Raw genomic sequence first — 144,179 nt, 5'->3', positions numbered from 1 at the left:
GGGCTCTATAGGTACCTATGTTTCATTGTGGTGAATATATGTAACATGAATTTACCATTCTAAGTGTGCAGGTCTGTGGCATTAAGCACATTCACGCTGTTTTGCGACCATCAGCACCATGTATCTCCAGAACTCTTTTGTCACCTCAAACTGAAACTATTCATTAAACCATGAGTCCCCCCCCCCACCCTGCCCTCAGGCCCTAGCAACTTTCTCAGTCCCTATTCTGCTTTGTGTCTCAATGAGTTTTTGACTATTTTAGGAACCTCGTCAAAGTGGACATGGAATCCTGTTCCTTTATGTCTGGCTTATTTCAGTTAGCATAATATTTTTAAGGTTCATTCAGGTTGTAGCCGTGTCAGAATTTCATTCCTTTTTAAGACTGAATAACTTTCTACTGTGAGAATATACCACATTTTATTTACCCATTTATCCATCAGTGGACTCTGGGTTGTTTCCACCTTTTGGCTACTGTGAATAAGGTTGCTGTGAGCACTGGTGCACAAATAACTGTTCGAGATCCTGCTTTTAATTCTTTAGGGTGTACGCCCAGAAGTGGAATTGCTAGGTCATATGGTAATTCTATGCTGAATTTATACTCCTCACTGGCAATAAAAGAGTTTCTGTCATTTCACATGGTTACCATGGATTTCAGATTTTTGCTAATCTGCTAGATGTAAACTGATAACTCAGTATTGTTGGAATTTGCATTTCCCTTATTACTAGTGAGGCTAAGCAACGGTTCATGTTTAAAGGCTTTTTTATTTTTCTGCAAACTTCCTATTGATATCCTCTGGCCATTTTTCTACTGATTACTGGCTGTTTCCTTACAGCCATCTAGGGACTCCTTATATACGTGGGAGATTAGCTGTTTGTGAAATGATTTAGAAATATTTGTCCCAGTTTGTCATTTGTCTTGTGACTTTGCTTACCACTTTTTACACTGAAAAAATACTATTTTTAGAGTTGAAATTATTTATCTTTTTTTTGGTGCCTGTATTTTGAGTCACAGTTAGAAAGGGCTTCTGAGTTCTAAGGTTATAAAGGATACTGTCTATATTTTCTTTTAGTACTTTAATGGATGATTCTTCTTTTTAACCTTTCACTTCTAGACCACCTTTTTGGAGTTATCTGGAATACAGTGAAAGATACAGATTCTCTGTATCATTTCAGATGGCTACTGAGTTGTCCCCAAAACATTTGTTAAAAAGTCCTCCCTTACTCCATCCATTTGAAATATCATCTTTACCATGTACTAATTTTAGGATGCATTTTGGACTATGTATGAGTCTCTGTTCTTTTCATTTTGTCATTCCGTATTCACACCAGACCACCACACTGTTTTAATTATTGAAGTTTTATATGGTACTTAGCATGAACAATAACTGCTCTTCTTTATCAGAATTTTTCTGGCCGGATGTCATTTTTATTTGTATCATTTTATATCTGTAAATTAACTTTGGTGGAATTGACATCATGATGTTGAGTCTTCTAACTTAACACATTAAGTCTTTGTTTTCACTTTTGTATCCATCAGGAATTATTTAAAAATTTCCTCATAAAGATTATACATGTTTATAGTTAAGTTTCTTGGTAACTTGACTTCTGTTATTTTAATAAATATTTATACTTTACACTTTGTCATTTTTATACTTTATTAAGGCAATTTATTTCTGATATTTTCTACTAACTTACTGAGCTAATTTATTGTTTGCAATAGTTTTTTTTTTCTTAGAAGATTCTCTGGGGTTTTACAATTAGATAAACATGAGATCTACAAATACTGATAGTTCTTAGACCTCCTTTCCTATTTATACCTCTAATATATTTGTCATATCAAATTGCACTGTTTAATGCCTCCAGGAAAATATTAACAGGAATAGTTAAAGGGGATCTGTATCAAGTTCTGTAATTCTATATTTCTTGAATTACCTATTTCAGACAGTATCTATTGATTTCTATCATAAAAAATTAAGACTTTTGCTTAAACACACTATCTTGCTTCAATGTACTGTTTCATGACTATCTTTTGATTAGTCATGTTATCTTTTACTGCCAAATAGTAACCTTTAATTAAGTCTTACATACTTTGTTAGACATTTAGTCTAAAAGAGCAAGTATTATGATTATATAAATGCTATGCTATAAATGCTACTATATATAAAATAGCATTTATAGCTACTATAACTGCTATTATATAAATGTTAATAAATGTGCCACTAATTTTTGCTGCTCCAAAGAGAATGTCCAATTAACAACGACTTGATTCTTTTCAAATTTGCCTCCAGCCTCGTTCAACCTCTTCTAGGTCACACTTCATTGTTACTCTGTCTTATGGCTCATGTTATTCTCTTTTGAAAACTCCTTGATGTCTGAAGTAACCCCTCAGATAATATTTTCATATGGGATGTATGAGTGGTGTATTTTTTTGTGTCATTGCATAATAGGAAATGGTTCTATTTTATCCTTGTGCTTTACTGATTATTTGGCTGGGTATATAATTCAAGGACCACAGTCAATTGCCATCAGAACTTTGAATGCTTTGCCACCTTGCCTTTTAGAGTTTCCTGTTGCTACAGGAAAATCTGATACCAATTTGATTTTCATCCCTTGGCATGTGGCCAGTTTTTCTTCCTCTCTTGGGAAGTTTTTAGACTTTTCTATTAGTTCTTTGGAATTCTGACATCGTTCATCAATTTGGATCCAGGGGTGGTTTTTGTTGCTGTTGTTCATCCACCTATTTAACCCTCAGCAGATGGTTTTGATGTGAAGACTTCTAACTTTTTTCAACTCACAACAACTGTGTAAAGTATTATTCCCAATTTACAAATAAAGTTTAGAGAGATAAACCGATCTGTCCCAGGTCACTGCCTGGTTTCTCCACTGTGTTATACTCATAGTGACTTAAAATATACCTGAATGCCATACTTGAGACTCTTGGCACAAAGTATAAAACACTTTGGTTTTAGATTTAGAAAGCTAAAACCAAAGTTAGCTGTTGCCTTGAAATTTTGGTGTTCATGACAATAAATGATTAATAAATTGATAAGTTCATATTTGTAAGTTCTATTTACTATCTTTAAAAATGAGAAATACTTGAATAGTTACATCCCCATGGGACCCTTCCCTGACTATACTTCAAGAAAATCACTTCTTCTGTAGGGCCTTAAATGTGAGAAGGAAGTAGAAGTAGTAGAAATAGGATTTGCTGGAGAAAGCAACAGGATTAATAGAATTTGGGGTTTCTCTTCTAATCAAACCTTCCCTGTTGGTAGAGGGAAAAGGTAGGCTAAAATATATATTATATATGTCAAGAATTCATAGCTGATTTTTAAAAAATGAATTAGAACAAGAAACTGATAGAGGCAAGACCACGTGCTCTCAACATGTGACAGATCATCAAGAATTTATGAGTCATAATGTTTTCAAGCCAGGCTCCCCAAGGTCATGGTGCAAACCAGTGGTAGGTATTTTTTCTTAAATATCAAATTCCTTTCCCATCATTTCAACTGAAGACATTTCCTTGCCTCATTTCTCCACAGGCAGTCAGGAAAGTTGCCATGGCTAATAAGGAAAGCACCAAATTCCCTTTCATCATGCTGAGCTTTTTGAGCCATAAGTAATATGAGCTAGAGTCTCCCACTCCAACTGGTGGTCAGCCCCCTGACTAGACACACGCAGAAAGAGGAGATGTTGTATACTCAGAGCAAAAGGATCATAAATCCAAAGACCACTGGTAGTCATTCTGGTATTATTATGGGCGGAATTCTCTATTGGATGGAATAAAACGTAGTGTCATGATACACAACCAAGATATTCTATACCAGGGTCCCTGAGTCTCGGCACTATTGAAATTTGGGGCCAGGTAATTCTGTTCTGTGGGAGGCTGTCCTGGGCATCGCAGAATGTTTTGCAACACCCCTGGCCTTTACTCACTAGGTGACAGTTGTGAGAACGACAAACGTCTTTCAGATGTGCCAAATGTCCCCCCTGGTGGGGAAAACTGCCCCTGGTTGAGGACCACTCATATGCACAGATTCAACAGAAAACGTTTTTTAGTAAATAACTCTGGAAAATACATAATAAGTTTTCTAAAATACATTCTGCTTTTCACACTGAAGTCTTTGAAGAGTATGTGTTAAAACATAAACATTTCAGGCTCTGGAAAGAGGCAAAGAATCTTTATATAAATACAGTGAACTGTTGGGACCATAAGATTGCAATACTGAAATACACAAAATAAAATTCTGTGTGTGGCAGGAGAAATAATTTTCTGAGCAGATTATTAATCTCAGCCTGTGTTACTAATAACACAAACACGTGATTAATCTTTCTATTCATGCCTTTATGCTACATAATGTCTAAACATGATTTGAAAAAATATACTCTTACTTTGAAAATAGAACAACTATTTGTAAAGATGATTCAGTCAGCAGGATGCTCTGGTTGGCGCTCCCTAAATTCTATTTTTGTTGAGAGGAGCGGCTGCCTTAAAAAAGAGACACTGAACTTTAGAAAGTGTTAAACCAGTTTTGCTGCACATTTTTGCTTGAATAAATTTGCTTAATGGTCATAACTTATGCCCTGAAAAACAATCTTGTGCCAATTGTTTGGAAGGTGAATGAAGGAATTACTCAGTGGAACCCGGAGGCTGAAATAGACAACTTCCAGAGAAGCATTTGAAGTTTTTGACTGTTGCCTAATGCTGATATTGACAATGGAATGTTGCCTAGGATGCCTATAAAAGGAATTTTCTGTTATTTTAACACTGACCCAATCTATCTTTCCTAGATGGGAGCGCAGGGGGGCGGGGTGGTGAGGAAGCAATAAAATGTAAAAGGTTCCTAGTGAAAGAAGGGGAATCTTTAAGTGAAAATGGCTATTTGTTAAGTTCAAAGCTACATCAAGCTTTCGAAGAGCATTAGTTCCTTACATATAAAAAAGTGGATGCATATGCATATAAAAGTATACACATATATAACATACATACATATATATATACACATATATACATACATACACACGCACATGGGTGTGTATATATTTGATCACTTTAACAATACCTAGTGCTGAAAAACCACCATTACAGAGCACCATGGAAGATGGACATTGTTTAATTTGTGGGGTAATGGGATTGTGAGTAAAACTGTTCTACCTGTTAATTAATACTTCGATAGCACTTCCATAGTGCTATCTGCTAAGTCAGTGGGTCAGTCAATTCATCAGTCACCTAGTCGGCCTCAGAGGGCCTGCAGGTCTGTAGGAGAACAAGGCTTCTGAGCTTCCTGAAGGAATATGTGTCCAAAGCTTATTTGGGAAAAAACCCACCAACCCAGGAATCAGGATTAAAAGTCTCTTCTTTGGCTGGCATTTTGGAACATTTATTAGAGACTCCTTTTTAGAGGAGGGATAAACAAGGAATATGTATATTCCCCAAGAGAATGGAGAAACACAAAAGGCACCTTTCTAATAGCAGGACAAAGAAGATGAGAAGCAAAGTAAGGAAGAAAGCCAGCACGAAATGAAAGGAAGGGGTGCCTGACAGAAGAAGTTCAAGGCTGTGATAAACTCCAAAGATTCCATTTTCAGTCCTCTGCCCTGCCTAACCTGTTAGAAAGGGAAAGGGCATCCTTTCTTTTCTCTCAGCTCAGAAAACAGAAAATTCAAAAGGAAACTTGAAATGTAGCAGCAGCAAAGATTATACTCCTTCTTTCATAATATAGTAGCTTCAAGTGAAGCCTTGTGAAGGAAATCCAGAAATGTTCCTAAAAATAAATAAATAACATTTCCTTGAGATGCTATTGCACCAAGGAAAGTAGACAAAGGAAACAGTGTGTTTGATATTGGTCTTTCAAACTAGAGCTGTCTGAGAACCCTTCAAGCTGTCTTCTGCAAGCCAGGAAGGGAGAGCACCTCACTTCCCCGCCCCCGGGAGGTGGAGGACAAGGGAGGAAGGTGATTCACCTTCATCTCTTAACCCTGCTCCCTCTTCTCGTTCACACCCACTCATCACTGCTGCAGCAGAATGCAAGGAATTTGATTCTCTCTGGAAACCCCAACTAAAATGCATCTGTTGGGGCTTCCCTGGTGGCGCAGTGGTTGAGAGTCCGCCTGCCGATGCAGGGGACACGGGTTCGTGCCCCGGTCCGGGAAGATCCCACATGCCGTGGAGCGGCTGGGCCCGTGAGCCATGGCCGTTGAGCCTGCGCGTCTGGAGCCTGTGCTCCGCAACGGGAGAGGCCACAACAGTGAGAGGCCCGCGTACCGCAAAAAAAAAAAAAAAAAAAAGCATCTGTTTTACACACCTCTAATATCCTAGGTGTGAAATGCTAACTATAAATATATGAAGGAACGGATGTAAAATGTTTTTTAAACTAAAATGTGCTATGCAAAGTAGAGTTATTAATATCAGGAATAACCCACCTAAAAACCTGATAAATGAAAGTTTAAATCTGCCTCTTATCGTTAGTGGGAAATGCTTCTGAAAGAAACCCAAAGATGCAGCACATTTTCTGTGTGTTCATGTCTTTGGTGATTGTTTTCAGTCATGCAGTCATCTGGATATTCAACCATGTAATCGATTATCCACATCTATAAATAACTTTAAAAAAATCTTTAGGTCAACAGAATTCTCGCTGGTCCTCCCATACCTCCTACCACTCCCACCCCATCTCAACCCACCACTTTCTCTACGCGATTAGGTTAAGAGTAGATTCCATCTTTGACTAAAAAGAGAACAATGCTCAGATTCCCTCTTGAAAATACTTTGTGAATCAAACAAATATTTCAGGAAAAGCAGAGTATAGCCTATGACCTACCAGTTTTTTACTGTTATAAACCCTCCCCAAACTTAGCGGCTTAAAACAACAATCATTTATTAGCTGACGATTCTGACACAGCAATATGGACTGGGTTCAGCAGAGCAGTTCCGCTAGGCTCATCAGGGCTCACTCCTTCACCTTTGGTCAGTGGGCAGGTGGTGTCGGGGCTGCTTGGTCTAGGATGGCCTTACTCACATGTTGCTTATTGGTGCTCACTGTAGGCTGGAGTGAGAAGCTCACTGGGTCAAATGTCTCCAGCAAGATAACCTAGGCTCACGGCAATTTCTGGATTCCCAGGGCAGCAATAGAGAAAGCCCTGACAGGCAAGTACTCTTCAAGCCTCTACTTTGGTCAAAGGAAGTTCGGTAGCCAAGTCCACATTCAAGAGGTTGAGAAATAAACACTTAATAGGAGATGATGACAAGTCATATTGCAAAAGCATGTGCACAAGGAATGAGAAAAGATTTTGTCCATTTTCTGCAATTTACCACATATGGTTACTGGCGTATTTTTTTTTAATGGAGGCTAGAAGGCCATTAGAAGTTCTTTCCGGCCAATCTCCCATCAAAAGATTGAATCAACAATGTATCCTAAGTGGTTTTCCAATCATTGCTGTGATTATTGTAAATCCCTTACTTATAATAAAATGTGATTGTATCTACATAACGTCCAGCTATTTGTCTCAGCTCTACCTGTGAGACAAGACACATGGACAAAGCAAGGTCTCACTTTCACATGACATCCCTTCTGACGGGAAAGATGGCTGCCTTGGCCCTTGGGCCATCCCTTTTACAGGCTGTTCTTCCACTGTTTTAAACTGGATATGGTTGTAATACCTTAAATACTCTACTTGCTCTCCTCCACCTTTGCCTCAGCTTGAAAATCGGATGCCCACCTAAGCCAAAGCAGTAGGCCAGATGTGATCCACCAGCATGCAGAAAAGGGGACTGTCCTTTTCTTCAACTCACATTCTTTACTTCCATTAAGGAAGCCTTCGATCACTCGTTAACTCAGATTGTAAGGGCAGCCACAAGTTTCCCCAACCTATATACAGATACTGTTGTGGAAGAAGATACAGATCCGTATATTCTTGTTAAATTTCATTTTACTATATTGACCCCATTTTTCCCTATTGCTGAGTCCTTTCGGGATCCTTATAATGGCTTGCAAAGTATTTTGATGACACAGATGAAATCCATGAATTCAGTCAATGTGCTTTCTGGATTTTAATTCAAGTGTTGGATAAACTACTGAAGAGAACAGGGTTGAGGACAATATTCTAGGGGAGGCCACTAGGAACTTACTTTGCAACTAACCGGCACCAAGACAATTGGTCTAATGGTGCCGCCATCTTTTGTCTACCTTTTATGTGTCTACCTCACTCCAGTGTGGAGCAGTGAAAACTTTGTCAACTTCATCACTAAAATCTAGTTACATGGTGTCTATCTCATTCTTTCATTCACCAGACTAGTCAACTTGCCCCACAAGAAGTGAGATCAGTGTGATTCCTGGTGAAAACAACTTCTTTTTACCAAATCTCCGTAAGACAGTCTTAATTATTTCTGAGATTGACATTAATCTCACAAGTCTATATTAAAAACCATGGTACTTATCTGATTTCCTTGTACTTTTCCTGTGCTCCACAGTTTATTCCCCAAAGAACACTGACAATGGGTTCAGATGACTCTTCATTAAGCTGGCTCTCTATCTCCTGGGAAATATATTATTCTTCTACGCTAACAGACCCAGTTATTGCTCATTAGGCAGCTATATGTGCTCTTTGCTTAGCTCAGATATCAAAATGCACATACAAATTCATTACTCCATCCAAGTTGCATTTATTAAACACCTACTATGTCTTAGGCACTGGAGCCTTTAGCTAGAGGGCCATTTGTGAATGAGCATGCCTAGAAATAAAGCCAAAGAATTGCTTTTTATGCCATGCTTTGGCATTTGGAATTCTATACAGAGTGGAGACCTGATGACTAATTTCAAAGTAGGAAAGTGATATAATCAAATCCTTAGAGATCTTGAAATAGATCTCTCTAGAAAGAGTTCAGAGGATGATGTAAGGGTGCAAGTGAGAGGACTCTTGTAGTAAACTAAGAGACATACAGTGAAGAGCTGAATTAAAGCAGTGGCAGTGGAGACAAAAATGAGACCCATTCAGCAATGGAATACATTTAAGGATGGAAAGATCTTGACAGCTGACTGAATGAGAGTGAGAAACAAGGTTCTAGGATAACTGTCCTTAGCTTCTGGCTCAATTAATTGGATGGATGGTTGGACATTTACTAAGAAAGGGAATAGGTTATTGATTTTATGTTACCATTTTCCGGGTTACACATATTTTATTAAATTTGAATTATTTTGAGAATTTCCTAGGTAGTCACAATAATTTCCTATGTCTCTTTTTTTCTTACTACTTGGCATCTCTTGTGATTGTATAACCAGGTGAAAATATTCTAGAGTATCCTAAAACTCTTGAATTATTTGCCCCTTTAGTATCTCACTTGGTTGATATAGCTTAATATTTTTCTTAGAAATTTTAAAGTCTTTCACTTGACCATCTTCTACCTTCCTCATCCTGGTTACCAAGAATTCACTTTCTCTTAAAGTTTCCATCACATTCACTTTACCAGTAGATTTCTCTAAATCTAAAGAAGATATAGATTACCTCCTTCCTAACTTTCTAGGACATGAAAACCAGCCAGTCTGGAATTTCTCGGATGCTGTGCTTTTGCTGAATGAGGTTTAGAGCTGCGCTGATGCTTAAAAGTCCGTCATCACTTGCTTATGCTCCTTGCTTTTATGTCAATTTTATGATTTATTTCAAAAGCACATTATCCATTCCCTACACCTGGCCAAGAAGTCTGTGGGATACAATTCTATCACTTATGTATCTGGGGGGAGACACTGGATCAGACTTTTAGAATTTCAGGCCGAGAAAGAACTGGAGATCCCACCTACTGCTCCCTTTGCAGTTAAGTAAACTAAAGTCCAGAAAGATTATGTGATTTGTGTAAGCCTGCACAACTGGTTAGTTAGGGGCATAGCCAGGGCTAGAACATATGTCTCCTGACGTTTAGCCAAAATATGTATTATGTTTTTCCCTTGGCAGAAAGTCAGACACTAGGACTTAAGTAAAGAATTTAGGGTATTCCACGTCCAGCACTGCAGGAGCCCAATGACACACTAAGAATATAACATAGGAGTGTGTATGATTGTGTGATGCTGTGAAGATGTCCTTATATAGTAATAGGTAGATTCTTGGGTACTGATGTAGCCAGCTACATTTTTCAGTCTAAGGAGCCCCCAGCTCTTTGACCCAACAGCTTTCTTAGGGGTCCTCAGAGGTTGCACTGACCACCGGAGAGAGCTATGTGAAAACCCATGGTAGCATCGAGAGCTGTGTCCACTCACTGGGTCAGTGATCGTGTACGTTTCCTTTGGCACTGTCTTATCTGGTTCAGGAGTAAACTAAAAGAAAGTGAACCAAGCCCAAGTTTTTATCCTTGTTCATATCTAAACTTGAACCAGTGCTTTGTGGTCAGGTCTGTTTCGGGGGAGTTCCGGAAAGTTCCCTTTTACAAGTGCTCCCTGGAAGCAAGGTACCAACTGTATCTAGCAAAAAAAAAAAAAGTAAAGTAAATAAATAAAAATAGCTCCAATAGAGAGAGGGGTCCCATAGAGCCTGTGCCTGGCAAGGTTTTGTGTAGAAGCCATTGAGCCTTCAGCAGGTGGGGGTGACCCACAAGGTGATCCACGTGCCAAGTTCCGGTCTGTCACTGGTTGCACTATGAGTATTGCCAAACGAGCTGTCACACCCAACCAGGCTGCAAGGGTGGCTTCCAACCACTGTTCCTGAGGAGAAAGAGCTCCATCTAGAAGATACCAGCCCCCCTGCCTGAAGGAGATGTTATAAGTGACTCTGACAGGAGAGCTAATGAGTTGGCCATGCCACTGGAGATCTCGGTCCCCAGAGGGCCAGGAAATAATGTCAGCATCCAGTATCAGGATGTGATGCCAGGAATCATACAGATTGCCCTCTGTTGAAGCTCCTTCGCTCTGGGACATTGGAGTATGCTTGTGGGACCAAGAAACACTATGGCATTTCCATGTGCCCTCTGCAAAACAGACAGCAGCCGTTGAGTTTCCATCCTTTAAATGTTACTTCCCCATTAGGACAACTGAAATGAAACAAGCTTGGCTCTCTAATATGAAGAATTATCCAGATTTGGGAAGGGGGGAATGTGACACCTCCACCACTTCCCCCACCCTCACCCCGTCACCTAGGATGTTCTTGCTGTAAGTGATTTGGTATTAGAGCCAGTAATTTGAAAGTGAGAGTGGAAGTGGGAAGCTAGGGTCCTCAACTCTTATTTCCTGCTCTGCTGTTGGCTTATAGCCCCATCAAAGGTTCTCCGACAAAGACATCTGAATCCAGATGCCACAAGCCACCTGCACCATTGGTAAAGGGTTGCAATACAGTATTTTTCCTTTTTAAAGTGAATACATCATTTTTTTAATGTTGAAGACGAGAGATAAATGTTTGTTACTCATCCTTCTACCTCACAATAGCGTTTTAGTTCTTGCAAAAGACACAATATGACAATACCATACACATTGCAAATTTATTTCTTCAAGCTTGTTTTAATCTCTAAGGAACTATTGACCACCTCAGGTTTACCAGTAGGCTGCTCCAGGTCTATGTCCACATAACCTGAACTTGTGAAAGTATTGTATTCTTTCATTCTTTCGCAACAGAACTGGTCCTGCCGTTCAAGTTCTTTGAGGCTGTAAGGACAACGCACCCATACATCACATAACTGTAAAATGAAAACTGATTTAGAATATCCACGGAAACATGAGACAGAAGGATAATTTTCCATCCATTGTCACTTTGGGCTTTAGTCCTTTTCATCCTGCGGTCTGCAGTATATTTTAGATTCTACCAAGATAGTATCTCAGGGTTGCTAGTGAAATCAATTTGAGCTCAAGTGGCCAGACCTTTCTTTGCTCACCTTGTACTTGAACTTTCCCCAAAATTAATCAGATTAGATGATCTCAGTGTCAAATACATTTATTGGCTGGTTGATGCTGACCACCTACCTATAAAGTAGCAGGTATCTCTCAAGGCTAGTGACTTTGGCAGCACACTAGTTCTCATCCAATTCTAATCAACTGTGTCCAGAGAACACATGTAACTGATTTTACTTCTCAAGCCAAGGATTTGTGCAAGTCAGAACCACTGAGACAGGACAAAGTATTTAGGGCCATTTGTTCTTAGAAGAGGGTGTGTCATGCAGGCACATCTGACTTCATGAGCTCTTCCATGGTGCATCCACTCTCCCTGCATCCCACGTGACCACCTGCATCATTCAAGACCAGCTGCTATTTAAAAATCCCCTAAGCCTAGACTCCAGAAGTGATGTCTATGATTGCAAAGTCTGCTCTTGCTATACATTTTGAAAAGAAGGTCATCAAAGGATTTACCTTTTAGAGCACCTCTCTGAAGTCCTGCAGAGAAAGTTTCAAATGGGCTTGTGATTTCCCAGATGAAAGAGATAACAGAAGTGCAAATTATGGCATTAAATGGGAAAGAAGAACACCAGAAGATCAACTGTAGTTTGGGGGGAAATTAAAACTAAGAACAAAGGAAAGGAAATTAAATTCAGGTCTATTCCTTAAAAGGATGGGTTCTGATTTTGATCTTGAAAAAAAAAGTTTTTGAGGAAAAGCTGTTTCCAGTACTATCCATCTTCTAACCTTTTATAACATCTTTCATCTACTGAATGATTTCGAGGGAAAGAGGGAGTTGATGGTGATGCAGCAATCGTTAGACCTAATATTTAAGAATAACAAGCTTGTTTATATAAAATAATGGCAGTTCTACAAATCTAGGTCAGTGCGAACAAAGAGCAAGAAATATAACTTGCAGAAGTATAACAAAATAGCAGCAACAAATTTATCATTATTATTCTAATGTTACTCTTTTGCCTTTTATCTCCTTTCTAATGATATAATGTTTCAATTCAGGTAGAAGATATAAACTGTGTAGGCATCAGGAGCAGTGCTGTCATAACTGAATTATTTCAAGAATTATTGTGTGGCTCTCCCTCCTTTCCTCTTCTTTTCAGCCTCTCTGGGGAATTCCAGGAGGGACCCTGTCAGCCAGGTTGACAGTTATATGTAGTGGAGTGACAGTTTAGGCTGCAGGCTGGCTTTGCAAGAGCGTTAGGAGTCAATGCCCTCATTAATGAAAATTGAGACCATTTCCCTGAAAGCATTTGCCTAGGAAAAATAAAAAAATTTTTTAAAATTCAGCATTGGTCTTAACAAATGGAAGAAAAACACAGTTTGCCCTAGCGGTCAGAGCGCAGGGTTGCGAGGCCGAAGACCCATTCCCCTGCCTCTGTTTTCCCAACAGTAATGCAGATAATATCACCTGCCCTGGGTCTCTCCAAAGTGCAAAGAAATTAAACAAGGTAAAAAAAGTAATGATTCTCTGGAAAATTTTAATTAACATACAGTTAAGAAGGGTGAACAGCCATAAGACTTCTGTGTCTGTAAGACTGCAAGCGATCTGTGATGAAGAAACCCATTCTGAACGCTGGAATGACTACAAGTAGCGCCAGCCTTAGGCCAAGTGGGAAGCAATGAGGCATTATTTTGGGTGTCACTTCTGGAAGGCCTCCTAGTGAGCGCCGCTCATTCCACTCTGCCCCGCCACACACAGATGCAGCAGAGTATCTCCCACTCATCGGCCACCACTTGTCCCTGTTGCCCTTTAAAACTGTGTTTTTCTCATGACTCTTCAAAGCAATTTGAAGATGTCGTGATAATGGTTTCACATGTCATTCTCACCCGGCCCTTTTTTTGCATCTTAACATGGAACAGTGTCTTAATCCATAACAATGACTCTAATGACAGAGATCTTGGGTTCCTATTCATTCATTCATTACTGTGTTCTTCAAGTTTTTGATCATTGATTGAACAAATATTTACTGAGTGTTGACTATGTGGCCAGGTAATGTGCTAAAATCGGAAATGGGACTGAGAACGAGAGGAGCATGGTCCGGGCCCCCATTAAGCTGACTTGGAAATAGACGTCCAGATAGAGACGGTCCATCCGTGTGATGCAGGCTTTGCCAGGGCAGCCTGCGATGCTGTGGGAAGCTTCTAGGTCTCGGGATAGGCTGTTGTGGGAGACTCTGGGGGCAGTGTGCAGGCTGGATGCCTACTACCTAGGAGAGTGATGTATTCATCTATAAATAGGGCTGGTTTTGTTCAGAAGAAACTAACTGGGAAACGAGAAAAAGTAGTGGATTGGGAGTCCAATGCCCTAAGTGGAGTCTCAGTTCTGCTTGACCAATTATGTGTCTCTGGAGAATTCACTCAACTTTTCTGAGCCTCAGTTTCCTCCTCTGCAAAAAAACAAGGGCAGAATAGGTGACTTCTGTGGTCTTTATCAGTTTTATACTTTTACATCAAAGTATTTGTCTAATACCTCAGTTAACCCTTTCAAGTCTAAAGTCCAAAATGCAGTTTTCCCTGAATATTTCCAAAGGGTGAAGTTCATTGCCTACCTATTTTTTCCAGTAAATTTATTTCTTGGCCACTGGTCACTGCTGTACTTGTAATTTTCTTGGGAAATCTGATGTAAGGGCCTTGCTCGAGTGAATATAACCCTGGGTTCTCTGTTGCTGTCCCACAGGCACTGAAGAATAGGCTGATAACCAACCTGGGAAGCTTAACACAGCCAAGCTCTTCCTGTCAGATGTCTTATCATATCAGGATCCGAATGCCGAGGTCCATTGCACATGGCAAATTTAATGAACCTAGCCAAGGGGTGGGAACTGCGAAACATTAAAGGAAATAATAATTCTAAAACAGAAAACCACACTTTGTCATGCAAACTTTCCTTGTTATCCAGCTTTAAAAAACATGATCCTAATAGAACCAAATCAAAATGACAACTCCTCTCAGGCCTATCATTATAAAAAAGGAAGGCACTTTAGATGTCATTTGATCCAATGCCTACACTCCAGAGATGAGGAAATTGAGGCTCAGGTAGGATAAAATGTTTTGGCCAAGAACCCTCAGCTGGTTGGAAGCAGGCCAAGACCAGATTTCAGATTCTCTGATTCCCAGGCTCTGGGGCTCTCTGTCTCCATCACCTTGTTACCCACCCCAGATTGCACCATTTGTCTTTAAACTGTACATATTCCAAAGCGACCCCAGTCTCTCTTGCAGTCTGCTCTGGTTCCTCACTTCTGGAGAGGAAGGAGGATTTCCTTACTCATCCTTACATTTACCACCACGTCTTCAGGTCACTTAGCACTCACTCTGTGGGTGCCTCCCTTGCTGGACGGCCTCTGTTCCCGGTCTCTGGAAATCCCATTTCTTTTACTGTCTGGCTTTTTCTTTCTTTTTTTTTTTTTTGGCCTAACAGTGTCCCTGCTTTCAACCAAATGCATCGAAGTTCAACACAAAGCAAGAGTGCTGAAGAACCAGTCAGTTAGGAAAGTTGTTTCCTCACCATATGTTATTTTTTGTGTTTTCAGGCATCTCTTAAGATTTGGATGCCATCTCTGTGGAACAAATGTCAGAGCCATCAGTGGAGTCATGAAGGCCAGAGACAGTCCCCTGTGCTCAGCTGGTAATGCCTTTGGTTGAGTTGGGGCCTGGCCCAGCCCTTTTAATGTTTCCCTGCTCTTAAGAGGGCATGCTGAAAGACAGGCACGGAAGGTGACCAGCCTGCAGCCTGAGCTACAGCACCAGCTGCCTCCTCTAACAGTGAACGGTCCACCCACAAGAGGGCAAATGAATGCTGCTCCACCTATCTTTTCCACGTACAAGGGGCACAGATTTTAATTAAAATGATTTCTGGAAAGTCACCCTCATTTTCTGAGAAAGAGAAAATGTGGCCATGGTTTGCCTTCTCTTAAGAAGATGAAGCAGCAAATACTTGGTACCTACATTACGGAAAACAAGTCAATAAACTACAACAAGAAGAAGAGAAATGGATGACCATACTGACCCAAGCAGAATAAAGACAGTTTCCACCCCCGCCCCCAAAACACACTTACTTGCAGGAGTTTTTAACTAATCGGGATGCGGACGTTTCCTAAATACCTATTGAACGACGCTACACTAGCAGTTTTTGTGATATCTGAATTCCAAAGTTAAGGTGGATTTACAAGTAGAAAAATGTGGTGCTATCTAAGCAAGAAGAGAAAGCAAGCGGTAATATATCCCATGCATGCTCTGACACAGTGTTTCCAAAGGCCAGGTCACCCACCTGTTGGTTATTTTAGGAAGGGGGATTCTGGCAGCAGCTGGGACTCTGCCATAAATAACTTGCACACCAATGTTCTAACATTGAGCCCTTCTCGTCACATCATTCTAAGAGACCTTGATTTTGGAAATGCCTCAGGTGACCATCCTCTCCAGAGCCAAAGAAAATGACAGAGGCTGCTTGGTGGCCACCAGCACTTTCTTCCCATTAGCCCTTGCCACTCACAAACTGGCTATTGGCTTCAAAGGACTTTCTGCTGTTGGAGGGTCAGAAGAACAGCAACTGCACAAGAATAATCACTGTGACCATCGAGGTCATTTACATAACTCTATTAAATGATTAAACCCACCCACATTTCAAAAATCTTCCAATAGCTCCTCATTACCATTAATTTTAACCTCAAAAATCCTAATCTTGGTATCTGAAGCTCCACCAAAGTTCCCAGCCTCCAGCCTCCTGAAGCTGCGTCGCCTCCTTCTTGATTGCACCTGACTCTTGGTCCACCGACCAATGCCTTTCTTATTACCAAGATGAGCTCAGCATTGCCTTCCTCCCCAAAGGCCTCCCTGTCATGCATACTGGAAGAATCTGAACCTGGATGTGCATTATACACCCATATGTTAGGTGTGTATATGTATGCATCTGTTTTCTACGCCATGGCCATTTGTAGGTAGGCTCACCTGCCCAGTGCTAGAGAAAACTCGAGTCATTCAAAACCATGACATGAATGAATCCACCCTTAAGACTAGCATTAAAACAGCAACACAAACACCCATATCCAAGTGAGAGCTTCAACTGCTGCCCCAATGACTTGCCCTGACAAGTCAGCAAAATAAGGTTCTTTTAGAAGGAGGCTCAAGTATCTTTTATTTATCTCTCTCTTTTTTTTTTTTTTTTTTTTTTGCTGTACGCGGGCCTCTCAATGTTGTGGCCTCTCCCGTTGAGGAGCACAGGCTCCGGACGCGCAGGCTCAGCGGCCATGGCCCACAGGCCCAGCCGCTCCGCGGCATATGGGATCTTCCCGGACCGGGACACGAACCCGCATCCCCTGCATCAGCAGGCGGACTCTCAACCACTGCACCATCCGGGAAGCCCTATTTATCTCTTTTTTTTGAGATATAATTGAAATATAACATTATATTAGTTTCAGGTATATAACATAATGATTTGATATTTGTATGTATTCCAAAATGATCACCACAGTAAGTCCAATTAGCATCCATCACCACACACACAGATTTTTTCCTTGTGATGAGAACTTTTAAGATCTACTATTTTAGTAACTTTCAACTACACAATATAGTATTAATAACTGAGTCACCATGACGCACACTGCAACCCCATGACTTATTTATTTTATAACTGGAAACTGGCAACTCTGACCACCTCCAACCATTTCACCCGCCCTGTCTCACACCGCCTGCCTCTGGCAGCCACCACTTTGTTCCCTGTATCTGAGTTCTTTTTCTTTTTTTTTATTCCACATATAAGTGAGATCATACGGTATTTGTCTTTCTCAGTCTGATTTATTTCACTTAGCATAATGCCCTCTATATTGTTTAACTCTCGGAGTTGGAAAACTTTGTTGCTAAAACCCTTTTCAGAAAAAGAAAGAATGTGTCAGTGTACAACAATTTGGGGGCTTTGACTGGCATGTTTCTCCCAATATGGACATTTGCAGATAAGAAAACCAAAACACAGAAATGCCTTTACATATAAGCTCAGGTACCATTTATACCCCACTTCTGTGAATAAGATTTAATCACTATATATCAAATCTTCAATAAGATTCATATCATCTTTAAATTATCCTAGTACAGAGTCTTGTCCTTAAGAAGGTACTCAACAAATGTTTGTTGAAGCAGTCATGGAGAATTTAGCTCACAGGAAATCTAAGTGATTATCAACAAGCATAGCAGACCTTAGTGGGAACCGTTGCTTGCTATTTGATTTCCCAATAGGAAATACAAATTCAACCTTACCTTGGCTTTCTTCTTCCATAGATTCCAGGAAGATCTTAATGGCTTTGGAGTTTCAGGTTCAGCCTTTTTTTAAATTGCTTTTCTTTTATGCTGGACATACATTTACAGCTTTAAAAGATACTAAGCATATTCACACTACCATTCTACTTGACTTTATACAAGAAGAGAATTATGGTCATGGACGTGTTTTTCCTATTAACGAAGTGCAAGGGAGGATTTTCTGATAATTGTCTGGTTAACCAAGGGTCAGTGAAACAGATTAACTGTGCCATTGACTCTTGATATCATAGAAACATGTATACTTCTGAACTGGGGTCCTACATCCTTTCTAGGAGCAAACAACTAATTTCCAAAACTGGTTTTAAGTAGTATTTAACAGTGATAGTCATTATTTCTGGCAGAATTTTTGATGTTGTTTTGCTTTCAATTAGTTCAAATTAAGTGCATCTATTCCTTGAGTAGAAGATGAAAATCCATGAATAAGAGCAATTAGCGTCAGTTAAGTTTGAGCGTTTATGAGGCAATCAACTGAGAATCCCATGAAAATTTGTCATTAGACCGTGAGTACCATATCCCTTGTTTTCGTTCTTCCAATGTCTCTTCTAGACACAGACACGTATGTTAATGGACTTCTACACACCACTTATAGAACGGGATGGTTCCCATGGAGTGTTGGGCTTTCAGCAGTTAAGGGAGGTAGAATGTAAATTGCCAGTTTGGCTGCACCAAGTTAACAGTTCTGAGTAGCTGCTATGAAGGTAGTGCAGACCCTCCAAGTACAGAGGAGGCGCTGGGGACCCTGACCACAGCCCTCTGTGACCTCCTGCCACCTGCAGGACTCTTAAGAGGCAGAGACTTCCAAGATACTTTCCCCTTTGTGGCAGCCACACCTGACCTTCACGGAGTAGAGGACCTTGTCCTTGTGTCTACCTGGATGACAGATCGCCAGCAGGACCAGAGCAAGGGGTACTCAACTCAATGCAATTAAAAAGTCAGTTTACTGAAATGTCCAGATCACCAACTCACATTCTCACACCACCGATTCTACTGAACTACACAAGGACAGTGTCTTCTTGTCCAGGACTGTGCTTTAGCACCCAGTACAATGTCTGCTGCAGACAGGCTCTCAGTAAACAGACTTCAACCGGATGACTTGCACGAGCTGTCGGGGTTAGGAGTAAAGAAACTCCAATATCTTATTTCCACAGCTGCTAAAGTTCCCAGCTGTCAGGTCCTTAAGCTCCAAGGTCAGCCCTGGAAGGGCAGCTGATGGAGGCTGCAGTGTTCACCCAGGCTTATGCTTAATCTCTGGCCATTCCCTCTAAGCCTGTCGCTGAATGGAGCACCTTCTAAAACCTTCCACAGATATCCGTGCACTTAGAATTGCCCAGTGCTTTCTGCTAAAGCTAGCGTTCCTTGGCTAACGCTGCAGTGTACTTTGGCTTGGATTGATGTCTATGCCTAATGTGGTAACATGGTTAAATGTCGGCTCACATCTTCCTTTATCTTAACCTTTTTCAGGACCCTCTTGGGAGTTTACTATTTTATGACTTTGTAAAAGCCAGTTGATTTTCCTCTTTTACTAGTGGTGAATAGGGTGAATGGTGGTGAACAGGGGATATTTCCTCATTCACATCACTCAAGCCAGAGTAAATACTCATTTTTAGTTGTGTATTTAAGTTATACTATTGGTGCGAATCCAGAAAAAAAATTTTAAGTTCAAATATGTCTTTAATAGTATATAAAAGTATATATGAGGAATTTATATGAGAAATACTATGAAGCATCTATCTAGTGATTAAGTCAGACAACAGAAATCAGACAAACTATTCAGTATGTCTATACACACTAGAGTAGCTTGTGATCTTTGGCGAATCAGTGTCTCAGTAACTTTTTGTTGCAAAGGTGACTAACCATTTAATCATTCTTATGGTTAGTAGATTAAGACTACCCTTTGCCCACCTGAGAGCTCTGCTCTGAAGAGAAGCCACTGTTCTGGGTCCCAACCCATCGGGCTCTATGAAGACAAGAACACTTCTGTCCTGTTGTTTAGCGGGAACACGGTGCCTTGCACAATGCCTGGCCCGATGTTCAAGGAATATCTGTTGAATCAGTTAATGAATGCTGGAGGTGCTCTGTATGCCTGAGAGATCTTCCCTTATTCTACACAGAGTTACACAGTCTGTTCTACTCAAACAAGTTTGTTGTGGATTCTGTGGGAAGGAAAATAATGTCAGCACAACAGATTTTTTTTTCCCCAGTGAATAAGGGAACAAAATTTTTTTGTAGTGTAAACAGGCACATACAGACATCAAACACTATTAAACAAAATTCAATTGTCTGATTTAGTTCAAATTGTTTCTCACTTTAAAAATCAGAGAACACTTCTTATTCACTTGGCAGCCACTTTCAACACTTCAGAAGAAATGACTGCATTGACAGAAAGAACCTCAGAGAAACGCACAGGGAAATAAAATAAGTGAACACCGTCACATCAAATTGACTTAAAGAAACTATTGCCTATTCTTTCCCACACTGTGCTAATTTACTGTTCTAATCGCCTAGAGTATGTATTCAGCAAATATCATAGCTGCGTGTGTCACGAGCTTCATTTTCCCCGACACTGACCTTGGATTAACCCTTCACCTTTCACTCTACAGCTAATTAAATCCAGTGACATTTCGGCGAGACACTCTCCGCTGAAATATTTAGTGAGGGTCTTAAATTCCTTCATACTTGTCCCAACCGCTATGTGCCTACCTCCCCGTCGTACATCTGCTTCAGTGTCACAATATTGTGTCAAAAAGCTGTAGCACTGCCATGGTAACGTCATAAACCTGTCCCTCGCCCAACTCTTCAAGGAGTTTATAAAAACGCAGCTGTAAAAGTTGGCCATCGACTGTGTGAGCTGGGTCTTTTATGTGTGCTAGTTAACTTTTTTTCCCTTTCTTTCTTCACCACTCCCACTCCAAAACCACTCATTTAAAAATATTTACAAAGTAATTTAACATTTATTGAGCCATCAAAGAGGAAATTGACGTTGAGCTCAAGTTGACTTTTCTTACTACTGTACTGCTTTCTAAGGTTAAAATTGTCACTTTTTTTTTTTTCCTTTTTACCATCTGGGTGAGCTCAGCTGAAATCAGGAGTTCTTTTTTCATCCCCCTCTCATTTCCTCTTTCTTGGAAGTCTTCACTTCCCTGAGTTCCTTCTGAATTCGGCGAGAGCCCCATATATAGGAAAAACACAGAGGCATTCAAGGGAAAGGGAGCAGGCATGGGAGGAACAAATCATTCCAGCACATTAATCTACATTTTACTGAAACCCACTGAAGTCCACTTGAAATAGGGTGAAAGTTGTTCCTTTTATTTTTTCTTCACAGCTAGTTTACCTAATGTATCTGTTTCTCCATTATTCCTAATGGTCTCCTGCGCCCCAGCAGTTTGGGCACTTCTGTGGAAATCCCATTCATCCTCAAGTTTTAGACAAGGTTGAGTGAGGTTATGTCACTCATAGTGGACAGAGTTGACACAGGGAACTCTGCATCTCCTAAAGAAAGGAAGATTTTTAAGTGTTTTTTTTTTTTCTTAAATAAAATCAAACTTGTGAGGGAAAGAGAGAAACCAAAAATCCAAGAAACAGTCAACCAATAACTACTGGAACTATTTTGGGTTAGATTCTTTGAAAGAATATAAGTATATAAGTACAGAAATGTTAATTATATGACATTTGATAAGTTTGATGCCTTTGAGCAAAATTCAGCTGGAGGTTTTGATACAATTATCACCTAGGCTAAATTACCTCAGGACAAACATGAACTGTGTGTAATTAAACAGTTCCTGGTGAAAGGAGCTTGAATGGTCAGAACTGCATATCTAAGTCAAAGTGGAGTTAGGCTGCCTTCGGGCAAACATAAGCAGGGTCTATACTGAGGCTGGCAAGCTAAGGGGTGTGTGTGTTTGTGTGTGTGCGCGTGCGTGTGTGTGTCCAAGATGCACATGGAGTGATTCTGAGTAGAATGAACAGGCGGCCCAGACACAATCACCTCACTGTTGAGGTCCATGAGCTTGTGTTGGGAACTTCCCATCTCCTGTTATTCCTGCCTCTCTCCCTCACTTATAAGCACAACGCTCGATACCTAGTACAGATGCTCAAAGGATGTGTTCTTTGCGAATGATTTGATTTTATCCCTTTCATTTATAACTAGTAATAATTAGTAATGTATTATCTCAGGAACTGTCTAACTACATCTAAAATCTGGAGAGCTGTAATATCTTGAAACTGTTCACCATAGCCCAGCAAATTAACAACTCAGCTCAGACTAAAAAAGTCCCCTTCACACTGGCAGTGTGTGGTAATAACATCACAGTCTTTAATCATAAAACGACAGAGCCACAGAATGCTTGCAACAGAGATGGTTATCAGTTAACTTTAAAAAATTATTTTCATGAACTCTGCAGCTTGGAATTCCCCCCTTCCCCCCACCACCTTGATGTCAAGAGGAGCTACACATGGGGGTCAGCTCTACAAAGGGCCACACAAGTTAATCTGAGATTACCCTGGAAATTCCCTCCTATGGGTGTGGTGGTACAGTGGAATGACAGGTGATTTTACGGGGTAAATGTGTTTCAACACAACAAACATTCTAAACAAGAAAAAGAGTAGCACCAAAAAAAGAGCAAAAATAGCACTAACAGTTTTTCTCAAGGTCTGTTATATTTCAGACAGTGGCAAATGCATGGAAAAGGCAAGTCAACACTTCTGACCTACCGATAAAAAACGGAAGAGTTTCCTGTATATTAGTGGGATGAAGTCCTTTGGGTGGATGAACTCACGAAGAAAGAGAGTACGGAGTGAGAAAGGAAGGAATCAAGGTCAAAGTCTTAAGGAACTCCAACATTTAATTGTTGGAGAGTGAAAGATAAGCTTGAAAATGGGTCTCCAAGAAGTGGTCAGAGGAGTAGGAGAAAAATCAGGAGCATGTGGGGTTCCAGAAACCCAGAGAAGAAAGGGTTTCAAGAAGGTAAGTGTGGACAATACTCTTGAATTCTCATGTAAGGTCAAGTAAAATAAGCAAAAGGAAAAAATTACTTAGCATATTATGGACTGAGCTATTCCCCTCCAAATTGAAATGTTGAAGCCTTACTGCCCTATGTAACTGTTTTTGGAGATAGGGTCTTTAAAGAGGTATTTAAGATTAAATGAGGTCATAAGGGTGGGACCTCATCCAAAATGCCTGGTGTCCTTATAAGAAGAGGGAGAGAGTCCAGGGATGCAGGCACATAGAATAAAGACCATGTGAGGACACGGGGAGAAGGTGGCCATCTACAAGCCAAAGAGAGAGGCCTCAGAAGAAAACAAACTTGTTAGAACCTTGATCTCAGACTTCCAGCCTCCAGAAAATAAATTTGGGTTGTTTAAGCCGCTTAGCTATTTTGTTATGGCAGCCCTAGGAGACTAAGACAAGCAACAAGGGTCTTAGATTACCGATGACAAAGTTGCTTTGGGGGGAGATGGAAGTTAAAAACTGGATTGGAGCATGTTGAGAAATAAGCAGGAGATGAATAAAGAGAGACAGGGAGAAGAGTCAACTCTTTTAAGCAATTTGAATGCAAAAAAAAAAGTAATTTGAATGTGAAGATGAAAAAGAGAGATAGGGTGATAAACTGCGGAAATGTGGGGTTTCAGGATTATGAGGATTAAACTTTAAAATTAGCAAATAATGTATGAGATTATCTATGCAAAAGCCACATTAAAAAGACAAAATATCTCTTAGATTAAAGAGCACAGTTAGAATATGGTGATAACAGCAACAATAATAAAATAGTGATAAAGCAAAAATAATATCATTTATCAAGCAACTTATATAAGTCAAGTTATGAGTGTCATGCTTTATAGATTTTATATAGTTTTATCTTCATAGCATAGTGCCTGCCACCAACCAGGTATTCAATACACTTTTTCTGACTGAATAAGAAAGACTCTATAAAATAGATATTATTATTATTCCCAATTTAGTCCCCATTTATATTTGAGGAAATTAAGACTCACATAGTTTAAATAACTTATCCAAGGTTTACGTGGCCCTAAAGTCTAATCAATAATGTAGACATATCCAAAGGAAAATACCCTAAGTGAAAACACAAAATGAGACTTTAGAAGGGTAAAAACTGAGTGTGCTTTTATACTGCCGTCTAGGGGAAAGGATACAGGTCAGTGGTGCTATTGGCATTGGAGAGAACAACCAGCTCTTGGGAGAAGGTGCGGGAGGTTTCAGGCTTCTGGTGACTGAGTTCATTCCACCATTCACCCCCTACCTGGGATCTGGGGATCAGGTTGTGGACCTTGTAGACGCCTGTATGAACTCTCAGGAGGATGGAAAGCAATTGGAGGGTTTTAAGCAGACGAATTTTATCATCTCACAAAAGTCTGCTAGGGCTGCCAAAACAAAATATCACACACTGGATGGCTTTAACAACAGAAACTTATTTTCTTATACTTCTGGTGGTTGGAAGTCCAAAATCAAGGTGCCAGCTGTGTGGTCTTCTCCCGAGACCTCTCCCCTTGGCTCGACGATGGCCGCCTTCTTGCTGTGTCCTCAAGCCGTCATCCCTCGGTCTGGGTATTGTCTGTGTCCTAATCTTGTCTTCTTAGAAGGACACCAGTCATACTGGATTAGGGCCCATGCTCACGACTACATTTTAACTGAATTACCTCTACAGACCCTATCCCCAAATACAGACATTTTCTGAGGTACTGAGGATTAGGGCATCAACACATAAATTTTGAGGGGACATAATTTAGTTCATACACTTCAATTGGATTTTTAACATGATCACTGGGCTGATAAGAATAGATTACAAAGCAGTATGGATGCAAGGGTGCAAGAAGGGAGAGCAATGGAGGTGGCTCAGTCCAAGGTGGCAGTATTGTTGAGGTGGTAGTAAGAGTTTGCACTTGGGAAATATTTTAAAAGTTGAGCTGAAAGAAAATGCTCTTGAATTGAGTGTAGGCTACAAAAGAAAGAAGTTAAAGAATAACTCCAGGGCTTTTGGCCTGAGTAGCTGGAAGGATGGAGTTGCCATTACCAAAGATGGGCAGATTATGGAATAGACAAACTAGGGTGGGAGGATAGGAATTCTGTTTAGGACATATTAAGTTTGAGATGCTAGTTAGACATCTAAATAGAGATGTCAAGTAGGCATTTGGACACAATTCTGGAATGTGCACAGAGGTGTGGGCTGGACACATAAATTTTGGAGTCATTGTTATATAGACAATATTAAAAGAAACAAGAGGCTGTATGAAACTGCTGAGGGGTGCGGACAGAAAAAAAAGTCCAAGGGTTGAGCTCTGGAGCACAACAACGATAAGAGGTCAAATGCATGAGGAAGAACAAGCAAAAGGGACAAAGAATCAGTGGCCAGAGAGGTTAAGAGGAAACGTAGAAAATTATGGTGCCTGGAAGCCAGGCGATGTCATAGTTTCCAGAGCAGAGAACGTTTGCCAAATGCTATGTATAGTTCAGTAAGACCAGGACTGAGATCTGAGCACTAGATTCAGCAGTGTGGAGGTCACCGGTGACCCAATATTTGTTTGCTTAATGTGAGTCAGTGCTTAAGACCTTAATCAACTCTGGGGCACTGAAAAGTTGAATTTGTGGATCAAACTGCAGGGAGGACAACGCCAAGGAAAATATAACCCTCATGGCCTGCCTACCTGTCCAACTGCCCTCTCTAGGTAATCTGCTGCCTCTTTCCCAAACCACAACAATGTCTCTGGTGTCTCAATGATAAGATTGGACGTGCAGTCAACACTTGGCCTTTGAAGGTCTCTGAAATCTCTGTAGACCTCAAATTGTTGTTTCTGTTGTCATTAAGTGCTACCACAGTGCCTGGCACATGCTAGACAACCAATAAATATCAAATGAATGGATTAAAAAAATGAATGCTGTTGGGTAAGTAGATATCAGCCAAAAAATGACTAGTTTTCTTCCTCTACTCTGTGTTAATCTGAACCCTCCAATGAGAGACCTCAAGATGAGATTTCCCAAAGGGAAATGCCTTTGGGAGAAAGATAGGGAAAGACGCAGCAGAGGTTGGAACAACCATCAGATCTTGGAGAAGAGAAGGAAGGAAGGATGATTGAGAAGAAGCATCTTAGACTGTAGTGCAGTTTTAAGGAAGTATTGGCAAATTTATTGGGCCACGAATGCCCATCAGAAGAGTCCTTGTCTTCCAGGAAAGGGCCTGACTTATAACCCTGCCTCACTCAGTCACTGGATGGGAGCAGCCCATGGGAAGCATGTCCGTGGTGCCAAAGCAATGATGTATTTCTGAGCGCAGTAGCTGGGGCTATTTGTCCATTATGCCACCTACAGCCAAGATCTGAGAGGTCCTTTTCACAGCCACCTCACATCCTATGTCTATTTTTGGCTTCCTACTCAATATTTTATATAAAAGAGTGAATAGAAATAAAACTCCAAAGAAAATTTGAAAAATTGTCTTTTCCAGAGTTTCTAGTCAACTACCTGAACATCCATAACATTACTTGGTTAAATAAGTCAAGCAACGACAACAAACCATAATTCAGGCAACTTACAATTGGTATACGATTAATCTTTGGTCATCAACATCTAAAACATTATCACTATCTCATTAAGTGCTGATTTATTATCTTTTTTTTTTTTTTTTTTTGCAGTACGCGGGCCTCTCACTGTTGTGGCCTCTCCCGTTGCGGAGCACAGGCTCCGGACACGCAGGCTCAGCGGCCATGGCTCACGGGCCCAGCCGCTCCGCGGCATGTGGGATCTTCCCGGACCGGGGCACGAACCTGTGTCCCCTGCATCGGCAGGTGGACTCTCAACCACTGCACCACCAGGGAAGCCCTGATTTCATATCTTTTAATAGAAGACAAGGTAAATGAAAAAGACAGAACATGCTCTCCATTCTGCTTTCCATTTATTCTGTTAGTTACTAACCTTGAATTAGCTCAGACCCCAGCCTGCCTCCTCCTCTTCCATTCCAGTCTTCTCCCCACACACAAGTTCCTGGCAAGGTTACTGCTTGGACTGCTGGTCAGCACCTGCCCCAGAAAGTCAAACAAAGCCAATTGTTCAGAATCTAGTTTTTGAAGGAAACCTTCCACCCGTAAACGCACACTTGTGTTTTTATAAAAATGTGATTCAACAACCATGTACTGAGAACATATTTCTTGTTAAGATTGGAATTGACTAGTCAAAAGTTAAATCATTTTTTTTAATAAAGGAAAGCCTAAAAGAGAACATCTGGCCTGCTTTTCTCAACACTGTGCGCTAAGATTTTTGTAATATAATGTGTTCATTTTCCAAAGAAGTAAACTGAGTCATGGGATAAAGAATTATTTTATTTTTACATTTTCTTCTGAGTTGATACCGAAATCAGAACCCTTACATTAGATTTTCGACTCCTGCACTACACTCCATCAGGGCACCGAGATCACACTACTTCTGCAGGCTGAGCGTGTCAATACCTGAGAATCATGCCTTGTGTACGACAGGATAAATAACTGTACTTTTGAAACTGAATATTGATTTTTCAGTGGTCTGTCATACTAGACATGCCATTTCACTTGAATGAAGCAATTTTTTTTTCAGTGTTGCAGAGGAAAAGCACAGGTACAAGACAGATTTTCCCACCTCTATTACGTAAATGAGAACTTCTGTTTTTAATTTACCAGTAACCATATTAGTCCCTGCTTTTGTCATTCTCCCCAGGAATATTTATGCATTTAGGACTTAAGGTGGGGAGGAAAGAGGATCACAGATCCGGGAAAACTGGGTTTTTCTTTTCTTCGAGTGTGAAGGACGTCAGGAATTAATAACTATATAATGGATTTTGTAATTTTCCTTTTTCTTCTAAGAATTGAAAGCTCAATGGTCCCTATCCATGTAGCACTGACACCAACATCTACTGTTTCTACAGATGAAACAAAAACTCTAGAAAACCTCACTCACCTTACTGAAAGTGTTCATTTACTGGGAGCTTACCCCATGCTAAGAAGTTGAGCAATTCAGAGGAGTTAAAACAATTTTCTCAGGTCTTCAAAAAGACCATCCCTATTCTGGAGCCTCAAGGTCAGGAATTCACGGTCCTAGCAAGGTCCCTAAGATGTGTCACCCATTATTTTGTTCAGTAGAGAAATGGTCAAAACACAGCTCGCAGATAGCAATCAGATCGTTAGGTTCAACCCTCTGCAGCAAGTTTGAAAATGGCTTCTCTAAATTGTGGTGATTAGATGTCACACTATGTTCTCTAAAAGACTTGACATGAAACTGCTACACAGAGATATATGAATACTGAAAATAAATCTGTCAATTTTATTTCATATAATAAATTACTATATTTAAAATGTGGTCTTTGGTCAGTAACACTAGTGAATTCTGGTTCACATCCTTATTTAGTTTGGCCGCACTTACTGGAATCCTATGGGCAGAATTAAATCTAGACTTCCTGTACAGATGAAAATCTGTACAATCTCTTGTCTAGTTTACAAAGACCTCAGAAAGAGAGATTTTTGTTCCAGAAGGTCGTTTCCCTATTTTTTTCTTCTTTTCAGTGATTTTTATTTCCTTAAAGTTTTTGTTTGTTTGTTCTTTTGCTTTTTAACAAATGTACATGAGAACCTTGATTAAGCAGCTTCTCTACCAACTTTCCAGGCTGTCTCATGGTTTATTCAATGATCTTTTATCCCAAACATAAATAACCTGAAAGGCTCTCTTTCTATTTATTCGTGTAATAAATTATTCGAGTGGCTGCCTTGGGCGAGGCGTACACTGGGTGCCGTGGAGAAGGCCTGCACTGACGCAGATTGACAGTCTCTGGGGCAGTGGCACATGGCCTCAGGCTATGCAGGACACTCCTTCTCTGTGCTTGTTTCAGCTTGGTGCTCCTCTCTTTTGTTTGCTTAACCCTCACACTGTTAGCAAAGAAGAGAAAGAGAGGATGCGATGCAGGAAGGATGGCCTTTGCCTCTTTCTTCAGTCCCTCTTTTAAAAAAAAAAATTGGGGGAGCAAGGAAACTTTTCCTAGAAATCCACCAGAGCTTTCCACTATTTTTTTTCCCATTAGCCAGCATTTGGTTCTAAGACCGTTGCTAAAACTATCACTAATGAAAGAATGGGACTACAGTGTTTGGCTTAGACTAACCCTTTCAGAAGGACCAGTTATTGAGAAATCAGCCAGAAGAGCTACAGCAGGCATGTAAACAAATCATAAACTGCAAGACAGAGAGCGCTGAACCATAAAAGTGACGTAACTAAAGTGCTTTGGGTGTTAAACCTGGAGAGCTTATTTCTATCTGGGGATTAATAAAGAAAACACTCCTGAATTGAAGCCTGGAATTAGGGACAAGAGAATGAAAAAAACCATTTAAATTTGCCAGTCATGAAACGGCAATGGGGAAGAATGGGACATACGCAAAGTTACAAGATACATGGGGCTGAGACAAAAGGTTTATCAGTTAGGTTTTGCTATGATAACAAATAAACCCCACATTTCAGAAGTTTATAACCACAATTTTTGTCTTGCCACAGATCTGCCGGGTGTCTGTAGTTGTGTCTGGCCCTTCTTCAGGTGTCTTCTTCTTCTGGGAACCAGGCTGAAGGAGCATCTCCTACCTGGGATATGCTCCTCTTGTGGAAGAGAGCAGAAACCCAAACCTGTGGTGAAGTTTCTAAGGGCCCGGTGGGCTAGGGGATGTTGAGGTATTCCCTCGAGATGCAGCTGAAGTTGCATCATCTCGTGCCTCCTACCACTGAGAGGCACAAGGGCTGATGGGAATCTCTGGATTCTGGAGGTAGCACATGTCACAGTAAGTGTGCTGTTCTAATCGATTTAGTGAGTTATCTTTAAGCCAGACAGTTTTGCCAAGGGTTGAAAACAAGAGAAGGGTCTGTAACATGTCCATGTTTGATCATGGAAACCAAATTACCACCAGTCAGGCTGTAACTGCCTCCTCAAAATAATGGCCTCTCCTGCTCTCTTCCAAACCTTGTGCAAATAACTCACATTGGCAAATTCTAACCTGGAGCAATACAGAATAAGGGTTTGAGGAAATGCAATCCCTGGCTGCTCTGCAACGCAGAGGCCCTAGGAGGGTGGAAGTGATGCCAGATTGGCAAAGGCAAATAAGATTGGAAAGAGAGACTGTGACTCAATCACAGAGGGCCTTAAATGCTATACCAAGAAAAAAAGTAATAGGGAGTCTTCTAAGGATTTAAGCAGAAGAGTGGCATGATCAGGAGTGTGCTCTGAAGTACTTTCCAATTCTCTGTACATAGAAAGGTCACAGGGGGACCCAAGAATCATAACACTTACCCCTTAACTGTGTTCCTTTGTGCCTGGCACTGAAATATATAATTTTAGTTAATCTTCTAGACTTAAATCCTTTTTTTAATAAATTTATTATTTTATTTATTTATCTTTGGCTGCGTTGGGTCTTCGTTGCTGCGTGCGGGCTTTCTATAGTTGTGGCGAGTGGTGGCTACTCTTCCTTGCGGTGCGCAGGCTTCTCATTGCGGTGGCTTCTCTTGTTGCAGAGCGCAGGCTCTAGGAGCATGGGCTTCAGCAGTTGTGGCACTCGGGCTCAGGAGTTGTGGCTCACAGGCTCTAGAGCGCAGGCTCAGTAGTCATGGTGCAAGGGTTTAGTTGCTCCGCGGCACGTGGGATCTTCCTGGACCAGGGCTCGAACCCGTGTCCCCTGCACTGGCAGGCGGATTTTTAACCACTGTGCCACCAGGGAAGCCCTAGACTTAAATCTTTTTAATACTTTATATATTATCCTTACAAGGTTGACCTTATCATCCCTATTTTCAAGATGAGGAAACTGAGACAAAGACAGGTTAAGGAACTTGCTCTTCTTCCCCCAGATAAGCAGATGTAGAACCAGGTACCTAAGTAGGTTTTCCTGATTTCGGTGTCCAAACACTTCCCACTATGTAAAACTCTCTTTCCCTGTGGACTAACACGTGGGGATGGGAGCCCCACAGCCAGAAAAGGTCCAGGGGGGCAGGCAACTCGGAGGGGCTGACATCTCCTCTTTGCATTCATTCATTTATTTATTCCTCCATTCAACAAATCATTAGGGGTTACAAGTTGGTCAGTTTAGAGGAGATTTGAAGGGCATTATTCTAGCACGCCATCAACTGTGGATCTTCAGATGCTGTATTTAATTGGGGTCCAGGTGAATTAAACCCAATTATAACTACTGATTTAATTGTCCTTTCCGCTACAGTTTAAACTCGAAGAGGGTAGAACTATGTCTACTATATCTCCAGTGTATATCACATAGCAACTTCTCAGTAAAGGTCTGATGAGAAAATGTGGGAGTGCCTGAGTGACTGGCTGAATAAATGGGAAGAACCGCAGAGAATTTACTCCTGTGGTGGTAGTGAGAACTGGCTGGTAGTCTTTCTCTTGCTGATGAGACTGGCTCTTTAAACCCGGAGCATGAGCTCTCCCTCACACACTCTCCAGAATGAGAGACTTAGTAAAAGTCTAATAACTCTCTTGCAGCCTCAGTGTCACTTCCTGCTAATCTCTAGCCACGAGCGAGGTAACACGTCTAAAACAGACACCTAGTCACCGTGTTATTCTCCCAATGACAAACCTCCAGAGATCCTCCACTTGACTCCAAAGTTTGGCATAACATCCAAGGCCCCTTTGGGAGTCTGTCTTCAGCCCATCTTTCCAGCTTCCTTTCCATCACTTACAACCAGCTCCACAATGCAACCCTTCAGACTCTACACTCCATCCATACGGGACTGTTTGCAATTCCTTAAATACTCCACGCCCACCTCCATTTTTCCACCACAACCCCAACTTACCCTTCAAGTCACAGCAGCTCAAAAATTGTCTTGACCATCACACCTCATTTAGAGTGATTCGTGCCTTCTACTGAGATCAACGACACCTTGTTTATAACTCTCTTCCCATACTACATTTTGATTAGGTGTTTCCATGTCTATGGCTCCCCAGACGTACAGAGAGCTCAGAAGTGAGGCTTTGTCTTTGCACAGGTGGTTCCTAGAGAGGCAGCCAGCACATCGTAGGTGTTTCAGCAACTGGTATTTGGACGAATGAGCTTACAGAGTGAGTGGCTGGAGGTGTGTGCTCAGCCACCAGGCTTTGATCCAAGCTTCTTTGCCTGGGTGTTCATGCTGGTTACAGACAGTTCCATGGCCCTGTGTCCGCCACTGCAAGCAAAGGAGAAACTGTCCGTGAATGCTCATTGTATAGGTTATATCTTTTCAGCCACAAAACCATCCTCTGCTGGTACCAGTAACTTGGAGCAGCAGGTCGGTGACCAGGAGGTCCCCAGGGGGTCATCCTCTGCAAAAGACTAAGAGGTTTAAATCTGAGGTGCTATAGCCTTTGCATCAGCCTGACCCACTGCCACCCTGGCTTTGTTGTTCTAATCTGCCTTGCTGTGCAGGCTAATTTAAGAGAAAACACACAATTGATGATTATATGGAACTGGTGACTGCACACCATTCCATCAAGGCACAGTCCTAAAAGGGGGCAGAAATGATGTTGTTGTTTTGAAAGTCCAGCAATGTTGAGGATACGACCAGACATGCTCCCTCTCAGCTGAGAAATATTCCCCTCTCCTTTGTGGAAAGTAGGAGGATGACAGCAAACTTTCATCTTCCCTGACAAGGTAACTCAGACATTTTCCTCAGGGAATGGCAACTGCTCATTTGGTTCTGCTCAAGGATAATGTAAAGTGTATAAAAGCGCTCACAGGCCCCACTCTATAGCTGCCTCCTTTGAACACATGTGAGAACACACAGGATGTTCTTCATTAGACAGGGAGCCCACTTATGAGTTTTGTTCCTAAAGGCTCTTGAGTCCTGGGAGCCACAACAAGAGGTCATTTCTTCTCTATAATGCAGACCAAAAGAGCTCTTCTCAGGCCCCCAGACATGCCCCCAAACTAACGACTCTGGTCAACATTCCTCTCTACTCTCTGGACTCTTAAAAGCTCTTTCCGCCTGAAGCGTACTGCAGAACATTTATTACGGGTCATGTGCTCTCCTCTTATGTTTCATAGTGTTTCAGGTGGATTTAAAACTTCTGAAGGACAGAGGACCCACCATGTACGTCTTTGGTAACCCCTAGAGTGCCTAGCACAATGCTGAGTACATACATCATGCTCAATAAATAATTCGATTGACACATTTCTAAACACAAGATATAAAAAGGATGTGTGAGAGAAGATTAATCACATTATGTCAACTTCTTTTTAGGCAACTTTATAAGAAGCTATCACCAATTTATAACTTAACAGTATTTCTTTTTGTAACCTAGATACCAAACAATGTTCCGTGATCAATGACACATGCAGTTTCCCGTCAACCTGAAGCAGGTCCCCTAGCCTGTGCTAACATGGGATTTTTTTAACAACAGGACTAAAACAGCATCACATTCTTGAACCTAACCAGGATACATCTACCTGAGGAATTCTGTGTGTCATTCTATTGTCAAACCTTAAGAAAAATAACTGAGAGCTACAGAGACCTGTGGGAAAGCATTTTCGAAGAGTAAAGAGATTGGATGCACTGTTTTAAGAAAACCAGTTGACATACTACAATTCTTTATTCAGACTACAAAAAGGATAATAACATATACAAAGTTTATAAAATCACAAAGACAAAAATTGAGTGACCACAGAATTACCTACCAAAAGCTATAATTCTACCATCTAAAGACACTTGACAAACAGCAGGCTTGGAAAATCCCTCATTTAGTGATCATGTGATTAAAGACATATACAGACCTTAGAAGGGCTGGAATCAATTAATAGTGCACAGAACCACAATATATTATTTAAGGAAATCAGGAACACTTGAGGTTCTCGTGCTGAAAGCCAAATTACCATGTCTTCTCACAAAAATCTTATTTGCTGGCCTCCTCAGACATATAATATTGAGGTGATGAGGGTATTGTGTTTTGCTATTATTATATGTTTTAAAATCTTTACCTCCAGGGGCTTCCCTGGTGGCGCAGTGGTTGAGAGTCCGCCTGCCGATGCAGGGGACACGGGTTCGTGCCCCAGTCCGGGAAGATCCCACACGCAGTGGAGCGGCTGGGCCCATGAACCGTGGCCGCTGAGCCTGCGCGTCTGGAGCCTGTGCTCCGCAACAGGAGAGGCCACAACAGTGAGAGGCCCGCATACCGCAAAAAAAAAAAAAAAAAAAAAAAAATCTTTACCTCCAGTTTGAATTTTTTTTTCTTTCCCTGGATTCCTACAGAATTTTATCTGTACCAACAATATAGTAAATAATCTGTGTACTCTGTGCCTTTTATTATAAATATGTGCATGTCATTTGCCCTACAAGGTTTAGAGGTCCTTAATGACAGAAATAATGATGATAAGGATAATGATGATATAATAAATGCTAACATTTATTATACTTTTACTATGTGCCATGCTTTACTGGGTTTCATTGAATCAGATTCACTTAATCACGATGCACTCATCTTTGTATGTCCATTAGGCCTAATAGTACTAGAATAAAATTATCTGTGAAATCAACAAATAGTAAGCAAGTTCAGTTGTTTATTTTCCCTTTGAGTAACCTGGGCACATGGGCACATTTGATTGAGATCCAAATACGTGACTGGTTTTTCTCCTCCTTTGAAATTTTCAGAAGTCTCTTCTATCAGGCAGGAAGGGTCACATCTTCTGATGACACAGTTTCCTCCAAGTCCCTACTGCAGTGGTAGCTACCTAATAGGTTCTCAGAAAATGCCTTTGACTTACATATTCCACAGCACCAATTATGAAAAGTGACTTAGCATAAGCAATGATGATAGACTGAGCTGCTGTGGGTTATACACAGTGAACATGCTACCGCTTCAAATTTATAAGTGTCAGGAAGATCATGAGGGATATATATATATATATATATATATATATGAAAATTTACATGTTTCAAATAAGCCCTGTAATGAGTTTGAGAGGTCCCTGTGTGTTTCTAACTAATTTGACTACATCATTGTAGTCAATCTAAAATGCTCTAAAATGCCTGGGTGGGCTCTAAAATGCCTGGGTTTGAAACCTTTTAATACCATGAAAATAGTAAAAGAGAAACTGTGTGTGTTATTCTAACACTCTAAAAGGCTTAAAAATAAATCACAAATATCCTAAAGAAACTCCCACTCTTGGGGAAATTACTAACTTGTGAGTAATGTGAAGACATTCTCAATAGATTTCCAGTTACATATCCCATGGTATTCATTGTTTACTCTTTAATTAAAGTGGGTCCATCCCTTATGTCTCATGGACTCCCAAATACTCAGAATGGCCCAACAAAAATAATCACTCTTCCTACCCCCCTTTCTGCCCTGCCCCTCATCCCTTCTAGCACCTTTTCCTGGGGTTACAGTCTCCTGAGGGAACTTGCCCTTGGCCAATGGAGGTTGGGAGGAGAGGGGTGAGGGAATAGAAAGCAAGGGAACCATGGCAACTTTGAGCTCCCTCACTACCCTGAAAAGTTCTGAAATGGCCTATCTTTGTAACAATCTATGGAATTTGCCTTAAAGAGAAAGGTGGAGAGTTTTCTCCTTTTCTGATGAGGGGAATCTTAGATCCTGGTCTCAGAGTTTGCCCGTTTCTTTTTAGTGGTGGGCGGGAAGTCAAGTGGCTGAATTCCCAAGCCTTCTGGATCTATGTGAAAGTTCTCAGCCTCTACCCAAGCCTTTTTCTCTGCCAAGTGATGCGATAAAACTTGTGAGAACAGGTTTGCCTTGCGAGGTAGCTGATGCATCTGCACCCATTTCTGGCAGAAAACCAAAGTAAAAAAGAATTTGGAGAAACCTTACAAATAATCGTAAGGGGCTTGATATGAATTTCCTTTAGAAATTTAATGATTGTTCAAGGGAATGTGATTTTTGTTTGACCTTTATCTAAGCAGTTCCTCCCCAATCCCAGCACTCACACTTAGCTATAATTCAGCTTAATCAGCCAAGACCCAGGCAAACAACTTTTATCTGGATGAATTATAAGACTTTTACCAATTCAACATGATCGGCATGTGGCGTAGGAGGCCTTTTGCAACAATGACCTTCTACAATAATAAAACCTTAGAACTGTATGAGCGTCAGAGATTTCAAAAGACTTCGACATGAGTTATCACTTTTAATCCTAGGAGAGAATTGCTCCAACTGTCCAATAAGTTCATGGATTCTAATATCTCAGTAAAAGAAACATTTTCTATTTTCCATCCTTTCCCTTTAATAAGAAAAAGAACCAAAAGGGAAATATGTACTCTTGTCATCCCTTCAGAAATGCAGAGGGGACACAGCTAGCTGTTGCATCCTTCAAAGGGCTGAGGTCTCAGCCGGCCCTTGGTGATGTCACCCTGATCAGTTTTCACTTTTGTTTACCCTTCCACTCAGACCCAAGGGAGCAGCCACGAGGACTGTCAGTCACTGAGAAGCAGGGCTCCCTCCACCTGCCTCTTCTTCGTTCTGCTGTGAAAAGCCCACAGTTATCCAACACACACTTGGTGGAGAAACCAAGCAAGCCCCAAGATCACTAGCCAATTCAGACTTATAAAGTGCTTTACTGGTTACCTCACTGAACTCTTAAAACAATGCTTTGGGGCAGACATTATTACTTGTCATTTTACAGACAAAAAGTCAGAATTTTAGCGAGATTGAAAGTAACCTGCGGTCTTCCCTGGTGGCGCAGTGGTTGAGAGTCCGCCTGCCAATGCAGGGGACATGGGTTCAAGCCCTGGTCCGGGAAGATCCCACATGCCATGGAGCAGCTAGGCCTGTGCACCACAGCTGCTGAACCTGCACTCTGGAGCCCGCAAGCCACAACTACTGAGCCCGTGTGCCGCAACTACTGAAGCCCGCGTGCCTAGAGCCCGTGCTCCGCAACGAGAGAAGCATTGTAATGAGAAGCCTGCGCACTGCAACGAAGAGTACCCCGCTTGCTGCAACTAGAGGAAGCGCGCATGCAGCAAGGAAGACCCAATACAGCCAAAAATAAATAAATAAAATAAATTTATTAAAGAAAAAAAAGTAACTTGCACAAAGTCAGGTTGAACTTGGACTGAACCCATGTCTCATGGCTCGGTGACAATGGAATAAATTCACCACATCCTTCAAAGTGTGTTCTGTGGACCAGCAGCATCAGCATCCCCTGGGAGTTTGCTAGAAATGCAGAGTCTTAGGCACTCCCAGAACTACTGAATCTGCATTTTATCTAGATCCCAGGAAGTCTGTATGCACAGTAAAGTGTAAGAAGTACTGCTCTACAAAATAACTATCTCCAGCCAAGGGGAAGCTCAGCTGAAGCTCCAAATGCAGAGTAACCAAATGAGAGGGATGTGCCGCTAGGAGGAACATTACGGCAAGCTCATGCTAATTTTGTATCATTCATCTGTAGTTAATCCCAAAATTTAAATCCCTCCAGCTCTTCCAAGTCTAGTAAAACAGAATCTCACCCTCTATGGGGCAGATGGACCTCTGCTCAATGCCTCTGCTTGTGATGGGGGGGGGATGGGAAGCATTGTTTCCATGTGAATCTTTTTGAAGATCCCTAATGAACAGAGGCTCATCACTCCTGCTAATATGGAGTCCTAGTTGATGTCACTTTTAAGAAAACCCATTTAGCTTGAATACTGTTGGAGATATTCACAGATAAGCAATAGTGATTTTCTTTTTTTTTTTTTTTTTTTTTGTGGTACGCGGGCCTCTCACTGCTGTGGCCTCTCCCGTTGCAGAGCACAAGCTCCGGACGCGCAGGCTCAGCAGCCATGGCTCACGGGCCCAGCCGCTCCGCGGCATGTGGGATCTTCCCGGACTCGTGTCCCCTGCATCGGCAGGCGGACTCTCAACCACTGCGCCACCAGGGAAGCCCAACAGTGATTTTTGCTTGAACAAAAGTTAACTGGTAGCTGTACGGAATGGGAAAAGGTTTGGGGGAGAGGGCTGTAAAGACTCCCACAGGAACAAGGATGAAAGCTGCCTCTGACTTCATTCTCCTGCTCACTGAGCATCCCCTACAAGAGAAGGCTAAACAGGCCACTTAGGGCCTGCCATTAAGGTGTCATAATCCAAATAAAAATGTTTCCGGAGTCTTTTCACCTTCTATCCTTCCCACTTTCCCAAAGAAGTAGTCAGGAAACCAAACGGCATGATTTCAGAGATTGGGAAAGTCCAATTATGCAAAATGCACCCCACGCCCCTGCCATCACCTGTCCTCCTATTCCAGGAATTCTATTAATTAGTGTTTCTGTTCAAGGTAATTTTTTTATTTCTCACAATTGGAATAGTTCTCCTTTTCATGATGTTGGGTAGGGTGTTGGGACAGCTAGAGGATTCATCACACGGATGCTAGTTGGTGCTGGTGGCTGCCTGGGAGCTCAGCTGGGCTGTTAGCTGGGAGCTTCAGTTCTCTTCCATACGGGTTTGTCCATGTGTCTGCTTGGGCTTCCTAACAGTATGGTTCTTGGATTCTAACAAGGACCCTTCCAAAAAGTAAAGGCAAGTAAAAGTTAAGACCTTGCCTTGGAGGTACACAGTGTAATTATGAAACATCATATCAGTCAAAAGAGGTCACTGACACAGCCTAGATCCAAACAGAGAGGGAAATAAGCTCCACCTCTTTAAGAGAGAGTAGCAAGATCACAGTGCAAGAGAGCTGTAGAATGAGAGATATTGCTGGAGACACCTTGAAAACATGATCTACCACAGTTCATTTTAAAAGTCCTCTTGCGGGCTTCCCTGGTGCTGCAGTGGTTGAGAGTCCGCCTGCCGATGCAGGGGACACGGGTTCGTGCCCCGGTCCGGGAGGATCCCACATGCCGCAGAGCGGCTGGGCCCGTGAGCCATGGCCGCTGAGCCTGCGCATCCAGAGCCTGTGCTCCACAACGGGAGAGGCCACAACAGTGAGGGGCCCGCGTACCGCAAAAAAAAAAAAAAGTCCTCTTGCATGACACGAACTGTTTAAAACATCAGGAAAGACGATTATAAGGACAATAGCATTTGAAAACAAAACAAAACAACAACAGCAGGATAAAGATTATGATATCACTTTAAAAAAATAGAGGGTGGGATGCCTGAGATTTTGATAGCCCTCAAATGTGTTATAGAGGTACATTCCTATCAATGGATCCAACACATTCCTAATCGGCGTACGGGGTGAAGAAAGGTCAGGGTTCATTCTCACTACTTGATTGAAATTATCAGCTGGTATTGCCAACTAATGGAGCACTGCAAGTGTATTACCCTATAGCAATACGTGGTGTGCACGCCCCACTGCTAGCACTAGACTAAGTATCGTGGGTTGCATAGGAAGAAAAGGGCCAGTCCTTGCCCTCTAGCACTTGCATGCTTAGATGTACGTTTGTATGTATGTATGTTTGAGAATCCCATTAGGATGGAGCTCCCAAAAGTCTACCTAGTCACATACTTCTGAGTTTAACAAACTCTTGAATCACTTAAGGAATCACTGCTTGTCTTGCTACAATGCTTTAAAAAGGAATGGTTGGTGGAACCTGATCTAGGGTGAGGTGCAGACCACTCTTCTGGAGGAACAAATCATAGTCGCGTGATCAAATTAAAATTGGAGGCGATATGCAGGTTCAGAGGGAGAAGGCAGAATCTTGAAGATGTTACCCAGGCATGTGACTCCCAATTGCCTGGCTCCTTGTCATTAACAACCTGGTGTAGGATCAGAAGCTGTGTTGGATGATCTGAACCTGGACAAAAAGAACATTTTCAAGCACCTTGCTACAATATACTCTGGCAAGAGTACAGCTGGCACTCTGTAAAGTAATCTGGACATTTTTAGCAGAGTAAGAGACCATAATATGATTTGCTGTTGGCATAATATAAAATCTATTCATTTTTTAAAATTAAAAAGTACATAATTATGTAAGTATCTTATGGTAAGCATTCTTCCAAGATAGGGAAAGACTCCATGTCTCCAGATTTCTGGGTAGAGTTTATATCTTACATAGATTTATGACAATGATGAGATTTGGTCCCTTGAACTTCCTGACATGGAGTGTCTAGTACAAGCTTCCTACTTGGATTGAATGGTCACCCTTGGGCATCCTAACTTGTGTGGGAACAGCAAACACATAATAGGCATTCAGCAATTGCTACTGAATGGATAATTTCACGATTGGAACAGACACGGCTGATTAATTGGATTTCCCAGGTCTCCCCATCTGCCCCCAGCTCCCATCTTACACACACATACCTACCATTTGAGTTGCCTTCAAAGGCCCAAGAGACTATAAGATGCTTCAGATTCTGAGGCATTTCAAACCAAAAACATAGTAGATATTGCTAAATCAAAACCACACAGACTGCATTCATTCAGTCTACTCCTTTGGAACAGTTGCTTTCCAGAGCAAGACACTCAGTGGTTATAAGTAAGAAATAGGGCTCAAGTGGAAAATATTTATAAAGGGAACAAAAAGAAAATGGTGTTGTGCTTGCCAATGACATCTTGGAGAACCAGTGGGTATTAAAAGAGGGAAGACAAAGAGGCCTGATATTATAACATGCCTTTCTTTCAAGCACACACATACACACAACCAAAATAAGGCAAGCCCCTTTCAGGCACTGAAAGGGAGAACACTTCTGGCAGAAATAATTGCCCTATACTTATTGCTGCTGGAGTTGTGGCTGAACAGGGGAACAGAAGGTACAAAGGGCAATGAGGTAGAGCTGCAAGGGAGACCAATGGGCACTGAACAATTCACAAAAGGCTCAGTGTGTTCTACCTGGAGAGAGGAGTGTATATTTTAAAATATCACATTTAATTAACGCTTGAAGAGAGGAACCTAATGGCTCACACCAGTGATTCTAGACAGCTTTTGTATGAAACAGAGGAAGGGGAAAAACCCTGATTAGGTACTGGCCTTAAGCACAGTTTCCTTGGATTTCCTTTTTCCTCTTTACCATATAATAACATGGCTGAAAATTAGTTCTGACAGCTAATCAGAGTGAGTGGCTCTTTCTTTTCTTGGAGTGGTTAACACGTACTGTGCATTGTGCCAATACACCCACTGCTGAATGGCTGTAGGAAGGATGGAACTAATGAGTTATTTCATTGCAGGCAGCTCTGTACCTCCTTTCAGCTGAATCAGAGGACTTCTGTGGTACTTGGGTCCGTTATGTGTCTGAGGGCAACCTAAGAATGTCAGAAGCAGCTCTGCTAATATGGTAGCTTCCGCTCGGACTTACTGGACCTTATGTACCTGCACTCCCCACGCCCCCATGCCCCACACCCATCCCTGTCCAATGCCTCTCACTCATAGTTACTGCTGCTTCTGAGAGCACACTGGAAATGTGTACTATAAAGATGGAGTGTTGAACTAAATTTAGGCTGTTAAATGATAAAGCAGGAATTAGCTAAAGACAAAAAGAACAAGTCAGTAGAAGGAAAGAAATCATAAAGATCAGAGCAGAAATAAATGAAATAGAGATGAAGAAAACAATAGCAAAGGTCAATGAAATGAAAAGTTGGTTCTTTGAGAAGATGAACAAACTTGATAAACCTTTAGCCAGACTCATCAAGGGAAAAAGGGAGAGGATGCAAATCAATAAAATTAGAAATGAAAAAGGAGAAATTACAACTGACACCACCAAAATACAAAGGATTATAAGAGACTATATGCCAATAAAATAGACAACCTGGAAGAAACTGACAAATTCTTGGAAAGGTACAATTTTCCAAGACTGAACCAGGAAGAATTAGAAAATATAAACAGAACTATCACAAGTAATGAAATTGAAACTGTAGTTAAAAATCTTCCAACAAACAAAAGTCCAGGACCAGATGGCTTCACAGGTGAATTCTATCAAACATTTAGAGAAGAGCTAACATCTATCCTTCTCAAACTCTTCCAAAAAATTGCAGGAGAAGGAACACTCCCAAATTCGTTCTACAAGGCCAACACCCTGATACCAAAACCAGACAAAGATATCACTAAAAAAATAAAATTACAGACCAATATCACTGATGAACATAATCCGAAAATCCTCAACAAAATACTAGCAAACAGAATCCAACAACACATTAAAAGGATCATACACCATAATCAAGTGGGATTTGTCCCAGGAATGCAAGGATTCTTCAATATATGCAAATCAATCAATGTGATACACCATATTAACAAATTGAAGAATAAAAACCATATGATCATCTCAATAGATGCAGAAAAAGCTTTTGACAAAATTCAACACCAATTTATGATCAAAACTCTCCAGAAAGTGAGCATAGAGGGAACCTACCTCAACATAATAAAGGCCATATACGACAAACCCACAGCAAACATCATTCTTTTTTTTTTTTCCAGTACGCGGGCCTCTCATTGTTGTGGCCTCTCCCATTGCGGAGCACAGGCTCCGGACACGCAGGCTCAGTAGCCATGGCTCACAGGCCCAGACACTCCGCGGCATGTGGGATCTTCCCGGACCAGGGCACGAACCCATGTCCCCTGCATCGGCAGGCGGACTCTCAACCACTGCGCCACCAGGGAAGCCCCAAACATCATCCTTAATGGTGAAAAACTGAAAGCATTTCCACTAAGATCAGGAACAAGACAAGGATGTCCACTCTCGCCACTCTTATTCAACATAGTTTTGGAAGTCCTAGCCATGGCAATCAGAGAAGAGAAAGGAATCCAAATTGGAAAAGAAGAAGTAAAACTGTCACTGTCTGCAGATGACATGATACTATACATAGAAAATCCTAAGGATGGCACCAGAAAACTACTAGAGCTAATCAATGAATTTGTTAAAGTTACAGGATACAAAAGTAATGCAGAGAAATCTCTTGCATTCCTATACACTAACAAGGCAAGATCAAAAAGAGAAATTAAGGAAACAATCCCAGCTACCATCGCAACAAAAAGAACAAAATGCCTAGGATAAACCTACCTAAGGAGGCAAAAGACCTGTACTCAGAAAACTTAATACACTGATGAAAGAAATCAAAGATGACATAAACAGATGGAGAAATATACCATGTTCTTAGATTGGAAGAATCAATATTATGAAAACGACTATACTACCCAAAGCACTCTACAGATTCAATGCAATCCCTATCAAACTACCAATGGCATTCCTCACAGAATTAGAACAAAAAATTTTACAATTTGTATGGAAACACAAAAGACCCTGAATAGCCAAAGCAATCCTGAGAAAGAAAAACGGACCTGGAGGAATCAGGCTCCCCAACTTCAAACTATACTACAAAGCTACAGTAATCAAGACAGTATGGTACTGGCACAAAAAGAGAAATATAGATCAATGGTACAGGATAGAAAGCCCAGAGATTACACACACATATATGGCCACCTAATTAATCACAAAGCAGGCAAGAACATACAATAGAGAAAAGACAGCCACTTTAATAAGTGGTGCTGGAAGAACTGGACAGCTATATGTAAAAGAATGAAATTAGAACACTCCATAACACCATACACAAAAATAAACTCAAAATGGATTAAAGACTTAAATGTAAGACTGGACAATATAAAACTCTTAGAGGAAAACATAGGAAAAACACTTGTTGACATAAACCACAGCAAGATCTTTTTCAACCCACCTCCTAGAGAAATGAAAATAAAAACAAAAATAAACAAATGGGACCTAATTAAACTTAAAGGCTTTTGCACAGCAAAGGAAACCATACACAAGACGAAAAGACAACCCACAAAATGGGAGAAAATATTTGCAAACAAAGCAACAAAGGATTAATTTCTAAAATATACAAACAGCTCATGGAGCTCAATATCAAAAAAAACCAAACAACCCAACCAAAAAATGGGCAGAAGACCTAAATAGACATCTCTCCAAGGAGGACATACAGATGGCCAAGGGGCACATGAAAGGATGCTCAGCATCACTAATTATTAGAGAAATGCAAATCAAAACTACAGTGAGGTATCACCTCACCCCGGTCAGAATGGCCATCATCAAAAAATCTACAAACAATAAATGCTGGAGAGGGTGTGGAGAAAATGGAACCCTCCTGCACTGTTGGTGGGAATGTAAATTGATACAGCCTCTGTGAAGAACAGTATGGAGGTTCCTTAGAAACGAAAAATAGAACTACCGTATGACCCAGCAATCCCACTACTGGGCATATTCCCTGAGAAAACCATAATTCAAAAGGACACATGTACCCCAATGTTCATTGCAGCACTATTTACAATAGCCAGGACATGGAAACAACCTAAATGTCCAATGACAGATGAATGGATAAAGAATGTGTGGTACATATATACAATGGAATATCAGTCAGCCATAAAAAGGAATGAAATTGGGTCATCTGTAGACATGTGGATGGACCTAGAGTCTGTCATACAGAGCGAAGTTAAGCCAGAAAGAGAAAAGAAATATATATTAATGCATATATGTGGAATGTAGAAAAATGGTACAGGTGAACCTATTTGCAGGGCAGCAATAAAGATGCAGACGTATGGAACAGACATGTGGACACGGGGGGAAGGAGAGGGTGGGATGAATTGAGAGATTAGGATTGACATATATACACTACCATGTATAAAACAGACAGCTAGTGGGAACATGCTATAAAGAACAGGAAGCTCAGCTCGGTGCTCTGTGATGACCTAGGTGGGTGGGATCGGGGGTGGCGTGGGAGGGAGGTCCAAGAGAGGGGATACAGGTATACATATAGCTGATTTGCTTCACTGTACAGCAGAAACTAACACAACATTGTAAAGCAATTATACTCCAAAAAAAAAAAAAAAAAGACAAAAGAACAAAATCAAATCCAACTCTCTCTTAAAGAGAAGAGCTTGGGACCCAAGAGATTGGCTCAGAACAGGACCAGCATTTGTGTGTAATGGGCAGATGTGAGTTAAGGTCATCCCAGGTGAGTGGGCAGAAGCTTCCCTCCCCAAAGAATGTCCTTTACTTGGCTGAAGGGAGTTTGTTTGCCTCACCAAGAATTTTGTTTTTATAGTCTGGAATGCAAAAGAATGATCATTGCTAAAAGGGCTGTGATAGAATGGAGTGGAGGTAAAGAGCTTTAATATTCTCCAGATGAAAGCCATGCAAAGGGGTACAGTGATTGCCCCACCAATTAAAAATAATAGCAACAGGGCTTCTCTGGTGGTGCATTGGTTGAGAGTCCGCCTGCTGATGCAGGGGACACGGGTTCGTGCCCCGGTCTGGGAAGATCCCACATGCCACGGAGCAGCTGGGCCCATGAGCCATGGCCGCTGAGCCTGCGCATCCGGAGCCTGTGCTCCGCTATGGGAGAGGCCACAGCAGTGAGAGGCCTGCGTACCGCAAAAAAAAAAAAAAAAAAAAAAAAAAAAAGCAACAGCAAAAGTGGCCAAAGGGGAGGTATCTGGGCCAAACACAGCCCACAGGATTCCAAAACCTGCCCTAGGGCTGGATCTCATTGGAAATCCCAAAGAATGTCCCTGAGACTACAGTTCCTGATATGTCCCCTTCCTAGGGAAGGAGCCCGGGGAAAGGATTCTGAGTTTAATAGGGCAACGTGACAAGGCAAGACCTGAACTGTGGCAGCTCCCACTAAGCCGAGGCTAGCTATGTCCAAGCAAACAAGCTGGGGTGCTTGGTCATGCCCCAATCAGGCTCTTGGCTGAGATCCTGGAAAGTTTCCCTTTTAAGTTGTCTTTCGAGGGAGGAATGGGCACTCATATTCTCCAGTACAGTTCTCCTTGGCCCTCTGGAGGGAGATAAGCCCCTGAAAAGAATGAGCCTTCTTTAGCACAAATGTCCTGGCATTTTAGGGTTGTGTTTTGCTGTGTCTGTGCTAGGTCAAAGAAAAAAGGAAAACCAAGCCTTCAAAATCACTTTAAAAATGCACAGGCTGTATTTTGGCTGGATGAACACTTGTCCTATTTTTTTTTATTGTGGTAAAATACACATAACAGAAAACTTAAATTTTAATCATTTTGAAGTGTACAATTCAATGGCATCAAGTACATTCATAATGCTGCTCAACCATCACCACCATCTGGTTTCAGAACTTTTTCATCACCACGAAAGGAAACTTGTACCCACTGGCAATAACTCCCTCATTCCTACCTCCCCCACCCCTGGCATTCACTAATCTGAATTCTATTTCTATAGTTTGCCTCTTCCTATGTTTCATATAAATAGAATTACACATATCTGGCCTTTTGTGTCTGGCTTCTTTCACTATGCATAATGTTTTCAAGGCTCATCCACGTTTTGGCATGTACTTTATTCCTTTTATGGATCACTAATATTCCGTTGTGTGGATAAAGCCTATTTGGTTTATCCACCCATCAGTTGATGGACACTTGGGTTGCTTCCACCTTTTGCATACTGTGAATAATGCTGCTATGAACATTTGTGTACAAGTTTTTGTTTGAACATTTGTTTTCAATTCCTTTGAGTATATGCCTACAAGTGGAATTGCTAGGTCCATACGACAATTCTATATTTAACTTTTTAAGGGACTACTAAACTATTTTCTATAGATACTGTACCATTTTACATTCCCACCAGCAATACAGGAAGTTTCCAATTTCTCCACATTCTCACAACACTTGTTATTTTCTGTTTTATTATTGCCATCCTTGTGAATTTGAAATGGTATCTCATTACGGTTTTGATTTGCATTTCCCTAATGACTAAGGATGTTGAGCATGTTTTCAAGCACTTGATGGCCATTTGTATATCTTCTTTGGAGATACACAAATAACTGTTCAAGTCCTTTGCCTATTTAAAAAACATTTTTTGTTGTTGAGTTGTAGGAGTTTTTAAAAAATATATTCTAAATATTAGACTCATCAGATATGTGATTTACAAGTAATTTTCTCCCATTTAATGGGTTGCTGATGTACCCTCTTCACTGTCCTGTTTTTAAAGAGAAGATACCAAACAAAGCACTCAGATGCTTTTAAGAAAGGAGTACCAAATAAGACAGTAACGGTCACAACAGTTCTGAGCTAAGGCAAGTCTCCATGCTGTCACTTTTTTACTCTCCTGGCCTCCAGTAGGAGGCCTCCGATGTCCCCCTGAAATAACTAGAGCAACAGTAAGTTGTGTAAAGACTGCATGTGCCAGACAGGGTGCCAAGTGCCTTAACTGCACTTTCTCCCATCCTTGTAGCTACCCTGCAACATAAGTGTTATTACTCCCATTTTACAGATGAGGAAACTGAGGTGCAGAGGTATTAATGAATGACCAAAGGTCTCAATGCTCACAAATGACAGTCAGACTCCAAAGCCAGGTCTGCCAGACCCCTTCCTGCTCACCCACAGGTTTGTTAAATTTTGTTCTGGGGAGCTTTAGGGCCTCCATGTGGGTGCCTCTGGGGCCTTCCTGGACATAGAGAGGAGGATCAGTAGAGGGTTTGGGTCTCTGGGGCTAGCACCCACTCCAACCAGAGCAGCTCTGCTTTGATCTCTTTTATAATTTGGGACTCAGGGGTAGAACTTTGAAAAAAAAGAGGCTTCCGGTGCTTTAAAAAAAATGTTTGAAAACCACTGCTAAATCATGTTGCTTCATGGGAGGAAAACCCAAAACTCTTGCAGCTTCTTGTAAAACAGAGGTTTAGTTAAAGGAAAATCAGTTCTAAGTGGGGAGTTGTTGTTCAATAGGTATAAAGTTTCAGTTATGTTAAATTAATAAGCTCTAGAGATCTGCTGTACTTGCCTATAGTTAACAATAGTTAACATTTTGTTAAGAGTACAGATCTCGTGTTAAATGTTCTTACCACAAAAAGAAAACAAAAACAATTAAAAACAAAAGCCTAAGGGATACAAGGAAAAGTTGGGAGGTGTTGGAAATGTCTATTACCTTGATTACAGTGATGGTATCATAAGACTTTGCATATGTCTGAACTCATCAATTTGTACACATTAGATATGTGCAGCTCTCTGTATATCGCTTATAATGAAGCAATTTCAAAAAAAAGGAAAACCACTCCTTGGCTTCATTGATAGAAACCTTTTGTGTTGCACTTGCACATACCCACCCCCAAAGATGCACACACTCTCCCTCATCGCCCCATTCCTGTACTTTCCTACTTCAGGTGGGTGATGCCAGCTCTGGAGGGAGTTGCCTCTGAACTCCCGCTCACCAAAAAAAAAAAAAAAAAAAAAGTGGCTCTTGCTGGCGAGTGCACCCACACTGCCTGGCAGCCACAACTGTCACCACTCATCAGTCAGGTATGCTGCCTGCTTACCTTTGAGGGCATTCTCACAGCCAAGCAACCAAACTAGAGCCACCTTTCTTGTTTTTTATTTTGCAACTTAGCATGAGGACTGTGTTTAGGAACAGAGCCATCCTGTGGAAACCACACAAGGTGAGGCCAAATCTTAAGAAAAACAGCTTGCAGGTGCCTATCTTCCCAGGCTGACAGCTGGCTTGGATGGACAGGTGGCTGTGTGGCCAGGTAAGGAAGGAGGCGAGGGGACTGCCTTTCCCACACAGCATTTCTGATCTTAGGGGAAGAGGCGGCCAGCAGCAGGCAGAGCTCTGGGCCGGAAATGCCATGTGCAGGAAGCTGGGCTTGGTCTCGAGCTCCCTGCCTTCCGTTCTTAGGAAACTCGGGCAGCCTGAGGTGAGCTACATGCACATTAGAGCTGGCATTTGAGCTTCACCACTGTGTGAGGATGAAGCGTTGCAGAGAGGGTAAGGGGCCTTGCAGTGGGTGGACAGGGGACATGGGTTTGGGCAGCTTCTCAGAACTGCAGCTTGCGTTTCTGACCATTTATTCTCCGTGCCAATGAAGCGTTGCCGGATGCCTGCTCAATTACAGTTCTGGTGTGAAATCACACGGACAGGTTTAATGCCATTTACTGCTTTGGTCAAAGATAATGGAGGGGTGAGAAGGGGTGATGAGGAACCTTCCTGCCCACGGGTTGAACTGAGATCTAAGAGCAGAATGCCCTTTCATCCTCCACTTTTAGTTTTCTCCACTTAAACACTACGCAGGGCATCTTGTTTCCTTCTGTTCTTAAAAGTTACCCAACTGATAGTGGGTATTAATTATCGTACTCCGATAGGGTAAAGGGTGTCAGCAGGATGTCAGCAAGATGTGTTTTCCAAAACACTGAAAGGCCTCCCTCACCCCCACATCCTCCCAATGCCTTCCTCAAGTACTACCCCCTCTCCTCAAATCTAGCCAAAACTTTCCTAAACTTTAAACCACTAAAGTCACTAGTAGGTTAGCCCACCAATATGGCACGTTTGCTGCCGGAAGGCGCCTGGCAAAGTACAACTGGCATTGCAGACTCAGCTGCTCAGTGGCCCGTCTCTGGAAGATCTAGACCACATGAATCCAATGAGACACAGATAAGAGCAAGCCCAGGTTTGTCCTGCCACTTGCTGTTTTGGTGTGCACACCCTTGCTGGGCAACACCCAATTGACCTACCCAGATAAGCAGCAGCGGGGCGGGGGCCCAGGCACCAGCCATTTGAATACTCAGTGAATCAGCTCTGGAACACTGGATGCCTGGAAGTTGAGAAAATGCCCCTTTCCTTCATCCTTCTTTCTTTCAGAGCCTAGGGTTCCAGCTGTAATTTATTCTCTTCTTTACAATCAGAAAAAGTTTTCCCTATACCCTGAGAAAGAATAAAACTAAGAGGAGCTTAGTACTGTCTAGCCGGTGTTATCTCCCAATGCCTCAGATATTTATATGCGCTGTGGTGTGGTCCTTTTATTTTTCAATCAGCAAAATAAATTACCACCTACCAGCGAGGGAGACCTTTTGGTGGCCAAGTTTCCAGATGGGAGTGGCAGAGGGGAAGAAAAGGCCATCCCCACACACATTACTGGCCACTGAGTTGTGTCATTCAGTCAAGCCTGATGTGGTCTGCTCTACCCCATCACAGTTCTTTAGCCTCTCCATTTACAAGGGATGAAATTGACAAGTGCTTGGGAAACACTGAAAAACGTTCTGAAGGTATACAAGAGAGCAGGGATGGGATCTCATCGGGTAGCAAGGTGGCTCTGGAGGGAAGGCAGTAAGACGAGGCGCTAAATTCATGTAAACCCTCTATATCCCAGTGTGCCCTTGATGGCTAGGGGTGCCTTCGCTGTTAGAGCTTCCTTTTGAACTAAACTAGCAAATCTCAGGGATCCTGGATCAGAAATCCCATGAATTTGATTTAGAATGATTTCCAGAATACTCTTCTCTCAGGACTGACATGATTTCAATGAGCAGCAAATAACAGAATTATGCTTGAGGATATGCCTTACGTGAAATAAGAAACAAGAAACCCTCCTTTCTCACACCAGAAGGGTCTCCCTAAAGCCCTCCTGCAACTCTCAACCTTCAAAACATAAACTGTAGGCAGCATTTCAAAGTGATCACAGGGCACAATCGTATACAGAGGGTTAGATACACAGAATATAGTTAGTGCAAACATTCTTGCTAAATTAACCATGGCTTGCTAAATTAATTCCTATAAGCAAAGAAAAAGTTCAATTTTCTGACTAATTATGCTCAATGATTTTCCAAGGTCATGCATGCCTCAAAACAAAGAAAAGAAAATGGTGAAGGTGAAGGTGAATACTGAACATTGCAATAAGGCTTTACAAAGAGCCTGAATCTGAAATGATGTTTTATTTCTATTTCAGCAATAACTACCATTCTCTTAATCAGGGAGCATATCTAGAATCCTATCTTCAGAACCACGCCCTGTGTTCATGCTGGCTACAGACAGGTCTGTATACGCTTAGGATCCCGGGAGCAGGCTCACCTATTTAGGGTCTACTTTCTGGGGCTTAAGAGGTTTCTAAGAAGTAAATTATTCAGCTGCCTCTGCCCTCCCGATTACATAACTTATCTGTGGCAATCAAGAAAGTGTATAGTTGGATGTCATATGATGCTTGTGTTCTTTTGGTGCCCCAGTAATAAGTTTACTTTGGGACCAAGATCCACACCTGACCTAAGTCTCATTGTGAACCATGAATCAAGATGACCAATTTAAACAATTGTTTTCTGAGGGGGTGGGGAATGGCAGTTGTTAATGACACATGAATTTACAAATAATTATTTCGAGGTGTAAGACTAAGTGATTTCTGAAGGATTTAGTGTATTGAAAATGGATCCATTCAAAACAAGCTTGCTTCCTGAGAGAGGGAAAGAAAACCAATTCTAAGTGTTTAGCTTCATAGACAGAACCTGGTGTTACATCTGCACACATCTACACCCACATCCACTCCCCCGCCCATTTCCCCATTCCTAGCAATTCTGTGAAAAAGATCATGCTTCTGAGCAGTTGCCACCCAGTAATAAAGTCGAGACTGTTTTACTCACTCCTGAGGGTGCCCTGGTGATCGCCCATTCCCACTGTCTCCTCCAGTACTTCTACAGATCTGCGTACAGTCCAGCTGTGGGCTGCCTGCATGGAGGGGGCCCTATTCCAAACACTGATTCTTCCCCAGACCTACTGAAACAGAATCTCTTGGGTTGGAATCAGGAATTCTGTTTTATTTTTTAAAAAAACAAGATCCCCAGCTAATGCTTATGCACAATAAAGTTTAGTAACCACTGACGGCAAGATGGCAAGGAAATCCGTTGCGGAGCACAGGCTCCGGACGCACAGGCTCAGCGGCCATGGCTCACAGGCCCAGCCGCTCCGCGACATGTGGGATCTTCCCGGACCGGGGCACGAACCCACGTCCCCTGCATCGGCAGGCGGACTCTCAACCACTGCGCCACCAGGGAAGCCCTGAAATAGGTAATTTTAAACTCTCTTTAATGACACAAAGACACCCAAGACATCACTACTTCTAAAGTCATCGTGATTCAGGTAACCAATATGACTGAAATTACGTATACATTTTAATATGGATGCTGATTTAGATCAACTGAACTAGAGACATGAGAACAGTAAAGCAAAGCAAAATAAAAAGCGGGCTTCTTCTTCAAAATATAAAAAAAAATCCTTTATTAAAATGTATGGATAGACAGTAGTTACCAATAAATATACATATATTGGGGACAGAGCTCAAAATTTTTGCTGATAAGGAGACATAATCAAAAGTGTTTGGGAACCACTGCTTTATTTCATTCCTTCAGGATCGCGATAGTTGAGATGAATCTGATAAACTTTAAAAATACAACAGGATACTAATATATGGTCCCATGTGCCCCCTCTTAGAAGATATCTGTATTTTCATAGAGGACAATGCTTACTCCAGAGGAATCCACTCAAGGAGAGCTTCTGGCTCTCTGGTTGGCAGGTAGATGAGATGTTGGGGTAGAGAAGCCTTTCCCAGAAGAAGCATATCCAAGAAGAAACTTCTAAGGGTTCTTAACCACATCCTTGTCTGGGATGAGGAAATCAAGGCAGTTATGATTTTTCGGTGAACTCACTAATTACCTTCTACTTTCCCACCTGAGTGGGATTCAAAATATGGTCAAGTAGGTTACTGGTGGTTTCTTCAGGTAGTCTGAGGATAAGTGTCTTGTTGGTGTTTTCCATATTCATATTTTTATCGCAGTTTTACATAGACTACCTCAGTTTTAATAATCAACTCTGTGATCACATCAATTCATTCATTTGAAAGAATATTTTATAGGTGTTCTGCTTGGGAGGGAAAACTCAGTTCTTTACCTTGCCTCTGCGTTTCTCTCCCTTTCACTCTACATGTAACTAGCACATGTCTAATTCTCACTTCCAAATATGCCAAACATATTTTACAAAGGAATCTGCTTTAGAGTGACCAACTATTCTAGTTTGCCTGGGATTGTCTTGTTTTAACACTGAATGTTCTGCATCCCAGGAAGCCCCTCAGTCCTCTTCACCCAGAACTGCTCTATCCAATATGGTAGCCACTAGCCACATGGGGTGAGTTAAATCTCAATAAGTTAAAATAGATAAAACAGTTCCTCAGTTGCACTAGCTGTATTTCAAGGGCTTAATAACTACATGTGGCTTCTGGCTACCTTCCTGGCCAGCGTAGATGTAAAAATCTCCATCATTGCAGAAAGTTCTGTTGGACAGTGCTGAGCTAGAGGGTTTTTCCAGCAAGTACCTAGAACTAACATCTTTTAAAACAGTACCCTGGTCAAGTGTCACCGGTTGGCTAAGCAAACTCATGTGATGGGGCCTGCCATCTCAGTGAACACACAGAGTATGCTGGCTCATCAAAGCCTCAGTGAAAACTTTTGTTTTTCAGAGTTCACATTTCCTGATGCATCAGGCTTCTGGAACCATGCCCTCAATCTTCCCAGCTCCCAGGGATTTATAAACAGCTGTTCGCATTTAGTGAAAATGGGAATATGGCATTAAGAAACATTTAACATGACAGCAAGAAAAGACAATTTGACTCCTTTTAAATTGTGTCCATGAGGCATGAGGGTCACACTCATTTTGTTCCCATTTGTGGATTTTCCCTTGATGCGCAGCATAGCAGAGAGGATAGCCGGACCTAGCTGAGTTAGAACTGAAGAGGACATGCATAGGAAAACCACCTTAGGAATGGGTGCCTTTAAGTCGGTCGCATCCCTACCCCAAGCATCAGGTGGATGGAGCAACGGGGCTTCTCCTCTTACAAAGTGGCCAGGAGTCACGCAGAGGACAGCACTTTGGCAACACCCCTGTTCCTCCAGGGCAAAGGAGAATTAGAAACAGAAACAGGAACAAAATGCTGTCGGTTTGAAGATTCCTTGCTGAAAGAGCTAATTGTGAGCACAGGGATTTATTTGTTTTATAGAAGTTATTGAGCACCTACTCAATAGATCCCTACTCGTGAGCCATTCACAGTCTAGTAGGGGAGATTAATAATGTTCACTGATTTTTAAATAACGTAACAAATGGTTACTTGTGAAGCTAGTGGTGATGATGATGACAACTAACATTTACTGGGAGCTTTCCAGTAAGCAAGCAAGCTCTACTCTGAGTGCTTTTGCATGAAGAAATACAAGAAGAATACTTTAGGAATACAGGTGCTGGAAGGATCCCCAGGTGAAAATATAACACACTATTTTTCAAAATTTCCAGGAAATTTAGCAGATAAACAAAGCAAACCTCTCACAAGCTGCTTGAAAAAGTAGCCTAGTAAAGCAATTTAGATAATGGATTTTATTTTTTAAATAACCTTTTTTATTTTGGAATGACTTTAGATTCATGGAATAGTTTCCAAGAAAGTATGCAGAATCCCCATATGATGACTGGTTTCTGAGTCAGACAGAAATGGCTTCAAGTCCCAAGTTCTGTTATTTATTGTTGTGTCCTTGGATAAGTTATTTAACCACTCATACCCTCAGATGTGGCTTCCTCAATTGTAAAATGGCACAACAGAACTTGCTTTAGAGGGTTGTGGGAAAGAAAATAAATGAGAGAATTTGTGTAAAGTGGTTTGTACATGCTTGGGCCACTGTTGTGCTTAATCAACATTAGCACATTATTATTTATGTGGATGACATCTTTAACAAATTAATGAAATTTGTTAAATTTAAATGTTATAATAATTTTAAGTGGCCAATATCTAATAACTATAGTTTTAGTACTTCAAAGGACAAGTTCCATTTCCTTATCTTGTTCCTTTTCTCAGGCAGCTGAAGGGGCTCTCAGTTCTAACCTTCACCCAGGCTCAGTCTATACCAGGCCAGATGGATGCACCACCATTTTGGTCTCACATCGTAAACGTGTCTCTGCCCACCTAAAGAAATGGAGGGAAGATGGAGTGGGTATACCCACTGTCTTAGACATTTCAGGCTGCTGTAACAAAAATACCATAGACTGGGTGGCTTAAACACAGATATTTATTCCTCATGGTCTGGAGGCTGGAGGTCCACGATCAAGGTGCCAGCAGATCCAGTGTCTGGTGAGAGCCCATTCTCTGGCTTGTAGATGGCTGTCTTCTCCTTGTATCTTCACAAGGCAGAGAGCAGACAGAGGAAGCAAACTCTCCTGTATATCTTATAAGAGCAGTAATCCCATCTTGAGGGCTCCATCCTCATGACCTAACTACCCGCCAAAGGCTTCCATCTCCAAATACCATCAAATGGGGGATTAGGGTTTCAACATGTGAATTTTGAGAGGACACCAACAGTCCACAGCATCCATCCAGGATGGGAAGCTGAAACATTCTGCTCTGGTCTGTTCAATCGGGGCTCACTGAGGGGGCTCACAGAGCACCTTCTTAGGAGCTCTAGGCATGGGTACAGGGACTCCTTCTTCTGTGGGGTTGGTGAATGAGCCATAACTCAGCGTCCTGTTGTCTCCCTGCTGAGCTGGGGATGGAAGTGGAAGGGCAGAGAAACTGGTGGACCAAGCACCTTCTTCCCCCTTTTCTTCTCGTTCTATGATATCTGAGGTACTGAAGGCTGTGTCTCTACTTCTCGAACACAGAGAACTCCCAGGATCCTTGGGCCTCTGTGTGGTCCATTAGAGCCATGCACATTTATCTCCATCTCTGAGAAACAGTCACACCTGCTGTCTGATTTCTTTAGAAGGAAATACTTTTAACTCGACAATATTTGGGTTATGAATTCAAAATCAGTTTTCTGAGGCTTCAAAATTTGGTAAACAGTTGAACACACTCTAATTTTTCCATATTTCTCTCTGCTACCAGAAGACACTTCTAATCATCGCTTAGCATCCCCCTTGATTAAAACAAAGACACCAACTCAACACTGAGTGTTTACTTTTCTTCTTACCCACCCTTGCCCACATGAACCTACCCCCACCATGTACACACACACACACACACACACACACACTCACACACAAAGAAAGAGGTGATGATAATCCACAAACCTTGGAATTTAGGTCTATTTCAGTTGGTCTTTTCAATTTCTAAGAAACTAAGCAGGGGGCATTGGGAAATTCTGAGTTGCAGTCTTAATGGAAAGCCCCAGGTCAAGAGTAACAGCTTTTCTTCAGTTTAAAAGCTAATGTTGACCTTAAGAGAACTCTAAAATATGTGTGAAAATTGTTCCCATCAAATGTTTTCTGGAAAGAATTCAGGCTTTTTGCAATGAAGAACCTATTGATAGATTTAGCACATCAACATGCCATTCACCAAAGACACACTGCAAAAGTTGTTCCTGTGACCATTCTTTCTAGTGGTGGGGTACTTGTCGGCCAGATGGACATTCTGATCAGGTGGTGGCTGTGAGGACAGACAGGCTGTGAGTAATTCCTATCATAAAACCTAACACTTATTGAGTACTTACTACAAGTTCTATCCTTAACACTTCACATGTACTGTCTCATTCAACTTGCATGGCCATACTATGAGTTGGGCACTATCATTATCCCCATTTTACAGTTGAAGAAGCTGAGACTCAGAGTTTCATTAACTTGCTCACTGTCACGCAGGTAGAAAGAAGTGAAACTAGGATTTGAAGCAGGGCATGCTGACTTTGGAGCCCACAGTCTTGGCCACTAAGTGACCAGGCTTTGCCTCACTTCACTTTGGAGTCCATGCTTCTTTGGAAGCCAACATTTAGCTGCAGACCAGCAGCCTCACCAAACAGAAAGTAACCTGAGGACCACTCAAATCATCCAGCATCTTGCAAACATTTCCTTAGTCATCCCCTCTTAGTATCCCCATAATGATGTCACTGATGGTAGAAAAATGGCAGTGCCAGGACTGAGCACTGCATTTTCCTAGGTGGAACTTGGCCCAGTGGCTTCTCGGCCCAGTGGCTTCTCTCTTAGCTCCTGAACCGGTGCTCACTTTGAAAGCTACAGCCAGATTTATGGAACCAGGGATGCTCATACTAACACCACTAAAGAGCCAATAACTTCGTAAAAACTGTTCTATCATATTACAGCGGTAGGGGAGGGTGTCATTAGGCCTGCAGTGAAACAATCATTGTTTCCAAGAACACAAAAAAGTCAGCACCTCAGCACTTCAAGTAAGTTCACTGGCAAAGAGGCCTCATGGTTTGAGGACAATCTTGAAGACAACCGACTATGCTTCATCTACTCCCTATGTAGGCCTTTTCCGAATCATTTCAACATTACTCCCTCTGAATTTTGGAAGGGGGACAGAGAAGGGGAAAAGGCAGAATATCATGGAAAAAGTTCTGACATCTTTGAAGACAAGAATGCAAAGGGCTGGTACTTGAGCAGAGGCTCAGGAGGAGACATTCCCTCTAAGCAGCTGAGCAGCAGCTGTACTTCTGTCCCCAGGAGCTTACAATCTATAAAACATTCTTATCCTGAGAGGCCAGGTTTCAAAGAGATCTATTGTTGTTGAAGGTAAGAGAAAGATGCTGAGTTTATTCTGTATTGGCATGTGATTTATTTTAGGCACCAACAAAAACTAGAATCACTTTGAGTAGCTCCAAAGGCTATGAAGAACCTTCTGGAGGAGAACGGTGGAAACTGCACCTCAACCAACCGGATAAGGTGAAGCAATTCTAGATGAATAATTAGTACGTAGTGATTCAGACGTGCTTGGCAGGAAGAAAATGCCAAGGAGGCTAACAGATTTGACCTTAAACTTCAGCCATTTTGTAAACAAGTGCTCTGTGAGGTTTCATTTCATTTTCATACACGCTGAGGATGGCATTTCTATTCAGAGGGCAGTCAAGTAAAGGATTAGCCAAAACAACTCCTTTTGACCAAATGAGTCAACTCTGCAATAAACAATCTGGCAGTCTGTGTGTTTTTTGGATTTTGGGGTTTACTTTTTGTGTTAAGGGGATTTTTTTTTTTTTAAAGCACAGCAACCTTTTCCTTGCTTTTATGAAACACTGCCCTATGTTTCCAGGCAGAAAAGCAAAAACTTTCAAAAGGTCATGTGATGTCATTTCAGCAATGCAGAAATAACAAGAAAACCAACTAACGTGAAGAAAAGGATGTATTTGATAACGATCTTTGGCAGATGTCTTAAAACAGAATATATAAACATGCATGTTATATATGTAAGGCTAAGAGGATTTCACCTTGAAACTTGATATCTGTAATTCCTTAATAAAGACCACTTGTTTGTCAAGGGCTAGATTAACTTCTGAGCTGGGTTATATAGGAAATCAAATTCTGTTCCATTATAGGAGCCATTATCAATAGCCTCCCTGAGTACAAATTTGGGAGGTAGTAAGAGGCAAATAAAGTCTTCCCTCATCCCAGGCTGAAGGAGTCAGCGCACGTAAACACAGATTGGGATCCTAAAGTACTTCCACAAAGCTTTAGGGGAGAACATATTCCCATCTCCCTACAGGATCATGGCCTGTTCTATATGGAGCGCATTGAACTCTTCTGGTTTCTATAGAGTAATGGTCCTCACTTGGGGGTGATTTTCTCCCCAGGGACTTTTGGTAATGTCCATAGATATTTCTGGTTGGAATACTGGGACCCCCAGTGATACCAAATAAACAAAGCAAATCAAAGTAGCATCACAAAGGCTCAGGAAATTAAATTGCCATTGGAACCACAGCCTACAAAAGTCAGGCCAGGACTCGTGTGCTAACCCTAAACAGGGTGACTGATTGCTAAAAGATTTAAATAAGACTCAGAGACTCTTAAGATAATAATCGAAATCTCTAGGATACAACTGAAAATCCCAGCCATACCAGGAACCAGAAAAAGCACAGCTTGAATAAAAAAGGACAATCAACAGCCACCAGCACAAAGATGAATCATATACTGGAATTATCTGACAAAGACTGCAAAGCACTTATTACAAAAATGCTTTAATGAACAATTAAAAATTCTCTTGAAACACATGAAAAACAGAAAATATCCACAAAGAAATAGAAGCTGTAAAAAAACTCAACTGGAATTATAGAACTGAAAGATAACAGTAACAGAAAAACAGACAAAAACAAAAACGAAAGACCTCACTGAATGGGCTCAGTAGCGGAGTGGAGATAACAGAGGATAGAATCAGTGAACTTCTGGAGCAATTTACTCACATTGAAAATCAGAGAGAAAATAGACTGAAAAAAAGCAAACTGAGTTAGAAGAGCCTCCGGGAACTGTGAGACAACAACTAAGGATCCAAAATTCATACCACCGGAGTTCCAGAAGGGGAGTAGAAAGAGAGTTAGATTGAAAGAATATTCTTTTAAAATGGCTGAAAATTCCTCAAATTTGGTGAAAGGTGTAAATCTACAGATTTAAGAAATTGCACAATCTCCAAATATGATAAGTCCAAAGAAATTCAAGCCACAACACATCATAAATAAACTTCTGAAAACTAAAGATAGTCTTCAAAGCAACCAGAGAGAAATGACACATTAACCGTAAGGGAGCACAAATTCAAATAAAAGCATAGTTCTTATCTGAAACCATGGAGGCCAGAAGGAAGTTGCATAGTATTTTTCAAGTGCTGAAAGAAAAGAACTGTTAACAGTGAATTCTATATCTTACAAAGCTATTCTTCAGGAATGAAAGGGAAATAAAGACATTCTCAGATGAAGGAAAACTTAAAGAATTTTGTTACTAGCAGAATCACCCTTAAAAAATGGCTAAAGGAAATACATTCAGCCCTCCATATCTCCACATCCACAGATTCAACCAACTGCAGATCAAAGATATTCCAAGAAAACCTTCCAGAAAGTTCCAAAAAGCAAAACTTGAATTTGCCACACAGCAACTATTTACATAACATTTATACTGTATTTACAACTATTCACAGGCATACCTCATTTTATTGCACTTTGCTTCATTGCACTTCACAGATATTGCAGTTTTTTACAAATTGAAGGTTTGTGGCAACCCTGCATCAAGCAAGTCTATCAGTGCCATTTTTCCAACAGCACTTGCTCACTGTGTGTCTCTGCATTACATTTTGATAATTCTCACAATATTTCCAACTTTTTCATTATTTTATTTGTTTGGTGTCCTGTGATCAGTTATCTTTGATGTTTCTACAACTCACTGAAGGTTCAGATGATGGTTAGCATTTTTTAGCAATAACGTATTTTTTAATTAAGTTATGTACGTTCTTTAGAAATAACGCTATTGCACACTAAATAAACTATAGAATACTGTAAATATAACTTTTTGTTTTTTTGCGATACGCGGGACTCTCACTGTTGTGGCCTCTCCCGTTGCGGAGCACACAGGCCCCGGATGCGCAGGCTCAGTGGCCATGGCCCACGGGCCCAGCTGCTCCGCGGCATGTGGGATCTCCCCGGACCGGGGCATGAACCCGTGTCCCCTGCATCGGCAGGCAGACTCTCAACCACTGCACCACCAGGGAAGGCCTAAATATAACTTTTATATGCACTGGAAAACCAAAAAATCGCAAGTTACTCACTTTATTATGATATTTGCTTTATTGTGGTGGCCTGAAACTGAACCTGCAATATCTCCGAGGTCTGCCTGTACATAGCATTTACATTGTTTTAGGTATTGTAAGTAATCTAGAGATTTAAAATATACAGCAGGATGTACCTAGGTTATAGGCAAATACTACACCATTTTATATAAGGGACTTGAGCATCTTTGGATTTTGGTATCTGCAAGAGGTCTCGGAACCAATCCCCCAAGGATCCTGAAGGATGACTTAATTCAAACTGGAAGACAATGACAAAAGGATGAAACTTGAAGCATCAGAAAGGATGAAAGAACAAATGTAAAGAGCAGAAATATGGTATATACAATACACTAACTCTTCTCATGAGTTTTATAAATCATTTAATAAGTAGAACAAAAATTGCAACACTATCTGATTTCCAAGACTGTGATATTTAAAAATGGGAAAAGTAAAGGGACTAAAATGGAAGTAAGGAGTCCAAGTGGTAAACCGTAATGCCAGTAGGCTGTAATAAGTCACATATGTATATTGTCATACCCAGAGCAATTGTTAAGAAAACTACACAAAGAGATACACTCAAAAATACTATAATTAAATCAAGATGGAATCCTAAGTGTTTAATTAATACATGGGAGGCAAGAAAGGAGGAACAGAGGTATAAAAAAAAAAACAAAAAAAACCCCAGAGGAAACAAGGAGAAAGCAAACAACTAAATGGAAGACTTAAGTCCTAACATACCAACAACTACCTTAAATGTAAGTGTCTAAACACAGCTATTGGGCTTCCCTGGTGGCGCAGTGGTTGAGAGTCCACCTGCCGATGCAGGGGACACGGGTTCGTGCCCTGGTCCGGGAAGATCCCATATGCTGCGGAGCGTCTGGGCCCATGAGCCATGGCCGCTGAGCCTGCGCGTCCGGAGCCTGTGCTCCGCAACGGGAGTGGCCACAACAGTAAGAGGCCCGTGTACCACAAAATAAATAAATAAATAAATAAATAAACAAACACAACTATTAAAAGGCAGAGATTGGCACAGTGGGTTAAGAAAAACCTCACAACTCATCTATGCTGTTTACAAGAAACTTGCTTTAATTTCAACAAAATAGGTAGATTGACCATAAAAAGATTAAAAATATGTACCATGTAAGCATTAATTTAAAAAAGAAGAAATAATAATATTACTATCAGATAAGGTAGACTTTATCTGAGCAAAGAAACTTACTAGAGACAATGAGAGACATTACATAATGTGAAAAGGATTAATCACCAGGAAGACACAGCCATCCTAAAGATACATGTACCAAATAATAGAGTCTCAAACACATAAAGCAAACACTGATAGAGCTGAAAGGAGAAACAGGCTAATCCATCATTATTGTTAGGGACTTCAATACTGCTCTTTCAGCAAACGACATAATTATTAGATAGAAAACCAGCAAAGTGCAGTTTAGGTATATGAATATACATGATTCACACATGGTACTATATAGACTACTAAAACAAGATAACCAGAGCTTAGCTGCTGATCTTCTTGCGGTGACTTTCCCAAGAAAACAGGCATTTACACGAGAGTTTAAAAGACTGAAACTGGAAGTGCTGATTGCTCAGCACTGACTATGTTTTTAGCTTTGCTGATTAGTTCAGCATATAAAATTCTATCTGAAATATCTGAGCTCCTTCATGAGAAAACTCATGTATTTCTCATTAACACAATTTTGCAAAACATGAAATCTGACATGGCATCTAAAAAAGTCATTTCTAGGTGGACAGTTTCTCTTTAATAACTTCATCAGACCTCACATAATGAAGTGACACACAAACTAATTAAAGCAAGAGAAATTCACCTGAAAATTTCAGAGCTTGGGTACAAAACAAAGCAATTCAAGAAACAGTGAAAGCTCACTGGCCTGATTGTTAAGACACTTGTGTTCTGGTCATTGCTCCCCCATTAACAGCTGTGTGATTTGGGGCAAGTCCTTTAACCTCTCTGAGCTTTCATTTTCTCATCTGAGAGATGAAGAGGTTGAATTAACTGACTCAAACTGTTCTTTCCTGCTCTAAACTTTTAAGACAATGTGAGTCAATTTCATGCTTGTAAACAGGAAGAGTTCTTTGGCCTCCCAATTGAAAATGCACCATAAAAACTACCAACAGAGAACTCTGCTGCTCTAAGTGAGTCTGAGAAGATTAACACAGACATTGCATTCCACTGCAAAAGCAGAACTGGAGATCAAATAGTAAGGCAGATCTGAATCAGGTTTCCCAATGCAACAGGCAAAGTGATGGGCCAGGAAAGTTTTCATAGATTGAAAAAAACAGGTTCCAATGCCTTTCTGAGCTGGCTTGGTTTGGTGGCTGGAAACCCACACATGGTCTCACCAAACAGACTTCAGATGGCAGCCTTTAATAAATGTTCTAGTTTTTGAAAAGCAGGGCAGTCACAGTGACCTCTGAGAAAATCAAGTGCTGTTAGATGTGGTATAAATAACCCAATGGGTGAAACGCTTCATTCTAACTCAGTTTTCAGCCACATGTACAGCAAATGGACAAAGGATCCTAGGGATGCAAAGTCCACTGGAAGGAAGATCCTAGTCTCCCTGAACCTTGACTTCAACTGGGCATCTCACACATTTAATTATTTCCAGAATAAAAGGTAGGTACCTTTTACTGGGGAGAGGGCCTTTAGAAGACAGTGGGGGTGATATTGGTTCAGAGGCAGCAGTGCTTCCAGGGAAATACAAACAGCACTGGGTTATGAGAGTGGTAATAATCTGGAAACCCAACGGTTAGAGAACCTACCCCCGCCCCAGGAAGATATTAAGAATACCACGATACCAGAATTGATCCATGCAAACAACTCTTCATTAGCATCTAGAATTTACCTGCTACCATAAACAGTGCTGAGGGCCCAGAATTGCACCAGATACTCCTGGAGGGGCACACAGTCTGACTGGCTCCATCAGTTAGAGTTCCAGCAGAAAAAGGTAGCCCCACCCAGCTGGGAATTTAATAATGGGACTATTTACCAAAGGGTAGGTGAAGCTAAGGGAGCCTATAAGGGCTGGGGAGGTATATATCAACTTTAAAGGGAAGGAGCCGTCTCAACATGGTTCTCTGTAGGTTAAGAAGGTAAGTGGAATACAGGTAAGTCCCACCAACACGTCTTGTCTTGAAGCTTAAAATGATTGGGATTTACCAGTTAGTTTGTTCAGCACCATCAGCGGGAGGGGTCTCTCCCTTGTGCCAGAATGAAACCACACTCCCTCAACCTTTTCACCATAACCTCAAGAATTCTGGGCTCCATCATCCTTAATTCCTTCTCTCCACTGTGCTACCTGCAGTCATCACTGTGAAGGGTCTTCCAACACCTTCCACTATGGTTGGCTCTACGGTATGTGCTGGAGTGGGTGTGTATCGGTGTGGGCTTGGGACTCCCCGCCAATCTCTTCAGAGGCTAGCCCACATCAATTACTCCTTTAGCCCAGTAGATGTCCTGGCTTTAGGAAGTGAGACAATCACCATTCCAGATTCCCTGAGCCCCATTTCACACCTGAGGGAACTAACTAACATCCCAATGAGGCTGATGTCTGACCAGCTCAAGGTCATGCAGCAGACTCAAGCCCAGGTTTGAGCCCCTGCTCTTTGTACCTCATCATTCTGTGACTGGCCGAAGAAGGAATGGGTTACAATCTCCATCAGACAAAACTGTTACCTGTGCTGGTGGTTACCACAACTTTACTCAGTGAGATTACATGAATTCTTACCTTCTCCTACATGACATCGAGAGTCTCCTATGATTTACTCAATGCATTCATCTTTAACTCCATCTTCTGCATATTTAGAATGACAGAATAATTTGCAGGATAATTTAGGCTCCATTAGTATGTTATACATGCCTCTATTACAGTACTTGTCACATCGTGCTGTAATTTTTTGTTTACATATCTGTCTCTGCCACTTGACTGTGAGTTCCTACGGGGATTAGCCTATGTCTTACTCATGTTAGTATTCCACCTCCTCCCCAGAACCCAGCAGCTGAACATTCTGAACGTCGTAGGTTTTTAGTGAATGAGGCAGTTATTTAGAGTAAGGCTCAATAGACAACCGCACCTGGTTTGCACACATTCATTTATTCAACAGATATTTATTAAGTTCTGACTGTGTGCCTAGCAATATGCTAAGCTCTAGGAACCCACACATACCACCTCTGTGTGTTTGGGATATAATGGGAGATAACGGCACATAAAAAAAGATAAAATCCTAATTGCTACAGACTGTGTTTCTCCAAAATTCATGAATTGAAATCTTAATCCCCAAAGTATTGATATTAGGAGGAGGGAAGGTGATTAGGTCATGAGGCTGGAGCATTCATGATGGGATTAGTGTCATTACAAAAAAGGTCCCAGGGAGATCTCTGGCCCCTTCCCACGTGTGAGGACATAGCAAGAAGATGACTGTCTAGGAAGCAGGCTCTCACCAGACAGAATCTACCAGCAACTTGATCCTGGACTTCCCAGCCTCCAAAACTGGGACAAATAAGTTTCTGTTGTTTACAAGCTACTCAATCTATGGCGTTTTTGTTATAGCACCCTGAATGGACTAAGACACTAATCAACATGCAATTTGCAGAGACACACAGGGTATTAAGGGAGACTAGAAGTGGCTAATTAATATGGCCTGGTTGAGGAGAGGTTCAGGTAAGGGTTTCTAGAGAAGGAAACTGCTGAGCTGCATTTTTGAACATGGTTATGAAATAACCAGTCAAAGACATGCTGCGAGGAGGCTATCAGGGAGAGGAAATAATAAGAGTAAAGGCACTAGGACATGACATAGCCAGTTGTGACTGGAAAACTCTGCCAATTTGGTGCTGTAGGACCAACATCAACTATGAGACAAGAGTAAGGCAGGAAAGACTATCAAAGCTAGCTGAGAGTGGCCAGTTCACCAAGTTATGGAACTTGGATGTTATTCTGTTAATGATACTGATGCAGTAAAGGGACTTAAGCGGGGGAGAGATGTGGTAAGACTGGCATTTTAGGTAGAATCACTCCCTGATCTTGTGAAGAATAGAGTTGGGGGATAAGACTAGAATTAGGAAAACCAGTTAGAAGACAGTTACTAAAGTACTGGAAAGAGATGAAGAAGACCTGAACTAGGTCAGTTGTAGAAGGAATGGAAAGAAGAGGACTGACTTGAGCTTGACTTGGGAGATGAACTTAGCAGGATCTGGTGGTTAGTTGGATTTGAGGAGTAAGGGAGAGAGAGGAAACAAGGAAGACTCCCAGTTAGAAGACAGGGCCATACTCACAGACGGAGAATAGAGGTAAATAGTCAGGTTTGGGGCAAGGTGCTGAATTCATTTTAAACATCTTGAGTTTGAGGTGCATCTAACTAATTGAGGAAATGTCTAACAAGCAGTCAAAGATATGTTTGAAGCTTGATGGAGATGGGGAGAGGGCTGGGATTAGAGGTATAAAATTTTGGGTCCTAAACTAGAAAGCAGTGGTAGAAATCATGAGAGTCAGCAAAATCACTATGGTGAGTATGTAGTGTGCGATGGACAAACAGCTGGGCCAGGTCCCTGGGAAACACCAGGGAGATTTAGGTCTTTGTCTCCTCTCCTTTCCCAATATTTCCTCAATTCTTTACCCATCAGCAGACCTATGCTTGGGATTTTGTATAAAGGGATAAAAATCCCTAAATCTATAATGATGCTTACCATGAAAACACCCTGGGAGACACATAGCACAGTACCTCATATGTGCACCAAGTTTTAAAACATATCTGATCCTTTCCTGAGAGAATTTTCTGATGGGAGAGGTAGAGGAATAAAAGGGGCTCAGCAGGGAGTGGAGAAACATTGCAAAGGGAGTCTGAGGGTGTGTTTCTTTGTGGCCAGGCACACTGGTTATGAGTGCAGCCTGCAGCTCTGCCTGCCTCTTACCAACTTTTGAATGCATCCAGCTTGGGCTTCAATTTCCTCATCTGAAAATGAGGATTACAATAGTACTTACTTCATAGTAGTGTTTAGAGTGTTAACTGAGTTCATATGCGCAAAGCATCTGGAACAATGCCTGCCTCATAGTAAGTACTGTAAAAGTATTAGCCGCTATTGTTATTTACCATTTTAACTTAGGCCGTGGAGTTGTGTACAGCATTTTCTGTCTCTCATTTCCCACACCATCCTCTCCTTTGGGAATGGTTACAATGCAGACCCTATATTGTTGGCTCAGGCTTGCTCTACCCCCGTTTACAGTTCCTGATGTTTGGGATCCAGTGACTTAGGAGGTAGGTTTGTTTTTGTTTTGTACTCCGTGTGTAGCCTGCAGTTCTTTCTCCCAGTACTTGTAAACCCTGATTAAATCACTGAACAGCACCACCTACAGACTTACATAACTGCATCAGGAGCATTTCCCTTGGGGATCTGCTCAAAACCCTCTGAGTCAGTTGCCCAGGGAAACAACCTGGTGATGTCACAAGGTCCCTTCTGTCGAGCCTGAGGCAGGGCCCGGTTCTGAAAACTTTGCCCAGCCTAAGCATACTCTTGTCCTCTCCAAGGCAATGCAGAGACCCTCATTCTCTCTCAGCAATGTCTGAACTCAGGTATATTGGGGTAGTGACCACACACCTCTTCCTGATTCTTTGGCCACAGACCACTTGCTATGCTTCTTCCCTCCAAGGGAACAGAAATGCCTGTTTAAATGGAGTGTCTGGGACAGCTCTCAGTAACTCTTGGTTCTCTAGAGTACAGATAAAAAACTGTGGGGGGTGGGGGTGGGGGGGAAAACAACTAACTAAAACGCTGGGGCTGCTCCCTAGAGGATCAAAGGTTGTTTCAGATTTTATAGGGCCTCAGAGACCTTAGGAGCAAGATTTACAACACCCTTCCCCTTTCTAAATATTTACTTCCCTCCATGCGATAAACACGCCCACAATCTCTCCCTCCTGGTCTGTCAACCTGCTTCTCATTCTCTCAAGATATATTATGGCAACTTCCTTATTCTGCCCCCAAGAAAAGAAAATACGACCATGACGGTAGGTATTTTCATTAGAGTTCTCTGGTACTTAACGATAAGGTCATTTAATCATGCCCCGACCCAGTCAAATAGTGCAAAGTGCACTTCTTACGTTGCTCCCTGCCCTCTTCAAAGCCTAAGTACTGAAACATATGCAAATTTGCGGATTACCTGCTATTATCTAAATGAAGGCATCTGAAAATCAGCAATAATCCTGTCTCCCACGTTTATCAGGAAAGGAGCCTATGAGAGAAGCAAAATTCAGCCATGTTGGAACTCTCAATCCCAGAGGGGTGTGTTACACAGTTCTCCTTCTCCGGCCTGGCCCGCCATAGGACTTCCGCTGTGACCTGCGGAAGTACGGCAGAGGGAAGCTACTTTGAGACCGTTACAGTTCCCTGGTCAGAGCTAGCCATGACGAGGACTTCTACGTGCATATACCACTTTTTTGTTTTGAGCTGGTATATTTTCCTCAATTTTTATATCTCACAACAAGGAGAGGATCGGCGGAAATCCGAAGTCTTTCTAAATGGTGGACAATGGAAGTACTTAACATTCCTTAACCTGGTAAGTCCATTCGGCTGTATCAGGAAGCAAGCTATTTGTCTGTAATATCAGTGCCTCTACACATAACACCTTTGGATTTTATCAAGTACAAAATTCCAATATTTGTCTTTCTTCTTCACTGTTTGTTTGTGAGTTTTGGCATTCTCTTTTACTTGACAATTTGCTCTGAGAAACCCCATTTGGGAGTTATCCATAGCTACCTTTTGTGCTAATTGTTAAATGCTCTTTTGAAAAGAATCTTGTCTTGAAGTTCTTCTCAGATGAGCCCAAATGGGGAACTAAACTAATGGTTTCACCATGGGACTGACTACATATGCAGGAGGAATTTTGAACTTTGCTTGGGGAAGTCTGTGAGGGAAGGCAGAGTGGTGCATGTTGCGTGGGAAGTGCAATTTCCAGTGGAGGAATAATGCCCTTTTACAGCACACACAGACTAACAGATTTATCTAAGAAAAGCAAATACATTTTGCCAGGTTCGGATCCCACTTCAATTTTTTATAGGCTCAGGCTCCATCTTAAAGGACAAATCACCCAACCAAATGGCCAATACACATTTTCAACTATTTACAAACCAATCACATCACTTGATCCTTTCTTGTCTCCCTAGCCCAGCTGACCACAATCTGATGAATGAAGTGATGAAGTGTGAATGAATGGGAGAAAAATAGGTTTTTAAAAAATGTTTTGGAAATATGTAAAATTATTTTTAGAGTTAAAAGCTAAACATGCGGCAGCCTTTGGGGATGCTAATTAAAGTTTTGAGATTTTTAACCTAAATGTAGGGTACCATATAAACATCTGATTTCAGAAACTAGACAAAATATTCCAGTTCTTTGGCATCACAATCCTAGGCAGAGGTAATGCATGGTAAAAAAGAAAAAGACGATGACTCTCCGTAATGCTAAGGAGAGGAAATTCAGAAGGTTCAAATCAAAGAAGCCTGGAAGTTCAGCTTCCTCCTCTCTGGTAACTTGCTGGCTTTTGATTTTGAGATTTGAGCCCTGAATACAGTTCTACGGTGCCTGAAAAATATCAAGGTGATGGCTTGTTTCAATCATAGAGTTTTATGAGAAAACAAGTAAATAGAAAATAACAAAAAATGATTCTGTGGAATTAGAATCATACAGTAAAAGTCTCAGCTTTATGTATCTATTAGCTTCACATTAAGAATAGTCAAGGTAAAGAGAGCAGCGTCAGCCAGGATTGATGATCTAATCAAATCCAAATTCTAGTATGGTTGTCCTCCCTCACACTAAGCATGGCTAAGAGCAGATTCATCACTGACTCCCAAAACCCATCTCCCTGGCTTCTTAATTATAGCTCGGTTACATGTCCCAGAGGCACCATATTTCCAAGAATGGAAAAAGACACTCATCTGTCCAGGACACTTATTTCCTAGTGTTAATTCCCTGACTAATCAGCCACCAAATCCTATGCCTTCCCTCTTGCTAGGTTCATCCCTTCTTCCCCAATCGTACTGCCCCTCTCATTGTAGGTGTTTATTAGTTGGTACCTAGATGACCAGATCACCTCTTCACTGTCCTCCCATTATCAGTCCATCCATCACTCAGATTTCAGATTAATCTTCCCAAAGAACTGTTTGGGGTTTTGTTTTGCTTCAAACATCATAAGCCTGCTTGAGAAGTGTGGTCAGCTACTCAAGAAACCACAGGGGCTCCCTCCTACCTTACAGGACCAATCTAAACTCCCGATTTAAGAGCTCACCTGCCTACTTGGCCGTTGGGCGCTCGCCTCCCTAGGAAGGTTGGTCTATTCTCCAGGAAGGCCTGTGTCTTCTCCAGTGTTGGTCCCTAGGCTTTTGCTGTCACTGTTCGACCCATATTCACACTATCCTTGAATGAAAGGCCTACCTGCTTCTACACCACCTTGCTGCTTTCACAGACCACCTGAAATCCCATATTCTCCTTAAAATCTCTGCTGAGCAACTCTAGCCCAAATTCGTTTTTTCCTTTCCCTGAATTTTTACGGCTTCTCTCAGTCTCCGCTTATTTATGTATAGTATTGTTTTCTCATTTTCACCCACATGTGATTCTCAACATTTCAATCAAATTTTAAGTGGCTCCCAAACAGGAGTTTTGTCTCCTAAGTCTTTGCCAGCCCTGACTTTCTACGATTCTACATTGTATTTGCCACAGTGGCTGGCGCAGATTATCCCCATAATAAAAGCTGGGTGCCTTGGTATGTTGACTGGACTTGACCTCACTTTTCTGTATTCCTGAGCAGTATAGTCTCTTCTGACATCTTCTGGCCCTTGAAATGGGCAGAGAGGGGCTTCCCTATGGCTGTTTCCTTTCTGCTGTTAGGTGTCATCCTGAAATTGTGACTTAATGCAACGTTTTCCAACTGGTGAAGATGGGTTGAATGTGTTTTAGAGGATCGATTTAAGGTCAGACTTCAAATATGTGACATCACGTGAAATACTGTGCCTTAAAATTTCTAGCTCTTGAGGTTTTGTGGGCTGATTAATGGTTGTGTTTCCTAATGATTAATTAGTGTTAACTAACGAATAATTAGTTAATGGTTGCATTTATAAAGTCACAGAGGTCTCATAACTTGCTATAACACTCTTAAATTTATTTTATGTAAACATATTGAAGTCAGTACCCCATCCTGCTTTCCAGGAAATTTACATCCCACCCCTTTAAACAGCTTTCATTTCTAGTTGGCTGAATATCCGTCATGGCTCCTAAGAACAAAGTCCAACTTAATGCAAGTCAGCATTCTAAGTGGGCCCCATTTCCTCCTGAAGCTACCCCAGGGGCTTCAAAGGATTAATGCCTGGGGCATGAGGTGAGTTAGTGGGGGTGCCACTGAGGAATGGTGACCAATTCCTGCCTAGTGCCTAAGGAGAGTAAAGGAAGAAGAGGAGAGATGTGATGTCTGTCTAATGAGGGAGTAAACTGACGCCAGGGAAGAGGCAGCCAATTCCCTGTTGGGAGGGAAGGCAGTATAGCTTAGTGGGTATAAGCAGGAGCTCTAGGATCATGAGCTATCTGGGATGGTTCCTCAGTTCCACCTCCTACTGACCCTAGTCTGGGTATTTCTTTGTCTTCTATTTCCAAATCTGTCAAATAGTGCATAACCACAGAGTGACCGTAAGGGACAAAGGACATGAGGGAAGCACTCAGAATGGTGTAAGAAGTGGAAAACGGAATGAGGAGATAGGAGAGTGCTGGTGAGCTTCTAGCCATCTCATCTTTGAGTACAGAAGGGATGGTGCAGAGGGGAGGGTAATTTTGGGGGACATCAGTCCCCTCACTGAGCACCATGGGTAGTGGGTCATGGATTCAGGCAAGGGTCACCCAACTGCCTCACTGCTCAAGTACTTCCCTCCACAGGCTTCACACTTCAGCTTCCCAGCTAGAGGAGGACCACTGTGGAGTCAACGCTTTCCCTATATAATAGTTGCCTAAGTGGATGCCCTCAGGCACTGGGGAAGCCCTAGAGCTAGAGTCTGCAAGCTCAGGCAGAGGGCAATGAATCCTGCTGAATGCGGTAGCCCCCAGGAGCTGGGCATGGGGACAAGGCAGTGCTGTGGACATCCTCGGGTGCTCACGTTGGCTCAGGCTTCCAGTGCCTGGGTCTTCCACAGTGTTGTGTTCCCTCCTCTCCATCCACTCCACTTCCACCCAGGGACTGTCCCTGACCCCAGGGAATGCAAGCTGGGAGAGGGGATAGAGGGATTTTTCAGCTACAATTGAAATCGGCTTGCAGAATTCATAAGAGTTTGCTGGGTTTTTCTCTTTTTAAAAATAAACTTCCTTCTGAAACATGGTTAGAGGTGGTGCCTCATAACCGGGATCTCCAGGGGAGATTCTGGGCGGGCCCCTCCCTGTTTCCCTCCCCCCACTTCACCAACAGAGGCATGACGTTTCCCTCCCCTCTTCATATAAAGTTGCCCAAGCCGCAGGCAGCTCTGACCTCATTATCGTCAAGCTCTCAGGATCACAACAGCCACTTCATTACATAGGTCCTCAGGGATGGCAAAGCAGGGCCAGGGGAAGAGAGATCCTTGAGACATCCCTGGGGACGTTCCATCGTTCAAACTCCAAGGTAGCCCATGGACAGTGAGAAGACAGGGATCCATTTATAGTATATAGAACCCACTGCGATACTTGGGGCCAACCTTTAATTTCCATCATCGGGTTAATATATTCATCTGTGGAACTCTTAAGCTCAGCAGACTCAGAAATACACTTAACGGTCTATTCCACAAAAATGCTTAAGATCACTGTTTTTACCTCTCAGATAGTTGAAAGAATGAGGGCTGAGAGAAGGGAAGAGTCACCACCAGCACCCAAAATACAACAGCTGTGGTTTCCTGAGTAACCATGACAGCACTTCGGTAGGTTCTTTGTGCACAGTATAAAGATCAGTGATTGAAGGCCTAGCTTCTGGAGCCAGACTGCCTGGGTGCCACTCACTTGCCGTGTGCTCTTGAGTGAGTTACCTAACTTCTCTGTGCCTCATATGTAGTGGATCTGTGGTGTGGCACACAGATTCCCCTACCTCCCCAGCATCAAGGTCCTCATTCCCCAGCTCCTGGGAGAAGGGGTGCTGGCTGCTGATGACTCATAGCTGAGCTCTCATCCCACAGGTGTCCTCAGCAGAAGGGAGCTACCTGGACCAAGGCTTAAGACCTCCCTGAGGTTGCTGCGTGCAAAGACTGGTTGACCTGGGCTACAAAGGCTGGGCTCCAGGACAACTCTGAAGGGACAGCTCAACTCCAGGGCTCCTTCGGGGATTAGTTGATTCCATGCAACTGTACTGCCCTTCCGGTTTTCTTGGTGCTCAGTCCTTCTCCCTCCCTCCCTCCCTCTTCTCATGGATGTTCTGAGAGCACTCCTCCATGAACACCCTTCAGGCAGATCTCAGCATCTCAGATTCTGTTTCCAAAGGAACCTGGCCTACAAAACGTAAAATGGTAAATGTACTGAAAAGGTTCCTCCTCTTCTGCCGCCTCTTCTTCTTCCTAATAAAGACATATTAACATAGAACCTGCCCTGGTCTGTATTATGCCTAACTTCTGGCACCTAAGAGACATTCTGTGAATGTTGGCTGCATGAATAAATGATCAGAACATAACTCTTAACTGGTAAGAGCCACTTTCTAGAGAACCCCATCCCACCTGTAAGACAGCCTACCCCACGGCCATCCTACTGCTACACTGAAGCCAGCTGTTACCAGCTACACAACACTGGCTAAGCATTCCTACAAATCTTCCTTCCAACCTGTCCCTCAATGTTCTTAGTTTCTTCTCTTTATTTTCTTGTGTTCTTCATATCAGTTCTTCTCCCATGTTCTTGATCTCATTCCTTCATCTGTTTCATAAGCTCAATGCACATGAATAATGTCTGAAATATAATATTACATATAATACAGATATATTTGACAAAGACTTCCTCTACCTGTCCCAGATGCCACCACCCTTACCACCACAGTTATACAAAATGCACATCACAATGAGTCCCCATTTGCTCTTTTATTCTGAATTAATCTCCACTGCAAGTGTTGCATCATTCTGAAGGCGAGACCTGAGAAAGTCCCGGCCTGTCTGAGTCAGGCACAGAGAGCTGAGCTGGGCGTTGGATTACTTGACTCATTCAATCAGAGTTGTAATGTCTTGCTCAGGAAACTTGTGGAATCTCCCTCTCTGGAATTATTTTTAAATGAAGAAATTCTCATTTCCTGGGATAGTTTAAGAGGATTCTGGCTTAGAGCAAGGAAAATAAACTTGACGACTTAGAAAGGTTAAGCTTCTGTGTTTTCAAGATTGTTGTGAATTTTGTGAAGACATATGAATGTAAAAACGAAACATCCTTTAGCTATGGTTTCTCAAGTTGCACTAGTTATTAAAAAAATGTAAACTAAGCTCTCCCAGGTGGTAAGTTTGTCAGCTAGCAACAAAAATGGAAGACAGCTAACAATCTTAGATCAGCAGTATTTCAGAAGAAAGGACAGACGGAATTAGGGAAGAACTGGTAGAAAAAAATTAAATCAGACAGCAGCAACTCTGAAGTAAACCCTGACCAAGAAGATACCGTTAACTCTGCTTTTCTGAGCAGCCCAAATAGTTGAGAAATGTAAACAACAGTAATTTTGCTGTAAGAGTCGTAAAAGAAGGCCAGTTGTTGCTATCTTCTTTCAATGCTACTCTATTAGTTTGCTGGGGCTGCCATAAAAACGTACCACAGACTGGGGAGCTTACACAACAGAAACTTCCTCAGAGTTCTAGAGGCCAGCAGTCCAAGATCAAGGTGGTGTTAGCAGGGTTGGTTTCTACAAGCCTCTCTCCTTGGCTTGTGGATGGCTGCCTTCTCCCTGTGTCTTCACGTGGTCTACCCTCTGTGTGGGTCTGGGTCCTAATCTCCTCTTCTTCTAAGGACACCAGTCCTACTGGATTAGGGCCTACCCTACTGTCCTCATTTTAACTTAATCACCTCTTTAAAGATCCTGTCTCCAAATACAGCCACTTCCTGAGGTACTGAGGGTTATAACTTCAAATATGAATTTTGGGGACATACAATTCAGTCCCTAACAGCTGCCATTTTCCCCCTTGACTATTCCTTCTGTGAGTGTCTTATAAACATCCCAGCGTACTGTCCTTAGAGAATGAGCAGACCAGTGTCTGGTTTTGTGAGCTGATGCAAACCTGCCCTTGAGGCCCTGCAGGAGGCCTCCCCATTGAGTAAGCCGATGCCACCTCCCTCTCCTTACTCTCCAGCTCTGCTGTGTGGATCCTCTATGCCCTAGTTCTTGCCTATTCATTTCTTTTGGCAACACCCTAGCGCCTCCCCCCTGGGCTCCTATGTAGGGGCTCATAAATATTCCTTGTTGATACAGATGATGGCACATCAACGTGGATTAAGATCAATGGAGACAAGGCTGCCTCACGCACACAGCTGGCATCTCTCCAAAGTGACATATGCCTGTGAAATAACGTGTGAGCTGAGGGCAGAGGGGGAGAAGTGATTGGCAAGTTTGTGGTGTGGAGCAAATTTTTATCGGTGAAGGAGAAGCCACGGAGGCTCTGAGTAATGTGTTCTTTCCCCAGTCCAATTTCCACATTCTGCGACTGGGAAAGGCAAGAGAAAGTCAGGACGAGCTTGACTCATGCTGACGCTAGGAAGCTCTCACTAAGGAAAGTGGTCACATGGACTTCACATGCTGGGTGGAGGCGGCCTCTCCCCAAGGAGGGAAAACCTGGCAGGCACTCAGCGCTCAGTGGGAGATTAATTGCTGTGTGGATTAATTGCTGTGTTGATAGAACGGTGCAGGCCTCCTCACCGGGGCCCAGGCCCCTGGTCTGCCCTTCCTAACTCCAGCAGCTGCCTGCTATGGCCTCAGGGGTGAGCTGAGAGCTGCTGGGGAAGAAGGGGAGAGAAGGAGACTTCTCCTAGCATTCAGTGCAAAGACTGCACTCCAATTCTGCAGCACTCAGGGCTCAACGGCAAAAGTAAATGACGAGTATTGGGGTGGCAGCCTCTTCATGGCATTTAAAACTGTAGCCCACCCTCCCTGGAATGGCCCCTTCTGGTTTGAAGCTTCCTCCTCCCTCAGGGCCATGGGGTTCTTGCACATTCCTCATTTTCTACCATCTGATCATTCTTTGCTACTTTGCTTCCCCCTTAGCCCTTCTGTCCCTTAGAGGAGGGCATTTCCTCAGCATTTGCTTCCCACTTCTCTCCTCTTCCCTTTGTCCTCTCTTTAGAAACCTCATCCCACCATGTGGGCTCATCTCCGCAGCCCCGCCTCCCTGGAGGCTACCAGGTCTGCATTTCCAAATGGAAGTTCCTCTAGGCAAGTGGTTCTCAACCTTGGCTGCCCTGATTACAATCACCTGGGAGAATGTTTTAAGATCCTGAAGCCTAGGCTGCACCCCCAGACTCATTAAATTAGAATCTTTGGGAGTGAGAATCAGGCATCGGTATTTTTTGAAGTCATTTTTAATTCTCCCACCTGGAGATAATGGTCTCTTTTTCTGAACTCCCACAGTGCTTTATCCTTATTCTTAGAAACCTGACACATCACATGGTATGTGTGGTTTTTTTAAAGTCTGGCTCAAGAAGCAGACTTTGGGTTTCAAATCCTAGCCTTGATATTTATCAACCATTAGACTTTAGACAAGTTTATTTATCTCTCTGTGCCTCAGTTTCCTCATCTGTAAAATGGGAAATGGGGAAGGAATAACAGGACTTACCTCATAAGGTTGTTATAAGAAATTAAAAGCTTAGATCAGTGGCTAGCACATAACAAGAAATCAATAAAATCCAGCTATTACAAAAAAAAAGTCAGCTATTATAGTTTTGAGTAGTCAGTAAGATTTTTAAGTGATAAATTTATGTCTAATCCAGTGGTTCTAGAACTTTAGCATATACACAGAGCACCTGGGAGTTTACTGAAAAACAAATTCCTGGGTCCCATTCCCAGAGATTCTGATTCCATAGTCTGGGGTGGGGCTGAGGTCCTGCATTTCTAACAAGCTTTGGGGTGATGCTGGTACTGCTGGTCTGAGGACCCCCGTGGGGACATCGCTGGCCTAATCCACCTCTGTGTCCTCTCCTGCCCACCCTTCAGCCTGAGGAGTGGCAGGAGGCCAACTCTGCGAGAGGTTTCCTAGGGTTCAGAGCTCAGAGCTTGTTCCCCAAAAGGCGACTTGGTTGATCATTAGTCCAGATGCCCAGGTTCCAGAACTTGTCTGACTCAGACTCACAGCAGAGTCCAGGCTGTTCCTTTTGTACCAGTCAGAGCTTTCAAGGAACAGGATTGATTCTGAAGCAGTAGTTCAAAACCAACTCCAACTCTGTACTATTGTGACCCTTAAATTAGAAGCCGTGGGTTTGTGGAACACTGTAAGAATGGACAAAGTCTGTTCTGATTGTGATCTTGTGTCCTTGAAAAAGGCCCTGCTTCTTTTTTACCTTCAAGGCCCTCAGGAACCTAGAGATGCACCCGAACCCACGGTTTGCTGTATAGCCCTGTGGATTTAAATCACTCCCTCACACAGACTGTCTCTGTGAGGTCTTCAGAGGCCTTCTCCTCTGGCTTCTCCCTCAGAAAGGCAAGGTGCCATGTTGTGGGTTTCCCTCAGGAGAGCACAGAGCTCCTTCATGGGGCTCTTGACGCTGATTCTGGCTTCTCTAATGAGATTGCAACACTAGGCATTTAAAAATTTTTTTCTTCCTAGGAAGAGGCCAGAATATATCTACCATTGCGTCTGGTGCTCTGCCCTTGTGCTGTTTATCTGGTTTTTCCCACCTCTGTGCAGCCAAGGTATCTATCTCATTACATTCTCCTTTTAAGCTGACTCTATTCTGTTTCCATTTTAGCTCAAGTCCATTATGCTAAATACTGTACACATTATTATCCCCTAAACAACTTTACACAATCGGTTTTAGTGATCAAGGTCAGGGCCCAGCAAGTTGCAAGACCAACCTTCGAATTGGCTCCCAACAGCCAGCAGCCCCTCCTTCTCAAATCAACACTGCTCCCAGAGGGATGGTGCTTCATGTCAGTGAAGAATGTATTAATTAAAGGAAATGAAAAGGTCCTCATTTGTTGTGATGAATTTAGTTCTTGCAGGCCCTTTTCTACGGGGTGGCCTGTCTGGAAGATGTGCTGAAAAGAGCTAAAGGGAAAAAAGACATTAAGTTCATAACAGCCTTCAGAGACCTGCTTTTCACCACGCTGGCTTTTCCGATATCTGCAGTAAGTTTACAAAGATGTGCAGGTAATATACTACACATGTCGTATGGACTGACACTTCTCCTGGGCAGCAAGGAGCCCATTATTATAATCCAGGGCAACTGCATTTGCATAAATGGCCTGAGGACTGCATAGCACTGCCCAGTGTCTTCGGGAAATAAGGCACATTAACTGACAAGATTTACCATTAGCTTTTGTACCTTTGTGAACGTTTGCTACAAGATCCTTATTACTGTCTAACAGGGAAGTCTGAAGGACCTTTCTTAACCAAAATACAACCTTGGTTCCATCAGGGTGATGGGAATGGAGGCTGCTGAGGAGGCATATGACCAATTTCCCTTTCATACATCTTGTTTCACTTGCTGCAATAAGCATTTGTTACTTCTGCAAGTGGAAGCCATTAAAAAAAAGGTATGAAAAGTTTCAAAGTTGACACTTTGAAATGGAGGAGAGAGAGGCTGTTTGAAATACCTGGTGTGGGACACATGGTGGGTGACTCACGCATTTTGTTGAATGAATGGACATTGGGAAGAAGCAAGACATATATATGCAAGGGACAGTCGGCTTGTTGCTGATACTGTCCACATTTCTACAACATTGCGCATGTTTTCATTCATTAGTTAGAATGGAAACAAACTGAGACCAGGCACACGGGCTGCCCAGCAGGGCCTATAATTAGAAATGATTACCTCTTTCTACCCGTCATCATTCCACTTCCTATAGTATTGAGACCTCAAACTTAAATCCAAAATGAAACTCTCCAAACACCAATAATGAGCTCTCAGATAACGGAGTGAGTACTGGCATTCCAGTTTTACTTTGTAGGACACCTCCTCCTCCACCCCCAAAAATCTTCTAAAGAGGCTAAGTTTTTTTTGTATCAATGGAGTTTATTCATTTTTTAAGACTTAGAAATTGAGCCTTTGGAATTTAAGAAGATCATTAGAAGATTAATAGTTATTTTTTCCCATCTCTCCATTGATTTTGTAGCATGGAAGACAGACACTTTGAAAAGATAGCCAAGGGGTACAAGAGGATGGGGATCAATCCAAAGTTCTGAGCAATAAGGAGATCCAACTCTCCGTTAACTAGCTTGTGAATTACCCTGGGAGCTTGTCACCTATCCTCGCCCCAGCCTTCCTGCTTCCCCTTGCCATGCCTATTTAGAGAGTGGGCAACGCAAGTGGAAGACTCAAGCCATTCCATGTGGTTGCTCTCAGCACTCCTGGTAAAGCTCAGAGAAGAGAGAAGTCATTGGTTAAAATGAAATGGTCTGCGAATCCTATTTATCTACATCCTCTCTGCCTGCCACAATGACAAATAATTGATCCCTAACTCTCTGAAATCCCCAGAGACTGGGTATTGTAATTCTACACTAAATAATTTTTTCCTTCATTTAGTATTTCATTACGTATATATAGGAATGTATCTTTAAAACTGGTATCTATTTTTATTTTGCTACGTTTCCTTGATTATCTTAGGAAGCACTCATTGAAAATAAATCTAATGATACTATTTTTGTGTTCTATTTTCCAGTTTGTATTTTTGTCATTCTGGATCCTATTCCTCTACGATCGAGAACTCGTTTACCCTAAGGCCCTAGATGGTATCTTTCCAGTGTGGTTGAATCATGCAATGGTGAGTGAAAGGAAAATTTAGTGAATACAGAACGGCAATAGCCTCTGTTCTGAGAACTCCAAGTGCCTTATTTATGTTTCCAAACTGCTCCTCAACCCCCAAAATCCCATTCACTCCTCCCTCTTCATCCCGTCGCTATTTATTTAAAGAACACTTTGAGAATACGAAATGAACAAAAAGCGGTGCTGTAACTGGAGATACAGAGAGCAGATGGGATGTCCAGGCAAGACTCTTCGCCAAGTTGCTTATGAAGTTATTGAAAAGACATGAAACCATAAGGGCAAGCAAACTCTTGGAGCCTGCAGTCCTGAAAGAGAAGTAACTTCAGCAAATAACATGTAATGAATTCCTATCTAGGAATGGAATCAAGCAAGCTTTAAAAATAATCCACCCTGGATGTTAACTAGACTTGTGGTGGTGAACATTTTGCAATACATACAAATATCAAATCATTATGTTGTACACCTGAAACTAATATGCTATACGTGTCAATTATACCTCAAAAAAATCCACCCAAATGTCCAAAGAATAACTCACGGCTCAGAAGCAGCTTCTTAGCTAACACTTGATCACAACTATTTATCACAGATGATTTACACACTTCTGTTTCCCATTTGGGTTTTTATTCATGTATTTATTTTTGAGGGGCTGAAGAGTAACCAGAACCTGTTCTGAGTTATTCAGGGCACTGTATGTGAATACCAGTAACAGTGGCCTGGACAAGCAGAGCTGGAGCAGGACTGTCCAGGCCTTGGATGAAGGAGGTCTGAGTCATCAGCACCACACGCACAGAGTAATCAAACTACTTGCTCCGCTTCTCAATATTTACAAATGTATTTCCACATTAGTCAGGAATTCAGAAGGAGGTCTGAGAGTCTGTGAAGCCAATGACATTTAAAAACCAGGGGGGGCTTCCCTGGTGGCACAATGGTTGAGGATCCGCCTGCCGATGCAGGGGACACGGGTTCGTGCCCCGGTCTGGGAAGATCCCACATGCCGCGGAGCGGCTGGGCCCGTGAGCCATGGCCGCTGAGCCTGCGCATCCGGAGCCTGTGCTCTGCAACGGGGGAGGCCACAGCAGTGAGAGGCCCGCGTACCGCAAAAAAAAAAAAAAACCAGGGGGAAGTCACAAGGCAGTAGCATATCAAGGCTCCTCAGGTTCACAGACTTTCTTCTACCTCCAACTTTTCCACTGTCTTAAAACTCACATGATTACCAATTTGGAAAAGCAGCTCAGTCCACCATGTGCCCTGCCCCCCACCCCTCAGAAAAACGTACTTTCACTTTAAATATGTGCTCAGTGAGATACTAATTAATTAACTAAGGTATACAAGTTCCATCTCATTTAGAGTTCAGGACCAAAAACTATATATTTAATAAGTCCCACCTCCCCGAGACCCGTCCTACCAGCTTCTTTTTGTCAGATCACCTCCTCATCTTCCCAGTTTCCCATTAACATTGATCTGAAACCCCTACACAGGGAATATTGTGGCTTTTTATGGCACTTAGACTATATTAAGTATGTTCCTCAAATAGGAGCCCATTTAATTCATACAACTTTCTTTAGATAACAATTACAATCCTGAATTTTTCCAAATTAAAAAAATAAAAACTCAAAAAGGTTAAGTGATTTGCCTGGGGCCACTGAGCTCATAATTCACTCTTCCTTGCCTTGTACTATAGTAAGTGCAGAACTTGTAGTTCAGTCTAGTTTCATAATTCACCAGGCAATCAAAAAGGATGTCACTTTGCTTGATTAACAAAGCAAAGTGAGAATTCTCACTTAAAAAAATCCAAAATCCCCATCTGTATGCTAATAAGCCAAAACTCTACTTAAGAAAATGAAGCGATTTGGGACAACTGACTGAGCTGGATGTTACTAAAATAAAAAGGCAGAGTATTGAAAGTGTCTTTTATTTGGAGCCAAACACATATATCAAATACCTTTTCAAGGTTTTGTTAGCTCAGCTAGTAGTTTTCCTACAACTATTACAAGCTTCCTACCTCTTTGGGGTACCATTTTCCACATGGAAGTAAGATTAGATTTCTTCCAAATAGTTGTGATGGTGATGCCCAGCATTTGTGACCTGGCTAAACAGCCATATGGATTTTTGGTAATTTTGGAAGCAGGTAGCTTGATAATGTATGTCATATCTATCAATTAATTAGCAAGGCAGATAATATACAACAGAGAACATAAAATATTCGTGTGCCTTCACAACCTGGGGGTTTCTTTTGACCCTGCTCTCTGCCTTTTGGTCAATCAAGTAACCTGAATCCCTTAGAGAGAAGGGGCTAGGGTCCAAAAATGTGGAATGACAGTGAAAAAGAGAAAAGAAGAGGCAACCTGCCTTGGGTCAGACACAGACTCTTCTGTGATTCTGTTAATTTCATCGGAGAAACTGCCAACGGAGCCATTTCTAGTGAAAATGTTGGCATCAGCAAAACCAGCATTGGGTGCTCCTAACGGGGTCATCCCCAAACGTCCGTGCTTCCTTATGGTGTGTGCTCCAAATCCAGTGTGCTCGTGACTGCATCTCATCCCTCTTCCCCAAACTGTGTCCCTTGCTCTGGACATTTTCTGTCCTCACTATCAAATACTCCTGGTCTATGACCTCAAGGAATGCTCTCTGTTGACTTTTTAAATACTAGTATAAAAGAATATGGAAATGGCTGTTACTGGGTTAATTTGTTGACACTTTGTGCATTTTAACAGTGTCCTTCCACGACAACTCAAATGAGTAAATACCCAGAAACCACCACTGTGGCAGCCAGAGTGAGGATGGGAGGTCACTGGTACTAGTTGCTTCCATGTAGGGCTGGGCCTGATCTTAAAATGAATCACTTCCTGTATTGCTCCTTTTTTTCTTCCACAATATAAGAATTATTGCTGTACACAGCCAGCGTCATACTTTCCTGAAGGTTCTTTCATTTCACAACAGTCTTTATGTTTACTATTCTAGCCTTAGCTCTGGAATATTCTTCCTGTTGCCATTTGCGTTGCTGCCCTGGGTTTTATGAGTAGGATTTGTCAGATTAAGAAATACCACTCTCCCCTTTGACACAGTGTAGTTCTAAAACCTTCATGATTCATCAAGTCTTTGGGCTCCTCCCAACCCAACCCTTCTAGCTCATTCTAGACTTGCCATTGCAGTAGATCGTTCAAAGCTGACTATCATCTCTAATGGACATTCCTCTATCCTTGTTATATATTCAAACCAAACAGTAACATCAGTGTAATATTTGCATCAACCGTGGGCAGGCTGCCTTATTTAAAGTAGATCAACCGGACTGTTTTATTGCTAAGCTGTTCTCCAGTCTTCAAGAAAGAAGGGAAAGAATAGCAAAGTACTCCTCCAGGTTTTGCCAGGAAAACATTAACTCCTCAGGCATTATCTAAATGACTACTCAAGACAGAACCAGAACAGATAGATTCAAACAGCAGGAAGAGGACTCAGTAACTGAGGAAACTCTCAGATCCTAACCTGAAGGGAGCTGGGGGAACTTATTTCTCCGGAAGTCAACCTAAACCATTCAGGTTTCCCTAAAGGAGAGCGAAGAGATCAGAGAACCCCCCCAGAGGCCCTCTACATTTGAGATCAGTACATGATTATCGAGCAAGTGCATACAAGCACCTTATAAACTACCGAGGACTGCATAAATAGTTATGATCATGTAAGACTCTCAATCCATGATCACAGAGCTTTAGAACTGGAAAGGCTTCATTTATATTAATGGAGATTTCAAAACAATCTACTCTTAAGAGACAGGCCTTGGCTCTTTAAATCGGAGGAAATACCAAATGCAGCCACCTAGTTATTGAATGTGTTGTCATTTATTCACTTGAAATAAAATAATGATTAAGTACCAGCTATAAGGGTTAACACCAAGATGGATATTTGACAAGGGTTTTGACTTCTGGCAACCTTAAATCTGGTGGAGCCTAGTTTACACACACAACGTTGAAATAATACAAATAACAGTTAATGCTAATACAAGACATTGACATAGATGGTGTCATGCAGCGGTATGTTATTATTGCCAAGTGAATGACATAGACAGGAGGGCTGCTATGCCCCTTGTGTCCCAGCCTGGCTGTGACAGGCATGTGGGTCATGATTGGACAACCTGGAAGGCCTTTTAGCCCTCGCTGGGGGCTTGCTGGGGAGTCAAAATGTCAAGGGAAACTCTAAACCTTCCAGTTTCTTCCTCACTCACAGTATGCCACATGTTGTCCATCACTAAATTCAGGCCCCAGTCTCAGATTTTTCTCTCCCACCCGTAAGCTTGGTGTTAAACTGTCGGGCGGCTAGGTAGAGATAGGTGAGTCCTAATGAGTAAAGAAGGTCACCTGTGGGGACATCAGCATCAAAAGGCCCCCCTTTGTCCTCAACGTTACAAACCCCTCGCCCATGCCTCCTTGGTTCTTTACCCCAGCGCTTCTGGGCAGAGAGGACCCACAGTCTAGATATCTCTGGATAACTCAGGGGTTTTCAGCCTTTAGGAAACAGAACACTTTGTGAATCCGAGGAAATCTATGAACACTTTCCCAAGGAAAGCACAAATAACCATAAAATTTTGTGTACAATCTTAGAAGGTTCATAGACCCTCAAAATTCCATTTATGGACCGCAGGTTAAAATCTCCTGACATAACTGAACATATACTTGAAAACTGGGCCCCCAGATGAGTTCTAATGCTGAGTTCAAATAAAAAATACAAAATCAAGAATTATTCATGGGGTGACAAGAGAAATTTGAGATATGATTCCTAACCTCAAGAAGCTTAAATTATAGTTTTATCTATATACATACTCCCACCCAGTCTTTTAACTTGCTGTAAGTAGAGGCTGTGTTCTGAAGGAACTCTGGCAGAACATTTGCCACAGTTAAAAACAGCCCCCCGCCCCTCCAGTATTATTCCCCAGAAAGTCCATGTCTGAAAAGGAAGAGGGTCCTGGTCAGGGTTCCTATGGGGAACTCCACCTCCCATCTACTTCTGTTTCCACATGATATAAGACAACAGCCAGAGTATGTTCTGCTGATACAGCAGCATCCCGGCCCATGTCACTCACAGGGTGGTAAGTGAGATCCTTTGGAGGCTTGGTCTAAGTCTGCAGACATGCTGTGCTTGTGCTCAGTATAGATCTGGAATGTAGAGCCATCAGGATTTACTGAATATCTGGCAAGAAAAAAAAGGGAGATAAGATTATTAGCTTAAGACACAGGGGAGGTATGGATAGAGATGGTAGGGGAGGTGCAAGGATTGTGGAGAAGGAAATTGTTTTGTCTGGACATGTTTGAGATGCCAATTAGACAACAAACTTTAGATGCAGAATAGGCAGCTGGACATATAAGCCTAGGGGAGATTTCTGGACTGGTGACATAAATTTGGCTGTCTTCATTATAAAGATTGTTTTTAAAGTTAAATAAGATCACCTAGGGAGTAAGTATGGTTAGAGAAGATATCCCAGAGCTAAGCCTTAGAACATTCCAACTTTCAGTACTTGGGAGGAAAAACAGGAGAATTCAACAGAGGAGGTTGAAAAGGAGATGCCAGTGAGTTAGGAGGAAATCCAGTGCAGTTTAGTCTCCTGGAAGTCAAGTATATAAATGTTTCAAGAGGAAGTCTTCTACGTCAAAAGCTGCTGAGAGGTCAAATAAGAACGACACTGTAAGATGATCATTGGATTTGCAGTAATGAACTCTCTGGTGACTTGTACAAGAGCAGTTTGTTTGTTTGTTTGTTTTGCTGTATGCGGGCCTCTCACTGTTGTGGCCTCTCCCTCCGCGGAGCACAGGCTCCGGACGCGCAGGCCCAGCGGCCATGGCTCACAGGCCCAGCCGCTCCGCGGCATGTGGGATCTTCCCGGACCGGGGCACGAACCCGTGTCCCCTGCATCGGCAGGCGGACTCTCAACCACTGCGCCACCAGGGAAGCCCAACAAGAGCAGTCTGACTGGGGGGAGGGGAGAGCCTTGGTAGTGCTGTATGTATTACTTTCCTGCTGCTACTGTAACAAATTAATGCAAACTTAAATGGCTTAAAGCAATACAAATTATCTTACAGTTGTAGACGTCAGAAGTTCAAAATGGGTCTTATGGGGTAAAATCAAGGTGTCAGCAGAGCAGCATTCCTTCTGGAAGCTCTAGAGGAGAATCTGTTTCCTTCCCTCTTCCATCTACAGTCTGTCTGCCTTCTTTGATTCACGGTCTCTTCCTCCTTCAAATCTGTTGTACCATTAAATTCTAAAATCTTCTCTGGCCATTTTCTACTCTAGACCAAGCCCACATTAGAAAGAGAAACGATGACTGCCAACAATGACCAGAAAATGGTGCTGGGAAATAACTTGTCATGTGACTCTAGAGAGGGAAGAGCTGCCCTAGTTAAGCCAACGGCGTACCACAGGAAAGATCCTTTCTCAGAGCATTGCTCTAAATCTCTGAGCAAGAATGAAGACAGAATCATTTATCAGACCCTGATATTTACTTGGATTTTTTTTTCAGGTTTAATCACTACAGTGTTATAAAAAGTTGCCCTCTTGTTTTAAAACACTTTATTCATTCCATTCGCTTCCTAATCTAAGGTAGGTTAGACTCTCCAGTGGCACTGGAGAAACACTGGGTTAAATGAATGCTTAAAGCTCAGCAGTGAAGTCAGAAGCTAAGCTGGGATTAGGAAGCAGAGGTAGCTGGGTAAGGACAATAAAGCCATCTTGCCCCTCAGGAAGTCTTAAGGTAAACACAGGAGATTCTGATAATGAACTGCCAAAGGATTACCAGTCCACTTAAGGTTTTATATAACTAGAACCAAGCAATCACAGTGCCCGCTTTCTTCATCTCTTGACAGCAGAAAGCAGAATGGTGGAAGTATATCTTTTAAAAAAAAAAATCCCAGTTCTGAGAATTTCCAGTGTGTGCTGAAGAGCAGCTTGCTTTTACAATTCCATTATTCAGTAAATACATCCCAATTTCAAAATCAAAGTCAAAGGTTTTTAATGATCAAAACCTATACATGTCTTCTAAGAAGTTACTGGGAATTTGAATAATTGAAATCATTCGGTGTCCTTGAGGGTTCGCTAACTGGTCTCCCCTCCTGTGTGATGTAATTAGTCCCCACTTCCATGGCAACCACGGGTAATACTACCAACAGGAAGAATGACTTTATGCTGGAGAATAACCAAGGTGGAGAAACTCACAACAGAAGATCCTAAACCTCTCTGAAATACCAAAAGAAATAAAATCTAAGTGGGTAGGAGAGGGCAAAAGTCCCATGATCTCAGAGCGGAAGTGAAAATGCCCACGAGCAGCCTGGTGGAGGGTGTGAGAGCCTTCTCCACAGATTTGAATGGACATCCCCTTCCTGATTTGGGAGCCAGCACAGAAAAGCCCCCTTCATGCTTCTAGTTACTTCATAACCCCACAGGCAGACACTCTGACAGCTGCAGAGTCCCGTCCTTGAACAGGGAGCTGCTGACAGGCTCTCAACCAGCCTCCACATCTTTTTCCCTGGTCTCTTTATCTTCTCTGCCTACAGATCAACCACTTGTGCCTAATTGGGAATTGAGCTTTTCCAAGTCCTCTAATCTTACTCTCACCTCCACGTCCTTGGATTATCAGCCAGTAGATGATTTCTAGTCTGCTTTATTCCACTTGCCCACATATTATCCACCCATCACATGGATTCCTAGCTCTCACATGCTTATGTCCTAAGTTTTGAATTCTCAGCCCTGCCCTTCATTCCTCTCAATCCGATGGGCACAGTCATTAATATACAGGTACCTGCGTTCCCAACTGCTTCCTCAATCTCAACAACTCTTCCAACCTACCACCAGCCTTACTTACTTATCAGCTTCATCCTTTTTCTATCACCTTCATGTATTCACTAGACTCGTTTATTTTCTCTGAAAGTTTATAATTAGAGCAAAGCTAAAGAAGAGTGAGAACATGGGAAGAATGAGCTCTTTCTCTAGGGACTTCACACATGTTGAGCCATGTGAGACGGGGCAACTGCCAGAGTCTGTGAGAGTGTGAGCAAAAGGTTTGCTCAAAGTGGAGATCCTGCGTTTATGCTCAGTGATTCTACACTGAGTGTATACTTGCAGTCTTTTAACAGTGGTCTGATAAAAGGGCCCAGATGCCATTTAAAGAGCATCTCCATTAATACAAAAATCTACAGGCATGTTGGTGCACACTCCATGTGTTCACTCAAAGAATCAGCTATCTAATTCTGAATGCTGAGAAACAATAAAAACCTGATGTTAGAAACAAGCTTGCTGATCAGGGCGCAAGAGGGCATGGCCATTGCTTGAAAATGCTGTTCTTGCTATTGTCTTAGTACATATGACTAACAGACAATAATATAGTGATATTTCCCTTTTTACCCAATTCATGCTTGACGATAAATATTCTTTTGTAGCAATGATTGGCAGAGACACTAAAATACTTAACCTATCAAATAGTATTTAATAAAAGTCTTTTGTCTCCTATCAACCCAGGGACTTCAGTTTAAGCCTTATATGTGGGAACATTTTAATTAATATGCATACTTTTTCTGACATATTTTAAAATACTTTGCTAACCTAATAATGTCAGAGTTAGTGGCATTAAAATATCATGATGATCACAGAAATTGTAAGCCTAGAAAAAAAAGGTGCTTAAGAAATATTTGTTGAATGATATTTGACAACTGCAATATTAAGCTGCATATCCACAGGGAATGACACAATCTTAGTGGTATCTTTTGAGGTGGTGACTTTTAGAGCATGGTGCAGACAGTCCAAGACATCTCCAGGTACAGGTCATCAGGAGATGGACCATCTGGTGAATCACAGTCTATCTTCACAAAAGTCCTTTCACATCTGTTAAGGTTCTTCTTGGGCTAAAAAGTTGGACGGGATAAATTATTAGGAAGAAAAGTGCTGCAGCTTGATGCCTGAGAGTTGGTTTGGGATGAGTGGAAGCAAAATGTCTTAGCCCTGTGTCTCAGTTGCAAAAATAATTGATCTCAGATGTTTTCTACAAGTTAATTTTTGATTTCATGAAAACAATTGACAAGTGCCAGAAAACCTCAATTCTGGTCCCACTTCTGCCATTGTCTTGCTGTGTGATTTTTGGAAAAGCTAACAGACCTACACTGGGTATTGGTTCCTTGAAATAGGTGTGTTTACTGTTCTTAATTCTCAGTGATGCTATTAGGAGCACCTAAAATAATATGTGTGCAACATAAAGTGCTATCCGTGATCCGTAACAACCTATGCCAAATTGTTGTCAACTTGGAATCACCGTCACCCCTTCTCCATTCTCCTCTGCATAACAAGGGATAAGCCTGGAATCACACACAAGGTCCTAGAATCCCTTTCTCCATATGGTTCCAGGTGAGAGTCAGCCAATGACAGGCACTCTCATGAGACGTGAAAGTGAGGACGTCTTTTTCTCTAGCGGCAGTTGAGAGCAGATGTGCAGACACGAGGTTAGCATCAACTTCTGGACAAGCACCCAGGAATCACAGGCTTTATACTACAGGCAGCGAGGGGGCAGAGACTTCTGAGATTTACCACTTCTGAGCCAGCTCCCTCAAACCATCCCCTTGTAGTAGAAGTTTCCCTCACTTTTACTGCTTTGACCTTTCCAATAACTGCCAAAGCCTCTAAAACCTTCATCCTTGGAATCCCTCAATGGGCTTCCCTGTTCCTGATGGGATCCCGACTGATAATGACCATAAATTCCTGCATCCTTCCAAATCATGCCCACAACCCTTAGCAGGAGGAGAAAGTTATCCACCCAAAGGAAACAAGGTCCCGAGTGCCGTCCATTTCTGGCCATAGAGAGCAACAGTAGCCTGAAACAAACAAACATACAAACATCACAAGACACCTCAAACACTGAAAAAAATATTTTAAAAATATTTGTAAACATTTGACTTACGGACAAGAAAATAATGGAAATTCCCCAAAGTTAAAATAAAACAGAAGAGGAGCTAAGAAAGAGACTGAGATGCAGGCAATATCTGAAGAGAGCATCACTGATTATTTCTTGGAATTTATGAAAATTTAATCCTCAGAGTCAAGAAGTGCCAAAAAAAAAAAAAAAAAAAAGACACACAGGACACAGGGCAGACATCTAGTCACTTGTATGACATCACAGACACCTTAGACAAAAAGATCCTAGAACCAGCCAGATTAACAAAATGGATTTCCCAAAAAGGAACCACTGTTACACTGATAGCTGATTTCTCAATACCAACAAAGAAGCCAAAAGAAGTGGAATAACAGCTTTAAAGTATTGAAGAAAAAAAGAGCCAACCTATTTACTCTCCGAAAGTATCTTGTGAAACAGGGACAAAGTAAAGACATTTTCAGACACACGAAAACAGACGTTATCACCCACAGACCCTCAGTAATGGAAAATGCTAAAGGTCGTACTTCAGGAAGAAGGAAAATGATCTCAGAAGGGAGGTACGAGATACCAAAAACAATGGCAAGCAATGTGTTCAGTTTATGGTGACTTTAAAAAAGAATGAATTAAGGGCTTCCCTGGTGGCGCAGTGGTTGAGAGTCCGCCTGCCGATGCAGGGGACGCGGGTTCGTGCCCCGGTCCGGGAAGATCCCACATGCCGCGGAGCGGCTGGGCCCGTGAGCCATGACCGCTGAGCATGCGCGTCCGCAGCCTGTGCTCCGCAACGGGAGAGGCCACAACAGTGAGAGGCCCGCGTACCGCAAAAAAAAAAACAAAAACAAAAACAAAAAAAGAATGAATTAAAATCCTGGATGCAAACAGAATGTAAGTTGAGAGAGGGCTGATTAGAATTAAGGCATGCTAAGCCCCCCTGGATTGCTGGTGGGGAGGGGCTAGAAATAATGACTTATATTAGCCGTTACCACATTGAATATGCGTGTTTTAATGTCTAGAATAGCCACATACAAATGGAGTGTATGACTTATGCATCAGTAGTAAAGGAAAAAATAAACAGAAAAAAAAATAAACTGATGAGAGTTCGAATCCATGGTCAGAGACTGTTCTAAGGTGTGGAGAAAAGCATGTGAACAGGACCTGGTATGAGGTAGATTCAAACCCATGAATATGGGAAGTGGCTTATGGTGGAAAGGCCTTTCCTGCAGGATTAAGTTACCATCCCCCGAGAATCATTTCTACTGTTCCTGCAGGCACAGATCTCTAAATTATGCAACCAACCCCTAATTGAGCTGTTCCAGTTAATAAAGTAGGTGATATGATGGGGGTTGGGGTGCAGGATGGGAAGGTCAGAACATATTTGAGAGTAAAATGCTAAGCTTCTGAAGAACTCATTTTAAAGGGGTAGGCAAAAGAAAAGGGAATTAATGACTAAATCATCCTTTTTGTTCATCCCTTTAGTAGGGCTCTCATCCTTTTTGTTCATCCCTTTAGTAGGGACAAGAGCCCTGTTCCCGAAGGCTTATTCCACAGGCCACTATTTAAAAATACTAAATTGTGATGATAGATGAATTTGGTGCAGTGTTCTCCTTTCTAATCCCAGCAGCTGTCCCTGGAGAGGAGGCCCGTAGAGTTCTCTGGCAATTAAGAAGAGGCTCTTGGGCTTCCCTGGTGGCGCAGTGGTTGAGAGTCTGCCTGCCGATGCAGGGGACATGGGTTCGTGCCCCGGTCCGGGAAGATCCCACATGCCGCGGAGCGGCTGGGCCCGTTGAGCCATGGCCGCTCGGCCTGAGCGTCCGGAGCCTGTGCTCCGCAACGGGAGAGGCCACAACAGTGAGAGGCCCGCGTACCGCAAAAACAAAAGAAAAGAAAAGGCTCTTGATCATAAAGTGATCTCTGGAGGTGATCAAATTGCCTGCCTTCCATGCTAGGCAATGTAACAATTAAGCACAAGGTTTGTATCTTTTTTATATTGTGGTGCATGCTGTGTATTCGTTTGTATATAATTAAAGTTTCAGGGTTGGGTTTTAATGTCTCAGGATTGTCTGATTTACTTTCCTGTTAATGTCAACATGGGAGTTCTGCACACAAATCTACAGAACAACCTGGACCTACTAGTGAGGGGAGGGGTGAAATGCAAGTTCTATTTGTTACCCGGGATTTCCCCCACTGAGAGATCCAACTGGAAACCAAGTTCTCAGCTCTCCCCAGCTCAGCAATGCCCCCAAATGGAGACTTTGCCAACACAGGCACTGCTTTTCTTTTCCCCAATTTCCCAATCCCTTCCGTTCTTCTATTCTATTCTATTCTGGTGTTTGTGGGGTTGGCTCATTAGGAGTTTCCTTCAGGGCAGGTAGTGCTATTTGCGCCACACGCAAAACAAGCAGGTATGCCTTTCCGAACGGAACAAAGTCCAAGAGCATTGCCCCAGACCCATACGGAATTATCTATACATTCTGCTCATTCCTCTTACTCTAGCCACCAACTATCCCCAAACTGCCAAACCCAGGGCTCCTGTTTCCGCCCCCATCTTACTCTCAGTAGCATTCAGCACACTACACTTCTCGCTCCCTGAAACTGCTTTTTTTGGTTCTATTGATAGCAGACTGACTAGTTTTCCTCCTACCTCAGTCTCTGGCTGTGTCCTCTACCTGCCCTCTAAGTGATGCCCTCTTTAAGGCTTGTCCTGGACCCTCTTTGCCAGTACTCTTTTCCCAGTAACTACTCACATCCATCCCCATGGGTTTAATTCTATCCATGTGCTGAGTCTATAGCTCAGATAGCCTTTGAGTTCCAGACTTGTTTCTCAACTGCCTACCTGACACCTATAGGCGTGCCACGGACATCTCTGAATCAACGTGTCCAGAAGTGGACCTGTTATACTCATTGCCAAACCTGTCCTGGGCACCTCCATCTCAGAAAATGGAGCCACCATCCTCCCAACTGCTCAAGACAGAAACCAGCATTAACCTTCCCACCTCCCTCCATCCCACCACCCTCATATCCCATCTATGAACTAATGTCGTCGATGCTACCTCCAAAATATGTAGCAAATCTGTTTGCTTTCTAGTTTGCTTTCTGTTCACTGCCAACACCCTGGTGTCCACCTTCACTTCTCATCTAAACCACACAATACCTCCAAACTGGTCTTCCTGCTTCCATTCTCAACCTTTTCCATACAGCAGCATGATACACAGGAAACAGTGTCCCCCTTCCCAGTGCTCTGCAGTGGCTTTCCACTACACTTGGAATAAGTGTAGTGGAAACTACATTTATGGGAACTCCTTCCCATGGCCTACAGGCCTGATGAACCTGGCCCCTGCTTAATGCTCCAGACTCCAGTGGAGCCTGTCTCCCCATTACACTATGTTACAGCTCTTCCAGCCTCTGCTTTGTTTCTGTAACTATGAGAGCTCCTTGCCACACCAGGACCTCTGCATATGGTGTCCCCTTTGCCTGGAATGTTCTCCTTTTGCTCTTCCCTGGCTTTGCTCTTACACTTAGGTCCCAGCTTAAAAATGACCTCAGAATGACCTTCCCTGACTGCCTTATGTGAAGCATGTGCCTCCACTTTCCTTCCAATGAGTAGATTCCTGTTTGTTTCCTTTATAGCCCATATCGTGACTGGTATCTATGTGGCTGTTTACTTGTTTATAGAAAATCTTGCTGATTAGGCTGTAAGGTCTGCAAGGGCAGGGCCCATATATGTTTACTGTTTAATCCCCAGCACTTCACACAGCACCTGGCATGGGGTAGGCACCTAATGAAGATGGCTGCACGGAAGAATGAAGTCTTTTCCTCTTGCTCTGGTAGCTTCTCTGTGCCCTAGACTGACCCCAGAGTTCCTCCTCAGGGGTAGAGTGAGGTGTGCTGGGACCAAAGGGCATTGGAGGCAGAGAGAAAGCCTTTAGCAGCCCTGCCTTTACAATCTGTGGATGACATGATACGTTTGAAACTTTGAGGTGTTCTTTTGTACAGAAAGTTACAAGTGAGGAAAATTCTAGAGAGATTATTGGTACCTTGAAATATCTATGGGGCTTTTCATTGTTGTATCTGAGACATATGCTATATTAGTGACTGATTTATGTTCAAAGAGAAGCACAGAGTCATAGTAATTACATATATTTTGTTAAAGGAGAGATGATGTTTATTCTGATTTGGACTGGACTGTGGCTCAAAGGCGGTTCTGGAAAAACCATTTCCAGGCTTACACTTTCCTCTGTTATCACCATTCTCAGATGTTAATTAGGGAACTGAGTCTTCATGTAGCCAAAGAGAGTTCAAACAACCATCAAATCAAGGAAGAAGGGTGGCAGAGGCTGAATTTAAGAAAAGGAATGAAGCCATGACCACAGAAAAAACCAGATGAAAGAAAAGTGGTCAAAAGAAAGAGGAGAAGAATTGGTTGGAAAACCAGCCTCCTTTTATCTCTGTGAAAGTGTGTGGAAGGCCAATTTCCCCCATTTTTGTTGGTGGGCTAGCAGTGGCTCTGAAAGAGATTCTCTCTCTTTTTTATTTTTAATGACCGAACCGAGTTGCAAAAGGAGGCCCGACTGCGACCCGGTGGCCCTCGGCGGCCCTTTTTTAAGACCACTTTTTAAAAAGTCTTTATTGAATTTGTTACAGTATTGCTTCTGTTTTAGTTTTTTGGCCCCAAGGCATGTGGGATCTTAGCTCCCCGACCAGGGATCGAACCCACACCCCCTGCATTGGAAGGTGAAGTCTTAACCACTGGACCACCAGGGAAATCCCTCTGAGAGAGATTCTTGATAACACACAACCAAGGATTCCTACTGATAAGCAGAAGCTAGTAATGGGGTGCGTTAGTATTTGTGAAAAGTGAACCCACAAATGTGGAATTCCACCAATAGAAAGAGAATAACTACTTCGGTGGCTGCCACTGAACCTAATGTTTTTTCTTTCCTTTAACATCTTTATTGGAGTATAACTGCTTTACAATGTTGTGTTAGTTCCTGCTGTATAACAAAGTGAATCAGCTGTATGTATATATATATCCATTCCCATATCTCCTCCCTCTTGCGTCTCCCTCCCACCTTCCCTATCCCACCCCTCTAGGTCGTCACAAAGCACTGAGCTGATCTCCCTGTGCTATGCAGCTGCTTCCTACTAGCTAGCTATTTTACATTTGGTACTGTACATATATCAATGCTACTCTCTCACTTTGTCCCAGCTTACCCTTCCCTCTCCCTGTGTCATCAAGACCATTCTCTCTGTCTCTGTCTTTATTCCTGTCCTGCCCCTAGGCTCTTCATGACCATTTTTTTTCTTTTTTTTAGATTCCATGTATATGTGTTAGCATACGGTATTTGTTTTCCTCTTTCTGACTTACTTCACTCTGTATGACAGACTCTAGGTCCATCCACCTCACTACAAATAACTCAATTTTGTTTCTTTTTATGGCTGAGTAATATTCCATTGTACATATGTGCTGCATCTTCTTTATCCATTCATCTGTCAAGGGACACTTAGGTTGCTTCCATGTTCTGGCTATTGTAAATAGAGCTGCAATGAACATTGGGGTGCATGTGTCTTTTTGAATTATGGTTTTCTCAGGGTATATGTGCAGTAGTGGGATTGCTGGATCATATGGTAGTTCAATTTTTAGTTTCTTAAGGAACCTCCATACTGTTCTCCATAGTGGCTGTATCAATTTACATTCCCACCAACAGTGGGGACTCTCAAAACAGAGTTCCCTTTTCTCCACACCCACTCCAGCATTTGTTTGTAGATTTTGTGATGATGGCCATTCTGACTGGTTTGAGGTGATACCTCATTGTGGTTTTGATTTGCATTTCTCTAATGATTAGTGACGTTGAGCATCCTTTCATGTGTTTGTTGGCAATCTGTACGTCTTCTTCGGAGAAATGCCTATTTAGGTCTTCTGCCCATTTTTGGATTGGGTTGTTTGTTTTTTTGATGTTGAGCTGTATGAGCTGCTTGTATATTTTGGAGATTAATGCTTTGTCAGTTGCTTCATTTGCAAATATTTTCTCCCATTTTGTGGGTTGTCTTTTCGTCTTGTGTATGGTTTCCTTTGCTATGCAAAAGCTTTTAAGTTTAATTAGGTCCCATTTGTTAACTTTTGTTTTTATTTCCATTTCTCTAGTAGGGAAGTCAAAAAGGATCTTGCTGTGATTTATGTCATACAGTGTTCTGCCTATGTTTTCCTCTAAGAGTTTTATAGTGTCTGGCCTTAAATTTAGGTCTTTAATCCGTTTTGAGTTTATTTTTGTGTATGGTGTTAGGAAGTGTTCTAATTTCATTCTTTTACAGGTAGCTGTCCAGTTTTCCCAGCACCACTTATTGAAGAGGCTGTCTTTTCTCCATTGTATATTCTTGTCTCCTTTATCAAAGATAAGGTGACCATATGTGTGTGGGTTTACCTCTGGGCTTTCAACCCTGTTCCACTGATCTGTATTTTGGTTTTTGTGCCAGTACCATACTGTCTTGATTACTGTAGCTTTGTAGTAGAGTCTGAAGTCCTGGAGCCTGATTCCTCCAGCTCCATTTTTCTTTCTCAAGATTGCTTTGGCTATTTGGGGTCTTTTGTGTTTCCATACAAATTGTGAAATTTTTTGTTCTAGTTCTGTGAAAAATGCCACTGGTAGCTTGATAGGGATTGTACCGAATCTGTAGATTGCCTTGGGTAGTACAGTCATTTTCACAATGTTGAGTCTTGCAATCCAAGAACGTGGTATATCTCTCCATCTGTTTGTATCATCTTTAATTTTTTTCATCAGTGTCTTATAATTTTCTGCATACATGTCTTTTGTCTCCTTAGGTAGGTTTATTCCTAGGTATTTTATGCTTTTTGTTACCATGGTAAAAGGAAGTGTTTCCTTAATTTCTCTTTCAGAATTTTTGCCATTAGTGTATAGGAATGCAAGAGATTTCTGTGCATTAATTTTGTACACTGCTACTCTACCAAATTCATTGATTAGCTCTAGTAGTGTTCTGGTAGCATCTTTAGGATTCTCTATGTATAGCATCATGTCATCTGCAAACAGTGACAGTTTTACTTCTTCTTTTCCAATTTGCATTCCTTTTATTTCTTTTTCTTCTCTGATTGCTGTGGCTAAAACAGCCAAAAAAGTATTGTATAATTGTGGTGAGAATGGGCAACCTTGCCTTCTTCCTGATCTTAGAGGAAATGGTTTCAGTTTTTCACCATTGAGCACGATGTTGGCGGTGGGTTTGTTGTATATGGCCTTTATTATGTTGAGGTAGGTTTCATCTATGCCTACCTTCTGGAGAGTTTTTATCATAAATGGGTGTTGAATTTTTTTTCTTTTTTTTTTTTCTTTTTGCGGTACATGGGCCTCTCACTGTTGTGGCCTCTCCCGTTGTGGAGCACAGGCTCCGGACGCGCAGGCTCAGCGGCCATGGCTCACGGGCCTAGCCACTCTGCGGCATGTGGGATCTTCCCGGACTGGAGCACAAGCCCGTGTCCCCTGCATTGGCAGGCGGACTCTCAACCACTGCGCCACCAGGGAAGCCCCATGGGTGTTGAATTTTGTCAAAAGCTTTTCCGGCATCTACTGAGATTACCATGTGGTTTTTATCCTTCAATTTGTTAATATGGTGTATCACATTGACTGATTTGTGTATACTGAAGAATCCTTGCATTCCTGGGATAAACCCCGCTTGATCCTGGTGTATGATCTTTTTAATGTGCTGTTGGGTTCTGTTTGCTAGGATTTTGTTGAGGATTTTTGCATCAATGTTCATCAGTGATATTGGCCTGTAGTTTTCTTTCTTTGTGACATCTTTGTCTGGTTTTGGTATCAGGGTGATGGTGGCCTTGTAGAATGAGTTTGGGACTGTTTCTCCCTCTGCTATATTTTGTCAGAGTTTGAGAAAGGTAGGTGTTAGCTCTTCTCTAAAGGTTTGATAGAATTTACCTGTGAAGCCATCTGGTCCTGGGCTTTTGTTTGTTGGAAGATTTTTAATCACAGTTTCAATTTCAGTGCTTGTGATTGGTCTGTTCATATTTACTCTTTCTTCCTGGTTCAGTCTTGGAAGGTTGTACTTTTCTAAGAATTTGTCCATTTCTTCCAGGTGGTCCATTTTATTGGCATATAGTTGCTTATAGTAATCTCTCATGATCCTTTGTATTTCTGCAGTATCAGTTGTTACTTCTCCTTTTTCATTTCTAATTCTTTTCATTTGAGTCTTCTCCCTTTTTTTTTGATGAGTCTGGCTAATGGCTTATGAATTTTCTTTATCTTCTCAAAGAACCAGCTTTTAGTTTTATTGATCTTTGCTATTATTTCCTTCATTTCTTTTTCATTTATTTCTGATCTGATCTTTATGATTTCTTTCCTTCTGCTAACTTTGGGGGATTTTTTGTTCTTCTTTCTCTAATTGTTTTAGGTGTAAGGTTAGGTCATTTATTTGAGATTTTTCTTGTTTCTTGAGGTAGGATTGTATTACTATAAACTTCCCTCTTACAACTGCTTTTGTTGCATCCCACAGATTTGGGGTCATCATGTTTGCATTGTCATTTATTCCTACATATTTTTTGATTTCCTCTTTGATTTCTTCAGTGATCTCTTGGTTATTTAGTATCGTATTATTTAGCCTCCATGTGTTTGTAATTTTTACAGTTTTTTTCCTGTAATTGATATCTAGTATCATAGTGCTGTGGTTGGAAAAGATACTTGATACGATTTCTATTTTCTTAAATTTACCGACGGTTGATTTGTGACCCAAGATATTATCTATCCTGGAGAATGTTCCGTGAGCACTTGAGAAGAAAGTGTATTCTGTTGTTTTTGGATGGAATGTCCTATAAATATCAATTAAGTCCATCCGGTCTAATGTGTCATTTAAAGCTTGTGTTTCCTTATTTATTTTCATTTTGGATGATCTGTCCATTGGTGAAAGTGGGGTGTTAAAAGTCCCCTACTATTATTGTGTTACTGTCGATTTCCCCTTTTATGGCTGTTAGCATTTGTCTTATGTATTGAGGTGCTCCTATGTTGAGTGCATAAATATTTTCAATTGTTATATCTTCTTCTTGGACTGATCCCTTGATCATTATGTAGTGTCCTTCTCTGTCTCTTGTAATAGTCTTTATTTTAAAGTCTGTTTTGTCTGATATGAGTATTGCTATTCCAGCTTTCTTTTGATGTCCATTTGCATGGAATATCTTTTTCCATCCCCTCACTTTCAGTCTGTGCATGTCCCTAGGTCTGAAGTGAGTCTCTTGTAGACAGCACATATATGGGTCCTGTTTTAGTATCCACTCAGCCAGTCTGTGTCTTTTGGTTGGAGCATTTAATCCATTTACATTTAAGGTAATTATCAATATGTATGTTCCTATTACTATTTTCTTAATTGTTCTGGGTTTGTTTTTGTAGGTCTTTTACCTCTGTGTGTCTCCTGCTTAGAGAAGTTCCTTTAGTATTTGTTGTAACGCTGGTTTGGTGGTGCTGAATTCTCTTAACTTTTGCTTGTCTGTAAAGGTTTTAATTTCTCCGTGGAATCTGAATGAGATCCTTGCTGGGCAGAGTAATCTTGGTTGTAGGTTTTTCCCTTTCATCACTTTAAATATGTCCTGCCACTCCCTTCTGGCTTGCAGAGTTTTTGCTGAAAGATCAGCTGTTAACCTTATGGGCATTCCCTTGCAAGTTATTTGTTGCTTTTCCCTTACTGCTCTTAATATTTTTTCTTTGTATTTAATTTTTGATAGTTTGATTAATATGTGTCTTCATGTGTTTCTCCTTGGATTTATCCTGTATGGGACTCTCTGTGCTTTCTGGACTTGACTCTTTCCTTTCCCGTGTTATGGAAGTTTTCAACTATTATCTCTTCAAATATTTTCTCAGACCCTTTCTTTTTCTCTTCTTCTTCTGGGACCCCTATTATTTGAATGTTGGTGCATTTAATGTTGTCCCAGAGGTCTCTGAGACTGTCTTCAATTCTTTTCATTCTTTTTTCTTTATTCTGCTCTGCGGCAGTTATTTCCACTATATTATCTTCCAGGTCACTTATCCGTTCTTCTGCCTTAGTTATTCTGCTACTGATTCCTTCTAGAGAATTTTTAATTTCATTTACTGTGTTGTTCGTCACTGTTTGCTCTTTAGTTCTTCTAGGTCCTTGTTAAACATTTCTTGCATTTTCTCCATTCTATTTCCAAGATTTTGGATCATCTTTACTATCATTACTCTGAATTCTTTTTCAGGTAGACTGCCTATTTCCTCTTCATTTGTTTGGTCTGGTGGGTTTTTACCTTACTCCTTCATCTGCTGCATATTTCTCTGTCTTCTCATTTTGTTTAACTTACTGTGTTTGGGGTCTCCTTTTTGCAGGCTGCAGGTTTGTAGTTCCTGTTGTTTTTGGTGTTTGCCTCCAGTGGGTTAGGTTGGTTCAGTGGCTTGTGTAGTCTTCCTGGTGGAGTGAACTTGTGTCTGTGTTCTGGTGGGTGGGGCTGGATCTTGTCCTTCTGGTGGGCCTGGACCACGTCCAGTGGTGTGTTTTGGGGTGTCTGTGAACTTAGTATGACTTTAGGCAGCCTCTCTGCTAATAGGTGGGGCTGTGTTCCTGTCTTGCTAGTTGTTTGGCATAGGATGCCCAGAGCTGGAGCTTGCTGGCCATTGGGTGGAGCTGAGTCTTAGCACTGAGACAGAGATCTCTGGGCGAGCTCTCACTGATTGATATTACATGGGGCCAGAAGGTCTCTGGTGGTCCAATGTCCTGGACTCGGCTCTCCCACCTCAGAGTCTCAGGCCTGACAGCTGGCCAGAGCACCAAGACCCTGCCAGTCACAAGGCTTGGAAGAAAAGGAAGGAAAAAAAGGAAAAAAAAAAAAGAAAACGAAAAGAGAGAACCCCAAGCCTAATGGTAAAAGCAAAACCAAACAGAAAAATAATCACACAAAGAAACATACATACACACACTCATAAAAAGAAAACAAACAACAACAAAAAACCCCCAGTCAGAACCCTAGGACAAATGGTAAAAGCAAACCTTTCTACCTTGTTAGACTGGCTTCTGTTCAGGATTTCCAGGCTGCTATAATTCTGAGAGTCATTCTAATCTCTGCTCTTCTCCAGTCCTTCTGAAAATTATGAACCAGGAACTAATGTAGATCCGTGGATTTCAGTAGTAAAAAGCAGTCAAGAATGTGTGGCTTCATGGCATTTATACTGGTCTTCCTAAAGCCGGGCCACCTGCAGAAGCAACTTCTTGTAGCCCTGCTTCCATAAAGCCAGAACCTAATGTTTTAAGAGTTCAGTAGTAATCAGGAGTCTTATGTTGAGGGCAGAATTGGAAAACAAACAAACAAAAAACCAAAAAAACCCCTCATAAAGCCAGGGGAGATTTCAGCATTTCACTTCCCTTAATCAGAAGAGATTTTACCAGTGAAAATTCAGATCTGAAAGCTATAAAAACCAAACTAAAACAAAACAAAAACCTTTGTGCTTTCCCCCCCTGAGTTTGGAGACCAAAAAATGCACAATCATTTCAGAGGGGTATTCTGGAGAGCTCTCCTAGTACAAACTGCTTGGGAATAAAAGCTTGTGTGTTTTTGACATCTCTCTCCAAACACATCTAGGAACTCATAAAAGCCACGTTTTTACTATTCTCTGGTGAGACGGAATTTTGTGACCTTTTGAGAAATTCTGTTTTATTTTTCCTAAGAGGACCACGATAAGGAAGTAAGCCAAATTTCTTGGTAATGGGAGAATTTCAATGCCACAGGCTTGCATTCCCAGGAGTGTAGAGGGCTCTGAGCAAGTGGACTTGTAATCAACTTGTGCCACATGTAGGTTCCCAAATTTTACACTTAAAAACTTGTCTAGATGTCCACCCACTCTTGGGGTTTGTAGAACGGAAGGCAATGGCAGCCCTGGAGACATCTCTGTATTAACCTCCTCCCAGAGCCCAGGGGCTCCAAGGTCCAGGTCTAAAAATACTATGAACAGGAGGTTGAAACCCAAAGATGCAGGAGACTGGACAAGGAACACAAGAGTCAGCCTAGAAGGAAGAAGGAGCAATCGGGGACACAAGGAGCAAGCTCCTCTCTGCTCACCACACATTCTCGTCCCTAAAACCAGGGATGCTGGTGCTCACATCTTAATACCTCTCCTTGATCTTTGACACAAATTTACCACATCTTTTTCTCAAAATATTCTCTTCCTTTACCTCCAGACTCTCTGACACTCCTTGTCAACTACCTTTGCAAGATGTTCTTTTTTTGTCCATCACTTAAATCAGGGATTTTCAACTGGGATTGCTTTTGCTCTCCAGGGAACGCATGGCAATACCTGGAGACAGTTTTGATTGTCACAACTGTGGGTGGGTAGGTGCTCCTGGCTTCTAGTGAGTAGAAGCCAAGGATGATGCCACACATCCTACAAGGCAGAGGCAGCCCTCCACAACAAAGAATTATCTATTCTTCAACATCAGTCGTTCAGAGACTGAGAAATCCTGCCTTTCACAGTGTTTACTTCTAGATCCTTTATTATTCTTCTCACTCACACACTCCCTTTGGGTCATCTCATCTACTACCACTAAAAAAAGTTCTGCACTCTGCTCCCGTATCTCTCTCTCCAGCTAGATTTCTCTTCTGAGCACCAAACTTGTGTATCTACTATCTTACAGAACTTCTTCTTTGATATCCTACAGATGCCCTTTTGTTTTCATTTTGTTTTGCTTTTTGATTCTCAGTGAGAAAAATAATTGTTCATAATTGAAAAAGTAGTCTGTGATCATAGCTACCTGCTTTTATTAAAAGGGAATTAAAATTGACTTTTATTTTGAAAGAACAAAACACAGCTTAGTGACTGCCTATGAGATATTAAGACAGTTTGGGATGCCACAAAAGCTGATGAGGAGAAGCCCTTGAGTCTCTTAGGTGGGAAGGACTTTTATGAAGTGCGTGAAGGAGAAGCAGGTCTTTGCAGTAAATGAGAACTTGTTCTCTTTGGTTGTGGACTTCAAGGGCTCAACCCAGTGCTGCCTACTGCTGTCTAACACTTTCAGAGCCTCCACTACATAATGCTTTAGAACTAGCCCAGGCGCAGTGTGAAACCTGTAGGGTTACAGTAAATGTAAGTTGAAATTCATTAATATTTTTTTGAGTTCCAAGACCATATCTTATGGACCTCTTAATTGCCTGGAGTGCTGAAAGATTACTGATTTTCATAAGATATTTGATGGATAGCAAATGAGGGCATTTCCCAAGCAAACTTTTCTTTTACCTCTAGGCGCCACTCCCATCCATCTCCTCCCTCTACTGGGAAGACCCCACCACCACCACCAAAACCCCACAGTGAGCTCATGTGCCCCTCATGCAGACAAACCCTAAATCAACCAAGTACACACATCTGGGAAAATCACCAGTGGGCAACTGCTATTCTTGCAGAACAGCTGGTGAGTCCTTCTAGGAATACCCTGATGGGTCAGCAAGGGAAAGCCAGAGGCAGGAAGGAGAAAGTGTGGAAACTGGTCCGTCATGGGATCCGTCACATGGAGAATCTGGAACTCTGCCCTGGTGCTTGTGCTTACAGGGTACTTTCCTGATTCACTGCTTTATCTCCCAGGGAAACCAGCTGCCTACATATTGAGTCCTTTATTGACATGGAGACAAGACAGCTGAGAGGAGCGGAAGGTGCCCTGAGAGGTGGTGGCTCTAAAGCAAGAGCAGATTCCTATGCTTCTGAAACTTTCTCTTTCTTGAAAAGAACAGTCTCCTTTCTCCAACTCAGAGCAGCTTCCTAGAGAGCTGCCCATCTGTCTATGTCTTAAAAACAAGTCTCCATGTGTGCTCTGTGGAGCCAGGCACAGAAGCACGGAGGAAGCGTGGATTACAGATTGATATAGAGGAGGGGGTACAGAGAAGATACCGAACAAAACCTGGGGAGTTTGTTTACACCTGGCCCAATCTCAGAATGGAGGGCCACAGGCCAGTGTGTCCCAAAGAACAGCCTTTGCTGGATAAAAGTTTCCTGACTTCTTCCAGGGCTGCCAACTCCTGCAGGGCTGCAGGGATGGTGACACCCCTTTATTGAGTCTATAGTTTAGTTGCTGTAATGTTGGCACCCAGAGATTGTTCCCAGGAGTCACATTTTCTCACAGGTTTCCCCGTGACCCACAACACCCATTTTCAGGATTTGGGGTGCCATCTATAGCCATGACAAAGGGTATAGGTGACTAGCCTGAAGTGGGATTGACTCTGTGGCCCTGCTAACCACGGGCACAGCCCGACATGTGGCTGTCAAGCCAGGTGAGTCTGGCCTGCAGCTGTTGTCTTCTCACTCTGGGACACTGATTATCTTCCCAGGCTATGCAGAGGAACCCTTTTCCTCTTCTGCCCCACTCCACTGTTTCACTGATTCATTCATTAATGACACAGACAGTAAGTGGCCAGAGAGGTTAAGCACCGTTCTAAGCACTGGAGATGAAATGGTGACAGCCCTAGCCTCGAGTTGCTTCCATCTGTGGAAGGTTTGGCCGGTGCTGGGTGAACACAATAATGTGACGCTGGGATGGGGACGAGCAAAGGGAGATCCCGCCGTGCCAAGGAAGGGCACCTGCCGGAGGTCCAGATTCTGCCCTGGAGGCAGGGATATCTACCTTGAGCCCTGTAAGGTGAGAAGAAGGTGGAGGGGGCTGAGGAAGGGGAAACATAAGTGTGTGTAATGTACCAGTGGTGGGAAAGGGAACTGTGGGTGGAGGACAGCGTAATCAGGGGCTGAGGGCTGGGTGAAGGCCACAGGATGCGGAGCAGGGCATGGAAATGAAGATGGGACAGGTAACCAGATCACCAGGGGCTTTGCAGGCCATATTAAGGGCTTAATTCTATAATACTTTGTAACACGTAGGTTTGAATGAAGAAGATGGGTCGAAAAGTAGTTATTAATCAGAGAGTGGAGGGGAGTCCTGAAAAAAATAGGAGGTGAAAGCTTTGACCTCAAATTGTTTATAATCTAACTGAGAACAGAAGAAAAAGTACACGAAATTGACAGTGTAAAAGTGAAAACTGAACGTAATTAAGCACAGAAGAGTCTAATGCAAACCAAAAGAGCTGCAGGAAGGACAGGGGAGAGTCAGCATCTAATGCAAAGGCAGGATGTGACACGGGTGTGCCATGCATGTGACACGGGCCCCAGAGGTTGCAGAAAGCGCTGGGTGCTCAGCTCCTAGAGGCAGGATGGTATTCTTGGTGAGGCTTCTGATCTGCAGTGAGAGGGCGTCAACATTACCACTGACTCTCTGAATTCCTGCAAGCTTTTATATCTCCGTGTCATCAACAGTGTATAATACCTACACTCTAGGCTCTAAACACAGAATAAAATACTGGCTGTTTTATGACGCACAATTAGAGTAAAAACAAACAGAAACTCTCGTGGGGGGAAATGTTATTTCTGGAGTCCCTCTACTGCTCTGATCAGCAGAAGCCTACATAATCGTACAAGGTTATCTCCTTACTGGCAGAATCCCCTTCAAAATATGCTTTATTATTTTGCCTTCAAATTTTATCAGATATTATCATTTTATGGAACTTAGATCTCTGAAATGTTTTGCTATGGGCACACTGGTGAGAGCACTGCCTACTATTACTGAGTGTTCCCTAAATGAGATGCAACAGTGAAAATTTCTTTGAGGCCTACTTACTAGCGGAAAAACTTAATTTCCCCTTAAAAAAAAAAAAACAAAAAAACCAGGAACTGTATACATTCCATCTCTCTCTTTTCCCTTTGGCTGTCTGGAAAGAAATTGCTAAAATTAAATCTCGACAGCAGCAACCCAGCAAGCCTCTGGTTGGCATGTTTCTGTCTCAGTGTTCCCCTGGGTCCTGACGTTCTTTTACGTCTCCTCGTGTTAACGTGTGCGCTCTTGGTTGGAAGGCATCTCAAAAGTGTGTGGGTCTGACTGGGAGAGAAGAATTAAAGAAGAGAGTTAGGTGTATGAAAAGAGGGAGGAGTTCTAGGGAAGGAAACAGAAGGAAACACAGGAATAATGAGGAGACTGGATTGAGTGGAAGGGGTGGAGCCTGTGGAGATATTGTGGACAATGGGAGAGAGATAAGATTAGAGGAGTAGACAGTGGACTGAGGCAACAGGGAGCCACAGAAGGTTTTGGGGGGAGTAGTAACATGAAACGTGTTTGAAGAAGGTTGGTCTAATTGCAATGTTGGGTATGGACCAAAATAGAAGAAAGCTAGGGAGGTGATGCTGGGGAAGATAAAAGAGTAGACAGCTACGGGAAGCATCTGAGGAGGAAAGTGAATCAGGTTTGGATTGAGGAGGAAAGAAATGAGCCACTGATTACAGCTGGTGTCTAGGGTGTCATTATTGCTGGAGAGAGTTAAATCAGAGGAAGGGGTTTGGTGCTTTGGAGGGGCAGGGACAGAGAGGAGAAGAATGGGAAGAGGCAGATATATTCCTGACTGCAGGCTCTCAAGAGCCCAGATCTTTCTTTTGTCTTACCCTTAACTGAATAGAATCTAAATCACTTCTTCACCAGGCTGGACACCGTCAAAGCCGACTAGCTTCCTAGAAGAATGCTGCTTTGAAATGTTGGCTCAACTACATATTAACCCAAAGGACAATAGTGTAGCAAGTAAAAAATCACATAGAAAGTTCAGAGATTCAGAAAGTTATCATTTAACCATAAAAGATTCAGAAAGTTATCATTTAACCACCTGTTCGTTTCACATACAAGTTCATAAATAATGGCATGCTTTTCTTCCTCAGCCCAATGGAGCATTCGCTTCTCTTTCCAGGTCAGTAAGACGATTCATATTTCTCCCAACATTTTATTATGAACATTTTCAAACATAAAGCACAGTTGGAAGAATTTTACAGTGAACACCTGTATTGCCTGCCACTTAGGTTCTGCTATTAATAGTTTACTGTATTTGCTTTATCACAAATCTATGCATCTACCCATCCAACAACTCATCTTATTTGTGGTGCATATCAGAGTAAGTTGCAAACATGACTACTCTTCTGCAATAAATAAAACTATTGGTTTTTGACTTCTGTCCTCTGAATTTTTACCTGACTGGGCTGTGTCAGCCCACCTAGGTAGACGGGAGATCAAAGAGAAGTCTTTGGCTCTTTCTATGGGTGCTTTATCCTCCCAATCCCTCATCCCCAGGCGCTGACTCTTTAATTACAGTGATGCTTAGTCTGTGCACTTAAGTTCCTAGAAAGTAGAAAAGGAAGTTTTTACAAATCCAGTTATCCTCTAAACTCTAGTATTTGAGATGGAAAAGACTCCTGCAGGTAGCGCAGGTGGAAGAGTGAAAAAAAAAGTCCCCTAGACATGTAAGCAATATAACCTGTGTCTACATATCCAGATTACCATATATTGGATTGACTTAAAGCAAAACCGCACCTTTAGTAACATAGCGGGGGGCACAGAGAATACAGATGGTCTCTGCTTTTGGATACAAAATATTCCCAGAAAGACCATCACCGCTGTCCCAAACTGTAAGAGTTAGAGGCAGAAACTGCAGTGGGGGAAGTTGGTGAGGAGTGAGGTAAAGTTTTTTAGCTGGTAAATGGATATTATCAAAACCAGAGATTGCCTTACTAGGATTTACAAAACAACTATTACTGCATCTTTTTACTGTGTGTAGTTTTCAAGCTTAAGGAATGTGATCCGCCATTGTAATAACAAGCCTGGGTACAATGGGGTTGTTTTGCCTCCATTTTCATGTCTGTTGTTGTATTTATGTTTAAGTTTTAATTGATGTTTTGACCATGTGTTTGCCCCGAGGAGGTTTTGTGAAGGCCTTCATTTTTAAATAAATTTTTAAAATGATATATTTAATGTACAGTAAGCAAATATATCCTCCTTAATGTACCCAGAAGTAAACTCTTGTCTGTGCACTAAAACTTCATGTTAAAATATCTACCCAGTAGCACCATAAACGAACCAAAGACGTTATCTTAGAGACTTGAGAGAAGGAAACTCAGCTTGGGAAGAGCCAGTGTAAGGAATGAATTCTCAGATCCAGGCGTTGCCTGAACAGAAGAAGGAAGAAGACTGAAGCAGCTGTGAAGTGGGCAATACTACATAAGCTCCTGATTAGGGAACAGCACGTGAAGGAGAAAGCCTTGCAATGACCAGCCCGAGAAGGCAAAAGCTGACCTATTTATATCGCTCCACTCCACATAAGAGCTGGTGCAATAAGGAAATGAATCAGAGGAGAGAGGCAGAGAACTTATTTTAAAGTGTTATCGTCTGATTTTTACAATGTGGAGGCTCTCTGAATTTCTTTCACTGAAGACAATTAAGTGCTCTTGCACCTCCAAGGATCTTAGAGATAAGAGTGTGGCCATCCTCGCCTTCTGGAGTCAGTCTCTGGAGGCTGCACAGCAAGGATGGAAGACTGTCGGCTCCGTGGGTTACCTGAGTGATGGAGGCTTGCCTCTTTCTCAAGAGTCAGGCAAATGCATCTCATTTTAATTTGAGCCTCAGACACAGGGAAGCTGTTTAGAGCAGCTACTTATCTACTGGCATGAGGCTAGTAAAAATAAGTGCTCATTACTTTCTATGTTGCCACTCATATAACCTTATAGGAATTCTCTATGGGCTGGTAAATTGTAGTACTTATCTACAAGGCTGTTTTGCAACCAAGGAATCTACAGGGCAACTATTATACTAACACTTAAATCAATCTTTCATGCTTATAGTTCTGTCTCCAAGATATTCCGATGGAAGTAGGCATCACACAAAGGACAGGAGGAAAGGTGTAATTTAGTAGAAAAGGATGAAAAAAGAACAACACTTTTCCTTTTAACCAATGCTTTTGGAATGAGGTATTTAAAGAAAAATCTACCAAAATGATGGCTCAGTTAACAAGGAAAGATAGCTTCCTTCCATCCCCTCTGTTTACACATACTATTGTTTCAGCCCATGATGTTTTGTTTACTTTGGAAGGAAATAGTTTACCCCCTCTGAGATAATTAATTTTTGTCAGCTTCACTGTTTATAAGGGGAACTGAAAAACTGTTAACTGAAATACAGAATGAGTCACTGTTTTCAGTAATTTTTGGCAGCATTCTAATTTGTGTCAATCCCAGCCTAATTATTAGAATTTTTGGAAGCAGAAAGCATATTTGATTTTTCTCTTACTAAATTTTTCCTCCTCTTTTGAAAAGTATGTGCTGCCTGACAAAGGTTATATAATTTATACCAACGTGAGGTGAAATACCAGTAGGTTTGAAATACCAGGGGGTTACTGTGTCATGCTTGGCTCTTCACAGTAGCTCAACATTTAGAAAGCTCACAGAATACAATCTTCCTCCTTTCCTCATTCATACCCCCAGCCCTGGCCAAAACAATGTGATTCTTTTACAGACCTTTTAGCTGGTATTAAGCCATAGTATATGGCCCATCACTAATGACATCACTGAAGTAAACTTCCCAGAAGCCATCAGGGAGAATTCATTTGGAAACGCAACTGAATGTCACTTGCAAAGGGCAGGCTCCTAGAAGAGGTGACCAGTCATGCATTCCTGAGTTATTTGTTATAAAAGCATTAATCACTGCGAACTCATTTGCTCCTAATGCAAACGCGCTACACTATTCCACAGGAATTCTGTTCCAAATGATCATTAATGTAGAGAACGGAAGCTGCTGTGAGCAGGGATAATAGAGTATGTCAGGTCAATGGCCAGTATAATGGGGCTGTTAGTGGTTCCTGACAGAAGTCGGACCTTCCTGATAGAGCGACGGTGGGCAGAAAGGCAGGCAACTGTACTGGGTAGACAGCCCCATCCCTGGCCTCCTGAAGTGGCCTCTGGATTAAAGGGGCATCAGTGTCTATCACAGGGTATTGCTAGGGCTCTGAGGTGGCCACCACTGGGAGCATAGGCACGAGCTGTGCGCGGGAGAGGGACCCATGGGACGGCCACGGGGATGGCCCTGCTCCCACACTCCAGCCGCTTGCAGGCCACAGGCAAGGGTGCAAACAGACACCTGCTGCTGTGGACACCCCAGCCACTTGCCTCACCCCACTCCACACTGGGCCACCCATGAGGGGAAGGATGAGAGTCAAGAACAACAGTGATCATCACAGCTAATGCTCACTGGACTCTCCTGGGCTGAGCACTAAGCCCTTTACACGCACTAATCCCAATCCTCAGGGCAGTACCTCTGTGACATGCGTACTATTTACCGTCACGTTTTACAACCGAGGAGGCTGAAGTTCAGACACCTCGAGTAACTAGTCCAGGGTCAGAGTCAAAAATACGTGCCCTTAAACACCATGCTCCTTTACTGGAGGGAGAGACAGAGAAACTGGAGATTTTGGTCCCTAAGATTAGGCCAAAGAAAGATGCAGGATATGACAGTGGGCCTGGAAGTCTTTCCATTGTGTGGTCAACCAGTCAGTATATTCAGGACCAACCTTGCAGAAAGTCTGTAAAAGCTGTGGTTTGTCCACAATGCTCTTCCTCCAAGATTTGCTTCTAAAATGTGGGTACCCAGGGCCTTCAAGAAGCCTGACTGCTCTGTGCCACTGAACTGCAGGCTCCCTCTGCCCAGTACTGCCCTATATTTAAGACCCGTGCTTCCTCATCCCACCCCTGCTCCATTAAAACTTGTCGCATTTCTTGTCATCAGAGGGTTCTGATCTCCTGACTGGACCCAAGCTAGCACAGGTAGAGCAAGAAGAAGCTACCACCTCCTGTGGATGCCTCTGAGCACCAGACTGGTATGACTGACAGCAAAGGCCAGCCGGAGTCAGTACCCAGGGTTCCAGCAGCACAGCTGGGCATGGGAGCATGGTGACATGGGCACTGTGACATTCCTAAGCCCCAGCCCCTATTGTAATTGAGGTGCTGGCACAGCTGTCTCGGGGCTCAAGAATGGGACTGGGAGGGAGCTTGCAAGTGGAAGCTACGGATGCAAGAGGCTTCCAAGAGCTAAGGAAACTGGGGAGCAGGGATGAAAGAGGAATGATGTAAACGTAAAAAGTATAAAATACTAACACTATGAGATGTTACCAATAAGCACAGAGTGTGGCAGAGGAACTTAATAAATGTGTTTAAGAAATGAAAGGACATTGCAAAGAGACTCAAGTCACCTTTCCCAGATCAGTTCCCATAACCAAGAGAGGAGTGGGACTCAGAAGTCTTCACACCCAAAAACACCACTATTCCTTGATTATGTCATTTGAAAAAATCTAGTGTTAAGAGTCTGAAAGATGTGAGAAAACAGATGGTTATAAAGAAGGAGGTGAAGCAGGGAAGGAAGTGGGGGAGAACACCGAGGTTTCAGAGGGAGACTCTCACACCCCCTACAGCACCCATCACCTGTCGACAGGACAGTTCCACAGTGCCAAGTGCACTGCTAAATGTGTTCTCGGCCTCTCCCCGCACCGAGCTTACCAATACGCACCGTAAGTGTTAGACTACATGGCACAGCATATAAATGCAGCAGAACTGAGTGAGAGAAATTAGCAAGAGGAAAATACAGAGACAGCATCATGGAAGATTGTACTGGCTGTGAACACCATGGACCATATGAATACAGGGAGAAAAGACACACTCCATACAGTCGAAGCATGAACAGAAGTGTGAAGGGGGAGCAAACATGCCAAGTGCAAAGAATGAAGGAGACAGCCTTGTTCTATGAAGGAGTGTGTGTGTGTGTGTGTGTGTGTGTGTGTGAGTGTGTGAGTGTGTGTTTGTTAGGAAGGGGGTGATAGCATATTATAAAGAGCCTTGGTAGCCAGACAAAGGAGTCTGGATCAATATGGTAGGCAGTAAGGACCTGCTGTAGGTCCTTGGCATCCAAGGAGTACGATCCAAGCCAAGTTTTGGAAAGTTTCATCTGGTATTTGTGTAAGAAGGTAGACTGGAGGGGAAGAGAGAATTAGGGGTGCTGGAGGCAGCCAGGGCACCTTGGATTGATGATTTGTCGTCTTTTCTCCTGCAGCACACATCTATATTGCCCTTCTCTCTGGCTGAAGTCATCCTCAGGCCACACTGCTATCCACTGAAGAAGAAAGGACTCGCCTTGTTGGCTGTTGCTAGCCTTGCTTATGTCAGCAGGTAAGAGTTGCAGAGAGAAAATCAACTTAGACTTGTCATTCCAGACTCTGAGGAATATTCCAGAAGAAGCGCACTGTTCTATAAGAGTGCCTTTATCTTGGGTTAACAGGGATTTTGCCATCTTTAAATTTCAGGAAAAAAGGAATCTTAGTGTTTCCTTTTGATACTCATGGAAACATCAAATGCCCAAGAATACACAGGTATGCGTGCACACACACAGCAAGTCATGAGTTCCCCCTCCCTCTCATGAAGAATTAATCGTTGTAAAGCTACACATGTTACTTTCCCTAGGAAAACATTAATCTTTGGTTTCATTTGTAATTAACATGTTTGAATGGCTCAATGATCTAAGGCATCTAAATATATTCCATCTAAAAGGGCACTTGACAAGTTGATCAGGCAAGGTTTGGTCCATTCCTGTTGCCTGTATTATTATGGGCTTAGTTGCATCAACATCTGGCACTGGAGCCCTGAAAGGGCATTTGGGCAATTGCCCAGGGGCCTGTAGAACAGCCTAACTGGAGGCATGAGAGAGAATTTAAGTAGCTGGCCTAGATTTCATCATTCAACCACCTGGTGACACTAATTCTCAGGAATTCTGCCCAACGTCTATAATCAAGGGAAAGTGCTTGGCCTTCCACCTAGCAACTGGAGAACCCCCCTTTCTACTCTACAGCCTTCTCCCCCACAGCCGTGCTCTTGCTCTACTGGGCGGGGCATGCCAAGCATAATACCCGCAGTTGGAAGCAAATCATGATGTTCCTACTCTAGCCTAGCCTCACATAAGCTTTTCACATCTGCCAATCCGGATAATCCCCCACTCCCTATGTGAGGGGTAGTTTCACTCAGGGCAGTGCTCTGTAGGAGACAGAAGCCAGGTAAAGAACGCATTCCAAAGGACTGGTCTCCAGCAGTGCCTGCTTCATGAACTTCAGCAGCCTTTGTCTTAGAGCCAGTAACCTTTGTGCCCAGAACTCAGGTGACGGTTCCTCCCTAGCCTTTCCTTCCCTTTTGCAATGTATGTTCCTCCCACCCTTCTGCACCCTTCTTTCCCCGAGTGCCTAAAGTCGTTCGTGTTTCACCTGTCTTAAAAGAAAGCACTTGTTCAGTAAATCCACCCCAAGACTCAATTGATTTACACTGTTCACTAGCCTGGGGCCTTTGCATTTTAACAAAGGACACTTTTAGAGAATAAGGCATAAATTGGGGACCTACTGGTAGTTGAGGTCTGGAGCACTGTGTTGAGAAGGATTCTGAGGCCCTACCAAAAGAGCTGTGCTATCATTTAGCAATATCTGCCTATAGCATGTGAATGGAGAGTGGTGGGACATGCGCCATGTATATTCCAAGTCTGGCTTAACCCAAAGGAATAAATCCCTAAAGACAGAATATCTAGGACCTGGGGTCGGGTAAGATATACACAAAAGATATATTTTTTTCTCTTGTATGTGTTGAGGAGAAGCAGGGTGGTAGCTGGTTGATTATGCACATGAATTTCCATACTCTGTTTATTTGGTGGACTTTGATTTATACTTTCTTGCCAAATATAACTTTCAGAGTTCATATATGAGATAGCACTTTTGGTCTATTAATTTTCTTCTACCTAAGGACTTGGAAGTTGATCATCAATCTTCATATCTACCCTTGCTCTTTTCCTCCTCAGAAACCAAGAAGGTAACAGAGCACCTAAGGTGACTGGTATTGGGGGAAAATCGTGGCACCCATAAGGATGAAAAGTAGTGGTCGAGAGGGTCTGGCTCATTGGTGCCTGGGCGTGAGCTCTGACAATGCAGGGGACTGGGGTGCTGGAGAAAGGAGGTGCAGCAAGATGGTCAGGAGTGAACACATCACACGTCCAGTCGATTATTCCTCAGTGCCAGGCACTGTGCTAAGGTATGAGGATATAGAGATGTACAAGACACCATGCTGCCTTTAGGGACTGCCTGGGAGAGAGGAAAGTACAGAAACAATGGGAAGACAGGGTGGTGAGACTCTAACGGGGATAAGCGCAGGGTGCTGGGCGATGTGGAGGACTGGCTTCTTAAAGGAAGTGGTGTCTAATCTGAGATGCAAAGAATAAGTAGAAATAAGTCAAAAGAGATATGGAAAAGGCTTTCAGGCAGAGGGAATAGCATCTGTGAAAGGCTGGAGGAGCTGAGGGCGTGGCTGAACTGTAGGACGGGGAGAAGTTAGTGAATTTGGACTTTGAAAATGAGGGCTTTTCTATGCAAAAGTTATAAGCAGAGAAGTGAAATAACATGGCTTATGTAAGAAAGATGATTAGAAAGATGATGCTGGCTGAAGTACGGAAATTAAAGAGGAGTCAGACAGGGAGATCAGTTGGTGGCATTTGTGGTAACTCAAGAGAGTTGATGTTGGCCCACAGATGACAATATCAATCAATCTGCAAATAGAGTCAGAGAGGGTGGGTGGTGGAAGGTGACTCAGAGATCATCCAGCTTCGGAGACCTGAAGCCCCACTGGGCTAAATGACGTGTCCGAGGTCGCGTGGCTGGGGAAAATGAAAGCTGAGACTTAACTCAAGGACTTCTATTTCCAAATCCAGTTCTCTTTTCCGTGTATTCAGATGGTCAGGTATTTGTTCAGCTCCCTGTTTGTGTAAAACACACTCTGCTAAATGCTGAAGGGGTGAGAACGCAAAAAAGCTTTACCATGATCTCTACAGTCTAAATGCTTTCACGATGTTGCTCCTTCCAGTGCTGTGCTCTGAGTGTATGTTACAGTGATGTAATGGGGCAAATGAAGGGAAGGGATGGAGACCTACCACTAGCAGGAATGTGAGACTGGGTAGACCCTGGCAGGGAGCTGAAGTGGTTTGGGATTTGGACTTTCTTATCACTAGTGAAGTACAGAGTCAGCGTTCTGTCCAGTAGGGCCTCATGTTTGCTGGAGTGAAGCAAATACACCTGTGCGCAGGCGTTTTATGCTGCCCTATTGATTGAAGCTTCCCTCCCTGTCCGTTGCCTAATTAGGGGAGCTCAGACTCCTTGCTGCCAGCTGCCTCCACCCTTACACAATACTCTGGGGGCACATGCACCTTCATGGCCACGGATGGTCAGCAACAAGTTCCACAAGCTGTGGATGTCCATGGAGATATTTTAGGGAAGCGGCTATAGGTCAGCTGTTAGGCGTGCCAGTTTGGATGCTCAAATGGGGAAACAGCATAGCAGGAATGAGGTAAAGAATACAGTCCCGGGCCACAGAGAGCGTGAGAAACAAACAGGAGTCAAAAAAACGGCAATAACCCTGAGCTGGAGAAGTACTTCACTGCTGGAACCATGTTACAGTGACCTAAAAATATCCACCAAGACCATGGGGACTGCCTCATATGTGGCACTTGCTTTTTATTATTTTTCAGATTGCAAAATTGGAGGGCTGGCCCCTAAGCGGGAAAATAAAGCTTTGCAAAGTAGTAATAACTGTAAATCTTTCGTTTCCTTTGGAAAGCATTAGTCATCTATATATATGGTAGCTCACTTACTCCCCACTTCTCTCTCACCCCAAAACACATCGCCTAGCTCTTCCTAAGGAGCAGGAAAATAGAAACGTTCCTACTGCTGCCTCTTACTCATTCTTTTATTGAACAAATATTTCCCCTAACACAGGGCTGGTCCTGCTGGGAAAAGCAAAGTTATATAAGGCCAAGCCCCAGCCCGTAGGGGGTTTGTACCTCATAAGTGGAGATGAGCCATGCATACAAATTATAAGAACACGAGATGGGAAGGGATAAAATGTCATAACAAATACGAGGTGCCAAAGGGAACACAAGGAGGAAGCAGTTACATCTGACTGGGCAGCGTGGGAAGGACTTCATGAAACGTGTCACTGGATCTGGGCCCTGAAGGACTGGCTGGATTGGAGCAGCAAAAACTGGGAGAAAGCGAACACTACACAATCGCAAAGCCAAGGGGGCACACATCACGTTGAAGCAATGGTTAGCAATTCACTTTAGCTGGACCTACTGGTGAAAGAGACGAACAGGAAATCACCCTGAAACTGCCCACTCACAGAGTCCTGCAGGCAGCAGGCTAGAGGAGGCTGGACATGGTACAGACAATGTGAGATGTGTTTGCTGCTGTTGTTTGTCTGCCATGGAGGTAGGAGTGAGAATTCTTAATAACATGGCCAGAGAATTATGCTTTAAAATGACTATCTTGACAATAGAGCTTAAAATGGATTGAAGTGGCAAGACATGGGAAGCACAACAGAATAAAGCAACATACGAATAAAGGTTAGCCGGAATACTCTTAAGTCATCTAGTTCAATCACAATGGTTTATTCTTCATCCACGGATATTTCACAGTTCCAGTGTCATCCCATATCTGGATGCTTGGAACACCCTTCTGCAGGTGGTCCAGTCCTCCAGGACCTCCATCTCTAAAATATTCTAATAATCCAGTGAGTGCTCACACATGCCCATGTAGTACACAGTCCTGAGAATCACTCTCCCACACAGACTGTAAAGCCACAATACCCAGCCTCCTGGATCCAGCACCTCCACGGGGCTTGCTTTAAGGTTAGCACGCCTCCCCCGCTGCTGTCACTGCCAACAATGCCACTGCCCATTAGTCTCCTATGTTGATGCAAGTAGAACAATGCTACTGGCTATTGCAACAGCCCCAGCTGGCCTGCAGTGCACCACTGCCTTGCTCTTGGTAGACCAGAAGTCAGCTGATGCTGTATTTGTCTCTGCTAGTGTGTAAGGTATTGCATGCCAAGTGCAAGTATCATACAGATATACAGCTGTAACCCAGCCTGGGGAAAGATATTTTTAAAGTCACCTCTCAATAGCAGTTCCTATGGGGCAAGAGAGATGATTTCTTTCTTCTATTCTATGCTCACTCAGGTGAGGCCCCAGAGCAAAGCTGCCTGGACACCCCAAGTGTAATAACCCTCTAAATTCGTGCACCCGTTTACACATGCACACTTACACATACAGACATCTTACGCCCAGAAGCCATTAGAAACTGCCAGAGGGGCAGATGAAGCTGAGTTCCAGGACCAGCCACCTTGTTACACGTGGTACCAACAATCCTCTCCTACTACCGCTAGCGCACTATGTGAATTCACCCCCAGAGCCACTGTTACCCTTTCCTGAAATATGACCTTAGTCTGGGACCATCTAGATGGCACCATTGTTTTACAACCTAAAATCTTAGTGGGGATCGGAATCCCAGCCTCATTTTCCACAGAAGGACTCCCCAGCCCTCATGTAAATTAATATATGAAAATAAACATGAAGATGCCACACAACTTCCCCTATTATCAGCATCTGGGGTCCAGGCCGGCCAGCATGCAAACTGAAGAGGGGTGGAGGTGGAGGGCTAAGAATGGAAATGCTTGTCTACACTTTTCATCCTTCCTGCCCAAATCTCAGCTACCCAAAATGCCTGTTACACAAGTTAGAAATAAGAAGAGCCTGAAGAGGGATACAGCTGTACAATTAGGAATGAGGGACATACCTGAGACACACTGTTGGTGTAACAGAATAGGTTTTATGGATTAATTGGTGTGTAGTGGGCAAATGAAAAGGGAGCATCAAGGATAATTCTCAGAATTTTCAGCTGGTGGATTGGGAAGATGGTGATTCCATTAATGTGAGCATCCAATTAACTACAGTTTGCAAGGCTACTGGTTACACGTTCCAGTTTTCAGAGGCTGCAGTGTTCTTGGCGGGTCAGGCAGCTGAGACCTGTCTATAGAAGCCACAGCTAACAGCAGTTAAAAGGAACCATAGGTGCTGGTAGTGCCACCCAAACAGCCATTTATTTAAAACTAAAGAACCTGCCATGTTCCTAGCATTTGGGAAACAGATGCACATAATAGATAAAATCCCAGTCCTTACAGAGCTTCCAGAAGCTCTGGAGAAAGATAGTCAAATATGCAACAAGGGTAAACTCATGGTAGGGGAAGCACATAACAACCTAACCAAATGTGGGTTGTGGGAAGAATGGTCAGGAAATTTTTTCCGGAGAAATTAACTTTTATGCTGAAATTCAAAGCATGAGTAAGATTCAGCCAGGGACAGAGCAGGAAGTATGTCCTAGGAAGGGTAAAGGCAGAGGTGTTCCAAGCAGAGACAACAGCATGGGTGAAGACCAGAAGCTGCAGAGCTGGGTTCATTCAAGAAACAGAAAGGGTTAGACTGCAGATCTGAGACTGGAAGGGTGGATGGGTGGGCAGGGCAGGGCCAGGTAGGCCAGGGGAAGGAGCTAGGTATTTTCCTAAAGCAACGTGGATCCACTGGAAGCAGGGGAGCACCATGAACGATTTTTTTCTTTTAGAGAGATTATTGGGTTACTGCATTGTGGAAAGTGGATTGATGTGAGCAAGAAAGCCCAGTGAGCAGACAATTATAGAAACCTTTAGGAGATGAAGGAGCCTGGACTGAGATCATGAAATGAGTGCACTGCAGAAATTTTTTTTTTTTTTTTTTTGCTGTACGCAGGCCTCTCACTGTTGTGGCCTCTCCCGCTGCGGAGCACAGGCTCCGGACGCGCAGGCTCAGCGGCCATGGCTCACGGGCCCAGCCGCTCCGCGGCACGTGGGATCTTCCCGGACCAGGGCACGAACTCGTGTCCCCTGCGTCCACAGGCGGACTCTCAACCACTGCGCCACCAGGGAAGCCCCCACTGCAGAAGTATTTAAATATGATTCCATGGGATCATATACGGCAGCTAGGGAAGAGCTGACATTGACTGAGATGGAGGACAAGGACAGTTCAGCTGCACACGTGCTGAGTGCCTTTCCCTCTCTCCCTCCCCCACTCCCTTCCTTCTTTCCCCCCCTCCTTCCTTCTCCCTTTCCCTCTCTCTCTCTCTCTCCCCTTTTAACATATATTCCAGAAGCCGTAAAGAGGTGATAGCACCTGACCATGACTATCTCTGCACTCAGGCCTCTCTGCTGACTGCCCTTCATTAAATGACTGCAATCATGCCTCACGCTCTAATTGTATTTGCAGTAAGTTTCCCACTGTCAGTTAACACACCTATAACTTTCTTTGCACCTTCTCTGTGAAAGTGCAGACTTCATTAGCTTACTTCAGGAACTTTCCTTTACAAATCTTACGCTGGAGGAAACAAAACTGAAGTAAATAAACAGAAACTTTCCAGGCTTCCAGAGAAATGTCCTTATTTGTAGACTATCTTACATAAATGTGCATGGAAACTAGGAAGCCCTAATTTCAAGTATATAAAGAAAACAAAGTGAACTAATTAATGCAACCCGTTTGGAGCGTATTTAGATCTCCTCGCTGACCCCAAACTCCTGGCCTTACCTACTTGAGGATATTTACTTTCTGTCTCTTATACTTCCTCCGGCCTGTCATGAGAGACAGCCATGCAGGAAAGAAGTGCTGTGGATATCCTTCTAAAATGCATCCATGGATGCACATCTCACAGAATTCTAATATTAGTAACCATGATAACAATTATTACTTGTTTTCAGTCTAGTGCAGTTTTGAGTACATGAGAGTAGCATCTAGACAAGTCTGGGGCAGCAGAGTGATACCAGCAGGGCCAGGACTAGGGTCCAAGGGACAATAAATACTACACATGCAGAACCCTGAGACTGATGCCTCCTTAAATTTTCTTTTTTATTGTGGTAAAATACACGTAACATAAAATTTACAATTTTTAAGTATACAGTTTAGTGGCATTAAGGACATTAACACTGTTGTGTAGCCATCACCACTATCCTTCTCCAGAATGTTTTTCTTCCCAAACTCCCCATTTGCCCCTTCCCCCCAGCTCCATTCTACTTTGTCTCTATGAATCTGATGAGTCTAAGTACTTCATATAAGTGAAATCATACAGTATTTGTCCTTTTGTGACTGGCTTATTTTACCTAACATAATATCCTCAAGTTTCATTCAAGTTATAGCATATGTCAGGATTTCCTTCCTTTTTTTTTTTTTTTAATTTATTTTTGGCTGCGTTGGGTCTTCGTTGCCGTGCATGGGCTTTCTCTAGTTGCGGTGAGCGGGGGCTACTCTTCGTTGAGGTGTGCTGGCTTCTCTTGCTGCTGAGCACGGGCTCTAGGTGCGCAGGCTTCAGTAGTTGCAGCATGCGGACTCAGGAGTTGTGGCATGCAGGTCCTAGAGCACAGGCTCAGTAGTTGTGGTGCACAGGCTCAGTAGTTGTGGTGCACGGGCTTAGTTGCTCCGTGGCATGTGGGATCTTCCCGGACCAGGGCTCAAACCCATGTCCCCACCATTGGCAGGCGATTCTTAACCACTGCACCACCAGGGAAGTCCCAGGATTTCCTTCCTTTTAAAGGTTGCATAATATTCCATTGTGTGTATATAACTGTACCACATTTTATTTATCTGTTCGTCCTTAAATGGACACTTGGGTTGCTCTCATATTTTAACTACTGTGAATAATGCTGCTATGAACATGAGAGTACAAATATCTCTTTGAGTCTTTGCTTTTAATTCTTTGGAGTATGTACCCAGAAATGGAATTGCTGGACCATATGGTAATTCTAGGTTTAATTTTTTGAGGAACTGCTATACTGTTTCCCACAGCAGTTACACCATCTTACATTCCTACCAACAGTGCACAGGGGTTCCAAGTTCTCCACACCCTCTTCAACACTTGATATTCTCTGGGGGTTTTTTGATAGAAGATACCCTAATAGGTGTGAAGTGGTATCTCATTATAGTTTTGATTCACATTTCCCTAACGATTAGTGACACTAAGTATCTCTTCATGTGTTTGTTGGTCACTTGTATATCTTCTTCATAGAAATGTCTCTTCAAGTCTTGTGTCCATTTTTAATTGGATTGTTTATTTTTGTTGTTGAGCTCTAGGAGTTCTTTATATATTCTGGATAATAATCCCATATCAGATGCATGATTTGCAAATATTTTCCTCATTCTATAAGTTGCCTTTTTATTCTGTTGACGGTGTCCTTTGATGCACAGAGATGACTTCTTAAATTTTATGCCATAGGTGCCTCCCTTGCCTCACCCTAGTCCTGGCCCTGATGTTAGCCCCTCTCTTCCAACAAAGCACTTGACAAACTTAAAGTATCTGAAACAACCAAGATTGCACTTGGGTTCTGAAAGTTTCATTAAGCACAGAATTTCATTCTTCCATCTGAACTCCTTTGACAACCTGGGATATCCAAATATGAACGTTGTTTCTGAAGCATAACCTAGGCTATCCTAATTTTTACAAGAGATGAATAGCCTCAAAGAAAGATTGCTGAGGAGACACCCACTGTGTATTCCCTCAGAGGAGAGAAGCTTTTAAACTCTTGTAAAATGATTACAATCTGCCAGGCACTGTTCTATGTAATTTACATGTGCTAAATTAACTCCCTTAATCTTTACAATAGCCTTATAAGCTGTATGCTGTTTGCACCCCTACTTTATACATGAGGGTAGGGGGAGAGAAAAGTTGAATAAATTAGTGAAGGTAACACAGCTAGTAGGTAGCACAACTAGGATTCGAATCACAGAAGCCTGGTTCCATATTCCATACTCTTAACCGATTATAAACTGTAGCTGATACATCATCTTCCCCGTATTTAATTTTAAAAGTTATTTCAGACTTTGGCATCTTCCGGTGCAGTTTGTTTCCAGCAAACTGCATTTTTAGGCTTCACTTAGACATTGTGGCTCCTCTCCTAGCATTTCTTTTCCTTCTCTTGGCTGACAGAAATGATTTATATTCTATCCTCACATGAGAAAGATCTGAGCCTCCTGTAGATCCATCTATTCCTACTTAATGCTCTATCCTTGGCTATTTCCACGAGCTGAAATCTAGGCCCACAATTAAACCCCAGGTCTACTGTATTATAGTAATAATGCTCAATCTCTGCCTCTCCTACCCCAACAGGCTTGGAGAGCTAATGGAAAGCTACACTTAACTCTTAGGCACAGAAAAGCAAACCCCACTTGTCTGGCTGAGAGCGAGCAAATGGGCACCATCTTAGCAAGTTCAATGTCTCAGCGGGTCATATCTTTCAGGGAAAGAAATAATTCATGTTCTTATACATTTTGTTTGGTTAATGATGTGTTCAGTGTTCTCCCATATTCTTTTACCATCACTGAGTTTTAATGGATTAGGTAAAATAGCCAAGCCCAGCGCCTGAAACAGAGTGTCTCAATGAATCAGTGTATTTACCCAGAAAATACTCACTTCTGTAGGTTCGGGAAACACCTCGGCTGTTAAGTGTCCCCTGTGGCTTCTTTTCCTCTGCCTGGACTCCAGAACACCAGTGATCTTGAAGAGACTATGGCTTTTTTCCCCTGCTGTCCTAATCATTGTGATTTGTCATTTTCTGCAGGGTTCTATGGATCTACTCTGAGACGGGTACATGGGTGTATCCCGTGTTTGCCAAACTCAGCCCAGTGGGTCTAGCAGCCTTCTTCTCTCTCAGCTACATCTTTAGCGTCGGCATCTACCTATTTGGAGAGAAGCTCAACCACTGGAAATGGGGTCAGTTCATTTCTCTCTTACCTACAGAAGCACTTCTTCGTTATGCTCTTTTGACTCCTCCTGGAAACAGAAGGAGAAACCAGGAAAGCAGAAGGCAGTGATGTTTGATGCTTTTGTCCAAAGCAGGCAAAGGAAAAGCCTGGGGGAAGTTCATACTTTCTCAAAGGACCCCATCAAATTATCTCCCCTCCTCCTCCAAACAACACCTCATTTAGCTTTAAGGCCAAAAATCACCTTGTTTAGAGAGCTTAGGACCCAGAGAGCACGGGTATCACCAACCCCTGCATGAAAAAGCAGACTCAAGGTCTCTCCCTCCCTTAAGTGAGGACTTGAGGTTCACAAGTTATTAAATGCCAAGAATTCCTCTTTGAAAGAAATGGATCCAGATAACCCTCTCAGCTCTTCCACCCTCAGCAGTGCCTTCCCTGATGTGTTCCCATCCCTCTCTCATGAGGTTGCTTCTCAAAAAGTGTTCACCAGGTGGAATCACACCCTGTACTTGAGACTGAAATTCTCACTTGGGGTTTTAGGCAATGTGAATATGCCAGTAAGCTAAGCTTTCTAATTATAGGTAGGCAGAACCACGTCTCTTCTTCATAGAAAAAAAGCAATCTTAACTTAGTTGATTTCAAAGTGGAAGATTTTATTCTCTCCCTGCTTCTCCTACTGCCCTCACCTCCAGAATATTTTCTGTCAGAAAAGTAACCACAAAAAAGTCAGGTTGCAAAATATCCAGGATTTTTTTACCTATCCAAGGAGAAGTGCAGGAACTCCACTCTGATTTTGTATATAAGGAAGGCAAGAGTCACACACAGTCCCCCACATCACACACCCACATGCCATTCTGTTCTATTAAAATAGAAGTGGCATCTTCCACCCAATCTATGAACTGGTGTGAAGACATAAGCCTGTGTATGCAAAAAAAAACGACAGTTTCAGAAGGTTCAGTAAAAGAGTCTGTATTTCTGAGAGGAGACTGAGACCCTGGAGAAATAAGCATGCAACTTGGCTTTCTCACATATTTTCTGCTCTTGGAGAATTTAACTGGTTGAGAAAGCCTCAGAGGCAATATCCTCCTTGAAAGCAAACACTTAAAAAATGGAATACTAAAAATGACTCAAAAAATCAGGATTTCAAATCACAGGAAATTATCCAGAAAAAAATGTGTTGACATTTCAGATGTGCTGACATCTAATTCTAACTAGTTTTGGCTCCTTGAAGTTCTGGGTAGATTGTTGATGCCGTCCCCAAGTCTATATTAAAAAAAAAAAGAAAGAAAGAAAGAAAGCAAGACACTAATCCATTTAAAACTTGGCAGAAAGTGTGCAGAGAAAAAAAGTGATTACTCAGTGCTTAGAGAACAATAACTTTTAAAATCAATACTATTTTCAACACAAAGCTGTTTTTAATAAGCTTCATTGTTTAAGTGCTATATCCAATTTTCCACTACAGTTGGATCCCAATGAGCAAACAGGCTGGCATCAGCATGTGGACCCTCATTTGCATCATGCATATGTGAATGTTCATGTGAACGATGGACACTACCGTCAGTGGCTATGCGTCTCTCTCTTCTCTCTAGATTTTTAACACCTTAAGAATAGAATGGGTAAAAAGTTCTATATAGCATCAGAATAGGATCATAAATGTGTTAAATTCTGAACTGATCGTAATTATAGATGGTTAACTAAGAAATTAAAAAGAGAAATTAGATCATTTAAAATTCCAGTGGCAGTGAACACTTAAATCACCTAAAACCAAACAGAGCTATATATGTGAACACATTATCCCGTGTCCTACTCCGCTGAAAGCACTGTAAGGCTTCCCTCATCAGATGAAAATCCAAGCCCTTGGAATGGCACACTGTGACCCAGTCCCTGCCTTGACTCTTACTCTCCTTCTTCTAAACTTGTGCCCCAGCAGCACAGAACCGCTTGTTTTCCCTACACATTGATGTTTCTCACCTCCATGGGCTCTCTCACTTCCCCCAGTCTTTGCCTGTCTCACACCCACTCATTCATTTCAACTCACCTCTTCTAGGAAGCCTCCCCTGGTCTGCCCCGAGATTTGTTTTCACACTAGACCCTGAGTTTCTTAAGGGGTAGAAGTATGTCTTATCCATCTTTGAATCCCCCATTTTCATTAGCTTCCCCAATATTAAATGGATCAATCAACACAAATAGAGAATATTCAAGGCCTCTTCTCTCTAGGCATTAAATGGGACTTTGTGCAAAGTTGTTCTGGAGACAGTGGTCAAGGAGTGACTCTACTGGTTGGTTTTAAAGTGTTGGACAGGGAGTTTAGGAGCATAGGAGGGTATGATATGGTACACTGGTGAGAGAGTTGTCGAAAAAGAGATGAAAATTAGGGCAGGCAATACAAAAGAGGAGAAGGGCATCGGAACAAGAATCAAGAAAACTAGGGTGTGTCCTTCACCCGGCCACAAACCAACCATGTATCCTGTACTAATGGACTTCAACTCCTCGCTGATGAGACGACCTATAAGAAAGGCAATTGCACAGCTCAGTTTGCCTAGGACAGTCCTGGTTAATGCCTGCTGTGCCAGTGTGAACAGAATTTTACATTGTCTAGGCTTGGACAACACATTGTGCGGTCCCTCTATCTCTGAGTCCCTCTCTAAACCCTCTGTTCTGGATCTATGGAAACACGTAAGTGGCCACCTACTCTGTCCAGATTCAGGGCTAATTCTACTTTCTCACCTTTTCCCACAGCCTGAGCTTCCTTGGATGAGAGCAGAAATTCAAAGGAGTGCTTTAGTGATGCAGTGGGCGGCCGCGGTTGGGAGAAAAGTTCTGTGCCTGATCGCCTGGGTTCCTACCTTGGCCTTACCACTTATAGACCTGTTTCACTGGGCGAGGCACTCAATGTCTTCGTGTTCCAGTTTTCTCTTACACATCGTGGAGACAATATTAGTACCCTCCTCCTGGGATTCTGGAGGATCATAAATGACTTGGGAAGTGTCAACTGCCAAGTATAGAGTCTGGCACACAGAGTTAGTCACTACTGCTGTTAATTTCATTCTTTCCAAGGAAAAATCACTAACCTTCTTTTCTATGTGGATATTCCAATCATCCCCTTCAACTTCACGCATAAATTACCAGCTTCCCCAGCCGAAGGTGATTAAAAGTAACAACCACCTAACTGAGTGCAAACTGACAGAGATGGTGTAGTTCCTGAAGGACTTACAGAGTGAAATAGGTTAGGCTAATTGAGATTAGAACTGATTAGAATCTCTGCTTCTGAAATTTCTGAGCCACACTGTGGCCCGGTTGGGAGTCACCAGCCAACTAACCAAGTGATCAAGAAGTATCAGTCAAGACCCAGGTAATATGCAAGTATCTGCTCAATCTTGACTGCACATTACAAAATCACTAGGGGAACTTTAAGAATACTAACTCCCAGGTCCACCCCAGACCAATTAAATCTATCTATGGAGATGGGGACTCAGCACTGGTATTTTTAAAAGCTTCCCAGTTATTTGAATTTGCAGTCAGGGTCAAGAACCACTGTCACAGAACAGCACTTCTCAAACTTGTATGTGCCTGCAAATCTTGTTAAAATCAGGATCTTGTTAAAATGTAGATTCTCATTCAGTAGATCTGGAGGACAGCTTGGGATTCTGCCCTTCCAACATGTGCCCCAGAGAGACTGACACTGCTAGTCTGAGAGCAAGGCCCTATGTGCCACAGGACCCTGGACGCCTTTCAGTTTAAATAGTTATGCCTACAAGCATCCTTGTCCGATGTGGTGTTCTCCCAAGTCAGCTGCTTGGCTGAGAAGGGTGTTGGAAATGATGGTCACATCTACCCACTTTCTACCTCCTCGCGTGTCATGTCAGTGGGTGAAGGTGAAGAAGAGATTGAGAAGGGCAATAATAAGGAGTGATACCAGGAATCAGATGTAAACTTGGAAAGTGTGTGACATTCTCCAGGGGTATACAGATGCAGAGAGCTGACCCTGTGCGCCAGGGAGACAACTGTGGTCAAGCCCTCAGGAAGGTCCTTCTGGCCTTCAAAAAGCTCTCAAGAGGTTCCAGAGGGCCACGCTGCTTGACCTGACGGCATCTCATTTCCTGACCTGTGCTAGCTTTTCGGTGTCACGGAACAGAAGGGTGGGCAAGCACTGAGTCAGTTACTGGGACCAGATACCCACCAGGAAAGAGCCCATTTCTACTTTTCAGGCAGAGCTATAGGTGAAACACTGATTTCAAACAATGATGGAAGCCGGCAGGGGGAAGCAGTCTTTGGTAGATCACTGAAAACTTGGCTCACCATGTCTGAGCATCTAGGGATACTCCAGACAGATTATTTCCATTCTGAATGGGAGAAAGGGGCTGTCAGGGGGTCCCAGTATAGGCCTCCTTCTCTGCCACTTAACTACTTAATTTTCTCTTTTTTTTTTTTTCCTTCTTGATAAGACATAAGGATGCCGACACCAGGACACAAGTCCATCAGGAAGAGAAACCCAATCTACAAGATCTACCAGGCACTGAAAGGGGCTAAGTGCCTCTAGGACAAAATGGAGGGCCTCTTATATGTAGGTGTAGCTGGAGAGGCAGTCAGCTTACCTGTGGCCCATGGCCCCTCTCCTTACATTCACTGAGGGATATATGCCAGGGGTATCCTTTGTCAGGGCCCAAGACCACAGATCCTTTTCACCCAGGATAGTTTATAAGCTGAAAATTCCAATCTGGCCAAGTGACCTTGTGACAGTGCCTTGGACAGAATGATATTAAAACCTTCCTTTAATACTATTTCCTACAGATCAGATTTATTTAAAGGAGATTTTATTGTTGAAAGCTGCTTAGAGGCCATCTAGTTTACCTCCTTAGTTTTACCCATGAAGAAATTTATTATAAGGTCTGTCTATCTTCCATGTTGTCCCTAATCATTTCATAAAAAAAAATCTTATCATGAGTTGACTCCACGTGTATTTATAAAGCATGGCCTCACTGGGCACCATTTAGTCCATTAGAAAAATACATCTCCTCTTTGCATTTCTTGTCCTAACTTCATCTCCCTAAGCTCCAAGAGAGTCCACGAGGGATTATCACTTCTCCCTCTTCCTCAGCCTCTTTTCCCACTAGGGTTTCTCTGGCCAGCTCTCAACTCCATCTCCTTCTACTACTTCTGCACTGTGACTTGTACTCATGTTCTTGTACTCAACTACATTCAAATCTTGTACTCACTTTGTTCAAATCTCATTCTTCTAACACCTCATGTCCCCCCCCACAATCTGCCTTCTCACCCTTTTCCAAGCCAAGCCTCTAAAACCAGGCAAATGTTCTTCAAATTTTCAGTTCAAAGTCTAGCAGTAGCTTTTGTGATGGTAGATACATAGGTGTAAATCTTTCTTTTTTTTAATAATATGCTTTTACTTATCCTGTGTCCCAACTATTGGAATAATAAGGTATATAATTACATATGTATCCATAGTAATGTTGACTAAAGGAATGGTTTCCCTTACCATGCCAGCAGAAAATGTTTGAATCTTGTCCGAGACGAACATTAAGTGTTTGGCCTAAAATACCTCTACTCCTTGGTACTAAAATAATCCAGGGTGGGAGGAGATCAAAATGGTGTAGTAGGACGACACTGGGCTCACCTTCCCTCATGAACACATCAAAACTACAACTGCATATAGAGCTTCTCTCACTGAAACTGACCTGGGGACTAGCAGAATAGTATTCTACAGCCAAGGCTGTGAAGAAAGATCCACACGGAGCTGAGTAGGAAGGGAGAAGAAGCGATCTGGTCAGCAGCCACACCGCTGGTGGGGGACACAGAGGAGGAGGGGGCTATCACAAGCTAAGGGATCCTCCCTGGGGAACAAGGGGTGCGAGCCATGTATTAGGCACCTCAGCCCTTGGGTCTGACATGGGGAAGACGAGCCCCCTTGGCTGGCTTGAAAACCAGTGGGATTTACTAATAAGGGCTGTAAGAAACTGAGACTCCACTCTTGAAGAGCACACGCACAGATCTGCTTACTCCCAATGACAGCAAAGAGGCAGCTGACTGAAAAATGCCTAGGGACCGTCCCAGTGTGACCCCAGCCTTCCCCAGGCTCCTGCTGCAGCCCCTCTTGCTCCAGCACTGCTCTCCACTAAGGCAGAGGCTGCCACTGCCCACGAGAATGTGCACACTTGGAGGGAACGGAGCTGGCTTGAACCCTGGCCCTGCCTCTGACCGGGGTAGAGGCAACCATTACCAGCTCACGAATCCCTGCTCACACTCGGATGGAGAGTGCCATCGCTGGAGCACAGATCTCTGTGCACACTTGGGGGAGGAGGGGTGGGGGCAGCTCAGTGGCATGGCACTAACCCCTCCAGCCCTGACCCAGCCTCTAACTGAGGGCACACACTGGGGAAAAAGTGAAACCAGCACAGGAGTGCAGCCCCAAGACCTTAGGCCCTGACCTTGTCCCAAACCAAGATGGAGACTGCCATCATGCCCAAGAGAAACCCAGCTCCCTCAGGGCTCCGGCTCCAGCCCCTCTGCCCTCACTCCCACCCCCAACAGAGCAGTGACAGTCATCGAGCACAGCAGCAACCCTGGCTTGCATCCGGCTCTGGCTCTAGCCCCTCCAACTCCAGGCCTACCTCCCACCAAGGCAGTGGCTACCAGCACACCCTGGGGGAAGATGCAGATCACGCTCACCCCAAATCCAGCTCTCCCACCAAAGCCACTGGGCTCACGCAGACTGCACAGGAATGGTCCCACACGAGGACGTGACATCAAGACTAGGACAGGCAACTGTTTCACCTGATTTCACACAGGTGAAGAAAGTGAAACAAAATGGGAAGACAAAATGAAACAAGAAAAAATACCTGAAAAAATGCTAATGAAACAGAGATAAATAATTTATCTGACAAAGAGTACAAAGAGGGCTTCCCTGGTGGCGCAGTGGTTGAGAATCTGTCTGCCAATGCAGGGGACATGGGTTCGAGCCCTGGTCTGGGAGGATCCCACATGTCGCGGAGCAACTAGGCCCGTGAGCCACAACTACTGAGTCTGTGCACTACAGCCCACGAGCCACAACTACTGAGCCCGCATGCCTAGAGCCCATGCTCTGCAACAAGAGAAGCCCCCATTCGCCACAACTAGAGAAAGCCCACGTGCAGCAACAAAGACCCAACGCAGCCAAAAATAATAAATTAAAAAAAGGTGTTTAAAAAAGAAAAGCTGCGGGCTTTCCCAGTGGCACAGTGGTTGAGAATCCACCTGCCAATGCAGGGGACACAGGTTCGAGCCCTGGTCTGGGAAGATCCCACATGCCATGGAGCAACTGGGCCCATGAGCCACAACTACTGAGTCTGCGCGTCTGGAGCCTGTACTCCGCAACAAGAGAGGCCACGATAGTGAGAGGCCCGCGCACCGCGAATAAGAGTGGCCCCCGCTTGCCACAACTAGAGAAAGCCCTCGCACAGAAACGAGACCCAACACAGCAAAAATAAATAAATTAATAAACTCCTACCCCCAACATCTTAAAAAAAAAAAAGAGTACAAAGAAATAGTAATGAAAATATTAACTGAACTGGGGAAAAGAATAGATGAACACGATGAGAATTCAACAAAGAACTAGAAAATACAGGAAAGAACCAGTCAGAGTTGAAGAATACAATAACTGAAATGAAAAATACACTAGATGTCATGAACAGGAGATTAGGTGATATAGAACAATGCATAAGCAATCTGAAAGACAGAAAAATGGAAGTCACCCAATCAGAACAGCAAAAAGGAAAACAAATTTTAAAAAATGAGAATGGTCTAAGGGACCTCTGGGACAACATCAATCGTACTAACATTTGACTTATAGGGTTCCCAAAAGGAGAAGAGAGAGAAAAAAGGGTAGAAAATGTATTTGATAAAACTGTGACTCAAAACTTCCCAACCTGAAGAAGGAAACAGATATCCAGGTACAAGAAGCACAGAGAGTTCCAAACAAGATGAACTCAAAGAGACCCACACCAAGACATAATCATAATTAAAATGGCAAAAGTTAAAGATAAAAAGAGAATTCTAAAGGCGGCAAGAGAAAAACAAAGAGTCACATACAAGGGAACCCCCATAAGGCTATCAACTGATTTTGCAGCAGAAACTTTGCAGGCTAGAAGGGAGTGGCATGATATAGATAAAGTGCTGAAAGGAAAAAATTTACAACCTGGGATACTCCTCCCAGCAAGGTTATCATTCAGAACTGAAGGAGAGATAAAGAGTTTCTCAGACAAGCAAAAACTAACATTCATCAATACTAAACCAATCTTACAAGAAGTGTTAAGGAGTCTTTAAATGAAAATGAAAAGGTTATACCAAGAGATAAATTATAGTAAGGGGAAAATCCTACTAGTAAAGACAAATATCCTACTAGTAAAGACTAGACAAAAATCCTACTAGTAAAGACTGTGGATCAACCACTGAAATAAGTTCATATGAAGGTTAAAAGACAAAAATGTAAAATCAACTGTAACTACAATAAACAGGTAAGGGACAGACAGGAAGATGTAAAATATTACATCAAAAATACAAAACATGGGGGGGGCGGAGAAAAATTTAGACCTTTTAGAATGTGTTTGAACTTAAAGGACTACCAGTTAAAAATAAATAGATATAGTTATAGATCAATATATATGAACTGCATGATAACCACAAGTCAAAAAACTACAATATATATACAAAAACTAGAAAGGAACATAAACATAACATTAAAGAAAATCATCAAATCACAAGGGAAGAGACCATAAGAAGAAGAAAAGAATAGAGAAGAACTAAAAAAAAATCAGAAAACAAATAACAAAATGGCATTAAGTACATACCTATTAACAATCACTTTAAATAAAAATGCACTAAATGCTCCAATCAAGACATAGGGTAGCTGACTGGATAAAAAAACATGCTGCCTACAGGAGACTCACTTCAGAGCTAAGGACACACAGACTACAAGTTAGGGGATGGAAAAAGATATTGCACGCAAATGGAAATGAATAGAAAGCTGGGGTAGCAATGCTCATATCAGACAAAGTAGACTTTAAAACAAAGTCTGTAATAAAAGACAAAGAAGAGCATTACATAATGATAAAGGGATCAATACAAGAAGAAGCTATAATGTTCATAAACATATATGCATCTAGTATAGGAGCACCTAAATTTATAAAGCAAATATTAACAGACATAAAAAGAGAAACTGACAATACTACAATAATAGGGGACTTCAACACCCCACGTACATCAATGGACAGATCATCCAGAAAGAAAATCAGTGAGGAAACAGTAGACTTAAGTGACACATTAGAGCAGTTGGACTTATAACTACAGGACATTCCATCCAAAAAAGCAGAATACACATTCCTTTTAAGTGCACATAGAGTATACTCCAGGATAGATCACATTCCAGGTCACAAAACGAGTCTTAAAAAAATTTAAGAGGATAGAAATTGTATCAAGCATCCTTTCTGACCACAGCAGTATGAAACTAGACACCAATTACAGGAAGAAAACTTAGAAAAACACAAACACATGGAGGCTAAACAACATGCTGCTGAAAACCCAAGGGGTCAACAAAAAAATTGAAGAGGAAATCAGAAAATGTCTGGAGACAAATGAAAATAAAAACACAACTTTCCAAAATCTATGGGACACAGCAAAAGCAGTCCTAAGAGGAAAGTTAACAGTGATACAGGCATACCTCAAGAAAGAAACAAACAAAAAATCTCAAACAACCTAATCTACCATCTGAAGGGATCAGACAAAGAACAAAAAGCCCAAAATCAGCAGAAGGAAAGAAATAATAAAGATCAGAGAGAAAATAAAATAGAGATTAAAAAATAGAAAAGATCGATAAAAGCAAAAGATGGTTTTTTGAAAAGATAAACAAAATTTATAAGCTTTAACTAGGCTCATCAAGAAAAAAAGAAAGGACCCAAATAAAATAAGAAACGAAAGAGGAGAAATAACAAACTATGTCACAGAGATACAAAAAACCAGAAGAAATCACTACAAGCAGTTGTATGCCAACAAACTGGACAATGTAGAAGAAATGGATAAATTCCTAGAAACATACAATCTTCCAAGACAAAATCAGGAAGAAATAGATCATCTGAACAGACCGATTACTAGTATTGTAACTGAATCAGGAATCAAAATACTCCCAAAACAAACAAAAGTCCAGGACTGGACAACTTCACAGTGGAATTCTACCAAACATATAAACAAGAGTTAATACTTATCCTTCTCAAACTATTCCAGAAAATTGAAGAGGAGGGAACACTCCCAAATTCATCCTATGAGGCCACCATTACTCTGATACCAAAACTAGACAAAGACACTACACAAAAAGAAAATTACAGGCCAATACTCCTGATAAATATAGACACAAAAACTCTCAACAAAATATTAGCAAACTGAATTCAATAACATATACAAAGGATCATACACCATAATCAAGTGGGATTTATTCCAGGGATGCAAGAATGATTCAATATCTGCAATCCATCAGTGTGATGCACCACGTTAACAAAATGAAGGATAAAAATCACATGATAGCCTCAACAGATGCAAAAAAAAGCATCTGACAAAATTCAATACTCATTCACAATAAAAACTCTCAACAAAGTTGGTACAGAGGGAACATACCTCAACATAATAAAGGCCCACAGCTAACATCATATACAACAGTGGAAAGCAAAGTTTTTCCTCTACAATTAGGATCAAGACAAGGATGCCCACTCTCACCATTTCTATTTAACATAGTATTGGAAGTCCTAGCCACAGCACTCAGACAAGAAAAAGGATTAAAAGGCATTCAGATTGGAATGGAAGAAGTCAAACTGTTACCATCTGCAGATGACATGATACTATATATAGAAAACACTACAGTCTCCACCAAAAAAAACCTATTAGAACAAATAAAAGAATTCACTAAAGTTTCAGGATACAAGATTAATACAGAAATCTGTTGCTTTTCTATACACAAATAATGAACTATCAGACAGAGAAAGTAAGAAATCATCCCATTTACAATCACATCAAAAACAATAAAATATCTAGGAATAAACTCACCCAGTGAAGTGAAAGACCTATACCCTAAAAACATAAGGCACTGATAAAAGAAACTGAAGATGATACTATTAAATGGAAAGATTCTGTGTTCACGGATTAATATTGTTAAAATGTCCATACTGCCCAAAGCAATCTACAGATTCAATACAATCCCTATCGAAACACTCACAGGACATTTTCACAGAACTAGAACAAAAATTCCCAAAATTTGTATGGAAGAACAAAAGTCCCTGAAGAGCCAAAGTAATCGTTGAGAAAAAAGAACAAATCTGGAAGCATAATGCTCCCAGACTTCAGACTATACTACAAAGCTACAGTCATCAAAACAGTATGATACTGGCACAAAAACAGACACACAGATCAATGGAACAGAATAAAGAGCCCAGAAATAAGCCCATGCACATATGGCCAATTAATCTACAACAAAGGAGGCAAAAATATAAAGCGGGAAAAAGACAGTCTCTTCAGTAAGCGGTGTTGGGAAAACCGGACAGGTATATGTGAAAGAATGAAATTAGAACATTTTCTCACACCATACAGAAAAATAAACTCAAAATGGATTAAAGACCTAAATGTAAGACCAGAAACCATAAAATTCCTAGAAGAAAACACAGGCAGTACATTTCTTGACATAAATCTTAGCAATATTTTTTTTGGATCTGTCTCCGCAGGCAAGAGAAACAAAAGCAAAAATAAATAAATAAGACTACATCAAATTAAACTTGAAAGCTTTTGCACAGTGAAGGAAACCAACAACAACATGAAAAGACAACCTACTGAATGAGAGAAGATAATTGCAAATGATATGTCTGATAACAGGTTAATATCCAAAATATTAAAGAGCTCATACGACTCAATATCAAGAAAACAAACAATCCAATTAAAAAATGGGCAGAAGACCTGAATAGACTTTTTTCCAAAGAAGTTATACAGATGGCCAACCAGCACATGAAAAGATGCTCAGCATCACTAATCATCAGGGAAATGCTAATCAAAACCATAGTGAGATATCACCTCACGTCTGTTAGAACAGCTATTATTGTCAAAAAGACAAATAATAATAAATGCTGGCAAGGATAGAGAGAAAAGGCAACCCTAGTACACACTGGTGGGAATGTAAACTGGTTCCTCAAAAAATTAAAAATAGAACTACCGTATGACCCAGCAATTCCACTCCTAGGTATACATCCAAAGAAAAGGAAAACACTAATTTGAAAAGATATATGCACCCCAAAATTGATAGAAGCACTATTTACAATAGCCAAGATATGGAAGCAACCTAAGTGTCCATCATCAAACGAATGGATAAAGAAGACAACATATGACTATTACTCAGCCAGAGAAAAGAATGAAACTTTGCAATTTACAGCAACATGGATGGACCTGGAGGGTATTACAATTAGTGAAGTAAGTCAGACAAAGAAAGACAAATACTGTATATTTTTACTTATATGTGGAATCTGAAAAATAAAACGAATGAATATAATAAAACAGAAAAAGATTCATAGATACACAAAACAAACTAGTGGTTACCAGTGGGGAAAGGGGTGGGGGAGGAGAAAGGGGAAGGAGATTAAGAGGTACAAACTACTATGTATAAAATAAATAAGATACAAGGATGTAGTGTACAGCACAGGAAATATAACCAATATTTCATAATAATTTTGAATGAAGTATAATCTATAAAAATATTGAATCACTATGTTGTATACCTAAAACGAATATAACATTGTAAATCAAATATACTTCAGTAAAGCTAAAACAAACGAAATCAGGGTGGACCTAACCCCCTAACCACCAACTAGGAGGTATTCCACTGGGAAAGACTCCCTTCAATGAGGAAAACAGTGATAACAAGGAACGTTATTTCTCAACCAGTTTGAAATGCATTTTGTGAACTCTGGGTAAGATAATATGCTCTATTACGAAGTCAACAATTCCCTCATCTCCAGCCATGCACTGTGGAAACACGGTCAGAGATAAATTCTGAAGACTCGAAGAAGTCTAGAGACTGCGCAGCCTCATAAGAATTTAGTACTAAGGAACCATCCCCACCTGCTAGAAACAAAAAGAAAAACGTGATTTCTGTGATAGTCACACTGTGTAAGTCTCTACAGAATGAAATGACTGTTAGAGCTCTACACAGAGACACATGTGGGGATGGTGCCTTCTCTAGCACACGGGTGGGCATGTGGGAATTTCTTGGCGCTCTATCTAGCCTCATGGTGTTGGACAGGGGAGACCTGGATCCACTGGAAGGAGCCATCTGCTCTCCTCCCCCAGGGGAACTTCCCACCACCACTTCTGCTCCTGCTTCTGCTGTTTCTCTCTAAGCCATCATGTTCTGTTGTGTTTCCTAACTGGAGAAGGAATCTCCAATCCTTGGAACCCTGGGTTGAAGAAGTGAGGTTTTGATTACAGTTAGATTCGAAGTGTTGAGGGTTGGTAGCAACATGGATAAACAAAGTTTTAGGTGCCCTCAGAGTGACCACAGAGGGAACAACTTTGAGAAGAGTATACTGACCAAGCTCTTGAACACAGGAGAATTAATGTGTTATTTATCTGAAAACTGATTCATTAAAAGCCCTAAGTGTATACTTCAGAAAAAGAAGATACTGTGTTTGTCCTTATAGACCCAATGTAGAGAAGACCTAACCGGGGAAAAATGAAAAACAAGTGGAAGCATAAATGAAAAGAACACGAAGCATGTAGAGCTGGATAAATCAGCTAGGCTTCACTGGAGTGACTGGATATAGTATGGATTGATGAGGAGTAGAAGGAAGGAGAGGACTGTGCCTAAAAATGTTGAGAGACATGAATTCAAGTGTGGCCACGGGGGCTGTGTGATTAGGAGCTGTCTGCCCTAGAAAATCAGTGTGATGAGGGGGCCACAGGAGGAATTCAAGTCATCAGTCACTAAAGCCTCTGAGAAGGGGAGTTCCAGCAAATAAAATTATAAGATATTTAAAATTTACTATTAAAGATATAACTGATGGAGGGGGCAGGGTCTGAAGCATGGCCTTGGGAGCTGAGATTGCTATGGTAATACCGAGCCAGAAGTAATAGGGCTGTAACTTCCAGAATGGATGAGAAGAGGCTGAGCTGAAAAAAGACTGCATTTGGCAACAGACAGGAAGGACAATGAGTTAATGAAGTTTTCAAAGTTTCAAAGTTTCTGTAAAGATTTGTGATCATTAAATATGGAAGTACCCATGGTTGGCTAAATGGAAGTCATTCTAGAAATCTAATGCTACAATTAGATTGGTAATTAGTAATTCCTAATTAGCAATAAGCTTATTACTTATGACAATTAGTAATAAACTTACTAAAAACTAAATCAATATGCCAGTACTTTTCTTTATTGGGCCAGTACCCAGCCCAATAAACTGATTTGGTGAGAGGTCACAGAACGGCCCCTAGTTAGGTGAATATCCATTCTTCTCTTTCCTCTCTCATTTGATGCGGTTTGTTCATCTCCATCTGCAAAGTCTCAAAGTTTGTTGATGAACGGTGTGCAGCCTACAAACACATGGCCAAAAGCAACAGCCATCAGTGGTTCACAGGACATATTCAGAGCCACGCGATATGAACTGCACTGCTGGTCAGCTGGGTGGCTGTGAGCCAGGCACCAAGTAGGACAGCAAGATGTCCCTTCTTGCCCTTGCGGCGGTGCTGGTGGTTTTCCAGAACTCTTTAAAATACATCATCTTGCCTTCGGAAAAGCTTCCTCAACTTTCCACTGTCCCAAGTCAGGGTGAATGTCCACCCACAGAAGAATACCCATTAGGGAAACGCTGAAGGCTAAGGTCTCTTTCTGTTCTTATTTGTGCAGGTGACACGATGCAGCCAAGGAAGAAGAGAAAGTGATTAGACACCATTTTCCAAGAACTAAGGAAGAAGAAAACAGGAGAGTTTTTTTCATCTTTTTTTCTTCCTGGTGCAGGGAGGTGGTGGAGCAACATAGGAAGGTAAAAAGGACAGGGAGTGATATTTAAATTTCATAAAAGAGTTATGAAGGTAGCTGAATTTGAGGACTCTTGTCTTTTTAAAACTTTTACTGGACACACCCAAAACAATTCCTGCTGTCACAGAATTTGTTACATCCATCTGACCTCTGTGGAGGATGGTCTGTGGTCAACATCTGGCCAAAAGCAAAAAAAAAACTCACGTAAATGTGGTGTTAGAGAATGTTTAGAGAGAGAAAGGAACTTAGGATCACTCAAACTATTCACTTTACAGAGGAGGATGCTAAGGACCTAGATGAGAAGTTACCTGCATGAGGCCAAAGAATTAGCGTCAGAACCAAAATAAAAGCTTTTGTCTCCCATATCTTCTAACTCCCAGTCCTGGGCCATTTTTGAAAAATCCCCATTTTCCTAAAAAGAGGCCCTTTCATAAGCTAGTTACTTTCATGGATTTCTCATCTACTTTTTTCTCAGTCTAAATGGAAATGTAGGGAGATGGCTGCTTCTGAAGTTGTCTGTCTACCTAGTATAATAGCAAATTAACTGGGGCAATGAGAAAATAAGTTATAAAAAATATTGGTGAATCTGTCCCTCTTGTGAGCAAGCATTTGGGGCAGGTAAACATTGAACACAGTGATACTGGCAAAATCTCTTCCACTGGTATATTGATTAATTTGTCAAATAAATGTACATATTCTACTTGGGGATAATCTGGATGGGAGGTGGTATGATTATGATGACTGCTGAGACTGCTGTAAGTACAAAGCCCTTTGCTGGGACAGTTTACGGTTTAACAAAGCTGACCGTCAGCTGATTAACAAGCACACTCATGAACCCTGCCTTAATTTTCCTAGAGGATTCTTCTCGGTCTTTATTTACAGACACATTCTGTAAAGAACACAAATGACTGGTGGTAGGTAAACATGTTCAAGTCCATCGATGGGTCAACAGGCCCATGTGGGTTGGGTGTGGGCACCAGAGTAAATCGTACTTGGGCTTCCCAACCTAACATTATAGAGGAAAAATCTGGTTGAAATGGACACCAAGGGCAGTCTGATAGGCTTAGAGAAGAGAGCAGACTATCCCAACAGGGCAGGTAGTCCAAGGCAAGACTAGGACAGGCACCAAGCAAACTGCTTGAAACCTACTCCTCTACAGTTATACAAATATGAGCCTCAAGTCTTTGGATTGAGCTGGGAACACCACCTCTTTTCCCACACCTGCTGCTTCTTGACTGCTCCTAGCACCTGTCTCAGCAGGAGCCCAGAAGCAGTTGTCACAGTGGAAATTCTCCAAATGTGAAGCCCGCAGGGGATCACCCAAATCTTCCACACCCCAAAGATGACTCGGGCTGCATACTTCTCGGAGTCATAGTAAGCTCTTGGCTGTGATGAGCCTGAAGATTTCTATCTGTGGTTTCACTGTCCCCAGGACCAAATTAAACTGTGGTTGCTGCATGACTGGCCACTGTGCAATATCTATTCCAATACCAGAAACACCTCAGAACCATTCCCCATTGAGTGTATACGTAAGCACACAGTGCTTCCTTGGTGCTGGTGTAGCTTAAGAAAGGAGAAGCAACAAAACACCTGTAATGAACACTGACTAAACATTCATTAAAAGGGAGACCGTATTACCTGCCTACATAAGGCTGTGTTTGGCCCTTAGTGGTTAGAAAACAACAATACAAACCAAATGATGAGAAAACCAGCAATAATACTTGTACACTGTCATGTAATTTAGAGCCACTCTCACCTCCATGACCTCGTTTTATCTTCACAAAAGTCTTAAAAGTAGAAAATATATTGTGTCCTCATTTTACAAATGAGCAAACTGAGTTTCTGATGTTGGTGTGCTGTAAATGTTTAAAATCCAACTCTCTGGAAAAAAGAAAACTTTAAGGCCCTGATTTATAGCTTGCCCATTGCTATGGTGTAAACACTCCAACATGACCTTTTTCAAGCTACCAACATGTCAGTGAACGCAGAGTTGGGAAGAGAGACACAGAACCACTGAATCCTTGTGGGCCTGTACAAACTCTCTCCAGCACACTACTGGGTTCAGAGGAAGGGAAAAAAAACCGATCCAAGGTCACACAGATGGTTGATTCCCAAGCCCACCTTCCTTCCTCTTTATTACAGAACAAAGCAGGAACTGAGCATCTGGAAGCCTTTATTTTCAAAAGCAAAAATGTATGTACATCTGCAAGGTTACACAAAAGAAGGGGTTAGGGACCCCAACTTGGTGGAAACTCTCACCCATACAGGCAGGGGGAGGAGCTACACTACTGCTTCATGGACTGGTCCATACCTGTGCTTACATTCTGGAGTTGCTATCTCACATGTGACACCAATTTTGAGTTTGGGGAGAAGACTTACCTTGTTTGCCTAAACAATATATTAGCCCCATGTTCCCTGCAAATGGGTCATACATTTCTCAAGCTATTTTTGGGTCCTCTGCACCTACTCGCTTGCAATACTTGTCATAACAGGAAGTCAGTTTCATATACTGTAATCCCTAAACACGCTGCGCCTGCACATGGGGAGTGTGAGGCGGGGCAAGGAAAGAGTGGGGAGGCTGGGCCTCCCAGAAGGCTGCCTGGATGAGCACTGAACCCATCCCAAGTCTGGGTATCCCCCCTGCGAGGGCACAAGTGTCAGCAACCAGAATCCATATCCAGATATTATTTCCCATTCTCATGCAGTTGGTGGTTCCTTTTTTTTTTTTTAATAAAGCATTTGAGTAGGCAGCAAAGCCAGTCAGAACTGTTTATTTATAGCTGTGGATTTTCAATGCTGTATAAATTAGAAATCATTGCTGAATGAGGCCCGCGCCCACTCACACACCCAGGGCCGCTATCTATGAGTCCTTTCACACAGTTTGACTATACACAGTCTAAAATGGGAGAAAATGACATGCTCCAAGTCAAATGATGGAGTCACAGCTAAACTGCAAAGCAGAAAACCAGCAATTATTTTTCTTCAGCACAATATGGGGAGTACGACAGGTGCAATTATCCAATATTATTTAACAGCATTGGTTTGTGGTGTAGGGAGAAAATAAAGGTTTCTGTGTCTTGGAGAGAAGAAAAAAAAAAGAGAGAGAGAGAGGGAAAGAACCAGCCTCTGGCTCCTGTTTCTGTGGATTAAGCTGTGTAATGTAAATTGAAACTGGCCTGGATTCCAAAAAGGGAAGAAAGAAACACCTGGCTCCCTTGCCCTGGCTCCCTGGAAGCTCACCACTTGCATCATCAAGGACGTTAGAGAAAGGCCCCTCTCCTTGGGGACCCGGAACATCCTTCTCAGAGGCAGTGGTTCCAGGTAAGACTGTGTGGAAGGCTGAGCATCCTGAGCTCCTGTCCCTTAGAGGGAAACCATCTCCTGCGATGACTCCCCCTCGCTCAACTGAATTAAGATACAGTAAAAGAGAAGGCAGCCCACATGAATAATTTTCATTCCCTTAATCAGATCTCCCCCCTTTCTGTTCTTCAGCACATTCTTATTCCTACTCCCAAGCCTTTCCTTTATTGGTCATCCTACCTGGAAAGACCTCTCTTCTTCCAGCTACTATCAAATAAGCTGTCCTTCATGGCTTCTGGCCCTATCTGAGTGCCACTTCCCAGTTCTCCTAAAAAGTTTTCTCTTACTGGTCCAGGGCATTGGGCTCTTCCTCCTCTAAACTCCCATAGGAGGCCACATCTGCCCCACACAGACTTCTATTGCTCTCTTCACCTCTCTCTCTTGGCTTCTGTGTCCATAACAATGTGGAATGCTGAAAAGAACACAGGCATCAGAACCAGACCAGATCTGAATTTAAATCCTGACTCCACCACTCACTATTTATATAGAACCCGGGGAAAACAGTTTACGTTTCTTAGCCTTGGTTCCTTAAAGTCATAAGATAATCCGTACTGCGATTAAATAATATTATTTAAAGTGATGGATGCAAGTGCTTGGCATCCAAGATTCCCCATTCCACTCGCTTAACTGCAAACTCCTTGAGGCCAGGTAGTTGTCTGTATCCCCAATAAGGCCTAATTCCATACCATTAGGAAGCAATGAAAATACATACAGGCTGACTTGAGAATTACTAACAACTTATTAATTTTACAGGCGTAATCACCAAATAGCTTCCTCCTTTCCCAGAAGCTGAGATTCCCAACATGAGACTCACTGTTTCATTTAAGATACTCTCTCCATCTTAAATCCCAGGATCCTATTGACAATGATGATCATATTATAATTTCATGTGATCCAGCAGTGGAAAGCATACTGATAGAATGGGACACAGGAAAAAGAATTTTTTTTTTTTTTTTGCGGTACGCGGGCCTCTCACTGTTGTGGCCTCTCCCGCTGCGGAGCACAGGCTCCGGACGTGCAGACTCAGCGGCCATGGCTCACGGGCCCAGCCACTCCGCGGCATGTGGGATCTTCCCGGACCGGGGCACGAATCCGCGTCCCCTGCATCGGCAGGCGGACTCTCAACCAGTGCGCCACCAGGGAAGCCCAGGAAAAATAAATTTTGATTAAAAAAAAAGATGAGGGAAGGCCTGCAGAATAAAGATTGCATGCAGGTGACACTCCAGATCGGACTATTAGAATGACCCTGATTACCCCAAGGAGAGCCTATAGGCCACTAGGGTCCAAATCAGGGAGACTGATCTTTAAAATCTCATTTAGATCTGAATTTATTTTCCTTTAGGTGCCCATTAACCCCTTCCTCACAGATGATACCTGTTATTTGATTATTTAAAAGCAAGTTTTAATATGGGAGGAAGCATGCTTGGAAGAATAAAAATGGGGATATTGTGAGAAAAGGAACGGTATAGAAAGGGTCAGCTGCAGACTTGGAGGACAAACCTTACTGAGTTCACAGTGCTTTACCATGTGGCTGCCAAGAAATGGTTAGGTATGTGTGTCTTGACTCTCACCCCTCCCTAAGAGAGCTAATCTATGGTTAGAGTACCGCAATATAGAATAGACAGTGATCTTAGCCACTGATGGGTCAGCAAAATTCTGCATCCCTTTGAAGGAGTGGAAAGAGGAGGCACAGCTGTGACATGCCACACTTTATGATTCCAGTCTTGACTAACTAGCTGGCACTACAAGAATTTAAACCTGCTTTACGGCTGGGGAGAGAAGTTACTGTTGGGTTGTCACCATACCTAAGAAGAGAGGAGACAGCAAAGAGAAAAATAGATTCCATTGGCTCCTGAAGAGCTTCTGATGCCTTCAGAAATACATTTTACATCATGGCTCAGCAGAAACACACACACACACACACACACACACACACACACACACAAGACACATACACACACACACTTTTAACATGTGTGACAGACCACTTTATTTTCTATCCTATTATTTTCTATCCTATTGTTTGAAAGATATTGTGGGACTTCCCTGGTGGCGCAGCGGTTAAGAATCCGCCTGCCAACGCAGGGGACACGGGTTCGAGCCCTGGTCCGGGAAGATCCCACATGCCGTGGAGCAACTAAGCCCGTGCGCCACAACTACTGAGCCTGCGCTCTAGAGCCCGCGAGCCACACCAACTGAGCCCGTGTGCCACAACTACTGAAGCCCGTGCGCCTAGAGCCCATGCTCCGCAACAGAGAAGCCACCGCAATGGGAAGCCTGCGCACCGCAACGAAGAGTAGCCCCCGCTCGCTGCAACTTAGAGAAAGCCCACGTGCAGCAAGGAAGACCCACTGCAGCCAAAAAAAGAAAATCAATTTAATGGTCACAATATCTTTCTTTTTTTTTAATTTTATTTATCTATTTATTTTTGGCTGTGTTGGGTCTTCCTTGCTGCACGTGGGCTTTCTCTAAGTTGCAGCGAGCGGGGGCTACTCTTCGTTGCGGTGCGCAGGCTTCCCATTGCGGTGGCTTCTCTGTTGCGGAGCATGGGCTCTAGGCGCACGGGCTTCAGTAGTTGTGGCACACGGGCTCAGTTGGTGTGGCTCGCGGGCTCTAGAGCGCAGGCTCAGTAGTTGTGGCGCACGGGCTTAGTTGCTCCACGGCATGTGGGATCTTCCCGGACCAGGGCTCGAACCCGTGTCCCCTGCGTTGGCAGGCGGATTCTTAACCGCTGCGCCACCAGGGAAGTCCTTTAAACTGATTTCTTAATACAACAATAGGGTTGCAACCAATAAGCTGATCAACACTGCACTCCACTGTACTGTAGGATTAATTCACTCACTGAACAAGTAATGGTAAAGTGCCTACTACGTGTATGGCCCTGGCCATATGCATGTCATGGCCTGAGGGCAGGAACATGGTGGCCATCACCCAGGCCTTTGCGTTAGGGTTTGGGATTTGTATCCTTTCATCCTGCAGCACCTTTGGGAATGCAGAACCAAGCCTTGTTTTTCCAGCTCATTCTGTTAGCAGCTGCTCTGCCAGACTCAGCTCCTCTGAGATGCTGACAGGAAGAAGAGAAAAAACACTTCCACTACAAGAGCTTACAAAACCTTCCGCTGAGGCTTAAGTCTGGCCTGAGCCAATATATTTGGTTATACTTTTGGGATTTGTTTTCACTCAACACTTAATTTTATTAAGATTCAAATTATGAAGTTAGATGACGTAGAGTTAGGAAAACAAATGCTATACGACTTCTACTTTGCCAGGAATCTGGTACAGGGTTCTGAAAACTCTCAATCTAGGCACGTTTTACTCCATTTGAAAAATTTTCTAACTAAATTCTAAAATGCACTCGTGTTGACATTTTATGTACATGCATTGACTCAACTTTGCCAATTTTTGAAGTCATGGGGTTAACTAAAATTCTTTTTACTGTAAAATAAATTGCATTGGCACTGCCTATATTTTCCTCTGCCAGACTTCCTGCCATCGTGACCTTTTAGTGCCCTTATATCACCCAACTCAAAGGAAGAGGCCAAGAGATCTGCAGCCAATTCAGTCAGTCTCCCCGCCCAGCGAAGTGGATTTCTGGGTAAGCTTCACGTCAAAAGAAAGAAAAGACCTGTTGCAAAATATTCTTCCAACGTACAGATGAACCTCTCCCGGGCCCACCTGGGAGCCACATTAGACCCTAGGCATGGAGTATTTGCAGGGGTTACTTGTGTGACTGTATCAACAATGATAAAGGGAGACTTTGCCGTACATTCCAGTGGGTTCAACGAAAATGTCATGTGCACATGAATCTCTGGTCTGTGGCTGCTTATTGGGACAGAGATTGAAATCACAACTCCAGGAGCGGGTGTCCAAGGATGAGAGCCAGCGAAGTCTAAACGAGCTGAGCGTGCGTCACAAGGGGTTGTGCTAGTGCACCTGAGATCAAAGGGCAGGGAGCCCTTTTCCCCTGACTGGTGGGCGGACGAGCCCAGGGCAGGCGACAATTTGATTTTTACTTACTGCCTTACTGCCTCTCACGTGGCCCCCTGCTACATGCAACACTCGTTATTTCACTCCCTCTCTCAAACG

General features: G+C 42.4%; 1 protein-coding gene across 7 annotated transcripts; it reads left to right on the top strand.

The window, feature by feature from the left end:
* The first annotated feature begins 48,419 nt into the window (after positions 1-48,419).
* Positions 48,420-137,558, top strand: ADTRP (androgen dependent TFPI regulating protein). Of its 7 annotated transcripts, none has more exons than XM_089918321.1 (9): positions 48,427-48,548; positions 50,739-50,824; positions 62,850-62,982; positions 67,580-67,912; positions 77,507-77,641; positions 79,175-79,276; positions 111,113-111,228; positions 121,546-121,697; positions 126,133-136,594. In XM_089918321.1, the coding sequence occupies exons 4-9, from the start codon at positions 67,613-67,615 to the stop codon at positions 126,225-126,227; spliced, it is 900 nt and encodes a 299-aa protein (XP_089774447.1). In that variant the 5' UTR covers positions 48,427-48,548; positions 50,739-50,824; positions 62,850-62,982; positions 67,580-67,612; the 3' UTR covers positions 126,228-136,594. The 7 variants fall into 7 exon arrangements, with proteins under 7 accessions (XP_089774452.1, XP_089774447.1, XP_089774451.1 ...); XM_022586668.3 differs by lacking the exon at positions 126,133-136,594 and adding an exon at positions 136,602-137,558 and having other exon boundaries at positions 48,434-48,548; XM_089918323.1 differs by lacking the exon at positions 48,427-48,548 and adding an exon at positions 48,607-48,787.
* The last annotated feature ends 6,621 nt before the right edge of the window (positions 137,559-144,179 follow it).

Source organism: Delphinapterus leucas, chromosome 10 (assembly GCF_059928025.1).
Source record: "Delphinapterus leucas isolate spDelLeu-1000000601 "Yukka" chromosome 10, BTC_Dleu_Yukka2, whole genome shotgun sequence".
NCBI classification, from domain to species: Eukaryota; Metazoa; Chordata; class Mammalia; order Artiodactyla; family Monodontidae; genus Delphinapterus; species Delphinapterus leucas.
The sequence above is the reverse complement of the archived record's forward strand: the minus strand, read 5'-3'. Positions and strand labels throughout refer to the sequence as shown.

Coding starts and splice junctions, on each gene's coding strand:
- ADTRP (XM_089918325.1), top strand. CDS start 67,613: ATGTTGGAACTCTCAATCCCAGAGGGGTGTGTTACACAGTTCTCCTTC. Junction 77,642..79,174: donor TGGCTTTTCCGATATCTGCA/GTAAGTTTACAA, acceptor TCTATTTTCCAG/TTTGTATTTTTGTCATTCTG. Junction 121,698..126,132: donor GCTCAACCACTGGAAATGGG/GTCAGTTCATTT, acceptor CTTCTTGATAAG/ACATAAGGATGCCGACACCA.